Genomic DNA, 141,964 nt, shown 5'->3' on the forward strand with positions numbered 1-141,964 from the left:
CACCACCACAACAACATCCCCCCCCCTCTCGCCCCCCCCCCTCGCCACCACCACCACCACCCACCGTCATCTTCACCACCATCACCACCACCACAACAACATCCCCCCCCCCTCTCGCCCCCCCCCTCGCCACCACCACCACCACCCACCGTCATCTTCACCACCATCACCACCACCACAACAACATCCCCCCCCCCCTCTCGCCCCCCCTCGCCACCACCACCACCACCCACCGTCATCTTCACCACCATCACCACCACCACAACAACATCCCCCCCCCTCTCGCCCCCCCCCCTCGCCACCACCACCACCACCGTCATCGAAGCCTCTTCCGGTCGCCATCTTGGTCAGGGTAGAGCGCCGCGCACGTGCTTTGCGGAAGCCGACGAACTATTCGGGACACTTTTAATTCCCGTCGTAGGCCTCGTGATAATTGACTGCTGTTAGCGAGCAGCAGGCCGGCACGGTGGCACGCCCGGCCGCCTTTGTCTCCCCCCCCCCCCCCCCCAGTGGTGGTGTTTTACGCACCGCACCCAGGTACTCATTTAAGGCTGAGTCGACCTATGGGAGGTCCAGAACCGGTTCAGATAGTAGTGGTCGTGAGCCGGAATCGAACATGGGCCGCGTGAGTTCGTAGCTCGTCGGATTCCCGCAGTACGCGTGAATATTCTGATCGATCTTTGGAGCGCTAGTGCGCTAACCGCTGCACCACCGCTCCCACGGACGACGGTGATCCCCTACGCAAGATGGCGCCGCAATTTTAGGCGTCGGCGTGACGTCACACATGCGTGGAGGGGAACCAATCAGAATCGCGCTTAGGCGGAGACGCCCTTAGGCGGGCGCTCTCAGCCAATCGCAAGCCCCCGCTAAGGGAGTTTATGGGTATTATTTAAGTCACGTTGGTAGTTCCCAAAAAAATAATAAACCACGACGTTTCGATCGCAACACAATCGACCGTCATCAGGCGTCGTAGTTTTTTTTGTTTATTTTATTAGTTTTTGAACCTATCTATATGACTTTGCCTATTTAAAAATGCTCACCAAAAATGTATTTAATACTTGGAATAAACACGTGCAGCAACCCCACTATTAATATCTACCCTCTCTCTGACCTATCCATGTATGTGCTATGAAGAAGGGCCATCACTCGAAACGTCACATCATATTTCTCCTATAGAGGCCACACGCACATAGCGTTATTATTGACTTCGCAACGTGTTTTGACGTTTTCTAGTGTAACAGGGGGCGAGGGAGTTGTGAAACGCCAGCCAATCAGCGCGCGACATTAGGAGGGTGTGTCCAGGGCAGCGGCTGTGATTGGACAGTGGCAATGCGGAGGGGTGAGCCAGCGTCCAATCGCTGAGAGGGCTGACGAGCCACGTGGCTTAGGCAACGCGGTCTTCACGTGGATGTAGCACGTGGAGACCGCGTGGCGGTGCTGAGCGATAGTTCTGGACCAGGGGGGAGAGGGGTCGGCCACTAAACAAGTATAACCCGTAAAAACAAAGTTTTTCACTCTAAATCCTTTATATGCGTGGCGGCTAGAGTCCTCTCGTTCTCTGGCTTGAGATGGCTGCCACCTATGGGTCAGATGATTGTCTGCCACCATTAAGCAATTGGTAATTAAATATTTTTAAAAAATCCCTAAACAGTGTAAAATTTTTGAATTTTTTTTCACGAAAATTAATTGTCACGCACAACGAGTCTGTGTACAAAATGTCAGCTCGATTGGATCACGGGAAGTGGGTTAAAAAACGACCGAAAGATTTACACGGTCGTAAGCAAGCAAGCAAGCACGCAAGCACACAAGCAAGTGAACTTAATATAAAGGATTTAAAAAAGAGCCATTTTCTTCAAATTCGGTAAATAAAAAAATCTATATTTCAAGAGCTGCAATGCATTGTGGTGAATACCAGACGGCCCTTAATAAATAAAGACACTGTGAGGATTGCTCTTATTTTAATAATGGAAAAAGAGCAGTTCGGTTACATTTTCTCTCACCCATGCAATTCCCTCAATGTTATAGGGCCACCACAACAGTGTCGGAACTTGGCCGGCGCCTCCAACCAACCGCACGTTCAACAACTCAACGCAGTGACTCCACACGGTGACATTCTCGGGATTGGCTGGCGTCTTCAACGGTGCCCCGACCAAAACACAACGTAGCCACAGACTTGGATCACTGAGTCACCCACCCTGCAGTGGCAGCAGCTGGTCCTCTCCCGGAGACCCCTTGGTCGCGGCGAGCATCGATTGTCCGTCCTTTCCTGGGCAAACGCCGACCATCCTGGCGAATGCTAAATCCCCATGTTCTGCAGAGTGAGTAAGGAGTTTGTATGTTCTCCCCCTGTTCTGCATGGATGTCCTCCGGTTTCCTCCTGCAGCAGCCCCCATACCCATTTTAACGATTGTATTGGCCAAGACGGACATCCTGTTGGTGCAAACATTATACATGTACATTGCTCAATTCGGATTACTATCGCAATATTGGTAAAACTTGGCAGGACACTCCTGAAAAAGAGACTCAGTGAAGCTATCCTGGGTTAACAAGTGTATTCATAATAACACAAGTTATTTTGAAGGTCCTAATTGGCTCTCAGTAAGAAAAAATGTCCCCACCCCCACTTTACACCCAACTGCATGACCAGCAAGGGGGTGGTCTGTAGGGGGCACTGGAGACCACGACTCCACCTGAGTGAGTGACGCCACTCCCCCCTTGTCAGCTGGTGTATCTTGCCCAACCCCAAATTGACTGCGTGGTGAAGTATGGTCAGCTGGTGTATCTTGTCCAACCCCAAATTGACTGCGTGGTGAAGTATGGTCACTTGTCTCCTGTTGGCAATGCAGCCTGAAACACGACCCTCGGTCACCTGAAACTCTTGATTTCATCAAACGTAAACGGGTAGGTGTCCCGTCCACCACGGAGAAATTGCGATGACATCTGCTTGCTGAGATCAGAGATACATCGGAAATTGTGCCTTTCAAGACAGTAATTGCTTGACACGTTCATCCAGCGGTGGATAGGTTATGACTGATGACCCTTGTTGCTGAAATCTGAGATGTTCATTTTTGTTAAAACCTCAAATTTCAGCAACAAATGTGGCAGATTTTTTTTTAATTAAAGCAGGGCACTTGTGAAACAAACAAACAAAAACCACCGTCATCGCTCACGCTGCCTTACCACACGCCGTAAAGTCTTCTCCATGCAAGGACCACTCCTGCAGTCTTGTCATCACCTCCACCACCTATAGAGTTGCCACGGCAGGGTTACACAAACAAATGTCTGTGGGTGAGTGGTGGCTACGATGCACGTGGCTTCTAAACCAGAGCTGTGGATCACAGCGAGTATTGATGGATGAACCGCACAAATATTGTGAAACTCCCTTCCATTTTGGTGTCGAGGTGTCGTATCCCCGGCTCGCCAAACGGCAATGCGGCAAGTGAACTTATCTCCATCTTTCTTGGTTCTTTCGGTAAAGTCACGTAGAAGGGAAACAATAAAATAATACGAATCTAAAACAATTTTTTTATTGTTTCCCTTCTACGTGACTTTACCGAAAGAACCAAGAATATGAATCACTGCAGTCACGAAAGCTTTAAATAAAAATTTGTCTCCATCTGTTTCCATCCGATTTTCCTCCCACTTGTAGAATAAACACTCATCATTAATTGTATGGGAGGAAACCCCCATCTTAAAATAAAACCAAATGAACCAGCAAGCAGGATCCTCCTGAAAAAAAAGTAACATTGCTCTGTGTAATTTTCCTGGATAAATAAGTAAATTATTATTGTGCTATGGCGAAAATATCTTACAAAAGCAGCAGAGGGTAGAACTGCACGTTGACGCTTTGATCTTGCGTGCTGTATTATTCGACAATTGACAAAATATGAGACTTGTAATGTGGTGGGAAGACTGACGAATTTCCCACGACTGCAGCTGCGTCACCAAAAAGAGGATGATCCTGGGAAAACCTGAGCAGGTGGCAACCCTACCAAAGACATAGACGCCCCGCCGAGCCTTCAACCGACTGTTGGGGCAAGTGCTGTTAGCGAGAAACTTTGAAGGGCGGCACGACACACGAGGGGGTGGGTGTCCAGTACCATGCCCGGCCGCCTTTGTTCTCCCTAGTTTATGTTTACACATCGCTGTTGATAATTTGTGGCTGAGTCAGGACCAGATTCGGATAATCGCCACTGGTGTTGTCCATGAGCGGGAATCGAACTCGGATCACCGGGAACTACCGCTCCACCACCACTTTAGGTCTTCCCCTTGTTAAAGTCAACACATCCTTCAGGTGACCTATCTTACGGTCTTATTACCACCATCGTCTGCGTTTAGATTTCGCCCCTAAGCCATTCGCTGACCTTTGGCTAGACATGTAATAATTGTACCGTGTCATTTTTGTGTTAAATTCCCGCCCTAAAGAACGTTTTGTCTATTATACGACGTCCTCCTCCACGCACGTTCTTATCATGCTCGCCAACAGACTGTGATGTTGTTTAGTTATAGGCGCTATGGTTACTTGTAGACATACACCACTCAGAATGACGTGTTCACTTCGCGAAGAGCAGGTGCACGTTAATAGTTAAAACAAAAATGCGGCAGGTGTGTCAGAGGTCAGAGACGCTGAGCCAGCACCATTGCAAACCTGGGTTCGAATCCGTGTTTCAGCCGCCCGTGGTTAAACCTGGTTCTCAATTGTTGTGAGTTAATGGTCTGAGTCGAGTCACCAATGACTTGCATAGAGACCCATTGGGTTATGTAGCAACCCACTGAGTCAGATAGAGACCCCATAGACTCACATAGATTGAGTTGCGAATAAACTTGGTTATCAAGTGTGGTGATTTAATAATCTTAGCCCGGTCTCCAACGACTGCACATACAAAATAAAACCACGTAAAATTTGATCAAACAGTGCTGTGTACTTAATTTTGGCTAAATTACAGCTCTCAGAATTTAAATATTTATTTGATTAACATGGTGGGTGTGAAAGTCCTGTTACATTGCTTTTATGGCTTTATTTTGGTGATTTCGAAAAGTGTTTTTGGTTTGGCCATGTTTGTTTGTTGTAGTACGGTGTTAGACTAATGGCTTTAATCTAAGTTGTCTTGTGGTTGTTGTTATTTGACTTGCATCCCACTGAGATTTGCACACAGCGTTGGTGTACGGTGCTTTTTCTGGAAGATTTTGCAGTTTTTTCCTGGATTTTTCTGTTTGCGCATAGTCACTTTAAGATGTTTTCTTGTTCATGTTATTTGTTTGTTGCGGTTGCACCCGATTCAAGAGCCGAATGGCTCACAGGGCCATACCAAATAAATGAAACTAAAACTGAATAAGAAGCTCTGTGATGTCCACTTCCTCGGGCTCTTCTCTGACACGAAGGCTTGCACTCCTCTGCAAGAAATCCGATTGGATTATTCGTGTCACGTGACACCCGATAACATTTTGGGAAAACCACAAAAAAAGAAAGAGATGCAAACCTCCACGGTGGTGTCAAAGGACAGAGGGGCGATGTTTGAGAAACCCTGGACAACACAACACCCACTCTTTACTCCCACCACCCACGCTTTGCAATTAACCCACGGTGGAGAATAGGGAGGTTGGTGGTATTTGTATTTTGTGAACTTTACAAACAAAGCTATCCCCCCCCCCTCCCCCCACTTTTCCTTTTTCAGGGCCATGGCCACAAAGAAACGCCAAACATTGGGCAACTCGGATTGACGCACACACACACCCAGGCACACAAAAACACCGTCCTGCGTAGCTGTGCACACTTGGGGCAAGGGCTGTTCGCGAGCGCCTATTAAGGCCGGACCGGCACTCGAGGGAGTTGCGTGGCCAATACCACGCCCAGTCGTCGCCTTTGATGCCCGAATGATGCATTTACTAAAACAAGCGCCAGGTTCTAATGCAAGGCTGAGTCGACCTCGGAGTGACCCAGCACAAGATGTCAGCCATGACCACGAATCGATCTCAGGTCACCAGGTTAATAGCAGAACGTACAAGCCATTCTTCCGTTCATTGCCTCTGACAAAAATCCTCAGTTTAGCCTAAAATAGACTGGAGGGGAAAGTGCTGTTAGCGGGCACCTATGCAGGCCGATATGGCTTACGAGGGGGTGGGTGGCCAGCACCACACCCGGCCGCCTTTGTCTCCCTAGTGGCGGTTTTTACACACCGCACCAGGTTGCCCATTTCAGGCTGAGTTGACCTCGGGGAGGCCCAGGACCGATTCAGGTAATCGTCACCGGTGTTGGTCGTGCGCAAGAATCGAACTCGGATCGGCGAGTTCGTAGCAGAACGTCCGAAGCATTAAGACGCCGTCCATTGCCTCTGACACGCACGCAAAGATATGCACATTTGCAAAAGTCACTCCAAAATATCAGGTGAGCCGTAAATATGAAATGTTTGACACCTGTGTCAGTGGGGTTGAGAGAGCCCCTGGGTTTAGCATTTACAGTCCTGCAGGCCGTACACGCGCCCTTTGAAAGGTCACCTGCTGACATGTGACCTGTCCAAACATACACGGCCGATGCCCTACAAGGTGAGCAGTGGTGTCCGCGGTTAAATATCGTGCGGGCCCTTTGACTCGAGACGAGCATCGCACAGGACATGGTCCAGCGGCGTGGTGGGGGGCGTGGGGGTATACACGATGTCCGTGCTGAAGACTGAGCCTGGGTTGGTGATCTCAGAGGCTTCATTTGCCAAAAATAAATGACTTTGCCATCTCTGATAAGCAGTGAGCCCTACGGACCGTTTGGTAAACCACTGCGGTCTGCGCTCCTTCACAACTGCACGAACTCTCTCTCCCGAAGCACCCTCGTTGTGGCGAGCAGACCTCAATATTGGCATGGAGGTGCCTGTGTAATTGTACATCAGAGAGTCAACACCCAATGTCTGTTTAAAAGCATTTTCTCGGCGTGTTTGATTTGCTGAGTATTTTCCCGCAAGGCGAATTGCGCTTAATGCCACTGCGCGTTGCGCGTGACTGCCAGAAGCACCACTGCTCTGTGCATTACCCCGCGTGACCTCCAGCTGACTGATGCAAAGTCAATTATTTTTAATCCACTGCTGGATGAAGGCCTCCCCACACCGTGTTGCAGGTAGGTGGTTGTTTCACCATACTTCACCACGCTGGTCAGTGTGTATTGGGGAAAGGGTGGCTCAGGACTGGTTTAGATGTGTTGAACTTCTTTCGTACCATACGCAGCCAACCGTGATAATAAGAGGTGAAGGTTAACATGTAACTAGCCGTGGACGGGAATCAAACTCGCGTTGCCGGGTGCGTAAATAATAATGTCAACTCGCTCGCTCTCGAAAAGACAACCACAGACGAGTGGGAAAGGCAGCAGCCGGGCGCTGAGCTCTGCGAGCCTATATATATTACGGTGTTATCGGCCAATTAATGACACCGGAACATCCGGAAAAAAATCCATGCGTTAATGGGGGCAACACTATATCCCATACAGATGGAACAGACTGGTCCACATGTACTGTTCCGCCTCGATACCCACGGGAATGGAAGATGGAACAGATGAACATTCACATTTTGCTCGACTGCATTCTCCTGGCCAGCCAGTGTACGGACCCCTCCTCGACGCCCACGGGAAGGGAGTTCCACGACATCTGTGCGTGATTCACCAACCCTCGCTGCTGCTGCTGCTGCCTCCACACCAGCGCTGGATCACAGGCAGCTACGTGCCGCGTAGCCACCGTCGCTCGGCGTCGCAACGACCCACGAACTCAGCCCAGCAAGTCGATACAACAATGAGCAGGGCGTAAACGCAATGTACAACATTCAAGGGCGCACCCCACGTTTAAAAAAAGGTTGTATTACAGGTCACCGGCATTTCCAGAGTTAGGTTTCTTGTAGAACAACATAGCAGTGGTAATGTCAGCTGTCGGTGAAACCACACACCCGGCTAATTCGTTTATCATCCAGTTACCCCGTGCTGATGAGTTCAAGAGGTATGGAGAACGTCAGCCTTGCACTGGGACTCGTCACAATTTATTTGCACTGGGGGTTTGCACCTGGAGTTTAGCCCACCCAACTGCGTAGTGAGTTTGCCGATCGCAGAACCCTTCCTTTGCCAGCCGTCAATTCCTTTGCCATCTCCAATCGATGAGTGGCGAGCCCCTCTTTGTAGGGCGGCGACGTAACCCAGCTATTGCGGCAACATTCGCCGCTTGTTGCAGAGGTTCTCGGTTCGGATCCAGCGGGCCGCTCTGATGAATACTATAGTGCGTATTAACTAAACACTTTACGAAGTCTACTATTTCGCTCACGGTGGATGTTAAATATCTGGAGACGTCATTTGCAAGAGTGGTCCAAATTTGCCAAAATAAAATAAGAAAAAATCACACCACAAATGACGCCGTTGGCCCGAATATCAAGACACACGTGTTAATTGTTTCTTTTAACAAATCACATAGGGCTATTAATCCATGTTAACATATGTTCAAACTGACTTAAAACAGGACCCTGCGGGGTGGGCTGGTAGGAATAATACTTAGTACCGGTACAGAGATATCGACCGGGTATAGAGGAGTTAAAGAAAAAAATACTGTATTCTAGTGTAACGTTAATTAAAAGTGATTGTTTTGACAAGAAACGCTGTGAGATTTAAAGACTCGTAGTCTTTTATTTCCAACACCACCCTCAACACTACCCCTCTCACGGACGGACGGACGGACACATTAATCTATGGGTGGTCTGGTCCACTTCGTTCCTACCAGTATTAACACTTCTACAAACATGAATTCGTTTGGGAATTAACTTTTTTTTTGAGAGTTCAGATGTAATTTTTTTACATTCATCAATAGTTTCGTCTCAATTCATTCTGGGTTTTTAGTCGAGTCTTGTAAATGATGGATTTGAGGTGACCCCACAGTAAGAAGAAACATAAGATATTCATATAGACAACACATTAAATTAAGAAAATGTGTTAATGCCAGCATTAAGATAAATGAAATCACCCTGTGTCCTGACTTTTGGGCCAACCTGTGCATAGCCATCATTCAAAACACCGAGTGTGGTGAAGAGGAGACGCGTGGCAAACATAGTGACGTACAGTAGCGGTGGGTCGTAAGGAGTTCAAGACGCGTTGGTGTGGAGTTACCTATCCACTGCTGTCAGTTTCCGTCAACTTTCAAACACTCAAGGCTGAGTAAGAAAAATCATGCATATGCATGACGGGTGGTGGTAGTCGCCCACTCGGGGGCTCTTAGGCAGACATTATTTTTGCAGCCCCCCTCCCCCCCCCTTTAAATGTATACTCTTGAGTGAGATCACATAAGAGATGTAGCGAGATGAGATACATGTCAATGACACGTAGAAATAATAGATGAGAGAAGATGCAGAGGAAATGGACGTGTTGAGATGTAGGCAGGATTTGAGCTATGCTTCACTCGTAACTTTTATATGAATCCTGGGTCCATTAAACTACTTAGCATCCTATTCCTGTGCTCATGCCTAGAGCCATCGCTGCGGCACTTTTAAACTTCCTTTGTCTCAAGTTTTGGGACACCCTTCGACCGATTGGGTTGGTTTTACATTGTTCATAAAAGGGTTAAATGTTTGTTTTTGCATTTCCGGTAACGGAATAATTTTTGTTTACTGATTAATACCAGTTTGCCACACATATTAATATCTGGAGAACTCTACACAACACGTTAACATTTTAACTGCCACAGTGGTGAAATGTTTTGCACAATTGACTTGCAATCCAGAAACCATTCAGTGAGTAGACCTATTGAAGGGTACATCAAAAGTCTGTGATATCACCATCTCACTTTTATTGGCTGGAACGGGACAACACATCGAGTCAACAATGAACCTTAATTAAAGCCAACTGCATCTGGGCACACATTTCGAAGTCAAACAAGCGCAAAAAACTCTACCGTTTTGGGACGAGGCAGGCATGGCCATTTCAGAAAGGTGTGTCTCCTTATTTTCACTTGCTCCCGAGCACACAACCCCCCTCCCACCACTGCCGCCCCCCAAAATTTGACCCAAAAAGTTAAAACACAAATCCACAAATGCAACTGTGTAAGGTTGGATGGTTGTGCTGCACGGCTCGCCGGTCAGTTCCCGGGTCGTGCCGCGTGTTGTTTGGCACGCAGGACATTTCGCTCCAAGTGACCACCGATATTCTAATGATCACCCAGAGCCGATGTTATACTCCAAGAAATTCATTCGTTAATATTGACTTGTTTGTGCAATATTGTTAGATTTCTCATGTGAAGACACAGTTGCTTTTGAATCGATTTCCTGCAAACGGGGTTGACATAATCACACTCCCGACGCTGCGCCGCCACGTTGAGTGCAGGCATCACACATCGGCACGGTCCCAGTCCGCTGCCGGCGTTTCGTACGGCAACTACTGCAGCGACAACGGATTAATGTGTGCCGGAATTGATCGTGACTTTTCAGTGGGGTTTCAGTGTCGTTTTTTTTATCCCCCTTTTCTTTTATATTGCGTTCTTTCACATAAACAGCAATATAAATATCTTTACCAGCTGTACATTGGGAGCGATTTGGTCTTCATGAAAATAACAGAGATTTTTTTGTTTAATAAGAAAACGCATTTATATACTGGGGCAACCCCAGCACGCCGCTGAATTAGCCTGGTTCTTTGAGGACATTCTGTGCTTCAGTGGCGACACCGTGGGAATTTGCACGCATACGTGTTCTCTAGCTACTCTTCCCCTCCTTCTCCTTCTGTTCCTTCTCCTTCTTCTCTTTCTCGGCTTTGGCCTCCTCCTCCTCGTGTTTCTTGACGAGGGCCTCCACCTCCTTCTGCTTGAGAACCTTGATTTTGGTTTTGCCGTTCTCCCGAGTCAGGGTGGCGATCTCAACTGCAGAGGGAAACGAAGGCAAGGACAAGTTAAAAACGCAATATGATTACGTAATTATAATGTGCATTTTCTTAACGACTTAGTAACTTCCTGGAAACCTGGTATTCCACATGGGATTACTTGGCAAGGCAGTGACCTGCAGCCACCCAGATTTATTTTCCACGATTAGACGCTTTACCTGCTCCTGTAAATGAGACATCACCCCAATACCCGTCCCCCCACTTGGCTCCTAATGCAATCCTTGATCAATTAAAAAATCGCACTCACCATTTTCAAGATCCTCCACGCACTCTCCTACCTCTTATCTCACACTAGTCCCCTCCACGCACACTCTGGAGCCACCTTACTTCATGCCAGGGCGTCTCATAGTGTTTTACACGCGACTTACATAGAATCTCTACTTAACAAATTTGAAAGGAGCATCCCCCAGAAACATCTGTCCCTCCGTGGACAAGCTGATTTAGCACTATAGCCTGCAATTAAGTATGTCTACCAGTAGGGGGCGATTATTGCTGTCTGGTTGCTATGTGTCATCCCAATTGAGTCATATGGTCTGGAACTAACGTTCCATAGCCTTTGGAGATGTTGACTCCTTGTGGCTGTTCAGGGCCAAGCTGAAGACCTTTCCCTTTATCCTCGGTACGCCCACTTTTTCTGAAACAGCATCTTGCGATGCGGTCGAATGTATACACTACGTCAATCCAAATTGTACGTGTCGTAAAGCGGAAATCTATTTTGTCTTGTGACAACGCTAGGCCAATGGCACAATGAGAATGACACTGGGGGAAAAAATTAACGAAAACGAATGAAGAACGCGTGCCTTTTTCGGCCGTGAGCTTGCTGACGTCCATGGTCTTGTTGAGTACTTTGATAGCCAGAGCCAGAGCAGACTGGAGGGTCATATCTCCTTCCTTGTATTCCTGCTTCAGCATCGACACGGATGCCTGCAACAGGTTGAGTGGTGGGGGAACAGACAGCTCACGTTAGACCAGGGGTGGGGAACCTATGGTCCATGGGCCAGATGCGTCCTGCTGCTTCATTTGATGCACCATGCAACTTCATTGCACAAAGACTGTGACTTGATTTCATACTGCCCGTGAAAGTATGTGACCTTAGCGAAACAAATAACACGGGCTGCAAGTTCGGTAAACAATTGGTGACATTGGTTGGAGGGACACAACTGGAAAAAACGTGATAATACGTGCACAATGGACAGCTATTGAAGGTGACAAAAACATGGCTGATGATAGCTGGAGGGTTCGTAATGGATGTCTTTGACGTATATATCATTTGTTTACTCATGAGTATAATAGTCACCCTATATCTGTTTAATATTTCCGCAGCGTAGTTGTGTACTTTGTTCTGTTCAACCCGGAGATGATCTGCCCAAGTCGATTTGCGCTGCAGGGAATTGCGTTTGCTGTATCTTCAATTCCTCCTCATCATATGATGCAGTTTTTTTGTTCCAATTTTTATTTATTTTGCTTTTGTCATGTTGGTGACACAGACCACTCTTGCAAATTATACTCTATCCTGATCTCTCTGATTCTATTTACCTTGTTAAACTTTAATTATTTGCATGATGTCGACAGCACAACTAATTAACAACTGAAGTCTTAACATGATCGCCCCCTCTTGAGTTGCCAAGCATGCAAGCCGGAGGGTACAGCACTGACAATGATGTCGAATGGAGACAATATCGTGAGTGGGAGGTGGAAGAATTATGTTTTGCGCAGAGTAAGCATTGACACGCTTGACAGGGGTGCCGCACTGACCGCGCTGTTGTTGCCGATGCAGGTGGCCTTCCAGCCTCCATAGTTTCCGCTGGGGTCACTCTGGTAGAGCTGGTAGCCGTAGTGCTTGTCCCAGCCCATGTAGAGGATGGAAACGCCAAACGGCCGCTTGCCTTCGCAGGAAAAACACAATGTTTCGGATCACAATTACCCAGCGATTCACACACCATCGTTGCGCACAACAATCACCAGCAATGTGCCTGATCTGGGAGGAAACGCATGCATTTGGGGTGACAGTCGACATTTTCATCATTTCATATGCATCATGGCGGTGACGCAGCCAATACCGCGTTCGACGCTTGTTTCAGAGGTTCGTGGTTTGAATTCAGCGGCTGCCCTGAATAATACTATGGGTGTAATAACCATATAAAATACTACGCGCCATCTGCTTCACTGACAGTGAACATTTACGATCACAGGACGTCTTTTACAAGAATAGGCCAATGTGTACCAGTGTCATGGTCCAAATTTAAAAAAAATATTAAATTGACATAGCAAGTATCCCCCCTACTAACAGACCAGAGCTTGGGAAATTATTGGATGCAGTCTCTGGCTGCCTTCCTGCTTGTCTGTGGTTTCCTGCCCAAGCGAGCTGAATGGACCAAACGGCCTCCTCTCGATAGTAGCCTCTCTGATGTTTTGATGTATGCAACAGGATTTGAAGTGGATCTGCTCCATCGTCTTTGGCATGCCATACCTCCGAACTGTGTGTAGGCTTGTTTGATATCGCAGAGTGTTGTGACCAGCTGCTCGCAAGGGATCGGCTCTTGGTACTGAAACAGATACCTGTGGGATTCACGAAACAAACACAATTATCATTAACTCGCTTTTCAAATGGAACTTGACAAAAATGTCCTCACCCATACAACTGAAGATATTGTGAAAGACAAATGTTATTCATTTGCATTAATGCTGGCAGGCTACTTTGTGAATAGTTCCAGGAATAACCAGGATTAGGAATAGGCCACTAAAAGGAAGACCTAGAGCCAGATGGCGGTGGCGATTCAATTAAGACTGGTCTCTTGAACAATGTTTTGACAATTTGAAAACATAAATACAGATTTTGGTGGCGACGAGACTGTAGTATAGCTTGTTGATGGTTGGGTGGCGACTTTCAACCAACTATGGGATCTATACGAACAAAGCCATGTTGAGGTATGGTGGCACCAACAGAATTGGCCATGATGACCACTTGACGTTGAGAATACCTAATTTGATAAAAAAAATATGAACATATTAAATATTAAGACATGATGCGCGAAAGAATGTGGGTTATTGGTTTTTACCCTTCTATCTGGCAACAAAACTGACACCTTTTTACAAGGAGTCATGTTTGCATAGACCGCAATACCTGCAGTCATAATACAAACAAAAGAACATAACTCTGATAATGTGCACTGTCCTTGAAGTTGATTGGTCCACACCCGAGACAACTTTCCTTCAAGGACAGTGCACATTATCAGAGTTATGTTCTTTTGTTTGTATTATGACTGCAGGTATTGCGGTCTATGCAAACATGACTCCTTGTAAAAAGGTGTCAGTTTTGTTGCCAGAGAGAAGGGTAAAAAAACCAATTATCATATTTTTACTGGCAAATGAGGTTCCCATAGAATGGGGGTTGCCTAAATATTAGACAAGAGCGGAGGAGTTACCTTTGTGCGATTACCCTGAGTTCGTTTGTGAGGACATTGGCGTCAGACGTGATCCCTGCGACGCTGCACGCCATGTCCCTGATAAACAAAGAAAAATCAACAACATAAGCAAATATATGTTCCACGTGAAACAGCTAACAAAGCATACTTAATGATAACCATTTTACTACTGCCAAGACTTGTTATAGAGTGTTAAGCCCACCGTTAACTTACATCACAGCAACAGAACTATCAGACAGACTATCCCACGGACGGGGAAACGTAATGACACACGATACTTTCCTGATCCTCGTAAGACACCAGTATACACTAGCGTTGTTAAGCAACAACCGGTAACCGATTTTGAAAACGGTTACACTGGTCCTTACAGCTCCTTATACCCCTGCATTTACCCTTCTCCAAATGGCACGTGCCTTTCTGTTTCACAATTGTGAAATGGGGCTCAGGTCTTGTGCCAGGCTATTGTAAGAGTTTAGAGAGGATAAGTAGCATCGTGACCAATAATAAAATGATACGCATAAACTACGTATCATAGGTGGAGTGGTTCAGGAGGAGTTCTCCAACACACAAAAACATTTGCCGCTCGTCCAAATCTCGTGTTGCTGTTGCATTTGCTCACCCCATCAATGTATTTCGCACCTTACGTAGCCAACCATGCTAATCGGGAGGTGCGGAGGAAGGCCAACAAACTAAACACAACAACAAGCGGTTTGCGGGCGACTCACTCGTTGAGCTTGTAGATCTTCTCAGAGAAGAAGACTTCGTCCAGCAGCTTGTGCGTGTTGCGCCGCTCCGCCGCCAGCAGCACACCATCGGTGGCGAGGATGCCCAGGCAGGTGCCCGCATGGCCGATGGCCTCCATGGCATACTCCACCTGGTAGAGCCGGCCTGCACACAGCGAGCACACCGCCCTCCGCCGTCACTTACTTTACTCCAGCACGCAGAGAGAGGGATAGGTTAATGCTCTGGCCACAGTAGGCCTCTGTTCCTTTGATTTTTAAATCATCCAATTGGGTACTTAGTGTATTAAGAGGCAATTTGTATTGGGACACACAAACAGGTCTATGTTTTTTTCTGCTAACGAATATGGTTAAAAGAAGATTCCACCAATTACTGAAGGAAAATTTTTTCCACGTAAATTAAATATGCTCTTTCTTACCTTCCGGCGAAAATATTGTTGTTCTGGAATCATATCTGCGAGACTAGTGACAGAGAACAAAAAATGTTAGTCAAAATGTCAGGCTGACATTGATAAACAAATCAAGCAACCACCACGATCACCACCACCTGTTCCACCATCAACAAAGCAATCATATACTATACGTGTAAATGCGGTTTTATGATAAAACAAAAACATCATGAACGTCCTACCATGTTGGCGGTTCAGTGATCACACGTCTGTAAAGAAAGAGATGTCCAGGTTAATGAAAAAGAATATACACGTTGTTACAATGATCATGTGTGGAGGCGATGACGTGTAAAATACAAGGAAAAATAGTACAGCCAATTTACAGCAATAAGCGTACTCCTAACCCATCATCTATCCACTGCCGGATGAAGGCCACCAAAATATCATGCCTATCTCACGAGCCAAGAATCCATCTAGCTTCTAAACATAAAATGACTAAATTCGCTCCATCTCCCTAGTGGACGTTGGCTTTTGTTCTTGACAGTTCTAATGATGTGAATAACCTGCATATGTTGTCCAATCAACGTGTTCCTCCTCTTTCTGCCTCAAGTGTAATTTTAATCGTGCCCCTCTTCTTGCTTCTATGCTCACTTGTCAGAATTGTATATGTATTTGTCAATGTACTGCAGAGGTTTCCTGATGCAAGTGTCAAAGCAGATAATAATAATCATTATATGGCCTCTTTTAAAATATGTGCTTATTTTAGGTACATTGGTATTTAAAGTTTCGTTATTAGGTTCAGCCTCCCAAAAGTACTAAAAAACCGCTCTCTTGTTTCTTAATTCATCGTGTCAAGGACCTAGGGGAAGCTAGAACCGGTTCAGACAATTGTCTCCGAATCGAACTCGGGCAGCCGGATTCTTAGCGCAGCGTCTCTAGCTGTATCCCTAAGACAACGATGTACAATCGTTTAGCGACACTTGTTTCGCGCGTCTTGTTGTGCCCATAGATATCTTTAACCCCACTTCGAACCCTTCGTTAATGTCACTTAAGGCTTTAATCATGCAGGCCATGTCCATTGAACTTCTCGTGACGATGTTGTTAGCCAACATATCCGATAGCTAATGTTTTCCTCGCGAATATTTATGCCGATCCCGCATTAACTGCCCGTTAATTTCGCACCAATTTACAATCAGTTATCAATAATCGGCCACTAATTCATTCATTATCCGCCGCTGTGGTTGCAATAAAATCTCGAGCCCACACAAGGCCGCACAGTGAAACAGCAGATTTAGCATCGCAGCTGTGTCATTAAATCTCACTCTTTCGCTCGTTAGACGCGAGCCTTAAGCTCTACGAGCTGTAATGCCACGCAGCTGCTACGCGTGAGAGAAACGTAAATGTTGTAATTGTTTATATTTTGTCGGAGACTAAGATACACCGAGACTCTTACCGTCACTTTAGGCCCGTGGGTCGCCTGGCAGGGTGCCGTAAAGCGGATTTCCTCCGAACAAGGCATGGGGTTTTACGACAGAGCGTAGTCTTTACGACCGCAACTGAGATTGGTGTACGGCAGTACATTTCGTAGTTACTATAAGCGAGATTCATCTTCTTGGTTCTTTCGGTAAAGCCGAAACGTCGTGAGAATAATTTTATTATGTTTTATTTTTATTATTTTATTACTTCCATTCTACGTGACTTTACCGAAAGAACCAAGAAGATGAATCCCTGCAGTCACGAAAGCTTTAAATCAAAATTTATAAGCGAGATTTGAAGCTTTCGTGACTGCAATGATTCCTACTCTTAGGTTTTTTCGGTAAAGGCACGTAGGTAATAATAAATAATAAAAATACATAAATAATAATATACTTTTTATTTATTTAATAGAATAATAATATAAATAAATGTATTTATTTTCTCGACAGACCTGTTCTCCACCTGAAGACGGCTGCTTGCGTTGTGGCCGAAACGTCGTGAGAATTATTTTATTATGTTTTATTTTTTTATTATCCTCCTTCTACGTGATGACTTTACCGAAAGAACCAAGAAGATGAATCCCTGCAGTCACGAAAGCCTGGGTAGTAATTCGATGGGCGACAACCTCATGTTTTTGTATTGTTGTAAAGGTCTTACCCGTCCCGACTGGACATCTGTAAAACAAAAAAGAGCTTTATAGCTCATCGGATTCCTCCAGTATTAATCAATATTCTGATTCTGAGGTATATAGCTCCTACGGCCAGCATGGAGTGGGGAGGCCCTCAACCCGTGCCCTTATACATCTCATGGCTGCAGGTGTATAATGACTTATCCTAACTCGACGATTTGCACTAGCTCATATCAACACAAACAAATAAATACTCTTTGACTTATCGTATCTCTCAACCCCTTTGTTACAGACATTATTGGTCATCCGTGCCCTTATACATCTCAAAGTTCATCCTACAAAGTTCCATCACAAGGGAGAAACACAAACGAATAGACAAAACATTGTTTTTGCCCGCATTGAAACGGCTTTACGCCGTATGGACGTGAAAAGTAAAATTTCCCTGTACAAGAATACGTTGTAAATCGTATGGGTTAACATTTATGCAACTACAACGGCCAATTTGAGGCTTGAGATTTTAGTTCCACACAAAACACAACAATTTTGTGCTCTAACCACATACAATTACACACGAAAAATAGCGTTGCTATGGATACGTCATCGCTCGTGCTCCACTAGCGGTGCTGTCACACCGGTTAGTGCCGTATTAGTAACGAGTTGGCACATTCTATTTACGTGACAAACACCTTACTAATTGGCTGTGTCGAGTGGTGGTGGGTTTAACGACACCACATTTATATTTACGCGATCTAACCCCCCCAAAAAACCCTGTATTATGTCTACCATTGTTGCATCGAATCCCTGTGCAAAAATATCGGCCGTGACTTCAACATCCGGGCTGTGGTTGAGGTAAAGTTGCTGTTGCACCGCGGCTGCACGCGTTTCCACACAAAACACAACAATTCTGTGCTCTAGCCACATACAATTATACACAAAAAATAGCGTTGCTATGGATACGTCATCGCTCGTGCTCCATCAGCCAATCAGCTGTCAGAAAAAACATCCCGATACAAAATGGCTGCCACACACCCGTTAGTGCCGTATTAGTAACGAGTTGGCACATTCTATTTACGTGATAAACCCCACAAATTGGCTGTGTCGAGTGGTGGTGGGGTTAACGACACCACATTTATATTTACGCGATCTAACCCCCCCCCCCCCAAAAAACCCTGTATTATGTCTACCATTGTTGCATCGAATCCTTGTGCAAAAATATCGGCCGTGACTTCAACATCCGGGCTGTGGTTGAGGTAAAGTTGCTGTTGCACCGCGGCTGCACGCGTTTCCACACAAAACACAACAATTCTGTGCTCTAGCCACATACAATTATACACAAAAAATAGCGTTGCTATGGATACGTCATCGCTCGTGCTCCATCAGCCAATCAGCTGTCAGAAAAAACATCCCGATACAAAATGGCTGCCACACACCGGTTAGTGCTGTACTCGTAACGAGTTGGCACGTTCTATTTACGTGATAAACCTTACAAATTGGCTTTGTCGGGTGGTGGTGGGGTTAACGACACCACATTTATATTTACGTGATCTAACCCCCCAAAAAAAACCTGTATTATGTCTACCATTGTTGCATCGAATTCTTGTGTAAAAATATCGGCCGTGACTTCAACATCCGGGCTGTGGTTGAGGTAAAGTTGCTGTTGCACCGCGGCTGCACGCATTTCCACACAAAACACAACAATGCAGTGTTCATCTTCTCGGTTCTTTCGGTAAAGTCACGTAGAAGGGAAGTAATAAAATAATAATATGTTTTATTTTTATTATTTTATTACTTCCCTTCTACGTGACTTTACCGAAAGAATCCAAGAAGATGAATCCCTGCAGTCACGAAAGCTTTAAATCGAAACAATTCAGTGCTCTAGCCACATACAATTACACACAAAAATAGCGTTGCTATGGAGACGTCATCGCTCGTGCTCCGCCAGCCAATCAGCTGTCAGAAAAACAATCCCGATACAAAATGGCTGCCACACACCGGTCAGTGCCGTATTAGTAACGAGTTGGCACATATTTACGTGATAAACCTTACAAATTGGCTGTGTCGAGTGATGGTGGGTTTAACGACACCACATTTATATTTACGCGATCTAACCCCCCCAAAAAACAACATGTATTATGTCTGCCATTGTTGCATCAAATTCTTGTGTAAAAATTGCGGCCGTGACTTCAACATCCGGGCTGTGTTTGAGGTAAAGTTGCTGTTGCACCGCGGCTGCACGCATTTCCACACAAAACACAAGAATTCTGTGCTCTAGCCACATACAATAACACACAAAAAATAGCGTTGCTATGGATACGTCATCGCTCGTGCTCCATCAGCCAATCAGCTGTCAGAAAAACAATCCCGATACAAAATGGCTGCCACACACCCGTTAGTGTTGTACTCATAACGAATTTGAACGTTCTATTTACGTGATAAACCTTACTAATTAGCTGTGTCGAGTGGTGGTGGGGTTAACGACACCACATTTATATTTACGCGATCTAACCCCCCCCCCCCCAAAAAAACCTGTATTATGTCTACCATTGTTGCATCGAATCATTGTGTAAAAATATCGGCCGTGACTTCAACATGCGGGCTGTGGTTGAGGTAAAGTTGCTGTTGCACCGCGGCTGCACGCATTTCCACACAAAACACAACAATTCTGTGCTCTAGCCACATACAATTACACACAAAAAATAGCGTTGCTATGGATACGTCATCGCTCGTGCTCCACCGGCCAATCAGCTGTCAGAAAAACAATCCCGATACAAAATGGCTGCCACACCGGTTAGTGCTGTATTAGTAACGAGTTGGCACGTTCTGTTTACGTGATAAACCTTACTAATTGGCTGTGTCGGGTGGTGCTGGCATGTTTAAACGACACCACATTTATATTTACGCGATCTAACCCCCCCCCCCAAAAAAAAACCTGTATTATGGCTGCCATTGTTGCATCGAGCCCCTGTGCAAACATAGCCGCCGTTACTTTAACATCCGGGCTGAGGTAAAGTTGAACATTGTACAATTGCTGTATGTTATTTTAAGAGTTTGTTTTTAAAGTTATGGGGCCAGTTTGTAGGTGGGTGAGCCAATGGTGCAGACGATGGGACGAAGGGATGTACCTTCTTTATGGATTTTTGGTAAGCCATATAATCTGGGTGGTCTAGAAGCAGAACATTTTAAGGAAAACCGTTTCGTCAGTTCGATTAATGAAGACGATGGTACTTTGCAAGCCTACTGGCTATCAACAAAGTTTCGTTCATGAAGCCATCCATATATATAGACACAATTTCAACCAATAAGATGGTCATTAGCTCAGCAATCAATGGAAAGATGTCATCAACCACTTTGGGTCATGACTTGATTTGTGTTTTCTTGTCAAACTCCACCATCAGCAGTGCGGATGTGTGGAGCGAGGTGCAATGATTGCCTGGCGGCCCTTTGATTATTGTAGACCTACTGCTGGTGTCGGGGTTTTTTTCCACATTAACATTAGCTGCCCCGCCCATGCTGTTGACACACTTGGGCTACGCACATCCCTAAACCTTTATAAACAGTTTGCCTTTAGAGGCTAACCCCCCTTTTGCCCGATGAAGACCGCTTGTGTCATGATCGTAACGTCATGGTTTTTAGAGCATGCTACTAAGATATGGGGTCTTGCCATCAGCGCCACAAAAAAACAAAGCACCTGCCTGGGTATTTTGTGCCATCAAACACTCCACCCCCTCAACTCCCTATATATGATGGGGCAGTTGTGGAGAGAGTGGAGAAGTTTCCGTACTTGGGCAGTGTGCTTATGAGCAACTCCAGTTTGGCAGCCGAAGTCTCGCTCTGAATCAGTCGATGCGCATTATCTTTTCATTGGTTGTATATCAATTTGTGGAAACGATCTGGCCTGTTGCTCCACGCAGTTATTCCCTCCCTTTTCTGCGATTGCGAGACATTGAGCTCTCCAAAGGAACATCTGCACCGTTTTGAAACGTTCAGGCGAGACTGCCTATGATCCATCCTGAGTTTAACCAGACTGGATTCATGAGCTCACATTTCCTTCAAAGATTTGGACAAAGTTCCATCAGTGAACTCCTCCGTGTATGTTGTCGCATTTGGTAGTGAACCGTGCGTGTTTCGTCAGGGGAGAGTTATGGTGGTGTCCACCCAGCTGGACACAATGACCCCCATTTTATTCTGAGTAACATCTCCCGCAACCACTGTAGCTCACCCCAGCCACTGGCGAGACCCTCATCCATGTATTTGTAACATCTTGACTCAACTCCTGGGAAACACCCCTGGCAAACACTTCACCTGCACCCATAAACGCAACCACATCTTTTAAATATTGAGCCCTCTGCTTGCCCTAATGCCAGATCAATTTCACGATAGCACTCACCATCTTCAAGAATCTCTATGGACTCAACCCTGCCTACCTCTCCTAGTTGCCCCTTATCATCTCACTTTACTACTCTCCACACACTCTCCTAACTCTCACATCTCAGAATAAACACACTCTGCTATCTCTGACGTCTCTCTACTTCCCTCCACGCACTCTCCTACCTCTCACCTCCTTCACTCCACATACTCTTCTGTCTTCCATCTCATCTCACTCTATGCCCCTCCATACACTCTCTGCTCCAGCAACCAATGCTTTCTGTCAAGCCCCCAGACAATATTCCGCTCAGTAGAAGGAAACACTCTCTTCTGCTTCTGCCGTATTATGGGGCTCAATTCCCCCATCCATCAATGCTTCCGACTCCATTACAGCAGTTACGGTGCACTGGTATCACAAAAGTGTACATGAAAGTCCCTTTTTTTATACACAGTTAGACCCGCCCTGAACACTTGTGCTGTGCCGTCATCAAGAGGTGCTTGGTAAGAGCAGGTATGAATTGTCACATTGCAGGGCCGTGAGATATGGCTACGACATGGGGAGATCTTCATTCAGCTGTGGACAGACTATGGCTACTGGCGATTATAGAGTGTGTATGGGGAGCTGTGAGACAGTGATTATAGTACATCACTATAAACCGGCAAACTGAGTTGGATCCCACCTCATTTAAGAGGGTCCTGCTACATTGGGATAGTTGACCACCTATATTTGAATGGAGGTTTGGATCCATGTGGGAGGAAACGGAGAACCCATCAAAGTATACATGAGTGGTGACACTCAGCACCGGCATTTCCTGGCCATACCTTGCAGCCCCATGCCTACAACACCTGGTAAGTTCTGGTGGTGGTCACTCATCCAAGTAATAACCAAGCACATTACTGCTTAGCTTCTGAGATCCGACAAGATTAGGCACATTCAGAGTGACTTGGCCATACTAAAAATATGGTAGAGATGTTAGCCACTATCTACAGGGTGGGTGAAAAGTCTCTATACTCCTACACCGTACAGATTCACTGGACTCGTAATCGTAAAGGGGTACCGGACGTTCTATTTCACTCTAACCTTACAGAACGCATATCCCATTGTTGCAGATCCACTTTGTGCATTATTTATGCATGATTTAAATGCCATTTTATACAGACATTCACAAATCTTTTCACATATCCGCCTATACCTCAGTCTCCAGTTAGTCGGATAAGCGACATACTGTATATAGATAAGTAATACAATTCATATACTGCAGATGTGGTGATATACATTTTTAGTCATCATTGTCAACAACAAATAAAAGACACACACGAAAATATTATTAATATTTTTATTGATAGATTTTTTTTTATATTTTATATATATATTTTTTTATATTCTAATCTACTTTTATTATGATAATTGAAGAATGTCCTGGAATAATTTTGATAACCCACAACATTGTTATTGTTTCAAAAAGTGTAGGCTTTTGTTGAGATGATAAGCAGGTTAAGTGGAATATTTTTTTTTGAATGTTTAAGTTCATCGTGCAAGATACAAACTGCGTTCGGTTTCACGGTTGTGCTGAGCAGCGTTCCAATGTGTTTTACGGTTGCACCGCAGGGTGTGTTGTTTGGCATGATCTCTTAGTTTCTGAATCCCCCAGCACGTTGACTGAAACGTCGGACATCATTCCGAACAACACGCACATCGAAGAGCTGCGCTCCAAATGATTAACAGTGGATTTCAAAGTGCCAGTGTGGGTTATTTTTAAAATACTGTACTGTATATACCATATTCTCTGTATTATGATATGCTTTTTTCCTTGAAATCTAATGCAAAAGTTAGGGGTAAATTTTAGTATCTGGTAGGAGTGTGACAAGATTTGCAGAACTTTATTGACACTGGAGCACATGTGTTGGATACGTCTTACTTTCTAGAATTTCTGATAGTTTGGAGAATATGGTATATTTTTAGGTGGGTTATCAACTTTTTTCAGGACATCTTTCAATTATATTTTGCTTGCAAGAATACGAGTTTAGCTAAAAGTGTAACAGTAACGCCAACCACCTGAGTTAGTTAAGAAATGAAACGATACATGAGTAGCATACAAATGTAAACTAAATGGCCCAGCCATATGGAAAAAAGCAAAAAATCCAAATAAAAGCCCTAGCATCCCCCCCAAGCATATATGGCTCTCGAAATGTAAAGCATTACATGTAAATTCATGGACATTTTGATAATTGGCAATAAAATATATACTAAAAATTCCCACATAAAAGAAGCAAACATTCATTTCATAACACAACTTTCAAATCTAATAGTGAATGCTTAACAGAAATGGAATAACATACATTGTAACTTATACGGCTTGCATACATTTCTTAAAATATATATTTGAATTTTTACATCAACATACCACTTATATTGCGGGAAAAGGATAAAGGTTTCCACATTCTTTAACATAAACAGTTCATATATATAAAAAAGATAGATTGTTTAAGTCTACCTACACATACACACTTTTAAGTTATTAAACGCCATATTTTTTATTCTTTTTTTAAGTAAAGTGCTACGTTTGTTCAAACTTCACGGATCATGCACTGCGAGCGACTCGTGCCATGTCCATTGCTCCCTAGATTTAGTGCGTTTTTCTCAAGTCCAGGTGTGGGTAGTAGGTTCCCCAGGGTCGCTGCATGGTCTGGTATTTTCCCGTGTGGTGCCGGCAGTACTTCACACAAAGCTGTCAAAAGCAAAGAAACGTATAAATGCAACATCATCAGAAACACACATGTGATGGAAGGCCCCATTGCCACAACCATAGTGTACACGTTTCCCTGCACTGTAGAAGGCCTCCTGGCTTTAACATTCCTCCTCGAAGATGCTGGTGGTGTAACCATCGACCTCGTCAGAACAACAACAGGGCGATGCACGCATCTCTTTCACAGATGGGAAATTAAAGACAAGCCACAGCAGTTCAATTGTGGCCATTCAATCCAAATAATGGACCATTTAGTAAATCCATCGAGTCATATAGATACATAGAAGTCACAGAGATACATAGATACACATATAGAGATGCATAGAGACGCATCAAGATTCATAGCTCTCGAGACTCAGAAATAGATAAACACTCGTAGAGATGCATATAGATAGGTTAAAGACAAGCAACAGTGGATAAAATAGTACAATGATGATGATGAAAATGCATATTTTTCAATTGGTAAGGGGAATATATATTTTGACAGAATTTATTTTTGTACATCACTCACCCTTTTACTACTTGATTTATTGCATTGTTGTAAGTAGAATTGCAACATGCTTTAATATAAATTGGTTGTGCTAATAATGTGTAGTAGTACTACTTTATTCTCCGGATTATGTCACACTGTCCCCTGTATTTTAAAGCAAAAGTTTGAGGTTCGACATATAATCTGGAGACTACATTGTCTTCTGGAAGATGTATTTTAATCTAATTGTTTAATTTAAGTTTAATGCGTAGCCTTGTTCAAAATTGTTTAAATCATCTTCTGGAAGATGGTCACCATAGCAATGCATGACTACTCGTATGGCAGACGATATCACCAGCCATTTAGAATCTAATTCGAGAAGACATATCTCCCCAAATTTCAAAACATCATGTTCATAATCCTCTTATGGAAGATGGCTCTCCATCGAACTGTATTCTTCCAATGATAAAACACGTGTTTTTTCAAAATAGCCCAAATCTGGGGGTGTGTCTTATTCTTTGGGTCTTTCGTTAAAGCCACGTAGATAGAAAAATAATAAAATTATCACGACGTTTCGATCGCAACACAAGCAATCGTCATCAGGTGAAAACAATAGCAGGAGAGCTGCCGAGGCAGGAGAAAATACAGCGGGAGAGCTGCTGAAACACGAAGTTATATTGGCTTGAGATGGGCTCAGCCGAAGGATAAGTGGGCGGGGCTAGAGGTGGAATTTGCATGTCAATCTAAGATCGGTCATGTACCTCCACGACGACGACGCAGCTGTGGAGGTGGTCATTGTATTGTGAGAGATTAGCATGCCAATATAAACGAACCAACGCAACGGTGGCTGTGCTAGTGAGACATCCAGCTCGTTAGAAAAACGAGGGACAAGACCACATCGAGGAAAAGGAGCAACGGTGGCTGTGTTAGTGAGACATTTAGTGTGTATGTAACTCAGAGAGATGGAAATAACTGCTAACTATTATTTCCTGTTTACTTACTAGTCCAATTATCACCCACATTCCATTATAATTTATCTTTAACTTGTATTCCGAAAACTTTTTTCATTTGTTTTTAACCGATGTTGCATGTATATATATGTTGAACAACCGTGCGAATTGGAGGTGCGGTGGAAGGACAACAAACTAAACAATAAAATCAGTTCTAAAGAAGTAAATTTAAATCTAGATTTAGTTTTCATTACAGGAATGTATTTATATACTCTTTACGTGCAGTATTTTTTAGTTGTAAGGCGGTTCAGGGTTTTCTCTCTGATTTCGATGTGCTTCATTGTTATAGTTTGTACATTTTTCCTTTTGTCATATTTGGTAACCCCGGTTACTCTTGCAAATGAGACTTACATCCTGGTCTCGTTGAGTTCTTACCTGATTGAACCAAAATCAACTTAGGTCACCAAAATGACAACAACAAATCAAATAAATTAGAGCAATGAAGCAAATACAAATCGGCATTAAAGCAACTGGTGTCAGGTTAGAAATAAAAAAATATCACGCAAACATAAATCCACATCAAATAATGAATTCCCTGGATCGTGAGTAGGGTCGGGCAGCTTATTTTTATATTACTCAAAGTACAATTAGAATTCAGGTTTCAGAAACATAGGGTGACTTATTGTATCCATGTGTTTGGAGCGTAACGTGTGTCGGGCTGCTCTATTTACCATCAGTAGGCAGAGTAAGAGCATCGCTGCGAACAGGAGGCAGCAGAGTGCGATGATGAATATGATCCAATATGGCAGCGGCTTCATTGCAGAGTAAATCGGCTTTGTCGTGGTAGGGGCTGCTGTGGAAACCAGAATGTTGTCTTCTGCACAAAAGAAAATACAAACACGTGTGAAATTTGAGTAGGCGCATTAGACAGTGGTATAGTTTGCACGGCAATTGCGGCTCATCACAAGTCAACTCTTATCAATTATGACTTTAATTATGGTGTTTGCTTCTGGCCGCTTGGTGTTTTATAGGTCTTTGTGCCAGTGGACAGCAACCGTGATGAAAATGTGACTCATAGGGCCTAAATGGTCATTGAGCTATTGGCCTGAAAATGCCGAATTTATATCAACCAGAGTGGCACATACTAACAACGATTTTCTTAAAGTATTTTATATGCAGGTCACAAATATGTAGAAGAGCAAGGTGTTAATTGTATAACTTTTTGTTAATTCAAGAAGGATACCATTAATAGTTTGATAAGGAATACCGTTTTGGAAATAAAAATTATTGTGATATGAAGCGTCCATGGAATATGAAAATAGGACGTGTGTATATAAATAAGTCAGCCCCTAATGGCATTCTACAGTGGGCCTCTAGGAACTTCTGCTGCCCTGCTGACACTACGTACGGTCGACTTGGAGGCTGTTGGGAGAGAGTTGATAGTCTCCGAGATTTACGACTCCGCCAGTGCCGTCAGCGAATGTGTTCTTGATGTCTGGCACACTCGTGGTGTTGTTAGAGAAGTAGCAGTGGCAGTCAACGATGATAGATCCGATTCTGTGAGAGAGAAAGAGACACACACGCAGAGGTGTTAAACAGAACTACGGTTGTACAACTGCACCCTACACAAATAACAAGCTGGCAGGACAATACATTACAGTTTCCAATGCAAAGTGTATTTGTATATAGAGTCTAAATGTGGCCAAACCGCATCACAAGAAGCCATACAGAAATAATGGACGAGCCTTTTTTTCTAGAGATAACGATGCAGTAGGGTAGACGTATTGATGGGAGTCTATGGGATCGCTTGGAGTCTATTGAACTCTGTGAATCAATACAGTACAATGAGGATTTACATAGCGTCCAAAAGCGACCGACCACATCTCAACATGCTATGCAGAAACAGTGGGCATATTTATTTTATAGTGGGAAAGATGCGGTCATAAGTCTCTGATAGTCTATGGGTCACTTTGTGAGTATATTGGTCTCTGCGTAAGTATATTGGTCTGTGTGAGTATGAGTCTCTGTGAGCCTATGCGTCCCGATGTGAGACTGTCTGTCTGTGCAAGTATATGGGTCTCTGCGAGTCTTTGGTTCTCTGTGTAAATATATGGCTTTCTGTGTAAGTATGTCCCTATGTGAGTCTGTGGTTCTGTGTGTAAGTCTAGATATGTCTTGTGTAATCTGTGTACGTTTATTAAATACATTACACTGGATTATAGCGTCTATGCAACCACATCTCAATTGTGGAGTAAGGTGGTGAGTTTGGTATTGGTGTTGGCGAGCTGTTTGATTAGATGTGTAGCAATTGGGTTAGATATGTTTTTAAAAATAGTTTTCGTGAAGACAGGAAGTGTCCTGAAGCGTACAGACACACACAGATGGACACACAGACAATCGGGACGGATGTAATTATTTCCAGCATGTAGCACCAAGCAGTATAGTGGCTCCATTTCTAGACAGCTATTTTCTTTTGTACCCCTTTTCCACTGGCATATCCGAGTTGAGCCAGTGATGGGCCTTCACGGCACTACGGGTGGATATCAACTACCTATTTTCTGTGCCAAGCCAGAACCTAACCATGCTTTGCTGGTATCACAAGGCATCTGGCGTTCATTGTGTGCGATATCAGTCAGCACAATGTATGCACACAGTGTCGCTGCCGAGTCATCTACGTGCGCCTATAATGGTGTGACGTCGCGGCACGGCTTGGCTTCTGTGGTGGAAAAAAGCCTGCTGAGCAGCGCTGCTATGCATGCGTACCTAGCTGCGTCCCGGCTTGCCCAACGCAAGTTCAAAGCTTCGTTAGTAAGAAAAAAAAGATTTTAATGTTATAGCCAAGCTCGCATTTCGGTACCCCTGGCGAAATTGCTCTTGACTCGATAGCTCACCTGACCTGAGATTTAAAAAAAAGCTTCATACATGCTTCTCACAGGAAGGTCTAGGTGTATAAATACACATTAAGAGTTGCAGTACAAATATTTTATATGTAGGGGGCTACATCATCATTGAATAGAATGCTGTCCTCACCAAACGTAAGTATGAGAGATGGCTGGGTGGCTCAGACGTTCATAGTGCTAAGTTGGCAATGCTGAGATGCTGAGGTTTAGAATCCAGGTATCGGCCAACCATGATTAAACTGGGTTCTCGAGTATAGTGAGTTCATGGTCTCAGCCCAGCCAGAAATGACTGCACAAAAAAAATCCATCATTAAATCTGTTTCTGCAACTAATTTTTGGCTAAATTCCAGCTCAGAGAATTAAAATATTGGTTTGAATGTCATGAGATGAATCGAACTCTGATATGCAGAGCATGTAGGCAACTGCTGCCCTCTCCTGTGTGGACTAGGGGTTACTTGAAGAAGGGATCTCAGTGATAACTCTGTGATATCCACTTCCGTGGGCCGTTCCCTAAAACTAAGAGAGATCCAAACTGATTCTTTGTCTCATGACACGATGCCGATAGCACAATCGGGATAACATTGGGAAAAATACAAAAACATTATTTATAAAACGTATGTATATAATTCTGTACAATGAACTCTCAATTACCTATGGGTGTGTTATTTCGGTTGCAGTTAACCTTGCTTGCAAAAAAGAAAGAAAATATCTTTAGGCACGCTAGTTCAATTATCAGCTACTCATCTCGGGTCAGGGACTCAGGTGCTTCACAAACATGTCGGCAAGTAAACCGATTGCTTGAAGAACAGGTGACGTATCCTACGTCTTTGTCCCATTCTACGTAAAAATCAATAATTGTTATTTTATCGCATAATTTGCAAATGTTTCGCATTATCTGTGTTTTTGTTTTATCTGTGCCACCCCTCTCCTCACCATTACCCTGGATAAAAGAGAGTCTACTGTACTTTAATGTCATTAAATTGTTGCTCTTACCTTAAGCCAGTCACATTGCAGTATTTGAACGTGCTGTTGTACTTCGTCTTGTATAAGTTGGCCAACTGAAATGAAAAGTGTGCATTTTATGAGCATGTTTCAAATTGTCAGGAACCCTTTGAAGTTTGTAATCGAACTCAGTTTGCTGGGTTTATAACACAGTGTGCTAACCATTGCGCCATGACTCCACTCCCGAATAAATACATAAATCATGTTATGACATTATTGTTAGAACTATCATGATTAAAATAGACATTTTGTAACTTGCAATTGTTCTGTATAACGCTCCTCACACACTGTGGTTTGCGTGTGTAGGGCCTAATTTTACCCAATGAATATTTTTCGGGTCACTGGTGGACTGGACCAGTTTAGGCTGGCACCAAACAGGAATTCATAAAAATAAATTACAGCAACAGTGGAAGGAAATAGAGGCAGTGGACGACCGAGAAAAATATGGGATGGGTGGAGTGAAATAGGAGGCACTAAAATGGAGAGGAAGGACATGGAAACATGAGCAGTGGATGGGATATGATGTTGTTACTGATGATGTTGATAATCATCAGCAGCGGAGGATGGCGGCTGTTGCTGTTACTATCAAAAGTTTATGAACCCAGCGGTCTCCATAAAGGTGGTGCAGATGCCCTTCTGCGGCCGTCTGGAATGCTCTTCCTTCTGATATTAGGAAGCCACTGGAGCTTATGCACTTTTAAATCTAAATTGAAAACTCATTGCTTTTGAACTGCTTTTTAATTTTAGTTTGTTGTCCTTTCCCCGCACAACCGATTAGCACGGTTGGCTATGTACAGTGCGAAAAAAGTTCAACATACATATATATAGAGCCACAGTGAGAGGTACAGTGGATATTCTTTCCAACCCAGACAGACCCAGCTAAAATTCATCTCGGGGTGGGTGGTTAAGGGATTAGTTAAAGCAGAAAATTAGTAGGATTCAAATTTTCATGATTCAAACTCACCCGATCGGTAATGTTTTTCACATATTCCTTGTACAGTGATGAGTTTGGGTTGTACAGGTCTGGCGCAAACGTGTGGTTCGATATGGTGAACTGGATGTTGAAGTCTTGCAAGACTTCAGGTTGGGAGGGTCTTTGTGCTGTTGAAACGTGACAAAATAATTAATTAATATATGTCAATGACGAGAAAACCTATCACAACAGAAACATGAGTCTAGGCTGGAAAACAAACATTTTACAATGCAATAACGTGAATTGCATGGCCAAAAACTCCGCCTTATCCAGACCACCAGCTCAAATTAACTGACAAAATAATTTGTATTCAGACGAGCGGAGGAGAACATTTTAAACTGTAATGTAAATATGCACAATGGGGGCTTACGGTACACTCCACACAGGTTACACACAATTTTATTTAAACAAGCTACGTTTTGTTTTAAGGTGGAGGTGTTTTAGTTTGTGCTGCGTAGCTCTCTGATGTGGTTTCAAGTTGCACCGCGTGTGGTTGGGCACCAAAGTTTTGCTCCACATGCTGGGAGCTTCTATTTGGCTATTTTTTTATTCAGCTTAAGTTGTGAACAAGTTCTTCAGTAATCTGAGTTTATCCTTAGTTGCAGCATTTTGATTTTTACACATGAGACGACAACTTTTTTTAACTTTTGCCATTATCAAGGTGCAGCCCTTCAATATCTTGATCATGCCATTGCTGGCGAAAGGGCCTCGACTAGAGGGAGCTCTGGAGAGATCCCCATAGGTCAGCAATACATACATTTTGGTAGTCTTCTCAGGATGTGTGTGTATAGGGCACTTGCTTAAATATCTCAGCAACTCAAAGCAACTTACTTCAGCATCTCAATCTCAACCATTCCAATGCACTCCTCTAGTCTAGCCAAGAAGAGACCCTCAGTGGCAGCTGTCCCTGTTTAGCACAAGATGCATGCAGCACCAGCCTGAAAGTGGGCATTAGTCTGCCAATAATGGGTGATGTTACTCTATGGTTTGTCCCAATTCAGTAATGGTCACGTCTATTGCATTGTCCATGTTCTTTGTTTTATTCGGGCGAACCCCTGATAATTGAGCGTGGACTCCGCTTGCACTTTCAGATCATACCGTTGATGACAATGTCGTTGTACATCAAGTCGTATGCTCCAAGTTTTTCAGTTCCGTTGGTGCCCTTGTAGAATGCGTCCTTAACGACGGTCTCGTTCACATCCGGCGTGTCTGTGAAGTTGCATTTAGCGACCACCACCAAATTCTTTTGTGCACCGTCGTTATTTGCCGGCCTGGAGAACAGAAACCTCCCGATTAATGACAACACTTTCCATTGATTTAATATATATGTCGTTTCAAAGTTTACTTATGCATTTTAACAACAATCTAGACTGCAAATTTTGGAAAAGGGAGGTTGGTGAGAAAAGAAAACAATGTATTGTATTCTTTGGTCGTGATCTGTATTGTGGTTTTGTGTCAAACTGAGACTATGTCTAATTGAGAGGGTCCTTGCCTCGAACATCTGGCAGTTAAGCATTGGTTCAAACAAGCGTGACTGCTGATAAGACACCTAATGCTAAAAACAGTCCATAATCTGTTTACGTTGATCCAGTGCTGCTGACATAATGCCGTGCGACTCATGACGTGTAAAATAATCAATCTTGACTGAAAGCTTTCGTGACTGCAGGAATTCATATTCCTTGGGTCTTTCGGTAAAGTCACGTAGATAGGTTCAAAGAAGATAACAAAAAAAAAAGAATGATGTCAGGACAACAGAGGGCAAGCTAAGTAAGGGACTGGGAGACAGATGAAGGAGAATATTAAAGGACGGGAGAAGAAGAATAACGGAGGGGAGAGCAGTTTATGGTTGGCTTCACATGGTGAAGAAAATGGAATTAATACGGTGGGGGAGCAGGGTGGGGTGCTGTATCTACTTATACACCATCAGTGATCCCTGCGACAGAGCCCTCTTAGGGGTGGAAGCTTCCCGCATGAGGTTTATTCAGTGGTCGAATGTGGAGAGTTTGTGTGATTTACATTGCCTAAACCGGAGCAGTCTTGAGAGCACTGTAGGCGATCTTCAGGTGTTCGTGTGTCCCGAGGGGGTCGAGACTGATGACGGCTCAATGCCCAGCAGGCATGTATGGATTGATAGTGTGATGGAGGTGCTCAAAATATGGATTACGTAATTGTAGCAATAATGGTTGCTCAGCACAAGCCTAAAGGTCCAAAAACTCCGAGTGATCAGCAACAAACAGTACGATTGAAGGTGTAATAGATAAACGTTACCGTATTATTATGAGACGCAATTTTCCCCTGTTTAGTTTAAAGCAAAAGTTGGATGTGGGTCTTATATCCAGGAGATATACACGTGTTAAGCAGTGTGTGTGATTAGGTTTGTATAAATGAATTGACATTGGGTACGAGTTTGGGGTGCATCTCACTCTTAGGAGCATCTTATAATGCAGAGAATGCGGTTCACGTGTTTCTTGGGCTGAGCAAGGTTATATGGACTTTGAGAAAAGAAAACGATGCGAGGGAATTCGAAGGTTGGGGCAGTGTGAGGAAAAAAAGCAGAAAGAGAAGCGTTTTGACCTCAAGTGTAATGGTTGAACAGAAAGTGGATGCCATAAAACAGTCTGTCTGCTAGACCTCGTGCTCAACATGGGTGGGGGAGTCAAGGAGTGGAGTTGGCTCCCTTACCAGTAATCCACGACTGTGCATCCGTGAGACTTGTTTCCAATTTCTTTGTTGAACAACTTATCCAGCTGAAATTGGAAAGAGCATTGAAAGTTAATACGAAATAGTATTTTTCTGTGTTATACATTTGTTGTTATTCCCTCCAATCTTAACCTGCGGTATCGGTGTCATGTCATGTGACAATATGTTCGGGACTCGCAACCCTTCGTGTTAGAGTCTGGTGTTAGAGTCCGGCCCACAGAAAGGATATCACAGAGCTACCGCTGATATCGTTTCAAGTGACCACTGGTCCACACATTGAAGGGAAGCATTGTCCCACCCTCTGTGCATATAAGAATAATGTTCGTGATAGTAAGACCAATTATCAGAACTAGAAATTATCTAAATTTCAGAATCTAATTTAACGTGATGGGGTTTTTTTTGTACTGATTGGTGACTCGGCTAAGACCATTACATCACTAAACAGAATATATGGGTCTCAATATAAGTTAATGCACTTCTGTGTAAGTCACTGTGAACAGACTGAGACCATCAACTATCTACAACTGAGAAACTCAGGTGAACTTCAGGTGGCTGAAACCTGAATTCAGACTCAGGATGTGAGCGGTGTCAGCTCAGTGCTCCGTCTGATCTTCTGAGCCACCTGAGCACCTGCGGCAATTATAATATTTTCTTTCCAGTTAACATACAATAAACAGAATAACTCTGGAGATTGTGCTGACATGCTGTACCTCTGCAGAGATTCCCTTGGTGATGTCTGCGTAAGACTGAGAGGTGACGGTTTCCAGGTCGGTTTTGTACTTGTGGTTGGTGACGGTGAATTTTAGGTAGTACGGCTTCAGCTTCTCTGCAGTTGGTGGCACGAATGGTTCGGCTGTAATAATAATAAATACATAATCAGCATTAATCATCTGTGATCAATCCAGGTACTCCAGTTTCCTCTCCACATCTATCCAGACCACCAGCTCAAATGAACTGCCAAAATAATTTGTATTCAGACAAGGGGTGGAAAACATGTGAAACTGTAATGTAAATATGTACAATGGGGGTTTACGGTACACTCCACACAGGTTACACAAATTTTATTTAAACAAGCTACGTTTTGTTTTAAGGTGGAGGTGTTTTAGTTTGTGCTGCGTAGCTATCCGATGTGGTTTCAAGTTGCACCGCGTGTGGTTGGGCACCAAAGTTTCGCTCCACATGCTGGTAACTTCTTTTTGGTTGTTATTTTTTATTCAGCTTAAGTTGTGAACAAGTACTTAAGTAATCTGAGTTCATCCTTTGTTGCAGCATTTTTATTTATACACATAAGATAACTTTTTAAAACGTTTGCCATTATCAAAGGTACAGCCCTTCAATATCTTGCTCATGCCATTGCTGGTGAAAGGGCCTCGACTAGAGGGAGCTCTGGAGAGATCCCCATAGGTCAGCAATACATACATTTCGGTAGTCTTCTCAGGATGTGTGTGTATAGGGCACTTGCTTAAATATCTCAGCAACTGAAAGCAACTTACTTCAGCATCTCAATCTCAACCATTCCAATGCACTCCTCTAGCCTAGCCAAGAAGAGACCCTCAGTGGCAGCTGTCCCTGTTTAGCACAAGATGCATGCAGCACCAGCCTGCAAGTGGGCATTAGTCTGCCAATAATGGGTGATGTTACTCTATGGTTTGTCCCAATTCAGTAATGGTCACGTCTATTGCATTTTCCATGTTGTTTGTTTTATTCGGGCGACCCCATGATAATTGAGCGTGGACTCTGCTTGCACTTTCAGATCATACCGTTGACTTCCAAGGCGTTGTTTTTCAAGTCGTATGCTCCGAGTTTATAAGTTCCGTTGGTGCCCTTGTAGAATGCGTCCCTAACGACGTTCTCGTTCACTTCCGGCGTGTCTGTGAAGTTGCACTTAGCCACCACCACCAAATCCTTCAGTGCACCGTCGTTATTTGCCGGCCTGGAGAACAGAAACCTCCCGATTAATGACAACACTTTCCATTTATTTCATAGAAATGTCTTTTCAAAGTTTACTTATCCTTTTTAACAACAATCTAGACTGAAAAATTTGGAAAAGGGAGGTTGGTGAGAAAATAAAACAATGTATTTTATTCTTTGGTCATGATCTGTGTTGTGGTTTTGTGTCAAACTGAGACTATGTCTAATTGAGAGGGTCCTTACCTCGAACATCTGGCAGTTAAGCATTTGTTCAAACAAGCATGACTGCTGATGAGACATCTAATGCTAAAAATAGTCAATAATCTGTTTACGTTGATCCAGTGCTGCTGACATAATGCACTCCCAAAAGACGTGTTAAGCAGTGTGTGTGATCAGGTTTGTATAAATGAATTGACATTGGGTATGAGTTTGGGGTGCATCTTACTTTTAGGAGCATCTTATAATGCAGAGAATGCGGTTCACGTGTTTCTTGGGCTGAGCAAGGTTATATGAATTTTGAGAAACGAAAACGATGGGAGGGAATTCGAAGGTGGGGGCAGTGTGAGGACAAAATCAGAAAGAGAAGCGTTTGGATCTCAAGTGTAATGGTTGAACAGAAAGTGGATGCTATAAAACAGTCTGTCTGCTAGACCTCGTGCTCAACATGGGTAGGGGAGTCAAGGAGTGGAGTTGGCTCCCTTACCAGTAATCCACGACTGTGCATCCGTGAGACTTGTTTCCAATTTCTTTGTTGAACAACTTATCCAGCTGAAATTGGAAAGAGCATTGCAAGTTAATACGAAATAGTATTTTTCTGTGTTATACATTTGTTGTTATTCCCCCCAATCGTATCCTGCGCTATCGGTGTCATGTCATGTGACAATATGTTTGGGACTCGCAGAGCAGTGCAACCCTTCGTGTTAGAGTCCGGCCCACAGAAATGGATATCACAGAGCTACCACTGATATCGTTTCAAGTGGCTACTGGTCCACACATTGAAGGGAAACATTTCCCCACTCTCTGTGCATATAAGAATAATTCTCGTGATAGTAAGACCAATTATCAGAACTAGAAATTATCTAAATTTCAGAATCTAATTTAACGTGATGGGGTTTTTTTGAACTGATTGGTGACTCGGCTAAGACCATTACATCACTAAACAGAATATATGGGTCTCAATATAAGTTAATACACTTCTGTGTAAGTCACTGAGACCATCAACTATCTACAACTGAGAAACCCAGGTGAACTTCAGGTGGCCGAAACCTGGATTCAGACTCAGGATGTGAGCGGTGTCAGCTCAGTGCTCCGTCTGATCTTCTGAGCCACCTGGGCACCTGCGGCAATTATAATATTTTCTTTCCAGTTAACATGAAATAAACGTAATAACTCTGGACATTGTGCTGATATGCTGTACCTCTGCAGAGATTCCCTTGGTGATGTTTGCATAAGACTGAGAGGTCACGGTCTCCAGGTCGGTTTTGTACTTGTGGTTGGTGACGGTGAATTTTAGGTAGTACGGCTTCAGCTTCTCTGCAGGTGGCGGCACGATTGGTTTGGCTGTAATAATAATAAATACATAATTAGCATTAATCATCTGTGACAATCCGGGTACTCCAGTTTCCTCTCCACATGTATAAACATGAATGGAGTTGGACAAACATCCCAAAAATGTATCTTACTTCCCTGTGGTCACTCATCTGTATCTCTTGTCTGCAGCTTTTTCATCTCTATCTCTTATTTATCTCGTTTTCATCTCACTAATCTCAATCTCTTGACAACAGCTGATATCTTAAAAGAGGTGGGAGTATCAACACTTTAATTCACTACACCGATCGTCCAATTGTGGCGTATATATTTATATTGCTTGGTCAACAGAGTTGGAGGCATTAATAAACCTGCCCAATTGTCTCAACTGGCATGCCAGGAGATCGAATCGAATTGGCCACCTCTGGATTGTAAGTGTAGTGTGTGCCAACCATTACACCGTGGCAGAATACAATACACTTGAAAGCTAAGCAAAACAATTATGAAAGATGAAAATGGCTTTACGTGAAACTTTGAAGATGCCATCGTTTATGAGGTCGTAGTTGCCCAGCTTGGTGATGTTTTTTGTTCCTTTGAAGAAGGCGTCTTCGATGACTTTTTCGTTGAGATCCGGTGAGTCCAGAAAGTCGCACTTCTCAATGATGATAGAATCTGGAGTCCTGCAGGATGTGAAGTTCAAGGTTCGGTTTATTTTGTGTAACCAGAGACAAGGATAGTCTCACTTGCAAGAGACTACTCTCTTGTCCACTTATTCATACGACATCTGAAAAGAATGCTTTTCATTGCTGAGTTGTGGGCGCACTTATAACATTGCTGAATAAGCTGTTTCACAACTTTGGTGCCTAATCACCAAATTCCAAATCAGTAATTGAACCTTATGGTGGGACCCCGGGGTCCCGAATAAATGGAAGTCAAAATCGTAATTAATTCATTTATTTTTGGCGACTCCATCCCACCGTGCACATAAACGCCGCGACCCACCAGAAATCAATCCTCTCGGTCTTCACCAAGCACCCGTCATTGCCAAAATTGCCGTAGTTATAAACAAAACTTTGAAACTTTGATTAGCGCATCGCGTAGAGTTCGTCGAGAGGAATAGATTGCCGTATCGTTCGCCTTCAACAGACATAAAATGACGTTGCAATGCAGTTTATGTGAGAGCCGGGGGCTTATGGCACCCTGGGGTCCCGCCATAAGGTTCAATTATCAACTGAAATCCAAAGACTAAGACTATGACAAATATTAAAGAAAATGCTGTAGAAATTAACCGTCAGGCAATACTGAACCAAAGTGGTCTCTTACTTGTCCACCCAGCTGCAGTTGCGTGTGATGTTCACAAGCTCCTGATTAAAGAGTTTCTCCAGCTGCAAGACGAATGCACACACATTTCCATCAAACTCGGCGGTGGAGCACGGTTGGCATGGGCCCTGGTTAGGGTTGCCAACGCTTGAGATACAAAATAGTGGGACACATCATGGAAAGAAGAATATCTCACAATAACAGAACAGGACAGGACGTGATGTAAATGCATTGTCTTCAGTGGGACATTATTACCGGGTCTCTTCATGTCTCTGGAAGAAATTACAGATTTGCGAGGACAGCAGCTACCTCGATAAGGAGACTTTTTTGGCAAAACAGAACAGGTGGCAACCCTGGGCTTGGTGTAAATAATTAAACGAGCCCCCCTCCATGTCCACATTATCTAGAATTTTGGGTGAGCTGTACAATGTGATACAAGGTAGATTCATATTAGCATCTAAACGTGACCAAATCTCAAGAAGCTGTATAGAAAGTGAGCATGAAATATTTTACGTCGAGAAAGAAGCAGTCATTGGCAGGGGAGATGAGGAAGCTCTTGGAAATTGGGGCAGGGGGCCAGCAGCACGGATGAAGGCAGGGAGTTCCAGAATTATTGTGGGGACAGCAGAGATCGATGTTGACTGGGGGCTTCCAGGTAAGAGCTCATTGATGCTTTAAGTCTGGGTCAATATGAACACATTGCGCAACACTGGCAATACACTTTCCGTGTAATATATCGTATCGTATTGCAGCAACCTTGGTTAGTCCCATACCTCATCTGTAACATTCTTTTTGAAAGCTTCGTCTGGAGTTTCCTTTTTCAGGATTGGACGGAATTGTATGTAGAATGTTTTCAACTTCTCATGTTCGGGCTTTATTCCTAAAATAAGTCAGAGCGAGTCAGTCTGAAACCCTGGCCATCAATGTGTTACGGCGAGATACCTACTTTCACAAAACAGTAAAATTGTACAACAAGAAACCCCCCGCCCCCTTATTACGTACCATCCAACAGTAAATGAAGGTTTCCCAAAGCCCTTGTTTATCTCTCACGGTCCCATGGGTGCAACAAGACATCCGCCGTTCGAGTCCCACCCATTACAAACCTCATATCTACAACACTTTTCAGCCACACTCTATTCCCACCTCCACATTACTTTCCTTATTGTGCTAGGCACATAAAGACAAAAATAAAGATCCCCCGTATATGGGGCAAGTTCTGTTAGCGAGCACCTGTCAAGGCCGGCACGGCACACGACGGGGTGGGTGGCCAACACCACGCCTGGCCGCCTTTGTCTCCCCAGTGGTGATGTTTACACACCTCACCAGGTATTAGTGTTGGCCGTGAGCGGGAACCGAACCCGGCGGGCCGGGCTCGTAGTGCAGCACGCTAACCACTACACTACCGCTCCCCTCAAAAACACAGACATACACACACACGCGACGTACCATTCACTGTGAGCTTGTTGGGCTGCAGCTTGTAAGCTCCGAGCACGTCGATGCCATCCGTTTTGTTGGAGAATGTTTCTAGGATGTCGGCTACTGTCACTGTGCTGCTATTTGTGAAGTAGCATTTGCAATCCACTTTGATTGAGCCTTCTCTGTAATGCCAAACAAAAAAACAAAGAATGCTATCATCATCAGTAGTAGCAGCCATAGTTAATTCACTTGCTGGATGAAGGCAACCCAAGCCGCCACAATACCGCGATGTAAAAATCCACCCAGCACCTGCACAAGAGCTAATTTCATCGCTCCACTGTCCAAAACGTAACATATTATATATGTTTACATCTTTAGGGGCAGTGGTACTGATAACTCTGTTGAGTTTTTGTTTCTTGTGTTTTTGCACCACTGCCAATACAGTATCACAAACCTTAGTTTAATTTCGATCCACGCAGTAGAAGGTAGCACTTTCCTACACACCTTAGCCACAGAGAGTAATATTCGTTGCATGATGGTCAAACCGATATATTTGTAATTCTCAGAGCTGGAATTTGACCAAATTAAATGCATGACCATATTTAATGTTACGGGTTAATTTGTGTGCAGTTATTGATGACTCGGGTTGAGTCCATCATCTCCTATACTGTCAATCACAAATATTTGAAACCCAGATTGGAACCCAGGATCTCAGTCATACATGCATTCCTTTGAAAGTACGTACAATCTCAAACAACACAGCTTGTAGCTTCGACAAATCGAGTAAAAAAAATGGTGCAAGTCAAATCACGTACGTGAAACCGGTTATCACGCAGTAGTGCAGTGTCTTGTTGTACTTTGTCCTGTAGAGGTTCTCCACCTGAAATGAAACATTGTGAGCATCATTACACGCAGCTGAAAACAGTAAATTTCTGTAAATTTGGGGTTGTTTGACCATACTTGGCCACACTAGTCGGTGCGAGTTGGTGAAGGCAGTGGAACCCAGGACCAGTTCAGATATAACTCACCATTGATGTCAACAACTGGGGTTGCCGGGTTTATAGCAGAGCGCACCTACCCACATTGCCACCGCTCTACCCCCTTACTGGGTTTCAATACTTTTTTTCTTAGGAGGGTCCTGCTACATTTGGGTATTTGGAACAAGTGTCTTGATTCGTGTAGGAGAAAACTTGAGGCAAAATAACCCTTACCAGTTCGGTGATGTTCTTTACATATTCTTTGTAGATTGAAGAATTGTTATCCTTGAGTTCCTTTTTGAAGGTGTGGTTGTGGATCGTGAACTGAATGTCGAAATCCTTCAGGGCTTCGGTGGGACGCACGGGTTGTACGGTGGGACGCATGGGTTGTACGGTGGTACGCACGGGTTGTACGGTGGGACGCACGGGTTGTTCCTCTGTGAAAAACAACGCGACCAATGAAGGCTACGATTTTGTCGTGGTGAATTTTATTCACAGGAACTAATAAGTAAAAATTATAAATATTTACAGCCCTTTTTCATTTGTGGATTATTGCATAATAAGACTGAGAGGTGGTGGTGACTTGGCAAGGCCTTCATCCAGCAGTGGATGATGATCGTTTTGTAAAAATACATATTGTAGCACAATTCAGAAAATGGGCTCTGTGAGAGTGACAGAGAATTCTCGACTCACTTGTTACTGTGACGTCCGCGTCTTTCTCAGTGAGGCTGTAATTTCCGAGTTTCTTCAGCGATTTCGTCCCATTCTTGAAGTTTTCATGTACGCTGTTGTTGTTGACGTCACTGGTGTTGACGAAGAAGCACTTTGCAACCACCGCCAGTGGTTGGTCCCTATGAAAGAGAAAAACATCAGTGCCTTAAACCGCAACTTGTAGCCACACTCAAAGGTGGTCTGGGAAGAGAAGGAAGGCCATATTTTCAAGTTCATTCAGGTGCTAGGGGAAAAGAATACCATGAACTGACTGGACATCAAACATCAACCACTGGACAGGATCGAAGCCGTCTTAGTTAAAGAACACAACGATGTACAGAGAAAAGTGGATAGGCACTGCAAGGAGACAGCGGTGAAATAAATAGTCGTGCCCCAATGACGCCAAGGCACTGGCAGAAGGATGGGTTAAGTAACTGATTCTTATGTTCATGGCATGATGCGAATCACCGAGCCAACGCTCAGATTCCATATATATGACAATCACAATAACACTGCAATGCAAAATATTGAGGAATTGAAATGGCGGATTTAAATTATAAGCATACCAGAAGTCTACAACGGTGCAGTTCTTCAAATTGATTCCCTTGACATTTTTGTACAGTTTCTCCAGCTGAAAGAAACACATAAAGCATCAGATTAACTGGAATATCACATGTGCGCCACATAGTATTTATTTTCATGCTTATACAGCATGTGTGGGGTATCTTTCTTCATTCGTGGTAGACTACACATGAACACACACCTTAGCGTTATCCAGTAATAACACAACATTTATGAGGGCTCATCTGTACGGGTGACTGAGTATGCAAACATTACAAACACTGTTGTGGCCAGGCCGAAAACATTCCCTTATTATACCCGCCCATTTGTGCAGCCAGGATGCTTGCAGTGATGGATACACATCATTGCTGCATAGGCTTTGGTGGTTGTGCCATATTGTTTCCTTATGCGTTTTTCAGGTTTGGACCGTGTGTTGTTCGGCATGATGCCTGGCGTTTGACTGCACGTTGTGGGTTAAGAAGCTCCCAGTATGTCCAGCGAAACGTCGGTCATGATGGCGAAAACACGTCGGAGAGCCTTGAGGGTAAAATTCCTTAACAGGCCATTACTAAGCGGTAGGCCTCATGCGGTCGCGGGCCCGCCTGAAGTGAAGTCATGGGCCATACGTTGCTCGCCCCCTGTTATCGTGTACAAGCGATCGCTCACCTCTTGAGAGATGTTCTTCGAGTGTTCCTGATACAATGGAGAGCTGCTGTTGTCCAGATCAACCGTGTAATTGTAGTTCACCACTGTGAACTTGATGAAGAATGCCACGAGTGTCTCTGGAGCTGCTATTGGTGCCTCTGTTGGAGGTAACGGCTCAGTTCCTGCAAAGTACAGATGAAAACGCGTTCATCACACGGTCGTCGCTGCCGTCATGGTAAAAAAAAAATAACTTAGAAAAATTTAATCGTGTACATATATGTATACAGTATATAACATTGTAAGAGTGATGAGGTGACTGAAGAGCAATGCCCTTAGCCAAGTGAGATGGTATGATCACAACGTTTTTTTTATTTGAATCTTTAGAGTAATTACATAGCAACGTATAAAGAGGAAAGTTTTCAGTCAGTGCACAGTTGGATTTTTTAGGCATGTGTTTCGTTAACACGTGTATGTCGGTGTTGTGAGAGAGTTCACTTACTGTTCACTATGAGGTCTGTCGTGTTGAGCAGGTAGAGTCCCAGCCTGGTCAGTTTTTCGGTTCCGTTTCTGAAGGCCGCGTCAACCACCGACTCGTCCACACTGCTGGTGTTTGTGAACTCACACTTGGCAACCACCACCACCAGTGTGCCAGGCCTGAAGAAGATCCCCGTTAGCGTTAACACCTTTGATCAACTCCGATAATCACGATTACCGTCGTGAGATGCCGTCATTGAAAGCACGCGAGTGAAAATGAGGAGTAATATTAAACTCACCAGTAATTTGTGACGGTGCAGTTGTGCTGTGCATTGCCGACTTGCTTTCGGAAAAGGTCTTCCAGCTGAGGGAACGCACATGCGCATCATTTAGAAAAAGTGCAGAGCAATATCCTGTGATCTGGTCTGTGAGTGGCTAACCAGTATGTTTGCATGTATGCATGTGTGTACGTGTCAATGTATTTGGTTAATGCCAGTGTCGTTTGTATTGCCATATGCTCTTGATTATAGATATTACACTTCTTGCCCCACCTCTGTTTTACAGCCAACGTTTGGGGTGCATCTCGTAATAAATCTGGTCAGTGTTTCCATGTGTGACCAGATTTGTTGTCCTTTTTGACACCGGGGAAGAGTTTGCGGTGCATCATTGTGTGTCTCATAATCCAGAGAATACAGTATCTTAGAATTTCACGATTTCCGTGCAGCGATGCTTACCAGGCCGGAGATGTTTGCAGTGTATTCTTGTCGCAGGGTAGAGTTGCTCTGCGCCAGATCGCTGCTGTAGTTGCGGTTGACGATGGTGAACTTGATGTAGAAATGCTGCAGGGGTTCTGGGATCGGGCTGACTGCCGCTGTTGTCTTCATCGTCGTCGCCGCGGGAACGATTGGTCCTTTAAGACATGAAAAAGTATAGGATAAGGTGCAGCACTGAAATTGCTTGCTCACACCACTGTTGGTGGAAGGGCCTCTGCTTGCTAGATTGAGCACTAGGGAGCGTAGTTTTGGCTTAATTCTTCCACGCCGGCTCACATCTCCGGATTACAAGTCCAGTGTGCTAACCGTTACCACCACGGCAACATCAGAATTGAAAATAAATAACGAGCATGAATACAAATTAGCATTGAAGCCCGTGTGTATATATAGTTTTTATGTATATACAGTAATTCCTCGTTTAACGCAGTATATGCGTTCCTTAAAAGTGTCACGTTAAGTAAAACCGAGTTGACCGAGTAATTATCGTATATACATTACAGGGCATAACGAAATAACAAACCATGTAAATTCGAATGACATTTGCACTATAAATCAGCCTGCAGTCATCCCATGGCAGGACAAAGAACTGAGATGAGGGTACGCCGCCTGCGTGTACTGCATCATTCCCTGCACTCTATCACTGTACTGCGCAGCTCAAGAAAGTAGATCGTCGTCGACTGCTCAGAAACTGCGTGGCAACGGTGCGTTCCGCGTTGTGAAAAGTGTTCTCTCGTAAAAGAACCGCGTTTTAGCGAACACGCATTGCGTGAACCCGCATTTAGCGAGGACTCACTATACATGCAAGCTGTGCTTAAAATTTTGCATGAGATTTCATTGTTTTCTGCTTAGAAAAAAAGGTGGCATAATTCACCACCACTACCAAGGCAAATTCATGCAATCACCATGATTCCGGATGGCGATTCGATTCAGGGATCATTTATTTTGTCAACGCTGCGGAGAATGCAGTGGTCTCTAGTGACTGCAAGGACTGTGTCAGGAGGTGAACCTGTTGTTTTACCTGCGGTGGTTGAAGCTTGTGTCAGAGGTAATGGCTCCGTTCCTGTTCGTACAGAAACATGTGTGGGTCAAGATGTCATGCGCTTGCATCGCGTGTGTACTAGAGGTGGCACAATGCATAGAACTGCTGCTCCCCAAGAGGTTAAAAAACTGCCCCGAACATAAACTAAAACTCAGCGATCTAATTTTTTTTCTCCCACGTATTTGTTACACACCCGAGCAAACGTGTTGGCAACCTATGTAACAGGGCAGGTAGCTCAGCGGTAGAGTGAGCGGCTCGCAATTGGAAGTTTGTGAGTTCAACTCCTGGTTGAGTGCATTGCCTCAGCCCATCATCCCCTTGGGTCGATAAAAGAAACACATTTAATAGAAGTCAACAGTGGTTGTCCTATGAAGCGATCAGCTCTGTCATAGGAATGTGGAATTTCCTTTACTGGCTCAGGGATGTAAACGGGAGATGATCACCAATGCCTCAGTGCTCATTTGAGCCTGAATATCACTTAGACTTTTTTGGGATCCAAAATATGGTTGTTAAAATGAAGTCGAGAAATCAGCATATTGAGTGCATGTGGTCTCATTGACAGCTGTGGGTGTCTTTCAGCAGCTAAAATCATCCCATGTGAACATGGTGTGAATCGTTCATCTTTAAATGAAGGCGTTCGCTCGCTTACTGGTCACATTGAGGTCTGTCGTGTTGAGCAGGTAGAGTCCCAGGCTGGTCAGTTGTTCGGTTCCGTTTCTGAAGGCCGCGCCAACCACCGACTCGTCCACACTGCTGGTGTTTGTGAACTCACACTTGGCAACCACCACCACCAGTGTGCCAGGCCTGAAGAAGATCCCCGTTAGCGTTAACACCTTTGATCAACTCCGATAATCACGATTACCGTCGTGAGATGCCGTCATTGAAAGCACGCGAGTGAAAATGAGGAGTAATATTAAACTCACCAGTAATTTGTGACGGTGCAGTTGTGCTGTGCATTGCCGACTTGCTTTCGGAAAAGGTCTTCCAGCTGAGGGAACGCACATGCGCATCATTTAGAAAAAGTGCAGAGCAATATCCTGTGATCTGTTCTGTGAGTGGCTAACCAGTATGTTTGCATGTATGCATGTGTGTACGTGTCAATGTATTTAGTTAATGCCAGTGTCGTTTGTATTGCCATATACTCTTGATTATAGATATTACACTTCTTGCCCCACCTCTGTTTTACAGCCAACATTTGGGGTGCATCTCGTAATAAATTCTGGTCGGTGTTTGCATGTGTGACCAGATTTGTTGTCCTTTTTGACACCGGGGAAGAGTTTGCGGTGCATCATACTTTAGATTTTGTGTCTCGTAATCCAGAGAATACAGTATCTTAGAATCTCAGGATCTCCGTGCAGCGATGCTTACCAGGCCGGAGATGTTTGCAGTGTATTCTTGTCGCAGGGTAGAGTTGCTCTGTGCCAGATCGCTGCTGTAGTTGCGGTTGACGATGGTGAACTTGATGTAGAAATGCTGCAGGGATTCCAGGGTCGGGCCGACTGCCGCTGTTGTCTTCCCGGCGTTGACCGGTTTGTTTGTCACGGGAGCGATGGATGCTTTGAAAAATAAAAAGTTAAGGTTAAGGTGCAGCCCTGCAATTACTTGCTCAAGCGACTGTTGGCAGAAGGGCCCCCGCTCGCTAGATTGAGCATGAGATAGCCCCTCTTAAACAGTGTATTTTTGACTTAATCTTTCACGCTGGTTAGACGTCTCTGGATTGCAAGTGCATTGCGCTAACTGCTGCACCATGGAGACATCAGAATTGAAATCATAAATTAAAATAAGGGACGAGCACGAATGTGAATTGGCGTCAAAGGCCCTATACAATATATATACAATTTAAAATATATTTTATACATAGGATTTCATTATGTGTTCTGCTTTGAAATAAAGGTGTCATGATTCACCACACCAAGGCAATTCATGCAATTATCATTATTCCGAATGGCGATTACATTTTTTTTGTGAGCATTGTGGTGAATGGAGGAATCTGTAGTGGTTGTAAGGAGTTACGTAAACCCACGATATACAACCTATATGAATTAAAATACGACAAATAATTTTGCACAAGATTCCACGCATGCACCGCTTGCTTAAAAACCTAAATTAATAATTGAACTGCATTGTGACGCTGTCGTGTTGTGCGTTTATGTCTCAGTGAAGTCCAAATACAAGGAGGGGTTAACTGCACTGTGTCTCTGCTAATGGACGCTGCATGTAGAGATATACCAGGGGTCTTACCGGGGCTGGTAGGTGCTTGCGTTGCATTCGGAGGAGTGGGTTCAATCCCTGGTAACACAGACATCAGTTTGTGAGTGCAAAGTAGTGCGACTCTGCGAGTTTGCACATTTTGTACAAATTTATTTTTATAAAAAAAAAATGTTCCCACGTTGATTACATTTCATAAGCAAGTATCCATTCAAGAACTTTAGTTGAGCAGTGCATCATACCCGTATTAGAGAACGGTCAGTGGAATTAGATTATACGGAACTACTTCTGAGATCTCTTCAAGTGACTTCTTTAATCCATGGAAAAATGTTCATCACGTAAATAAAGATTTGTTTAATTCTCAGAGTTGGAATTCACCCAAATTGAGGAGAAGAAAATATATAATGTGATTGTTTTGTTTTGTGCATTCATCGGCGACCACGCTGAGATGATCAACTCACGAGCAGCTGAAACCTCGGTTTGAACCCAGGTACTCAGCGGTACCCGCTCAGCATCTCTTTACCCATGAGCCATCTGGCCACCACTGCGTGAGTTGCCAAAGTCATTGCACTGACACTTGTAAGGAAACTTTTATCTTAAGATGGGTGCCATCTACTTACTGGTCACTGTGAGGTCTGTGTTGTTGAGCAGGTAAGGTCCCAGTTCGCTCAGTTGGGTGGTTCCTGCTCTGAAGGCCGTGTCAACCACCGACTCGTTCACACTGCTGGTGTTTGTGAACTCGCACCTGGCAACCACCACCAGTGGGCCCTCCCTGCGGAAATCAATGATGCAAAGTTAGTTTTCAAAAAAAAATCTACTGTCAGCTTCCACACTTTCAGGGATGCTGCTGTGGTACAATGGTTATCATACTGGACTTGCAATCCAGATTTGATTTTATCGGTTCAATTTTATTTCTCCCCATGGCAGTCCACCCAGCAGTATGAATGGGTAGAAGCAATCGGTGTGTTGTGCATGGTGGGGTAAAGTGTGGGTAACTCCCAACTCTTCCAAGAAGAGAAGACAAATGCCCCAAAGCAAGTGGCTCTCTTTGAGCTCCCTCCGACAGCAGTGGTGCGAGCAGGTACTTGCAGGGCTGTACCTTTACCTTCATCCATTTTAAATGTGTTCAATTATAACATTGAAGCCCACTTATCGTAACAGTCAATGCGATGTCTCGAACTTGTGTTTGTTGTCTGAAGTGTGTCAAAGATTAAATTGGCACGTACCAGTAATTCGCCACGTGGCATGTTTGGAATGCATCTCCTATTTTCTGAGGGAAGAGGTTGTCCAACTGAAAGAGAGAGCAAAAGTCAAGCATTTGCAAACAGCTCGCTTCAAACGTCAGTGTCATGAGACATTTAATTTATTATATCCCAACTGTGCTATTGGTGTCGTAACTGAAAGAGAGAGCAAAAGTCAAGCATTTGCAAACAGCTTGCTTCAAACGTCAGTGTCATGACACATTTTATTTATTATATCCCAACCGTGTTTTTGGTGTCCCGTCTTGAGACAAATAATTTATTAAAAACTCTCACAGAGCAGTACAACCCTTCTTGATATAATGTACGGCTCACAGAAGCACATATCATAGAACTACCTCTGAGATCCCTTCTAGTGACCTCTGGTCCACAGTAATACATATTCCTATACTTTATGAATTTTCAGAGGTGAAATTTAACCAAAGTTGATATTTTTTGGGGCAGTCTTTAATGACCGAGCTGAGATAATCAACTCACCACACTGAAAAACCCAGCGTATTCACGGCCGACTGAAGCCTGGATATGAACCCAGTATCTCAGCTGTGCCGGCTTTGGTCTCTGACCGCTGAGCGACTCGGCCACCTCTGATGTAATTGCGTTTTGTGCAGTTATTGGTGGCTGAGCTGAGGCCATCAACTCTCTACACTTGAGAACCCGGTTTATTCAAAGACGGCTGAAGCCCGGATCCTAACCCAGTATCTCAGCTGTGACTGCTCCTACCTCTGATTCCAACAGGTACTTTTTAAGCAACAGACTCTGAATTGCCAGAGAACTTAGGAATACGAAGCGAAGCTAAGTTTGGAAGTGCAGAATTGGAACGTTATCGACGAAAACTTCCTTGACCATGAAGCGACGCTCACCAGGTTGGAGATGTTTGCGGTGTATTCGGTTCGCAGGGGAGAGTAGCTCTGCGCCAGATCGCTGGTGTAGTTGCGGTTGATGATGGTGAACTTGATGTAGAAGTGCTGCTGGGGTCCCTGGGTCAGGCCGACTGGCGCTGTTGTCGTCTTCCCGGCGTTGATCGGTTTGTTTGTCACGGGAACGATGGGTGCTTTGAAAAATTCAAAAGTAACGATTAAGGTGCAGCTCTGAAAAATCTTGCTCAATTGACTGCTGGCGGAAGTGCCTCCGATCGCTCGAGGGAGCTCTACGGAGCCCCTCCTGAGCGTATTTTTTGTTTTGTTATGGGGTTATAATTCTTTGAAGGGGGAATAAAATCGGCAACTTGTTTTTTAATGAAATACGGAGTGCCAATTGTGAGCATGACTCGCTGAGTCCCTAGACTCTTTTTCAGGAGGGTACTGCTACAGTGAGATGTACTCTGTGGGTAACGCGCGGATTACCTTCTGTGGCGGTCGTCTGTTTGGTCGTTAAAGCCACTGTGGTGGAAACTAAAACACAGAAGTACAAGGAAGAAACATCATGAATATACGTGGCTTCTATGCCGCTTTGCAACGTACATTTGTCCTCGGAAGTATTCATTAAACTTCATTGAGACAGAGTCGATGCAAATTCAACATTAGTTGGAAACAGTTGTATTTGTTGTGGTTGTTATTACGGATGCCCGCGTGGTTGTGGTGTGGACGGATTGTTGTGTGTGGCGTACCTGAGGGTGGCAGCCCTGTGCCTGGTGGTGTTGTTGACGGAGGAGTTGCTGAGGACCAAACACACAGACTCATAAATTACCATCATCGCTTCCTAAAAGGTAAAGGTGGAGCCCTGCATTTACTTGCTCATGCCATTGCTTATGGAAGGGCCTTCATCACGGATTTCTAGAAAGCCCATCTAAAGGGTATTTGGCCCACTCTTCCATGCTGTCTAGATGTTTTGGAAGAGGTGGGAGTGACCACATGTTACCTGGAACCTAGGTAAATTTTGGTAAACATTTCACGGTGAGTGGGCCATTACTCTGGGACTAGTGCACCATATTTGTTTTCAACATGCGCAGTATATTGTTCACCGCCAGATGTCAGACGTCCACGTAATCAACTTCAAATTCGGAAGAGCAGTAAATTTTGTCATGTGGGGCACACTTGATATAACACGGTTATTTGTTGTTGGTTGCTGAATGTGTTGCCTTACCTGTACTGGTAGGTGCTTGTGTTGCAGATGGAGGCATTGGTTCTGTTCCTGTTTGTGCACAAAGACGTCATGTCAGCCTTAAAAATATTGACACAATTACAATGTAAATTAATAAAACGTCTAAATGCGGCCGCATCCTCAGACATTTCACAAGAAGGGTAGGCATTCTTATTTTATAGACTGAAATAGTCAATCATAGGCAGAGGAGTTTATTTGGGCATGGAGTTGACAGCATGGATGGCTGCGGGATGGGAGTTCAAACCAATGGCAGCAGTAGAGGCGAATGAGCGACCTACCACTGGGCAAAGGTAAATTGGGGGTTTTGACAGAAAGCCTGAGTTACTGGAGCAGAGAGGGCATGATGGGGAGGAGAGTGCGATGAGAGTGACAAGGTAAGCAAGGATGAGTCAGTGGAGGATCTTTAAAACTGTGAGTGTGATCTTGAGAGCCAGTGGATGGATCCGCGTATTGAGTACAAGTGGGTTCATTGACAGTTGTCCGTGAGATGTCTCACAGCAGCTGAAATCATTCCACGTAAACGTGCCGCGTTGAAATGAAGGCGTCCACTTACTGGTCACTGTAAGTTCTGTGGTGTTGAGCTGGTAAAGTCCCAGGTTGTACAGTTGGTTGGTTCCTGCTCTGAAGGCCGCGTCAACCACCGACTCGTTCACACTGCTGGTGTTTGTGAACTCGCACCTGGCAACCACCACCAGTGGGCCCTCCCTGCGGACATCAATGACACAAAGTTCATGTACATCATCGTTTAACACAAAGGTAAACTGGTTTCCTGCTCAAATGAGCGTTGAGGTGGTGCTCAGCTCCAGTTACAGCTCAACCAGTGCTGGAAATTCGACATTCCTATGATGGGAAAGTCTCTCCATATGTGGAAGCTTCTTAAATCCACCCCGTGAATTCTGTTCACCCAGCAGTATGAATTGGTAGAACCACAGTCGATTAGCGGGTTGCGCGTGGTGGGGTAAAATGTGTGTACTCCCATCTCTTTTGAGTTGTCTGGTCAGTCTGGAAGAGGAGGCAAATACCTCCAAGCAAGGGGCTCTCTTGAGCTCTTTCTAGTTAAGGCCCTTCTGCGAGCAGTGGCGTGAGCAGGTACTTGCGGGGCTGCACTTTTACCTTTTTTTTCACCTGGCATTTTAAAGTTGATCTCTGATAATGTCTAACCTCGCTTTAACAGTCAATACGATGTCTCTAACTTGCGTTTGTTCTCTGATCCGTGTGTGCACAAGAGAGATTAAAATGACAACTTTTACTATCGATTAAAGTTTTAGCACACGTACCAGTAATTCGTCACTGTGCATGCTTTCACCGCATCGCCGATTTTCTGATAGAACAGGTTCTCCAACTGAAAGAGAGAGGAAAAGCCAAGCATTTGTAAATATCTCGCTTCAAACACCAGTGTCATTAGACATGTTTGTCTTTTCCCCATATTTTATCCCAATTGTGCTATTTGTGTCACGTTATGAGATGAAGAATTTACTCGGATGTCTTACAAAGCAGGACAACCCTAGGTGATATGATATATGTTCCACAGAAGCAGATATTTTGAAACTACTGACAAGTTATACTGGCGTGTAATGTTTGTTGCATTATAAAAGTCAAAGTCACATACTTAACACGTAGACTTTCGCGACCAATATTATTCACCTATATTATTAAAGGCACATACGTTTGTTTTTTTTATTCTAAGTGCTAGAATTTAGCCAAATTAGGTGCAGAACCACATTTTATCATTGTTGGATAGTATTTGGTGCCTGAGCTGAGATCATTAACTCACAACACTTGAAAAACCCATTATAGTGACAGGTGGCTGAAACCTGGATATGAACCCATGATCTCAGCTGTGCCAGCTCTGACCTCTGATTCCAGACAGCACTATTTAAGCAACAAACTCTGAATTGGCAGAGGACATAGGAATGAGAAGCGAAGTTAAGTTTGGACGTGTATAATTGTCACTTTGTAGATGAAAACCTCCGTGACCCTGAAGCGACGCTCACCAGGTTGGAGATGTTTGCGGTGTACTCGGTTCGCAGGGGAGAGTAGCTCTGTGCCAGATCGCTGCTGTAGTTGCGGTTGATGATGGTGAACTTGATGTAGAAGTGCTGCTGGGGTCCCTGGGTCAGGACGACTGGCGCTGTTGTCGTCTTCCCGGCGTTGATCGGGTTGTTTGTCACGGGAACGATGGGTGCTTTGAAAAATGCAAAACTAAAGGTTAAGGTGCAGCTCTGAAAAATCTTGCTCAAGTGACTGCTGGCGGAAGCGCCTCCGATCGCTCGAGGGAGCTCTATGGAGCCCCTCCTAAGCGTATTTTTGTTTGTTTGTTATGGGGTTATAATTCTTTGAAGGGGGAAGAAAATCGGCAACTTGTTTTTTAATGAAATACGGAGTGCCAATTGTGAGCATGACTCGCTGAGTCCCTAGACTTATTTTCAGGAGGGTACTGCTACAGTGAGATGTACTCCGTGGGTAACGAGCGGATTACCTTCTGTGGCGGTCGTCTGTTTGGTCGTTAAAGCCGCTGTGGTGGAAACTAAAACACAGAAGTACAAGGAAGAAAAATCATGAATATACGTGGCTTCTATGCCACTTTGCAACGTACATTTGTCCTCAGAAGTATTCATTAAACTTAATTGAGACAGAGTCGATGCAAATTCAGCATTAGTTGGAAACAGTTGTATTTGTTGTGGTTGTGATTACGGATGCCCGCGTGGTTGTGGTTTGGACGGAATGTTGTGTGTGGCGTACCTGAGGGTGGCAGCCCTGTGCCTGGTGGTGTCGTTGACGGAGGAGTTGCTGAGGACCAAACACACAGACTCATAAATGACCATCATCGCTTCCTAAAAGGTAAAAGTGCAGCCCTGAATTTACTTGCTCACGCCTTTTATGACGGAAGGCCTCCACTACGGATTTCTAGAAAGCCCATCTAAAGGGTATTTGGCCCACTCTTCCATGCTGGCTAGATGTTTTGGAAGAGGTGGAAGTAACCACATGTTACCTGGAACCTTGGTAAATTTTGGTAAACATTTCACGGTGAGTGGGCCATTACTCTGGGACTAGTGCACCATATTTGTTTTCAACATGCACAGTATATTGTTCACCGCCAGATGGCAGACGTCCACGTAATCAATTTCAAATTTGGAAGAGCAGTGAAATTTGTCATGTGGTGCACACTTGATATGACACGGTTATTTGTTGTTGGTTGCTGAATGTGTTGCCTTACCTGTACTGGTAGGTGCTTGTGTTGCAGATGGAGGCATTGGTTCTGTTCCTGTTTGTGCACAAAGACGTCATGTCAGCCTTAAAAATATTGACACAATTACAATGTAAATTTACAAAATGTCTAAATGCGGCCGCATCTTCAGACATTTCCCAAGAAGGGTAGGCATTCTTATTTTATAGACTGAAATAGTCAATCATAGGCAGAGGAGTCTATTTGGGCATGGAGTTGACAGCATGGATGGCTGCAGGAGGGGAGTTCAAGCCAATGGCAGCAGTAGAGGCGAATGAGCGACCGACTACTAGGCAAAGGTAAATTGGGGGCTTTGACAGAAAGCCTGAGTTTCTGGAGCAGAGAGGGCATGGTGGGCAGGAGAGTGCGATGAGAGTGACAAGGTAAACAAGGATGAGTCAGTGGAGGATCTTTAAAACTGTGAGTGTGATCTTGAGAGCAAGTGGAGGGATCCGCGTATTGAGTACAAGTAGGTTCATTGACAGTTGTCCGTGAGATGTCTCACAGCAGCTGAAATCATTCCACGTGAATGTGCCGCGTTGAAATGAGGGCGTCCACTTACTGGTCACTGTGAGGTCTGTCTTGTTGAGCAGGTAAGGTCCCAGGTCGTACAGTTGGTTGGTTCCTGCTTTGAAGGCTGCGTCAACCACCGACTCGTTCACACTGCTGGTGTTTGTGAACTCGCACCTGGCAACCACCACCAGTGGGCCCTCCCTGCGGAATTCAATGATGCAAAGTTAGTTTTCAAAAAAATCTATTGTCAGCTTTCATACTGTCAGGGATGCTGCTGTGGTAGAATGGTTATCACACTGGACTTGCAATCCAGATTTGATTTCGTCGGTTCAATTTTATTTCTCCCCACGGCAGTATAACAATGGTGGAAGCTTCTTAAATCCACCACGCAAACTCTGTCCACCCAGCAGTATGAATGGGTAGAAGCAATCGGTGTGTTGTGCATGGTGGGGTAAAGTGTGGGTAACTCCCAACTCTTTCAAGAAGAGAAGGCAAATGCCCCAAAGCAAGTGGCTCTCTTTGAGCTCCCTCTAGTGAAGGCCTTTCCGCCAGCAGTGGTGCGAGCAGGTACTTGCAGGGCTGTACCTTTACCTTCATGCATTTTAAATTTGTTTAATTATAACGTCGAAGCCCACTTATCGTAACAGTCAATGCGATGTCTCGAACTTGCGTTTGTTGTCTGAAGTGTGTGAAAGATTAAATTGGCACGTACCAGTAATTCGCCACGTGACATGTTTGGAATGCATCTCCTATTTTCTGAGCGAAGAGGTTGTCCAACTGAAAGAGAGAGCAAAAGTCAAGTATTTGCAAACAGCTCGCTTCAAATGTCAGTGTCATGACACATTTTATTTATTATATCCCAGCTGTGCTATTGGTGTCGCGTCATGAGACAAATAATTTATTAAAAACTCTCACAGAGCAGTACAACCCTTCTTGATATAATGTACGGCTCACAGAAGCAGATATCATAGAACTACCTCTGAGACCTCTTCCAGTGTCCTCTGGTCCACAGTGATACATATTCCTATACTTTATGAATTTTCAGAGGTGAAATTTAACCAAAGTTGATATTTTTTGGGGCAGTCTTTAATGACCGAGCTGAGATCATCAACTCACCACACTGAAAAACCCAGTGTATTCAAGGGCGACTGAAGCCTGGATATGAACCCAGTATCTCAGCTGTGCCGGCTTTGGTCTCTGACCGCTGAGCGACTCGGCCACCTCTGATGTAATTGCGTTTTGTGCAGTTATTGGTGGCTGAGCTGAAGCCATCAACTGTCTACACTTGAGAACCCGGTTTAATCACAGACGGCTGAAGCTTGGGTCCTAACCCAGTATCTCAGCTGTGACTGCTCCTACCTCTGATTCCAACAAGTACTTTTTAAGCAACATACTCTGAATTGCCAGAGAACTTAGGAATACGAAGCGAAGCTAAGTTTGGAAGTGCAGAATTGGCACTTCATCGACGAAAACCTCCGTGACCATGAAGCAATGCTCACCAGGTTGGAGATGTTTGTGGTGTACTCGGTTCGCAGGGGAGAGTAGCTCGCCAGATCGCTGGTGTAGTTGCGGTTGATGATGGTGAACTTGATGTAGAAGTGCTGCTGGGGTCCCTGGGTCAGGACGACTGGCGCTGTTGTCGTCTTCCCGGCGTTGATCGGGTTGTTTGTCACGGGAACGATGGGTGCTATGAAAAATGCAAAAGTAAAGGTTAAGGTGCAGCTCTGAAAAATCTTGCTCAAGTGACTGCTGGCTAAAGCGCCTCCGATCGCTCGAGGGAGCTCTATGCAGCCCCTCCTAAGCGTATTTTGTTTGTTTGTTATGGGGTTATAATTCTTTGAAGGGGGAAGAAAATCGGCAACTTGTTTTTTAATGAAATACGGAGTGCCAATGGTGAGCTTGACTCTTTTTCAGGAGGGTACTGCTACAGTGAGATGTAATCTGTGGGTAACGCGCGGATTACCTTCTGTGGCGGCCGTCTGTTTGGTCGTTACAGCCGCTGTGGTGGAAACTAAAACACAGAAGTACAAGGAAGAAAGATCATGAATATACGTGGCTTCTATGCCGCTTTGCAACGTACATTTGTCCTCAGAAGTATTCATTAAACTTAATTGAGACATAGTCGATGCGAATTAAGCATTAGTTAGAAACAGTTATATTTGTTGTGGTTGTGAGTACGGATGCCCGCGTGGTTGTGGTTTGGACGGAATGTTGTGTGTGGCGTACCTGAGGGTGGTAGCCCTGTGCCTGGTGGTGTCGTTGACGGAGGAGTTGCTGAGGACCAAACACACAGACTCATAAATGACCATCATCGCTTCCTAAAAGGTAAAGGTGCAGCCCTCAATTTACTTGCTCACGCCTTTGCTTACGGAAGGGCCTCCACTACGGGTTTCTAGAAAGCCCATCTAAAGGGTATTTGGCCCACTCTTCCATGCTGGCCAGATGTTTTGGAAGAGGTGGGAGTAACCACATGTTACCTGGCACCTACGTCAATTTTGGTAAACATTTCACGGTGAGTGGGCCATTACTCTGGGACTAGTGCACCATATTTGTTTTCAACATGCGCAGTATATTTTTCACCGCCAGATGGCAGACTTCCACGTAATTATCGGCAAATTCGGAAGAGCAGTGAAATTTGTCATGTGGGGCACACTTGATATGACGCGGTTATTTGTTGTTGGTTGCTGAATGTGTTGCCTTACCTATACTGGTAGGTGCTTGTGTTGCAGATGGGGGCATTGGTTCTGTTCCTGTTTGTGCACAAAGACGTCATGTCAGCCTTAAAAATATTGACACAATTACAATGTAAATTGATAAAACGTCTAAATGCGGCCGCATCTTCAGAAATTTCACAAGAAGGGTAGGCATTCTTATTTTATAGACTGAAATAGTCAATCATAGGCAGAGGAGTCTATTTGGGCATGGAGTTGACAGCATGGATGGTTGCGGGAGGGGAGTTCACGCCAATGGCAGCAGTAGAGGCGAATGAGCGACCTACCACTGGGCAAAGGTAAATTGGGGGCTTTGACAGAAAGCCTGAGTTGCTGGAGCAGAGAGGGCATTGTGGGCAGGAGAGTGCGATGAGATTGACAAGGTAAACAAGGATGAGTCAGTGGAGGATCTTTAAAACTGTGAGTGTGATCTTGAGAGCCAGTGGAGGGATCCGCATATTGAGTACAAGTAGGTTCATTGACAGTTGTCCGTGAGATGTCTCACAGCAGCTGAAATAATTCCACGTGAACGTGCCGCGTTGAAATGAAGGCGTCCACTTACTCGTCACTGTGAGGTCTGTGTTGTTGAGCAGGTAAGGTCCCAGTTTGCTCAGTTGGGTGGTTCCTGCTTTGAAGGCTGCGTCAACCACCGACTCGTTCACACTGCTGGTGTTTGTGAACTCGCACCTGGCAACCACCACCAGTGGGCCCTCCCTGCGGATATCAATGTCACAAAGTTTACGTACATCATCGTTTAACACAAAGGTAAACTGGTTTCCTGCTCAAATGAGCATTGAGGTGGTGCTCAGCTCCAGTTTACTTCTCTGCCTGTGCTGGAAATTCCACATTCCTATGATGGGAAAGTTTCTCCATATGTGGAAGCTTCTTAAATCTACCCCGTGAACTTTGTTCATCCAGCAGTATGAATTGGTAGAACCACAGTCGATTAGCGGGTTGCGCGTGGTGGGGTAACATGTGTGTACTCCCACCTCTTTTGAGTTGTCTGGTCAGTCTGGAAGAGGAGGCAAATACCTCCAAGCAAGGGGCTTTCTTGAGCTCTTTCTAGTTAAGGCCCTTCTGCCAGCAGTGGCGTGAGCAGGTACTTGCAGGGCTGCACCTTTACCTTTTTATTTCACCTGGCAATTTAAAGTTGATCTCTGATCATGTGTAACCTCACTTTAACAGTCAATACGATGTCTCTATCTTGCGTTTGTTCTCTGATCCGTGTGTGCACGAGAGAGATTAAAATGACAACTTATACTATCGATTAAAGTTTTAACACGTACCAGTAATTCGTCACTGTGCATGCTTGCACTGCATCCCCGATTTTCTGATAGAACAGGTTCTCCAACTGAAAGAGAGAGAAAAATCCAAGCATTTGCAAACATCTCGCTTCAAACACCAGTGTCATTAGACATGTTTGTCTTTTCCCCATATTTTATCCCAATTGTGCTATTGGTGTCACGTTATGAGATGAAGAATTTACTCGGAACTCTTACAAAGCAAGACAACCCTAAGTGATATGATATATGTTCCACAGAAGCAGATATTATGGAACTACTGCCAAGTTATCCTGGCGAGTAGTGTTTGTTGCATTATAAAAGTCAAAGTCACATACGTTTGTTTTTTAAATTCTAAGTGCTAGAATTTAGCCAAATTAAGTGCAGAACCACATTTTATCATTGTTGGATAGTAATTGGTGACTGAGCTGAGATCATTAACTCACAACACTTGAAACACCCATTATAGTGACAGGCGGCTGAAACCTGGATATGAACCCATGATCTCAGCTGTGCCAGCTCTGACCTCTGATTACAGCCAGTACTATTTTAGCAACAAACTCTGAATTGGCAAAGAACATAGGGATGAGAAGCGAAGTTAAGTTTGGACGTGTAGAATTGTCACTTTGTAGATGAAAACCTCCATGACCCTGAAGCGACGCTCACCAGGTTGGAGATGTTTGTGGTGTACTCGGTTCGCAGGGGAGAGTAGCTCTGCGCCAGATCGCTGCTGTAGTTGCGGTTGACGATGGTGAACTTGATGTAGAAGTGCTGCTGGTCTCCAACGGTCGGGGCGAACGGTGGCGACGTCGTGGGGATCAGTTGGCTCGGCTCAGGCACAGTTGGAGCTTTGATTAGTGGGGTGGGGGGAAGGGATAAAAAGAGTGCGAAAATCCATGTGAATGGCATTGCTTTCAAATGCACTTTTCTTCAGGAGTGTGGAATGAGCGATAATGATATTTGGTTTCCGGTAGCACAGCGAGACGATGTCGCATGGCGCAACAACACGTGATGTCAGATTGTGACGTCGCACGCTGTCACGTCACATGGGCATTAGCCCGCGGCACCGTTTCTTTTAAAGGTGGTTTGTGTCTCTAAGTTTAACCCTCGTTTGTGTCTCCAAGCTTTGAGCAATAATCTTTTGATTATTGTGTCTGGTTTTCTCCAGGGTGAGTTCCGAAGAGCAACACAACCTCATATTTAAGTTTTGTTCACGTTGACTTATGTTCACGAAAATTACAGTGACGCCGCTTTAGGAGGACGGACATAGTTAATTCATTTCCGCTTTCAACCTGAGTTGGAAAGTGCTAAAATAATAATTAATGTGTGAGCTATGATTAGGGCTTCTGAGTTTTCCTTTTAATCAATTATCCCTGATAAAGCATTTATGATACAATTAATGAAATTGGTATTTTCCCAAGATCTTCCAAAAAAATATCAGAAATGGTTCCTCCATTAATGTGGACCTCACCAGAAAGCGAATAATTCATCATCATCATCATGTTCATTAGCCGTGATCAATACAACACAGGAATTTAACACAGAAATTCCACACAGAATGCGATCACAGGCGGGTACTGCAACATAATAGTTATTCAGCGTCAGGTCTATTTAAGTGTTGATTACATTCTGCATGTTCAGTATGTTCTACCTTGGGTGATCGACTGACTTGTGGTGACGTTGAATGCACTTGCAGAAGTAGTTGTTGCAACTTAGAGAAAAGCAAAAAAACATGTAATTGTCATTATTACGTCCAAACGTTGCCACAATATTTATGTGGGTCTTTAACACTCTCAGCGACCTGCCAATGATGATAAAGTCACGTTATGAACGTGAACATTTTAGAATAATGGTTACACAGCCCTTACGTTCCATTGGGTTTCTGTGACAGGCAGTGTGTCCTGCCTGTTACAACATATGGTTCATGAACATGATCATTCACAAAAATAACTGAGACGTTTGCAAAGAAGCATGGGGAGATGCACGCCTGAAATTACACGGAGGGACAGATAAAGGAACACGTGGATGATAGAACATATGCAGGTTAAAGACATCTTTCAAACTGTTAAGAAAATCGAGTGAGCGTGTGCAGGACACGTCCTGGCTAGAAGATGGACGATGGTCAGGAGTAATAACAGAGTGGTAGCTAAAGAATATAACGTGTCCGAGAGCACATCTACTGAGTAGATGGAGCCATGAAATCAACTCGTGTGCAGGTGCCGGATGGATTGTAATAATTCAGAACTGTGAGAGGTGGCGAATGCTGGAGAGGCCTTTATCCAGCAGTGGATTGACCATGGCTGATGATGATAGTCCAGATTGATAACTGTGCTGGTAGACTCACCTGTAGCTGTGACGGCACTGGTAGTTGCTGGCGTTCCTGTTGGAGGCAGTGGCTCCGTTCCTGTTCACACACAAACATCCACGATCCAACATCTCAACCGCTTGCACCGCGCGTCCGTGCGACTAGCACAGTGTTGTGCATAATGTGTACATGTACAGCGCTTCTGTCAATCCACTGCACTAGACCTGGGAGCATACAAGTACAGTACAACGATGGATTTAGCGGTACTTGCTCTCTGCTGCCCACAACGTAGCCCTCGCGGCAGCCTGTAGCACCTGTCATGCATGGTGGTCGCACATCCAATAACTATGTAGGCTCAAACCTGCTTGGCTCATGAGATCTGATGAGATGGGGCGCATTCTGGGTGCTGTGGTCATAGACAAAACTCTTTAGGTTGAAATGAAGGCGTCTACTTACTGGTCACTGTGAGGTCTGTGTTCTTGAGCAGGTAAGGTCCCAGGTTGTACAGTTGGTTGGTTCCTGCTTTGAAGGCCGCGTCAACCACCGACTCGTTCACACTGCTGGTGTTTGTGAACTCACACTTGGCAACCACCACCAGTGGGCCCTCCCTGCAGACGTCAATGACACAAAGTTTACGTACATCATCGTTTGACACATAGTTCAACGTTTGTTCTCTGATCCGTGTGTGCACAAGAGAGATTAAAATTACAACTTATACTACCGATTAAAGTTTTAGCACACGTACCAGTAATTCGTCACTGTGCATGCTTGCACTGCATCCCCGATTTTCTGATAGAACAGGTTCTCCAACTGAAAGAGAGAGAAAAAGCCAAGCATTTGCAAACATCTCGCTTCAAACACCAGTGCCATTAGACATGTTTGTCTTTTCCCCATATTTTATCCCAATTGTGCTATTGGTGTCACGTTATGAGATGAATAATTTACTCGGAACTCTTACAAAGCAGGACAACCCTAAGTGACATGATATATGTTCCACAGAAGCAGATATTATGGAACTACTGCCAAGTTATACTGGCGAGTAGTGTTTGTTGCATTATAAAAGTCAAAGTCACATACGTTTGTTTTTTAATTCTAAGTGCTAGAATTTAGCCAAATTAAGTGCAGAACCACATTTTATCATTGTTGTATAGTATTTGGTGACTGAGCTGAGATCATTAACTCACAACACTTGAAAAACCCAATATAGTGACAGGCAGCTGAAACCTGGATATGAACCCATGATCTCAGCTGTGCCAGCTCTGACCTCTGATTCCAGCCAGTACTATTTAAGCAACAAACTCTGAATTGGCAGAGAACATAGGAATGAGAAGCGAAGTTAAGTTTGGACGTGTAGAATTGTCACTTTGTCGATGAAAACCTCCGTGACCCTGAAGCGACGCTCACCAGGTTGGAGATGTTTGTGGTGTACTCGGTTCGCAGGGGAGAGTAGCTCTGCGCCATATCGCTGCTGTAGTTTCGGTTGACGATGGTGAACTTTATGTAGAAGTGCTGCTGGTCTCCAATGGTCGGGGCGAACGGTGGCGACGTCGTGGGGATCAGTTGGCTCAGCTCCGGCACAGTTGGAGCTTTGATTAGTGGGGTGGGGGGAAGGGATGAAAAGAGTTCGAAAATTCATGTGAATGGCATTGCTTTCAAATGCATTTTTCTTCGGGAGTGTGGAATGAGCGATAATGATATTAGGTTTCCGGTAGCACAGCGAGACGATGTCGCATGGCGCAACAACACGTCATGTCAGATTGTGACGTCGCACGCTGTCACGTCACATGGGCATTAGCCCCCGGCACCGTTTCTTTTAAAGGTGGTTTGTGTCTCTAAGTTTAGCCCTCGTTTGTGTCTCCAAGCTTTGAGCAATGATCCTTTAATTATTGTGTCTGGTTTTCTCCAGGGTGAGTTCCGAAGAGCAACACAACCTCATATTTAAGTTTTGTTCACATTGACTTATCTTCACGAGAATTACAGTGACGCCGCTTTAGGAGGACGGATATAGTTAATGCATTTCCGCTTTCAACCTGAGTTGGAAAGTGCTAAAAGTATAATTAATGTGTGAGCTATGATTAGGGCTTCTGAGTTTTCCTTTTAATCAATTATCCCTGATAAAGCATTTCTGATACAGTTAATGAAATTGGTATTTTCCCAAGATCTTCCAAAAAAACATCAGAAATGGTTCCTCCATTAATGTGGACCTCACCAGAAAGCGAATAATTCATCATCATCATCATGGTCATTAGCCGTGATCAATACAACACAGGAATTTAACACAGAAATTCCACACAGAATGCGATCACAGGCGGGTACTGCAACATAATAGTTATTCAGCGTCAGGTCGATTCAAGTGTTGATTACATTCTGCATGTTAAGTATGTTCTACCTTGGGTGATCGACTGACTTGTGGTGACGTTGAATGCACTTGCAGAAGTAGTTGTTGCAACTTAGAGAAAAGCAAAAGAACATGTAATTGTCATTATTACGTTCAAACGTTGCCACAACATTTATTTGGGTTTTTAACACTTTCAGCGACCTGCCAATGATGATAAAGTCACGTTATAAACGTGAACATTTTAGAATAATGGTTACACAGCCCTTACATTCCATTGGGTTTCTGTGACAGGCAGTGTGTCCTGCCTGTTACAACATATGGTTCATAAACATGATCATTCACAAAAATATGTAACAGAAACTGAGACTTTGCAATGAAGCATGGGGAGATGCACGCCTGAAATTACACGGAGGGACAGATAAATGGAACACGTGGATGATAGAACATATGCAGGTTAAAGACACCTTTCAAACTGTTAAGAAAATCGAGTGAGCTTGTGCAGGACACATCCTGGCTAGAAGATGGACGATGGTCAGGAGTGATAACAGAGTGGTAGCTAAAGAATATAACGTGTCCGAGAGCACATCTACTGAGTAGATGGAGCTATGAAATTAACTCGTGTGCAGGTGCCGGATGGATTGTAATAATTCAGAACTGTGAGAGGTTGAGAATGCTGGAGAGGCCTTTATCCAGCAGTGGATTGACCATGGCTGATATTGATAGTCCAGATTGATAACTGTGCTGGTAGACTCACCTGTAGCTGTGACGGCACTGGTAGTTGCTGGCGTTCCTGTTGGGGGCAGTGGCTCCGTTCCTGTTCACACGCAAACATCCACGATCCAACATCTCAACCGCTTGCACCGCGCGTCCGTGCGATTAGCACAGTGTTGTGCATAACGTTTACATGTACAGCGCTTCTGTCAATCCACTGCGCTAGACCCGGGAGCATACAAGTACAGTACAACGATGGATTTAGCGGTACTTGTTCTCTGCTGCCCACAACGTAGCCCTCGCGGCAGCCTGTAGCACCTGTCATGCATGGTGGTCGCACATCCGATAACTATGTAGGCTCAAACCTGCTTGGCTTATGAGATCTGATGAGATGGGGTGCATTCTGGGTGCTGTGGTCATAGACAAAACTCTTTATGTTGAAATGAAGGCGTCTACTTACTGGTCACTGTGAGGTCTGTGTTCTTGAGCAGGTAAGGTCCCAGGTTGTACAGTTGGTTGGTTCCTGCTTTGAAGGCCGCGTCAACCACCGACTCGTTCACACTGCTGGTGTTTGTGAACTCACACTTGGCAACCACCACCAGTGGGCCCTCCCTGCAGACGTCAATGACACAAAGTGTACGTACATCATCGTTTGACACAAAGTTCAACGTTTGTTCTCTGATCCGTGTGTGCACAAGAGAGATTAAAATGACAACTTATACTACCGATTAAAGTTTTAGCACACGTACCAGTAATTCGTCACTGTGCATGCTTGCACTGCATCCCCGATTTTCTGATAGAACAGGTTCTCCAACTGAAAGAGAGAGAAAAAGCCAAGCATTGCAAACATCTCACTTCAAACACCAGTGTCATTAGACATGTTTGTCTTTTCCCCATATTTTATCCCGATTGTGCTATTGGTGTCACGTTATGAGATGAAGAATTTACTCGGAACTCTTACAAAGCAGGACAACCCTAAGTGATATGATATATGTTCCACAGAAGCAGATATTATGGAACTACTGCCAAGTTATACTGGCGAGTAGTGTTTGTTGCATTATAAAAGTCAAAGTCACATACGTTTGTTTTTAAATTCTAAGTGCTAGAATTTAGCCAAATTAAGTGCAGAACCACATTTTATCATTGTTGGAAAGTATTTGGTGACTGAGCTGAGATCATTAACTCACAACACTTGAAAAACCCATTATAGTGACAGGCAGCTGAAACCTGGATATGAACCCATGATCTCAGCTGTGCCAGCTCTGACCTCTGATTACAGCCAGTAAGCAACAAACTCTGAATTGGCAAAGAACATAGGGATGAGAAGCAAAGTTAAGTTTGGACGTGTAGAATTGTCACTTTGTAGATGAAAACCTCCGTGACCCTGAAGTGACGCTCACCAGGTTGGAGATGTTTGTGGTGTACTCGGTTCGCAGGGGAGAGTAGCTCTGCGCCAGATCGCTGCTGTAGTTGCGATTGACGATGGTGAACTTGATGTAGAAGTGCTGCTGGTCTCCAACGGTCGGGGCGAACGGTGGCGACGTCGTGGGGATCAGTTGGCTCAGCTCAGGCACAGTTGGAGCTTTGATTAGTGGGGTGGGGGGAAGGGATGAAAAGAGTTCGAAAATTCATGTGAATGGCATTGCTTTCAAATGCATTTTTCTTCGGGAGTGTGGAATGAGCGATAATGATATTAGGTTTCCGGTAGCACAGCGAGACGATGTCGCATGGCGCAACAACACGTCATGTCAGATTGTGACGTCGCACGCTGTCACGTCACATGGGCATTAGCCTCCGGCACCGTTTCTTTTAAAGGTGGTTTGTGTCTCTAAGTTTAGCCCTCGTTTGTGTCTCCAAGCTTTGAGCAATGATCCTTTAATTATTGTGTCTGGTTTTCTCCAGGGTGAGTTCCGAAGAGCAACATAACCTCATATTTAAGTTTTGTTCACATTGACTTATCTTCACGAGAATTACAGTGACGCCGTTTTAGGAGGACGGATATAGTTAATGCATTTCCGCTTTCAACCTGAGTTGGAAAGTGCTAAAATTATAATTAATGTGTGAGCTATGATTAGGGCTTCTGAGTTTTCCTTTTAATCAATTATCCCTGATAAAGCATTTCTGATACAGTTAATGACATTGGTATTTTCCCAAGATCTTCCAAAAAAACATCAGAAATGGTTCCTCCATTAATGTGGACCTCACCAGAAAGCGAATAATTCATCATCATCATGGTCATTAGCCGTGATCAATACAACACAGGAATTTAACACAGAAATTCCACACAGAATGCGATCACAGGCGGGTACTGCAACATAATAGTTATTCAGCGTCAGGTCGATTCAAGTGTTGATTACATTCTGCATGTTAAGTATGTTCTACCTTGGGTGATCGACTGACTTGTGGTGACGTTGAATGCACTTGCAGAAGTAGTTGTTGCAACTTAGAGAAAAGCAAAAGAACATGTAATTGTCATTATTACGTTCAAACGTTGCCACAACATTTACTTGGGTTTTTAACACTTTCAGCGACCTGCCAATGATGATAAAGTCACGTTATAAACGTGAACATTTTAGAATAACGGTTACACAGCCCTTACATTCCATTGGGTTTCTGTGACAGGCAGTGTGTCCTGCCTGTTACAACATATGGTTCATAAACATGATCATTCACAAAAATATGTAACAGAAACTGAGACTTTGCAATGAAGCATGGGGAGATGCACGCCTGAAATTACACGGAGGGACAGATAAATGGAACACGTGGATGATAGAACATATGCAGGTTAAAGACACCTTTCAAACTGTTAAGAAAATCGAGTGAGCTTGTGCAGGACACATCCTGGCTAGAAGATGGACGATGGTCAGGAGTAATAACAGAGTGGTAGCTAAAGAATATAACGTGTCCGAGAGCACATCTACTGAGTAGATGGAGCCATGAAATCAACTCGTGTGCAGGTGCCGGATGGATTGTAATAATTCAGAACTGTGAGAGGTGGCGAATGCTGGAGAGGCCTTTATCCAGCAGTGGATTGACCATGGCTGATATTGATAGTCCAGATTGATAACTGTGCTGGTAGACTCACCTGTAGCTGTGACGGCACTGGTAGTTGCTGGCGTTCCTGTTGGAGGCAGTGGCTCCGTCCCTGTTCACACGCAAACATCCACGATCCAACATCTCAACCGCTTGCACCGCGCGTCCGTACGACTAGCAGTGTTGTGCATAACGCGCACATGTACAGCGCTTCTGTCAATCCACTGCGCTAGACCTGGGAGCATACAAGTACAGTACAATGATGGATTTAGTGGTACTTGCTCTTTGCTGCCCACAACGTAGCCCTCGCGGCAGCTTGTAGCACCTGTCATGCATGGTGGTCGCACATCCAATAACTATGTAGGCTCAAACCTGCTTGGCTCATGAGATCTGATGAGATGGGGCGCATTCTGGGTGCTGTGGTCATAGACAAAACTCTTAATGTTGAAATGAAGGCGTCCACTTACTGGTCACTGTGAGGTCTGTGTTCTTGAGCAGGTAAGGTCCCAGGTCGTACAGTTGGTTGGTTCCTGCTTTGAAGGCCGCGTCAACCACCGACTCGTTCACACTGCCGGTGTTTGTGAACTCGCACCTGGCAACCACCACCAGTGGGCCCTCCCTGCGGACGTCAATGACACAAAGTTTACGTACATCATCGTGTAACACAAAGTTAAACCGGTTTCCTGCTCAAATTAACGTTGAGTTGGTGCTCAGCTCCAGTTTACAGCTCAGCCATTGCTGGAAATTCCACATTCGTATGATGGGAAAGTCTCTCCATATGTGCAATCTTCTTAAATCCACCCCGTGAACTCTGTTCACCCAGGAGTATGAATTGGTAGAACCACAGTCGATTAGCGGGTTGCGTGTGGTGGGGTAACATGTGTGTACTCCCACCTCTTTTGAGATGTCTGGTCAGTGTGGAAGAGGAGGAAAATACCTCCAAGCAAGGGGCTCTTTTGAGCTCTCTCTAGTGAAGGCCCTTCTGCCAGCAGTGGCGTGAGCAGGTACTTGCAGGGCTGTACCTTTACATTTGTATTTTAAAGTTGATCTCTGATAATGTCTAACCTCACTTTAACAGTCAATACGATGTCTCTAACTTACGTTTGTTCTCTGATTCGTGTGTGCACGAGAGAGATAAAAATGACAACTTATACTATCGATTAAAGTTTTATCACACGTACCAGTAATTCGTCACTGTGCATGCTTGCACTGCATCCCCGATTTTCTGATAGAACAGGTTCTCCAACTGAAAGAGAGAGAAAAAGCCAAGCATTTGCAAACATTTCGTTTCAAGCACCGGTGTCATTAAACATGTTTGTCTTTTCCCCATATTTTATCCCAATTGTGCTATTGGTGTCACGTTTTGAGATGAAGAATTTACTCGGAACTCTCACATAGCAGGACAACCCTAAGTGATTTGATATACATTCCACAGAAGCAGATATATAACTAAGGACACGTTTCCCACCCGATCTGCCACTTAGAGTAACGTTCGTTGCATTTTAAAAGTCAAAGTTATACATGTTTTTTTTATATAGAGCTAGAATGTAGCCCAATTAAGTGGAGATCCAAATGTTTTTTAAATTTTGGGACAGTAATTGGTGATTAAGCTAAAATCATCAACTCACCACACTCGAAAAACCCAGTATAGTGACAGGCGGCTGAAACCAAATATTAACCCATAATATCAGCTGTGCCAGCTCTGGCCTCTTGATTCCAGCCAGTACAGAGAACTTAGGAATGAGAAACGAAGCTAAGTTTGGACGTGTAGAATTGGCACTCCATAGACGAAAACCTCCGTGACCGTGAAGAGACACTCACCAGGTTGGAGATGTTTGTGGTGTACTCCGTTCGCAGGGGAGAGTAGCTCTGCGCCAGATCGCTGCTGTAGTTGCGGTTGACGATGGTGAACTTGATGTAGAAGTGCTGGAAGGTTGCTGTTGTCGTTGTCACGGGGACAATCGGAGCTTCAATAGAAAAGCAATGAAAGGAGAAGTTTTGCAAGCCATGCTTTAAAAAAAGAAAATGATATGTGACGATGGATTTTGTGTAGTCATTGGCCTCCGGGCTGAGACTAACAGTCCGTGACATGTGAGAACCCAGTTTAATCACACCTCTGTTTATGTGAGTTAATGAGTCTCTGTGTAAGTCTACAGACCTCTATAAAGTCATGAGTGACCATGCTGAGACCATAAACTCACCACATTTGACCAAAGGGTTAATCAAAGTTGGGTGGCTAAAACCTAGATTTAAATCCAGAATCACATGCAATTCCTGCTGGGTGTTTCCCACCCACAAATTCAACGGGCCATCTCATCAGACTCATGAAGGGCAACTCACCAGTTGGGGCCAAGGTGATGGCTGTCGTCGCCGTGGAAGAAGTTGTTGGTGGTGCTGTGGGTGGCACACCGGTGGTTGTGGTCGTTGTTGGTGTGGTTGATGTCGGTGTGGTCGTTGTTGGTGTGGTCGTTGTTGGTGTGGTCGTTGTTGGCGTGGTTGTGGTCATCCACCCAGGTGTGTTGATTGAGATCGGTTTGTTCGATACGACCGAGGGAGGCAAGCTCGTGCTCGACAGCGTCGTCACAGAGGACGTGAACCCAGGGACGATGCTTGTGGTCACATGGACGGGCACTGGAGGATTGGAGAAGTAAAAACGGCACTGTTAGACAACCCCACAAATGAGGAACACGCATGGCCGGTTGCAGGTAGTGGACGCAAAGTGCACCGCCGCACAAACACGTCGGCGGTGAATGACGCTGTTAAGAAGGACGCGTTCGTTGAGGGCACCAATGCAATCCAATCCTGAGGATTAATACCAATTTCAGTGCGCAACATCGTTATTAATGGTACGATCTGAACGCTTAACTATCCGAGGTGATGGTGGAGAGGGGTGCGTGGCTCGAATAAAACTTCACGGGCCATGCAAATCGTGTGTAAATTACGTAATTTGAAAAAAACAGGGCACAACATCGCTAACTAGTGGCAAGCTAGTGCTCACATGCAGATCAGTACTGCATACACCTTATTTAAACTAAAACTACACTTTTTTCCAGAAGCAGCCTGGCCACAATTCATTAATCAATGAAGTGGCTTATGTGGAATGTATCACAGCCAAATACTCTAAACACATGTTTCTCAATGTGGAGGGAAAACCGGAGGACCTGGAGAAAAATCCACGCAACTACGGGGAAAACATGCAAACTCCAAATTTTCAGGCGTCAGGGTCAGGTTTCAACCCATGACCACCTGCATACCAGGCGAGGGAGTTAACATCTCGCCACCATGGCACCCCAAAATTGCTGCAGAGGGATAACTGCCAATGGGGTTCCCCTGGGCTAGTCTGCATCAGTATATTGTAATGAGTTAGATGAGATATAAGGCACTTTGAGTTTCTGTGGTATTTAAGAAAGTGACACTATACACACATCCGATGCTGGAGCTGTTTGTGTTATGAGGGTTGCGTTGTTTTTAAACAACATAAAGGGAACACATTTACCTGTAGTTGTTGACTTTGCTGCGTTAATTGGTGGCTGCGTCACGGGCACAATTAGACCTTCAGTTCAGCAAAAAAAGAAAATACAGTTAGAAGGCAAACTCACAAATAAACATGATTTACGTAACACTTACCAACATGCGTTTGTCCTCAGGAGTATTTGATTTGCCAATCGTCCCTTTTGCTTTGGTTTATGTCTCCACGTTTTGAGCATTAATCCTCGGATCAGTGTTTGGTTTTCTCTAGGCGTCCTAAGAGCAAGATAACTTTATACTATTGATTAATCCCCTTTGGATCATTACGATAGTTTATGCTAACCCCCCCCCCCCCCGTAATAGACTGAGGGACACAGCTTTACGCATTTAACGAAATCTTGACTGCGAGTTTCATCATTTGTGGATCGGCTACATTGTTAATGCTTTGTACATAAAGTTCTGCATTTACGTTGCTCCTGTTTACGTTTTTTTCTCACTTTAACATCGCCAACGATGGAGAGGAAAACAATTCGATTTAAAATACATTGATTAGCTGGAATGTTCTTTTGAAAATTTTGAAATTAAATAACGTAGTGGTTTGGGCAGTGGATGCGACGACGGCCCCAAGCAGGCGCTCAAGCCATCGATTATCCAGGGGGTGGGGGCGCCGGATTTTCAAAAACGCCGGATAATTACTAAATTATTATTTTAAATAGCTTATTTTTGTATATTATTGTTTGACATGTTTTTAGGTGTAGTATGTTTTTTTTGCAGTGTTTTTAATTAGTTTACTACGTGAAATTGCCATAAATAAACGTACCTACCACTCCAATCTCAAAGACTCTGCATGGGGTGATGTATATACGTGCAGCATTTTCATTGTTTAAGTTGTACGTAGTGTATAATGTATTGCATATAATATTTGACACTGAAAATCAATCATAGCGACTTTTTTTGGTCACGCTACACGGTGCCGATCGCCGGACTGGTTACAGCCTTTGGAGCGGGTTTGCCGGTCTCGCCAGATTGACTCGGGACTGCAGGATAATGTTGGAAGCAGCCGGATAATCGATGATCAACTGTACTACTTTGTCTAAATGCAATCTCCGCCATCATCTCTGGTGAGTACTCTGTATTAACTTACATTATATATTTAGACTTGTGATAGACTATGTTTCGGGTACCTTTTGTTATCTTTCTTTTGGCGCTTATTTAATATTATTTCTGAAAATTTTGACCAAAAAATTACCCCCCGGAACGTATCCTAAGATGATATAATTTTCCATTTACGTTGTTTCACCACCTATCGTCGCGTTTTCCAAGGAAGCATCCCCGACGTAAATAGAGAACTTACCGTACTTGTTTTAATGGTGCTTTGCATGAGTGTGACTGTAATGCCATTCAGAGCACTCACCTTCCGTGGCATTTGATGTGACCGCCGTTGTCTGTGACGTCAGTAGTCCTGAAAACGAGAAGGAGCCAGTGATTTATCGTACACAGCACTGCACTGCACCATCAATGTGCGGGGTGGAGCGGTGGTGTGGTTGTCAACGCACTGTATTATGAACCCAGTTACCCAGGTTTGATCCCCGACCACTCCTGGGTTACCCCCGTTCACCAAACCCGCACTGACCAGCATGGTGAAGCATGGTCAAATAATGCCCATGACCGACACGGCAGATAGGGATGACTTTATTGGATCCCGTTCCGCCGTCAATAATTGTCCCCGGCAAATACATATTCGGCAATTGTTTCCAGTGATCTCCCTTCGACAGTGGTAGTGCACCACTGAAACGTCTCTGCTACGTTATGGTGCAGCACTTTATAGCAGAAAATTAGAGTGGCACGCTTTACCAGCTGTTCCTCTTGTTGAAGCAGTTGATGCTGCTGGTGGAACAGTCGTCGTCCCGTTGACACTTGCTGTCGTGGTGGCTGTTGGGGAAGAAATAGACCGCTTTATTGCAAAAAAACTCTTGTGTTGCAGTGGATTTAAATGATTGGCAAAGTAACTCTTTGCAAGGTCATGCTGCAACGTCGCAAACTGTTTCGTGGATCGCGCGTGATTGAACGTCGATCATCGGCAATACAAAGTTTATTTTGTTGATGTGTGTAGAGTGTAGTTTTTTTCAAGCGTGTTGTTCTTTTTGATTTACATGTGCAGGTTAACATTTATCGTTCAGATTTTATTAATGTAACAATTATACAATTTTTCCAGTGTAATTAAATTAGCTTCTAACAGGAAGTGGATTGAAGAAGCTCCCAGCACGGAAAGACAAATGTAGGGCACCACGTTAAAACAACATGCAATGCAACCCAGGCATACAGCAGAGAGCTTCTATTTGATGTATTGATTATTATGCTTGTTTACCCAAGGCAAAGTCACTGAGTCCTAAGGTACTCTATCAGGAGGATCCTGCCAAGTTTTCACAGTAGGGGGTAAGGAGTTTATTGTGCTGTATATTATTGTGTGTGAAGGGCAAGGGTTTTGATACAGCATTCAAATTACCTTTGGCTGCTGTTGTGGATATTCTCACTGTTTGAGAAGTTGAGGTGACTGCTGCTGATGCAATTGGTGTGGATGAGGTTAGTGATGAGGCTGTTGAGCCTGGAGTTGCAGTTGAGACTGTTGAGCCTGGCGCTGCTGTTGAGACTGTTGAGCCTGGCGCTGCTGTTGAGACTGTTGAGCCTGGCGCTGCTGTTGAGACTGTTGAGCCTAGAGCTGCAGTTGAGACTGTTGAGCCTGGAGCTGCTGTTGAGACTGTTGAGCCTAGAGCTGCAGTTGAGACAGTTGAGCCTGGAGCTGCTGTTGAGACTGTTGAGCCTAGAGCTGCAGTTGAGACTGTTGAGCCTAGAGCTGCAGTTGAGACTGTTGAGCCTAGAGCTGCAGTTGAGACTGTTGAGCCTGGAGCTGCTGTTGAGACAGTTGATCCTGGAGCTGCTGTTGAGACTGTTGAGCCTGGAGCTGCTGTTGAGACTGTTGAGCCTGGCGCTGCTGTTGAGACTGTTGAGCCTAGAGCTGCAGTTGAGACTGTTGAGCCTGGAGCTGCTGTTGAGACTGTTGAGCCTAGAGCTGCAGTTGAGACAGTTGAGCCTGGAGCTGCTGTTGAGACTGTTGAGCCTGGAGCTGCTGTTGAGACAGTTGATCCTGGAGCTGCTGTTGAGACTGTTGAGCCTGGAGCTGCTGTTGAGACAGTTGATCCTGGAGCTGCTGTTGAGACCGTTGAGCCTGGAGCTGCTGTTGAGACAGTTGATCCTGGAGCTGCTGTTGAGACAGTTGATCCTGGAGCTGCTGTTGAGACTGTTGAGCCTGGAGCTGCTGTTGAGACTGTTGAGCCTGGAGCTGCTGTTGAGACTGTTGAGCCTGGAGCTGCCGTTGAGACTGTTGAGCCTGGAGCTGCTGTTGAGACAGTTGATCCTGGAGCTGCTGTTGAGACTGTTGAGCCTGGAGCTGCTGTTGAGACTGTTGAGCCTGGAGCTGCTGTTGAGACTGTTGAGCCTGGAGCTGCTGTTGAGACAGTTGATCCTGGAGCTGCTGTTGAGACTGTTGAGCCTGGAGCTGCTGTTGAGACAGTTGATCCTGGAGCTGCTGTTGAGACAGTTGATCCTGGAGCTGCTGTTGAGACTGTTGAGCCTGGAGCTGCAGTTGAGACTGTTGAGCCTGGAGCTGCTGTTGAGACTGTTGAGCCTGGAGCTGCAGTTGAGACTGTTGAGCCTGGCGCTGCTGTTGAGACTGTTGAGCCTGGAGCTGCCGTTGAGACTGTTGAGCCTGGAGCTGCTGTTGAGACTGTTGAGCCTGGCGCTGCTGTTGAGACTGTTGAGCCTGGAGCTGCCGTTGAGACTGTTGAGCCTGGAGCTGCCGTTGAGACTGTTGAGCCTGGCGCTGATGTTGAGACTGTTGAGCCTGGAGCTGCTGTTGAGACTGTTGAGCCTGGAGCTGCTGTTGAGACTGTTGAGCCTGGAGCTGCCGTTGAGACTGTTGAGCCTGGCGCTGCTGTTGAGACTGTTGAGCCTGGAGCTGCCGTTGAGACTGTTGAGCCTGGCGCTGATGTTGAGACTGTTGAGCCTGGAGCTGCAGTTGAGACCGTTAAGCCTGGAGCTGCTGTTGAGACTGTTGAGCCTGGAGCCGCTGTTGAGACTGTTGAGCCTGGTGCTGCTGTTGAGACTGTTGAGCCTGGAGCTGCCGTTGAGACTGTTGAGCCTGGAGCTGCCGTTGAGACTGTTGAGCCTGGCGCTGCTGTTGAGACTGTTGAGCCTGGAGCTGCAGTTGAGACCGTTGAGCCTGGAGCTGCAGTTGAGACCGTTGAGCCTGGAGCTGCTGTTGAGACTGTTGAGCCTGGAGCCGCTGTTGAGACTGTTGAGCCTGGTGCTGCTGTTGAGACTGTTGAGCCTGGAGCTGCCGTTGAGACTGTTGAGCCTGGAGTTGCAGTTGAGACCGTTGAGCCTGGAGCTGCAGTTGAGACTGTTGAGCCTGGAGCTGCAGTTGAGACTGTCGAGGGTGGAGCTACAGTTGAGACTGTTGAGCCTGGAGCTGCAGTTGAGACTGTTGAGCCTTGAGCTGCTGTTGAGACTGCTGAGCCTGGTGCTGCCGTTGAGACTGTTGAGCCTGGTGCTGCTGTTGAGACTGTTGAGCCTGGTGCTGCTGTTGAGACCGTTGAGCCTGGTGCTGCCGTTGAGACTGTTGAGCCTGGTGCTGCTGTTGAGACCGTTGAGCCTGGAGCTGCAGTTGAGACTGTTGAGCCTGGAGCTGCCGTTGAGACTGTTGAGCCTGGAGCTGCAGTTGAGACTGTTGAGCCTGGTGCTGCTGTTGAGACCGTTGAGCCTGGAGCTGCCGTTGAGACTGTTGAGCCTGGTGCTGCCGTTGAGACTGTTGAGCCTGGTGCTGCTGTTGAGACCGTTGAGCCTGGAGCTGCCGTTGAGACTGTTGAGCCTGGTGCTGCCGTTGAGACTGTTGAGCCTGGCGCTGCTGTTGAGACCGTTGAGCCTGGAGCTGCCGTTGAGACTGTTGAGCCTGGTGCTGCCGTTGAGACTGTTGAGCCTGGTGCTGCTGTTGAGACCGTTGAGCCTGGAGCTGCAGTTGAGACTGTTGAGCCTGGAGCTGCCGTTGAGACTGTTGAGCCTGGAGCTGCAGTTGAGACTGTTGAGCCTGGAGCTGCTGTTGAGACTGTTGAGCCTGGCGCTGCTGTTGAGACTGTTGAGCCTGGAGCTGCTGTAGAGACTGTTGAGCCTGGAGCTGCTGTTGAGACTGTTGAGCCTGGAGCTGCCGTTGAGACTGTTGAGCCTGGAGCTGCTGTTGAGACTGTTGAGCCTGGCGCTGCTGTTGAGACTGTTGAGCCTGGAGCTGCCGTTGAGACTGTTGAGCCTGGAGCTGCCGTTGAGACTGTTGAGCCTGGAGCTGCTGTTGAGACTGTTGAGCCTGGAGCTGCCGTTGAGACTGTTGAGCCTGGAGTTGCAGTTGAGACCGTTGAGCCTGGAGCTGCAGTTGAGACTGTTGAGCCTGGAGCTGCAGTTGAGACTGTCGAGCCTGGAGCTACAGTTGAGACTGTTGAGCCTGGAGCTGCAGTTGAGACTGTTGAGCCTTGAGCTGCTGTTGAGACTGTTGAGCCTGGAGCTGCAATTGAGACTGTTGAGCCTGGAGCTGCCGTTGAGACTGTTGAGCCTGGTGCTGCTGTTGAGACCGTTGAGCCTGGAGCTGCAGTTGAGACTGTTGAGCCTGGAGCTGCTGTTGAGACTGTTGAGCCTGGAGCTGCAGTTGAGACTGTTGAGCCTGGAACTGCTGTTGAGACTGTTGAGCCTGGAGCTGCAGTTGAGACTGTTGAGCCTGGAGCTGCTGTTGAGACTGTTGAGCCTGGCGCTGCTGTTGAGACTGTTGAGCCTGGAGCTGCTGTTGAAACAGTTGAGCCTGGAGCTGCTGTTGAGACTGTTGAGCCTGAAGCTGCTGTTGAGACAGTTGATCCTGGAGCTGCTGTTGAGACTGTTGATCCTGGACCTGCAGTTGAAACTGTTGAGCCTGTTGGTGGCGTTGTGGCTACTGTTGCTGTGGAAGACTGGCTTGCTAATATTATTGCTGCTGTTGCTGCTGTTGTTGTAGTTAATGTGCTTATTGTGGTTATTTGTGTTGAGTTTGTGAGGCTAGGAACTGTTGATGTCTTTGAAGTTGTGCCTGAAAGGTTTTTATATTTGCAGTGTTAGTGATATTCATACAAATACATTCGTCATACTCCGCTTAAAACATTGTTTATAGGAACATTTAATCAGTTAATTATTGGTTGATCAATGGGGTTTACAACACACAGAGGCACACCCTGAAAACCTATCGGAGAGCAATGCAGCACAACCGTGAAAACCCAAGTTCTCTTCAAATATCCATTCTCTGTTTTTCAACATTCTTGTTAATGTTAGTGCCTCTCCCGTCAGGCAACAGAGTTCACGTGAACCCATTGCATGTAATCTATATAGCATAGCCTCGTAACATCTGATTTGATGAATGGATTGGGAGATTAGGGATGGTTACTCGTCGATGCATAAGTTTGCGTAAGTTTTTGGTGACTTGGTTAAAACCATCAACGTATTATGCTTGAGAACCCACTTTAATTATGATTGTCTGCGACACATTATTAGCCACCCGACCACTTCAAACATGATCGACCTTGAAGGATGCACGTTTTTACCTGTGCTTGTAGTTGAGGTTGTTGTCTTCCCTGCGTTGATTGGTGCATTTGTCACAGATATGATTGTACCTTTGGTAAAAAGAGAAAAACACAAGTTAAAACTGGTTTTCAGTAGGGTAAGGGTGATAGAAACAGAATATTAATTTTACTGAAGGAAATCCGATGAGCTATGAAGCTTTTTTTCACATATGTTCACTCGGGGGCAGGTCAGAACGGTACAACAACAAACAATACAAACACGATCGGAGTGCAAAGTATAGGAAAGGTAATCAAATCACTTCCCCTGCACCTCCGATTAGCACTGTTGGCTACGTGCAGTGTGACAGAATTCAACTTACATTCTTAAAAATGCAAATTTTTTTTATAGGGAGGGAAGTGGGCATGGAATACAAGCTGCAATGTCCTGCACTGATTCCACAGACGTCAGGATAGTCTTTGTGACATTGCTGACCTCGGGAAATAGGGGAGCTGAGAAATGTTCATGAATTCATCCTTAATCTTTAAAATCTTCGCCTGACTCTGCCCTGAATACCTCTCTGCTCTCATCTCACTCTACTCTCACCCTTGCACTCTCACACCTCTCCCCCGTATCTCATTAGAATCGCCTTTAATCGCACTCTACATATATACTACGTGTGGAATGTTGATTTCAATATGTTTCAATGACAACCAAAGGCTAAATCATTGGGAGAAATGTTGAATGCCAGCCTCTGCCAGTTATCTTGTTCAGCATCAGTGACAAAGCGTTAAGAGGCACGTTCACGTCCAGAAATGTTTTTACCTTCGGAAATAGTCTGAGGACTTGAAGAGGTAAGGATTGTCGTTTTTATCGCTGTTGTGGATCCTGCAAGAAGTAAAATGTAAAACATCAACAAATGCAACATTGGCAGTGGCTAATAATCTTAAAATTCTGAAAATTGTATTATTGTAATGTTGGACATGATGAAGTTTGCGTTCTATGATTGTTTTATTATTGTTGTTTAGGCTTTTGTTGTTTGGTGCAGGATTTGTGTGAATGTGGCTAGTATGTAAAACATTTTGCAAGCGATATTGTAGTGAGATGGTGGGCTGCTGTTGCCTGCAAACATTTTAATACCTGGTGAAGATGAAAGCGTAATTTTCACAGCTGTTGATGGAGCTGTTACTGAGCTTGGCCCAGCTGTAGAGGAGGAAGACACTGCTACCGAATGTGACGTTGGTGTCGATGGTGTGGGAGAGGCAGCTGCAGTGATTGCTGAGGATACTAATGGGGCTGTTGAAGTTTGTGAGCTTGCTGGAAACACGTAACCTGCTGTTGAAGTGGCTGTAGCAACTGTGGCTGTGATTGCTTGTGATGTTGATGAAGGTGCAGTTCCGAGTGGTGTTGAGGCGGTTGAGCCTGGAGCTGCTGTTGAGACTGTAGCTGCTGTTGAGACTGTGGAGCCTGGTGCTGCTGTTGAGACTGTTGAGCCTGGAGCTGCAGTTGAGACTGTTGAGCCTGGAGCTGCTGTTGAGACTGTGGAGCCTGGAGCTGCTGTTGAGACTGTTGAGCCTGGAGCTGCAGTTGAGACTGTTGAGCCTGGAGCTGCTGTTGAGACTGTTGAGCCTGGAGCGGCAGTTGAGACTGTTGAGCCTGGAGCTGCTGTTGAGACTGTTGATCCTGGCGCTGCTGTTGTGATTGTTGAGCCTGACGCTGCTGTTGAGACTGTTGAGCCTGGCACTGCAGTTGAGATAGTTGAGCCTGGTGCTGCAGTTGAGACTGTTGAGCCTGTAGCTGCAGTTGAGACTGTTGAGCCTGGAGCTGCTGTTGAGACTGTTGAGCCTGGCACTGCTGTTGAGACTGTTGAGCCTGGAGCTGCAGTTGAGACTGTTGAGCCTGGAGCTGCTGTTGAGACTGTTGAGCCTGGCGCTGCTGTTGAGACTGTTGAGCCTGGAGCTGCAGTTGAGACTGTTGAGCCTGGAGCTGCTGTTGAGACTGTTGAGCCTGTTGCTGCAGTTGAGACTGTTGAGCCTGGAGCTGCAGTTGAGACTGTTGAGCCTGGAGCTGCTGTTGAGACTGTTGAGCCTGGAGCTGCTGTTGAGACTGTTGAGCCTAGAGCTGCAGTTGAGACTGTTGAGCCTAGAGCTGCAGTTGAGACTGTTGAGCCTAGAGCTGCAGTTGAGACTGTTGAGCCTGGAGCTGCTGTTGAGACAGTTGATCCTGGAGCTGCTGTTGAGACTGTTGAGCCTGGAGCTGCTGTTGAGACTGTTGAGCCTGGCGCTGCTGTTGAGACTGTTGAGCCTAGAGCTGCAGTTGAGACTGTTGAGCCTGGAGCTGCTGTTGAGACTGTTGAGCCTAGAGCTGCAGTTGAGACAGTTGAGCCTGGAGCTGCTGTTGAGACTGTTGAGCCTGGAGCTGCTGTTGAGACAGTTGATCCTGGAGCTGCTGTTGAGACTGTTGAGCCTGGAGCTGCTGTTGAGACAGTTGATCCTGGAGCTGCTGTTGAGACCGTTGAGCCTGGAGCTGCTGTTGAGACAGTTGATCCTGGAGCTGCTGTTGAGACAGTTGATCCTGGAGCTGCTGTTGAGACTGTTGAGCCTGGAGCTGCTGTTGAGACTGTTGAGCCTGGAGCTGCTGTTGAGACTGTTGAGCCTGGAGCTGCCGTTGAGACTGTTGAGCCTGGAGCTGCTGTTGAGACAGTTGATCCTGGAGCTGCTGTTGAGACTGTTGAGCCTGGAGCTGCTGTTGAGACTGTTGAGCCTGGAGCTGCTGTTGAGACTGTTGAGCCTGGAGCTGCTGTTGAGACAGTTGATCCTGGAGCTGCTGTTGAGACTGTTGAGCCTGGAGCTGCTGTTGAGACAGTTGATCCTGGAGCTGCTGTTGAGACAGTTGATCCTGGAGCTGCTGTTGAGACTGTTGAGCCTGGAGCTGCAGTTGAGACTGTTGAGCCTGGAGCTGCTGTTGAGACTGTTGAGCCTGGAGCTGCAGTTGAGACTGTTGAGCCTGGCGCTGCTGTTGAGACTGTTGAGCCTGGAGCTGCCGTTGAGACTGTTGAGCCTGGAGCTGCTGTTGAGACTGTTGAGCCTGGCGCTGCTGTTGAGACTGTTGAGCCTGGAGCTGCCGTTGAGACTGTTGAGCCTGGAGCTGCCGTTGAGACTGTTGAGCCTGGCGCTGATGTTGAGACTGTTGAGCCTGGAGCTGCTGTTGAGACTGTTGAGCCTGGAGCTGCTGTTGAGACTGTTGAGCCTGGAGCTGCCGTTGAGACTGTTGAGCCTGGCGCTGCTGTTGAGACTGTTGAGCCTGGAGCTGCCGTTGAGACTGTTGAGCCTGGCGCTGATGTTGAGACTGTTGAGCCTGGAGCTGCAGTTGAGACCGTTAAGCCTGGAGCTGCTGTTGAGACTGTTGAGCCTGGAGCCGCTGTTGAGACTGTTGAGCCTGGTGCTGCTGTTGAGACTGTTGAGCCTGGAGCTGCCGTTGAGACTGTTGAGCCTGGAGCTGCCGTTGAGACTGTTGAGCCTGGCGCTGCTGTTGAGACTGTTGAGCCTGGAGCTGCAGTTGAGACCGTTGAGCCTGGAGCTGCAGTTGAGACCGTTGAGCCTGGAGCTGCTGTTGAGACTGTTGAGCCTGGAGCCGCTGTTGAGACTGTTGAGCCTGGTGCTGCTGTTGAGACTGTTGAGCCTGGAGCTGCCGTTGAGACTGTTGAGCCTGGAGTTGCAGTTGAGACCGTTGAGCCTGGAGCTGCAGTTGAGACTGTTGAGCCTGGAGCTGCAGTTGAGACTGTCGAGGGTGGAGCTACAGTTGAGACTGTTGAGCCTGGAGCTGCAGTTGAGACTGTTGAGCCTTGAGCTGCTGTTGAGACTGCTGAGCCTGGTGCTGCCGTTGAGACTGTTGAGCCTGGTGCTGCTGTTGAGACTGTTGAGCCTGGTGCTGCTGTTGAGACCGTTGAGCCTGGTGCTGCCGTTGAGACTGTTGAGCCTGGTGCTGCTGTTGAGACCGTTGAGCCTGGAGCTGCAGTTGAGACTGTTGAGCCTGGAGCTGCCGTTGAGACTGTTGAGCCTGGAGCTGCAGTTGAGACTGTTGAGCCTGGTGCTGCTGTTGAGACCGTTGAGCCTGGAGCTGCCGTTGAGACTGTTGAGCCTGGTGCTGCCGTTGAGACTGTTGAGCCTGGTGCTGCTGTTGAGACCGTTGAGCCTGGAGCTGCCGTTGAGACTGTTGAGCCTGGTGCTGCCGTTGAGACTGTTGAGCCTGGCGCTGCTGTTGAGACCGTTGAGCCTGGAGCTGCCGTTGAGACTGTTGAGCCTGGTGCTGCCGTTGAGACTGTTGAGCCTGGTGCTGCTGTTGAGACCGTTGAGCCTGGAGCTGCAGTTGAGACTGTTGAGCCTGGAGCTGCCGTTGAGACTGTTGAGCCTGGAGCTGCAGTTGAGACTGTTGAGCCTGGAGCTGCTGTTGAGACTGTTGAGCCTGGCGCTGCTGTTGAGACTGTTGAGCCTGGAGCTGCTGTTGAGACTGTTGAGCCTGGAGCTGCTGTTGAGACTGTTGAGCCTGGAGCTGCCGTTGAGACTGTTGAGCCTGGAGCTGCTGTTGAGACTGTTGAGCCTGGCGCTGCTGTTGAGACTGTTGAGCCTGGAGCTGCCGTTGAGACTGTTGAGCCTGGAGCTGCCGTTGAGACTGTTGAGCCTGGAGCTGCTGTTGAGACTGTTGAGCCTGGAGCTGCCGTTGAGACTGTTGAGCCTGGAGTTGCAGTTGAGACCGTTGAGCCTGGAGCTGCAGTTGAGACTGTTGAGCCTGGAGCTGCAGTTGAGACTGTCGAGCCTGGAGCTACAGTTGAGACTGTTGAGCCTGGAGCTGCAGTTGAGACTGTTGAGCCTTGAGCTGCTGTTGAGACTGTTGAGCCTGGAGCTGCAATTGAGACTGTTGAGCCTGGAGCTGCCGTTGAGACTGTTGAGCCTGGTGCTGCTGTTGAGACCGTTGAGCCTGGAGCTGCAGTTGAGACTGTTGAGCCTGGAGCTGCTGTTGAGACTGTTGAGCCTGGAGCTGCAGTTGAGACTGTTGAGCCTGGAACTGCTGTTGAGACTGTTGAGCCTGGAGCTGCAGTTGAGACTGTTGAGCCTGGAGCTGCTGTTGAGACTGTTGAGCCTGGCGCTGCTGTTGAGACTGTTGAGCCTGGAGCTGCTGTTGAAACAGTTGAGCCTGGAGCTGCTGTTGAGACTGTTGAGCCTGAAGCTGCTGTTGAGACAGTTGATCCTGGAGCTGCTGTTGAGACTGTTGATCCTGGACCTGCAGTTGAAACTGTTGAGCCTGTTGGTGGCGTTGTGGCTACTGTTGCTGTGGAAGACTGGCTTGCTAATATTATTGCTGCTGTTGCTGCTGTTGTTGTAGTTAATGTGCTTATTGTGGTTATTTGTGTTGAGTTTGTGAGGCTAGGAACTGTTGATGTCTTTGAAGTTGTGCCTGAAAGGTTTTTATATTTGCAGTGTTAGTGATATTCATACAAATACAATGTCATGCATTCGTCATACTCCGCTTAAAACATTGTTTATAGGAACATTTAATCAGTTAATTATTGGTTGATCAATGGGGTTTACAACACACAGAGGCACACCCTGAAAACCTATCGGAGAGCAATGCAGCACAACCGTGAAAACCCAAGTTCTCTTCAAATATCCATTCTCTGTTTTTCAACATTCTTGTTAATGTTAGTGCCTCTCCCGTCAGGCAACAGAGTTCACGTGAACCCATTGCATGTAATATATATAGCATAGCCTCGTAACATCTGATTTGATGAATGGATTGGGAGATTAGGGATGGTTACTCGTCGATGCATAAGTTTGCGTAAGTTTTTGGTGACTTGGTTAAAACCATCAACGTATTATGCTTGAGAACCCACTTTAATTATGATTGTCTGCGACACATTATTAGCCACCCGACCACTTCAAACATGATCGACCTTGAAGGATGCACGTTTTTACCTGTGCTTGTAGTTGAGGTTGTTGTCTTCCCTGCGTTGATTGGTGCATTTGTCACAGATATGATTGTACCTTTGGTAAAAAGAGAAAAACACAAGTTAAAACTGGTTTTCAGTAGGGTAAGGGTGATAGAAACAGAATATTAATTTTACTGAAGGAAATCCGATGAGCTATGAAGCTTTTTTTCACATATGTTCACTCGGGGGCAGGTCAGAACGGTACAACAACAAACAATACAAACACGATCGGAGTGCAAAGTATAGGAAAGGTAATCAAATCACTTCCCCTGCACCTCCGATTAGCACTGTTGGCTACGTGCAGTGTGACAGAATTCAACTTACATTCTTAAAAATGCAAATTTTTTTTATAGGGAGGGAAGTGGGCATGGAATACAAGCTGCAATGTCCTGCACTGATTCCACAGACGTCAGGATAGTCTTTGTGACATTGCTGACCTCGGGAAATAGGGGAGCTGAGAAATGTTCATGAATTCATCCTTAATCTTTAAAATCTTCGCCTGACTCTGCCCTGAATACCTCTCTGCTCTCATCTCACTCTACTCTCACCCTTGCACTCTCACACCTCTCCCCCGTATCTCATTAGAATCGCCTTTAATCGCACTCTACATATATACTACGTGTGGAATGTTGATTTCAATATGTTTCAATGACAACCAAAGGCTAAATCATTGGGAGAAATGTTGAATGCCAGCCTCTGCCAGTTATCTTGTTCAGCATCAGTGACAAAGCGTTAAGAGGCACGTTCACGTCCAGAAATGTTTTTACCTTCGGAAATAGTCTGAGGACTTGAAGAGGTAAGGATTGTCGTTTTTATCGCTGTTGTGGATCCTGCAAGAAGTAAAATGTAAAACATCAACAAATGCAACATTGGCAGTGGCTAATAATCTTAAAATTCTGAAAATTGTATTATTGTAATGTTGGACATGATGAAGTTTGCGTTCTATGATTGTTTTATTATTGTTGTTTAGGCTTTTGTTGTTTGGTGCAGGATTTGTGTGAATGTGGCTAGTATGTAAAACATTTTGCAAGCGATATTGTAGTGAGATGGTGGGCTGCTGTTGCCTGCAAACATTTTAATACCTGGTGAAGATGAAAGCGTAATTTTCACAGCTGTTGATGGAGCTGTTACTGAGCTTGGCCCAGCTGTAGAGGAGGAAGACACTGCTACCGAATGTGACGTTGGTGTCGATGGTGTGGGAGAGGCAGCTGCAGTGATTGCTGAGGATACTAATGGGGCTGTTGAAGTTTGTGAGCTTGCTGGAAACACGTAACCTGCTGTTGAAGTGGCTGTAGCAACTGTGGCTGTGATTGCTTGTGATGTTGATGAAGGTGCAGTTCCGAGTGGTGTTGAGGCGGTTGAGCCTGGAGCTGCTGTTGAGACTGTAGCTGCTGTTGAGACTGTGGAGCCTGGTGCTGCTGTTGAGACTGTTGAGCCTGGAGCTGCAGTTGAGACTGTTGAGCCTGGAGCTGCTGTTGAGACTGTGGAGCCTGGAGCTGCTGTTGAGACTGTTGAGCCTGGAGCTGCAGTTGAGACTGTTGAGCCTGGAGCTGCTGTTGAGACTGTTGAGCCTGGAGCGGCAGTTGAGACTGTTGAGCCTGGAGCTGCTGTTGAGACTGTTGATCCTGGCGCTGCTGTTGTGATTGTTGAGCCTGACGCTGCTGTTGAGACTGTTGAGCCTGGCACTGCAGTTGAGATAGTTGAGCCTGGTGCTGCAGTTGAGACTGTTGAGCCTGTAGCTGCAGTTGAGACTGTTGAGCCTGGAGCTGCTGTTGAGACTGTTGAGCCTGGCACTGCTGTTGAGACTGTTGAGCCTGGAGCTGCAGTTGAGACTGTTGAGCCTGGAGCTGCTGTTGAGACTGTTGAGCCTGGCGCTGCTGTTGAGACTGTTGAGCCTGGAGCTGCAGTTGAGACTGTTGAGCCTGGAGCTGCTGTTGAGACTGTTGAGCCTGTTGCTGCAGTTGAGACTGTTGAGCCTGGAGCTGCAGTTGAGACTGTTGAGCCTGGAGCTGCTGTTGAGACTGTTGAGCCTGGAGCTGCTGTTGAGACTGTTGAGCCTGTTGCTGCTGTTGAGACTGTTGAGCCTGGAGCTGTTGTTGAGACTGTTGAGCCTGTTGCTGCAGTTGAGACTGTTGAGCCTGGAGCTGCAGTTGAGACTGTCGAGCCTGGAGCTGCTGTTGAGACTGTTGAGCCTGGAGCTGTTGTTGAGACTGTTGAGCCTGGAGCTGCTGTTGAGACTGTTGAGCCTGCGGCTGCTGTTGAAACTGTTGAGCCTGGCGCTGCTGTTGAGACAGTTGAGCCTGGCGCTGCTGTTGAGACTGTTGAGCCTGGAGCTGCTGTTGAGACTGTTGAGCCTGGCGCTGCTGTTGAGACTGTTGAGCCTGGTGCTGCTGTTGAGACTGTTGAGCCTGGCGCTGCTGTTGAGACTGTTGAGCCTGGCGCTGCTGTTGAGACTGTTGAGCCTGGCGCTGCTGTTGAGACTGTTGAGCCTGGAGCTGCCGTTGAGACTGTTGAGCCTGGAGCTGCTGTTGATACTGTTGAGCCTGGCGCTGCTGTTGAGACTGTTGAGCCTGGTGCTGCTGTTGAGACTGTTGAGCCTGGCGCTGCTGTTGAAACTGTTGAGCCTGGCGCTGCTGTTGAGACAGTTGAGCCTGGCGCTGCTGTTGAGACTGTTGAGCCTGGCGCTGCTGTTGAGACTGTTGAGCCTGGAGCTGCTGTTGAGACTGTTGAGCCTGGAGCTGCCGTTGAGACTGTTGAGCCTGGAGCTGCTGTTGAGACTGTTGAGCCTGGAGCAGCTGTTGAGATTGTTGAGCCTGTAGCTGCTGTTGAGACTGTTGAGCCTGGAGCTGCTGTTGAGGCTGTTGAGCCTGGAGCTGCTGTTGAGACTGTTGAGCCTGGAGCTGCAGTTGAGACTGTTGAACCTGGAGCTGCAGTTGAGACTGTTGAGCTTGTAGCTGCTGTTGAGACTGTTGAGCCTGGAGCTGCTGTTGAGACTGTTGAGCCTGGACCTGCTGTTGAGACTGTTGAGCCTGGAGCTGCTGTTGAGACTGTTGAGCCTGGAGCTGCTGTTGAGACTGTTGATCCTGGACCTGCAGTTGAAACTGTTGAGCCTGGAGCTGCTGTTGAGACTGTTGAGCCTGGCGCTGCTGTTGAGACTGTTGAGCCTGGAGCTGCTGTTGAGATTGTTGAGCCTGGAGCTGCTGTTGAGACTGTTGAGCCTGGAGCTGCTGTTGAGACTGTTGATCCTGGACCTGCAGTTGAAACTGTTGAGCCTGGAGCTGCTGTTGAGACTGTTGAGCCTGGAGCTGCTGTTGAGCCTGGCGCTGCTGTTGAGACTGTTGAGCCTGGAGCTGCAGTTGAGACTGTTGAGCCTGGAGCTGCTGTTGAGACTGTTGAGCCTGGAGCTGCAGTTGAGACTGTTGAGCCTGGCGCTGCAGTTGAGACTGTTGAGCCTGTTGCTGCTGTTGAGACTGTTGAGCCTGGAGCTGTTGTTGAGACTGTTGAGCCTGTTGCTGCAGTTGAGACTGTTGAGCCTGGAGCTGCAGTTGAGACTGTCGAGCCTGGAGCTGCTGTTGAGACTGTTGAGCCTGGAGCTGTTGTTGAGACTGTTGAGCCTGGAGCTGCTGTTGAGACTGTTGAGCCTGCGGCTGCTGTTGAAACTGTTGAGCCTGGCGCTGCTGTTGAGACAGTTGAGCCTGGCGCTGCTGTTGAGACTGTTGAGCCTGGAGCTGCTGTTGAGACTGTTGAGCCTGGCGCTGCTGTTGAGACTGTTGAGCCTGGTGCTGCTGTTGAGACTGTTGAGCCTGGCGCTGCTGTTGAAACTGTTGAGCCTGGCGCTGCTGTTGAGACTGTTGAGCCTGGCGCTGCTGTTGAGACTGTTGAGCCTGGAGCTGCCGTTGAGACTGTTGAGCCTGGAGCTGCTGTTGATACTGTTGAGCCTGGCGCTGCTGTTGAGACTGTTGAGCCTGGTGCTGCTGTTGAGACTGTTGAGCCTGGCGCTGCTGTTGAAACTGTTGAGCCTGGCGCTGCTGTTGAGACAGTTGAGCCTGGCGCTGCTGTTGAGACTGTTGAGCCTGGCGCTGCTGTTGAGACTGTTGAGCCTGGAGCTGCTGTTGAGACTGTTGAGCCTGGAGCTGCCGTTGAGACTGTTGAGCCTGGAGCTGCTGTTGAGACTGTTGAGCCTGGAGCAGCTGTTGAGATTGTTGAGCCTGTAGCTGCTGTTGAGACTGTTGAGCCTGGAGCTGCTGTTGAGGCTGTTGAGCCTGGAGCTGCTGTTGAGACTGTTGAGCCTGGAGCTGCAGTTGAGACTGTTGAACCTGGAGCTGCAGTTGAGACTGTTGAGCTTGTAGCTGCTGTTGAGACTGTTGAGCCTGGAGCTGCTGTTGAGACTGTTGAGCCTGGACCTGCTGTTGAGACTGTTGAGCCTGGAGCTGCTGTTGAGACTGTTGAGCCTGGAGCTGCTGTTGAGACTGTTGATCCTGGACCTGCAGTTGAAACTGTTGAGCCTGGAGCTGCTGTTGAGACTGTTGAGCCTGGCGCTGCTGTTGAGACTGTTGAGCCTGGAGCTGCTGTTGAGATTGTTGAGCCTGGAGCTGCAGTTGAGACTGTTGAGCCTGGTGCTGTTGTTGAGACTGTTGAGCCTGTAGCTGCCGTTGAGACTGTTGAGCCTGGAGCCGCTGTTAAGACTGTTGAGCCTGGCGCTGCTGTTGAGGCTGATGACGCTGCAGTTGCCGTTATTGTTGTGATTAGTGCGACTGTTGGTGGCGTTGTGGCTGATGATATGGGTCCTACTATTGCCATGGAAGACTGGCTTGTTAATATTTTTGCTGTTGTAGTTGATGTGCCTATTGTGGTTATTGGTGGTGAGTTTGTTGGGCTAGGAGCTGTTGTTGTTTTTGCAGTTGTGCCTGAAAAGTTTTAATTTTTGCATAGCGTTAGGAGTATGAATACAAATGGAATATTAAGCATTTTCCACATTCCACTTAGAACCTTATTTTCGCGGAACATCTAACCACTTAATTATTGGTTGATCAATGGGTAGTACAAAATACAGAAGCACATTTTGAATACATATCGGAGAGCTGTGCAGCACAACTGTGAAAAACCAAGTTCTATTAAATTCTATTCAAGACTCCATTCTCTGTTTTTCAAAATTGTGGTCAATGCTAGTGCTTCTCTAGTGACTACAGCGTTCATGTGAACCCATTTCATGTAATTTATATAGCATAGCCATGTTACATTTGATTTGATGAATGCACTGGGAGATTAAGGATGGTTTCTGGTCGATGCGTAAGTCTGCATAAGTAATTTGTGACTGATAAACGCATTTCGCTTCAGAACCCACTTTGGTTGTGTGGCTGAAACCCAGGTTAGAACCCAGGATCTCGGCGGTGCCGACTCAGCGTCTGCGACACATTATTAGCCACCTACCCACCTCAAACATCATCAACTTTGATGGATGCACGTTTACCTGTGCTTGGAGATGAGGTTGTTGTCTTCACTGCGTTGATTGGTGCATTTGTCACAGGGACCAATGTCGCTTTGGTAAAAAGAGATAGAACAAGTTAAAATTATGTATCACCCTTAAACAGAATATGTATTTATACTGGAAGAAATACAATAAGTTGTGAAGTTATTTTCACAGATGTTCAGTCGGGACTTGTAAATGTTGTGTATTTGCTCTCCAACACACTGGTGTGCTGTACTAGTAATCAATTGGCATGTTCTATTTACGTGACACACCTTTCTAATTGGGTGTGTTGGGTGGTGTTGGGTTTAAAGACACATTTATATTTACGCAATCTTACCCAACAAAAAAACCCCTATATTATGGATGATATTGGCCGCGGCAGCCTACGTGTTAAACTGGTCAAAACGTTACAACAATAAACATTACAAAACATGATAGGAGTGTGAAGTATAGGAAAGGTAAACAAATCACTTCCCCTGCACCTACAATTAGCACGGTTGGCTCCGTACGGTGCAAAAGAAGTTCAACATACATGTAAAAAATTATATGAATAAAACTTAATTAAAATTTATAGGGAGGGAAGTGGGCATGCCATATAAGCTGCAATGTCCTGACCTGAGTTCACAGACCATAGGATACTTTTTGTGACATTGGTGACCCGAGGAAATAGGGCAGCTGAGAAATGGTTATGAATGTATCAATAATCTTTAAGATCCTCGCTTGACTCGAACCTGACTACCTCTCCGCTCTCATCTCACGTTACTCTCATCCTTGCACTCTCACACCTCTCCCCCCTCCTCTCATTATAACCCCCTCTCATCGCACTCTACATATATATTACGTATGGAATATTGTTTTCAATATGTTTCACTGACAACCAAAGGCTAAATCATTGGGAGAAATGTTGAATGCCAGCCTCTGCCAGTTATCTTGTTCAGCATCAGTGACAAAGCATTAAGAGGCACGTTCACGTCCAGAAATGTTTTTACCTTCGGAAATAGTCTGAGGACTTGAAGAGGTAAGGATTGTCGTTGTTATCGCTGTTGTGGATCCTGCAAGAAGTAAATTGTAAAACATCAACAAATGCAACATTGGCAGTTGCTAATAATCTTAAAATTCTGAAAATGTTATTATTGTAATGTTGGACATGATGAAGTTTGCGTTTTATTATTGTTTTGTTATTGTTGTTTAGACTGTTGATGTTTGGTGCAGGATTTGTGTGAACGTGGCTAGTATGTAAAACATTTTGGAAGCGATATTGTAGTGAGATGGTGGGCTGCTGTTGCCTGCAAACATTTTAATACCTGGTGGAGATGAAAGCGTGATTTTCACAGCTGTTGATGGAGCTGTTACTGAGCTTGGCCCAGCTGTAGAGTAGGAAGACACTGCTACTGAATGTGATGTTGGTGTCGATGGTGTGGGAGAGGCAGCCGCAGTGACTGCTGAGGATATTAATGGGGCTGTTGAAGTTTGTGAGCTTGCTTGAGACACATAACCTGCTGTTGAAGTGGCTGTTGCAACTGTGGCTGTGATTGCTTGTGAAATTGGTGATGTTGATGAAGGTGCAGTTCCGAGTGGTGTTGAGACTGTTGAGCCTGGAGCAGCTGTTGAGACTGTTGAGCCTGGAGCTGCTGTTGAGAACGTTGACCCTGGAGCTGCTGTTGAGACTGTTGAGCCTGGAGCTGCTGTTGAGACTGTTGAGCCTGGAGCTGCAGTTGAGACTGTTGAGCCTGGAGCTGCTGTTGATACTGTTGAGCCTGGAGCTGCAGTTGAGACTGTTGAGCCTGGAGCTGCTGTTGAGACTGTTGAGCCTGGAGCTGCAGTTGAGACTGTTGAGCCTGGAGCTGGTGTTGAGACTGTTGAGCCTGGCGCTGCTGTTGAGACGGTTGAGCCTGGTGCTGTTGTTGAGACTGTTGAGCCTGGAGCTGCCGTTGAGACTGTTGAGCCTGGAGCTGTTGTTGAGACCGTTGAGCCTGGAGCTGTTGTTGAGACCGTTGAGCCTGGAGCTGCCGTTGAGACCGTTGAGCCTGGAGCTGTTGTTGAGACCGTTGAGCCTGGCACTGCCGTTGAGACTGTTGAGCCTGGCGCTGCTGTTGAGACTGTTGAGCCTGGAGCTGCCGTTGAGACTGTTGAGCCTGGTGCTGTTGTTGAGACTGTTGAGCCTGGCACTGCTGTTGAGACTGTTGAGCCTGGCGCTGCAGTTGAGACTGTTGAGCCTAGAGCTGCCGTTGAGACTGTTGAGCCTGGTGCTGCTGTTGAGACTGTTGAGCCTGACGCTGCTGTTGAGACTGTTGAGCCTGGCGCTGCCGTTGAAACTGTTGAGCCTGGAGCTGCTGTTGAGACTGTTGAGCCTGCCGCTGCTGTTGAGACTGTTGAGCCTGGTGCTGCTGTTGAGACTGTTGAGCCTGGAGCTGCTGTTGAGACTGTTGAGCCTGGAGCTGCTGTTGAGACTGTTGAGCCTGGCGCTGCTGTTGAGACTGTTGAGCCTGGCACTGCCGTTGAAACTGTTGAGCCTGGAGCTGCTGTTGAGACTGTTGAGCCTAGCGCTGCTGTTGAGACTGTTGAGCCTGGCGCTGCCGTTGAAACTGTTGAGCCTGGCGCTGCCGTTGAAACTGTTGAGCCTGGAGCTGCTGTTGAGACTGTTGAGCCTGGAGCTGCTGTTGAGACTGTTGAGCCTGGCGCTGCCGTTGAAACTGTTGAGCCTGGCGCTGCCGTTGAAACTGTTGAGCCTGGAGCTGCTGTTGAGACTGTTGAGCCTGGTGCTGCTGTTGAGACTGTTGAGCCTGGTGTTGCTGTTGAGACTGTTGAGCCTGGAGCTGCCGTTGAAACTGTTGAGCCTGGCGCTGCCGTTGAAACTGTTGAGCCTGGAGCTGCTGTTGAGACTGTTGAGCCTGGAGCTGCTGTTGAGACTGTTGAGCCTGGTGCTGCTGTTGAGACTGTTGAGCCTGGAGCTGCCGTTGAAACTGTTGAGCCTGGCGCTGCCGTTGAAACTGTTGAGCCTGGAGCTGCTGTTGAGACTGTTGAGCCTGGTGCTGCTGTTGAGACTGTTGAGCCTGGAGCTGCAGTTGAGACTGTTGAGCCTGGAGCTGCAGTTGAAACTGTTGAGCCTGGAGCTGCAGTTGAGACTGTTGAGCCTGGAGCTGCTGTTGAAACTGTTGAGCCTGGAGCTGCTGTTGAGACTGTTGAGCCTGGCGCTGCCGTTGAAACTGTTGAGCTTGGAGGTGCTGTTGAGACTGTTGAGCCTGGTGCTGCTGTTGAGACTGTTGAGCCTGGAGCTGCAGTTGAGACTGGAGCTGCAGTTGAGACTGTTGAGCCTGGAGCTGCAGTTGAAACTGTTGAGCCTGGAGCTGCAGTTGAGACTGTTGAGCCTGGAGCTGCAGTTAAGACTGTTGAGCCTGGAGCTGCTGTTGAGACTGTTGAGCCTGGAGCTGTAGTTGAGACTGTTGAGCCTGGAGCTGCTGTTGAGACTGTTGAGCCTGGCGCTGATGTTGAGACTGTTGAGCCTGGAGCTGCAGTTGAGACTGTTGAGCCTGGAGCTGCTGTTGAGACTGTTGAGCCTGGCGCTGATGTTGAGACTGTTGAGCCTGGAGCTGCTGTTGAGACTGTTGAGCCTGGAGCTGCTGTTGAGCCTGGCGCTGCTGTTGAGACTGTTGAGCCTGGAGCTGCAGTTGAGACTGTTGAGCCTGGAGCTGCTGTTGAGACTGTTGAGCCTGGAGCTGCAGTTGAGACTGTTGAGCCTGGCGCTGCAGTTGAGACTGTTGAGCCTGGAGCTGCAGTTGAGACTGTTGAGCCTGGCGCTGCTGTTGAGACTGTTGAGCCTGGAGCTGCTGTTGAGACTGTTGAGCCTGGAGCAGCTGTTGAAACTGTTGAGCCTGGAGCTGCTGTTGAGACTGTTGAGCCTGGCGCTGCCGTTGAAACTGTTGAGCTTGGAGGTGCTGTTGAGACTGTTGAGCCTGGTGCTGCTGTTGAGACTGTTGAGCCTGGAGCTGCAGTTGAGACTGTTGAGCCTGGAGCTGCAGTTGAAACTGTTGAGCCTGGAGCTGCAGTTGAGACTGTTGAGCCTGGAGCTGCAGTTGAGACTGTTGAGCCTGGAGCTGCTGTTGAGACTGTTGAGCCTGGAGCTGCAGTTGAGACTGTTGAGCCTGGAGCTGCTGTTGAGACTGTTGAGCCTGGCGCTGATGTTGAGACTGTTGAGCCTGGAGCTGCAGTTGAGACTGTTGAGCCTGGAGCTGCTGTTGAGACTGTTGAGCCTGGCGCTGATGTTGAGACTGTTGAGCCTGGAGCTGCTGTTGAGACTGTTGAGCCTGGAGCTGCTGTTGAGACTGTTGAGCCTGGCGCTGCTGTTGAGACTGTTGAGCCTGGAGCTGCAGTTGAGACTGTTGAGCCTGGAGCTGCTGTTGAGACTGTTGAGCCTGGAGCTGCAGTTGAGACTGTTGAGCCTGGCGCTGCAGTTGAGACTGTTGAGCCTGGAGCTGCAGTTGAGACTGTTGAGCCTGGCGCTGCTGTTGAGACTGTTGAGCCTGGAGCTGCTGTTGAGACTGTTGAGCCTGGAGCAGCTGTTGAGACTGTTGAGCCTGGAGCAGCTGTTGAGACCGTTGAGCCTGGAGCTGTTGTTGAGACTGTTGAGCCTGGAGCAGTTGTTGAGACAGTTGAGCCTGGAGCTGCTGTTGAGACCGTTGAGCCTGGAGCTGCTGTTGAGACCGTTGAGCCTAGAGCTGCCGTTGAGACCGTTGACTCAGGCGCTGCTGTTGAGACTGTTGAGCCTGGAGCTGTTGTTGAGACTGTTGAGCCTGGCGCTGCTGTTGAGACTGTTGAGCCTGGCACTGCTGTTGAGACTGTTGAGCCTGGAGCTGCTGTTGAGACTGTTGAGCCTGGAGCTGCAGTTGAGACTGTTGAGCCTGGAGCTGCCGTTGAGACTGTTGAGCCTGGAGCTGCTGTTGAGACTGTTGAGCCTGGAGCTGTGGTTGAGACTGTTGAGCCTGGTGCTGTTGTTGAGACTGTTGAGCCTGGTGCTGTTGTTGAGACTGTTGAGCCTGGCGCTGCTGTTGAGACTGTTGAGCCTGGAGCTGCCGTTGGGACTGTTGAGCCTGGAGCTGCCGTTGAGACTGTTGAGCCTGGAGCTGCCGTTGAGACTGTTGAGCCTGGTGCTGTTGTTGAGACTGTTGAGCCTGGTGCTGTTGTTGAGACTGTTGAGCCTGGCGCTGCTGTTGAGACTGTTGAGCCTGGAGCTGCTGTTGAGACTGTTGAGCCTTGAGCTGCCGTTGAGACTGTTGAGCCTGGAGCTGCCGTTGAGACTGTTGAGCCTGGAGCTGCCGTTGAGATTGTTGAGCCTGGAGCTGCCGTTGAGACTGTTGAGCCTGGAGCTGCAGTTGAGACTGTTGAGCCTGGAGCTGCAGTTGAAACTGTTGAGCCTGGAGCTGCAGTTGAGACTGTTGAGCCTGGAGCTGCAGTTGAGACTGTTGAGCCTGGAGCTGCTGTTGAGACTGTTGAGCCTGGAGCTGCTGTTGAGACTGTTGAGCCTGGAGCTGCTGTTGAGACTGTTGAGCCTGGCGCTGCTGTTGAGACTGTTGAGCCTGGAGCTGCAGTTGAGACTGTTGAGCCTGGAGCTGCTGTTGAGACTGTTGAGCCTGGAGCTGCAGTTGAGACTGTTGAGCCTGGCGCTGCAGTTGAGACTGTTGAGCCTGGAGCTGCAGTTGAGACTGTTGAGCCTGGCGCTGCTGTTGAGACTGTTGAGCCTGGAGCTGCTGTTGAGACTGTTGAGCCTGGAGCTGCTGTTGAGACTGTTGAGCCTGGCGCTGATGTTGAGACTGTTGAGCCTGGAGCTGCAGTTGAGACTGTTGAGCCTGGAGCTGCTGTTGAGACTGTTGAGCCTGGCGCTGATGTTGAGACTGTTGAGCCTGGAGCTGCTGTTGAGACTGTTGAGCCTGGAGCTGCTGTTGAGCCTGGCGCTGCTGTTGAGACTGTTGAGCCTGGAGCTGCAGTTGAGACTGTTGAGCCTGGAGCTGCTGTTGAGACTGTTGAGCCTGGAGCTGCAGTTGAGACTGTTGAGCCTGGCGCTGCAGTTGAGACTGTTGAGCCTGGAGCTGCAGTTGAGACTGTTGAGCCTGGCGCTGCTGTTGAGACTGTTGAGCCTGGAGCTGCTGTTGAGACTGTTGAGCCTGGAGCAGCTGTTGAAACTGTTGAGCCTGGAGCTGCTGTTGAGACTGTTGAGCCTGGCGCTGCCGTTGAAACTGTTGAGCTTGGAGGTGCTGTTGAGACTGTTGAGCCTGGTGCTGCTGTTGAGACTGTTGAGCCTGGAGCTGCAGTTGAGACTGTTGAGCCTGGAGCTGCAGTTGAAACTGTTGAGCCTGGAGCTGCAGTTGAGACTGTTGAGCCTGGAGCTGCAGTTGAGACTGTTGAGCCTGGAGCTGCTGTTGAGACTGTTGAGCCTGGAGCTGCAGTTGAGACTGTTGAGCCTGGAGCTGCTGTTGAGACTGTTGAGCCTGGCGCTGATGTTGAGACTGTTGAGCCTGGAGCTGCAGTTGAGACTGTTGAGCCTGGAGCTGCTGTTGAGACTGTTGAGCCTGGCGCTGATGTTGAGACTGTTGAGCCTGGAGCTGCTGTTGAGACTGTTGAGCCTGGAGCTGCTATTGAGACTGTTGAGCCTGGCGCTGCTGTTGAGACTGTTGAGCCTGGAGCTGCAGTTGAGACTGTTGAGCCTGGAGCTGCTGTTGAGACTGTTGAGCCTGGAGCTGCAGTTGAGACTGTTGAGCCTGGCGCTGCAGTTGAGACTGTTGAGCCTGGAGCTGCAGTTGAGACTGTTGAGCCTGGCGCTGCTGTTGAGACTGTTGAGCCTGGAGCTGCTGTTGAGACTGTTGAGCCTGGAGCAGCTGTTGAGACTGTTGAGCCTGGAGCAGCTGTTGAGACCGTTGAGCCTGGAGCTGTTGTTGAGACTGTTGAGCCTGGAGCAGTTGTTGAGACAGTTGAGCCTGGAGCTGCTGTTGAGACCGTTGAGCCTGGAGCTGCTGTTGAGACCGTTGAGCCTAGAGCTGCCGTTGAGACCGTTGACTCAGGCGCTGCTGTTGAGACTGTTGAGCCTGGAGCTGTTGTTGAGACTGTTGAGCCTGGCGCTGCTGTTGAGACTGTTGAGCCTGGCACTGCTGTTGAGACTGTTGAGCCTGGAGCTGCTGTTGAGACTGTTGAGCCTGGAGCTGCAGTTGAGACTGTTGAGCCTGGAGCTGCCGTTGAGACTGTTGAGCCTGGAGCTGCTGTTGAGACTGTTGAGCCTGGAGCTGTGGTTGAGACTGTTGAGCCTGGTGCTGTTGTTGAGACTGTTGAGCCTGGTGCTGTTGTTGAGACTGTTGAGCCTGGCGCTGCTGTTGAGACTGTTGAGCCTGGAGCTGCCGTTGGGACTGTTGAGCCTGGAGCTGCCGTTGAGACTGTTGAGCCTGGAGCTGCCGTTGAGACTGTTGAGCCTGGTGCTGTTGTTGAGACTGTTGAGCCTGGTGCTGTTGTTGAGACTGTTGAGCCTGGTGCTGCTGTTGAGACTGTTGAGCCTGGAGCTGCTGTTGAGACTGTTGAGCCTTGAGCTGCCGTTGAGACTGTTGAGCCTGGAGCTGCCGTTGAGACTGTTGAGCCTGGAGCTGCCGTTGAGATTGTTGAGCCTGGAGCTGCCGTTGAGACTGTTGAGCCTGGAGCTGCAGTTGAGACTGTTGAGCCTGGAGCTGCAGTTGAAACTGTTGAGCCTGGAGCTGCAGTTGAGACTGTTGAGCCTGGAGCTGCAGTTGAGACTGTTGAGCCTGGAGCTGCTGTTGAGACTGTTGAGCCTGGAGCTGCAGTTGAGACTGTTGAGCCTGGAGCTGCTGTTGAGACTGTTGAGCCTGGCGCTGATGTTGAGACTGTTGAGCCTGGAGCTGCAGTTGAGACTGTTGAGCCTGGAGCTGCTGTTGAGACTGTTGAGCCTGGCGCTGATGTTGAGACTGTTGAGCCTGGAGCTGCTGTTGAGACTGTTGAGCCTGGAGCTGCTGTTGAGACTGTTGAGCCTGGCGCTGCTGTTGAGACTGTTGAGCCTGGAGCTGCAGTTGAGACTGTTGAGCCTGGAGCTGCTGTTGAGACTGTTGAGCCTGGAGCTGCAGTTGAGACTGTTGAGCCTGGCGCTGCAGTTGAGACTGTTGAGCCTGGCGCTGCAGTTGAGACTGTTGAGCCTGGAGCTGCTGTTGAGACTGTTGAGCCTGGAGCTGCAGTTGAGACTGTTGAGCCTGGCGCTGCTGTTGAGACTGTTGAGCCTGGAGCTGTTGTTGAGACTGTTGAGCCTGGCGCTGCTGTTGAGACTGTTGAGCCTGGCACTGCTGTTGAGACTGTTGAGCCTGGAGCTGCTGTTGAGACTGTTGAGCCTGGAGCTGCAGTTGAGACTGTTGAGCCTGGAGCTGCCGTTGAGACTGTTGAGCCTGGAGCTGCTGTTGAGACTGTTGAGCCTGGAGCTGCCGTTGAGACTGTTGAGCCTGGTGCTGTTGTTGAGACTGTTGAGCCTGGTGCTGTTGTTGAGACTGTTGAGCCTGGCGCTGCTGTTGAGACTGTTGAGCCTGGAGCTGCCGTTGGGACTGTTGAGCCTGGAGCTGCCGTTGAGACTGTTGAGCCTGGAGCTGCCGTTGAGACTGTTGAGCCTGGTGCTGTTGTTGAGACTGTTGAGCCTGGTGCTGTTGTTGAGACTGTTGAGCCTGGCGCTGCTGTTGAGACTGTTGAGCCTGGAGCTGCTGTTGAGACTGTTGAGCCTGGAGCTGCCGTTGAGACTGTTGAGCCTGGAGCTGCCGTTGAGACTGTTGAGCCTGGAGCTGCCGTTGAGATTGTTGAGCCTGGAGCTGCCGTTGAGACTGTTGAGCCTGGAGCTGCCGTTGAGACTGTTGAGCCTGGAGCTGCTGTTGAGACTGTTGAGCCTGGAGCTGCTGTTGAGACTGTTGAGCCTGGAGCTGCCGTTGAGACTGTTGAGCCTGGTGCTGCCGTTGAGACTGTTGAGCCTGGCGCTGCCGTTGAAACTGTTGAGCCTGGAGCTGTTGTTGAGACTGTTGAGCCTGGAGCTGCAGTTGAGACTGTTGAGCCTGGCACTGCTGTTGAGATTGTTGAGCCTGGCGCTGCTGTTGAGACTGTTGAGCCTGGCGCTGCAGTTGTGACTGTTGAGCCTGGCGCTGCAGTTGTGACTGTTGAGCCTGGCACTGCTGTTGAGACTGTTGAGCCTGGAGCTGCTGTTGAGACTGTTGAGCCTGGAGCTGCAGTTGAGACTGTTGAGCCTGGAGCTGCCGTTGAGACTGTTGAGCCTGGAGCTGCTGTTGAGACTGTTGAGCCTGGAGCTGCCGTTGAGACTGTTGAGCCTGGTGCTGTTGTTGAGACTGTTGAGCCTGGTGCTGTTGTTGAGACTGTTGAGCCTGGCGCTGCTGTTGAGACTGTTGAGCCTGGAGCTGCCGTTGGGACTGTTGAGCCTGGAGCTGCCGTTGAGACTGTTGAGCCTGGAGCTGCCGTTGAGACTGTTGAGCCTGGTGCTGTTGTTGAGACTGTTGAGCCTGGTGCTGTTGTTGAGACTGTTGAGCCTGGCGCTGCTGTTGAGACTGTTGAGCCTGGAGCTGCTGTTGAGACTGTTGAGCCTGGAGCTGCCGTTGAGACTGTTGAGCCTGGAGCTGCCGTTGAGACTGTTGAGCCTGGAGCTGCCGTTGAGATTGTTGAGCCTGGAGCTGCCGTTGAGACTGTTGAGCCTGGAGCTGCCGTTGAGACTGTTGAGCCTGGAGCTGCTGTTGAGACTGTTGAGCCTGGAGCTGCTGTTGAGACTGTTGAGCCTGGAGCTGCCGTTGAGACTGTTGAGCCTGGTGCTGCCGTTGAGACTGTTGAGCCTGGCACTGCTGTTGAGATTGTTGAGCCTGGCGCTGCTGTTGAGACTGTTGAGCCTGGCGCTGCAGTTGTGACTGTTGAGCCTGGCGCTGCAGTTGTGACTGTTGAGCCTGGCACTGCTGTTGAGATTGTTGAGCCTGGCGCTGCTGTTGAGACTGTTGAGCCTGGAGCTGCCGTTGAGACTGTTGAGACTGGAGCTGTTGTTGAGATTGTTGAGCCTGACACTGTTGTTGAGACTGTTGAGCCTGGAGCTGCCGTTGAGATTGTTGAGCCTGACACTGTTGTTGCGACTGTTGAGCCTGGAGCTGCCGTTGAGACTGTTGAGCCTGGAGCTGCCGTTGAGACTGTTGAGCCTGGAGCTGTTGTTGAGATTGTTGAGCCTGACACTGTTGTTGAGACTGTTGAGCCTGGAGCTGCTGTTGAAATTGTTGAGCCTGGAGCTGCCGTTGAGAGTGTTGAGCCTGGAGCTGTTGTTGAGACTGTTGAGCCTGACACTGTTGTTGAGACTGTTGAGCCTGGAGCTGTTGTTGAGATTGTTGAGCCTGACACTGTTGTTGAGACTGTTGAGCCTGGAGCTGCAGTTGAGACTGTTGAGCCTGGAGCTGCAGTTGAGACTGTTGAGCCTGGAGCTGCTGTTGAGACTGTTGAGCCTGGCACTGCTGTTGAGACTGTTGAGCTTGGAGCTGTTGTTGAGACTGTTGAGCCTGGCGCTGTTGTTGAGATTGTTGAGCCTGACACTGTTGTTGAGACTGTTGAGCCTGGAGCTGCTGTTGAAACTGTTGAGCCTGGAGCTGCCGTTGAGAGTGTTGAGCCTGGAGCTGTTGTTGAGACTGTTGAGCCTGACACTGTTGTTGAGACTGTTGAGCCTGGAGCTGTTGTTGAGATTGTTGAGCCTGACACTGTTGTTGAGACTGTTGAGCCTGGAGCTGCAGTTGAGACTGTTGAGCCTGGAGCTGCAGTTGAGACTGTTGAGCCTGGAGCTGCTGTTGAGACTGTTGAGCCTGGCACTGCTGTTGAGACTGTTGAGCTTGGAGCTGTTGTTGAGACTGTTGAGCCTGGCGCTCCTGTTGAGACTGTTGAGCCTGGAGCTGCAGTTGAGACTGTTGAGCCTGGAGCTGTTGTTGAGACTGTTGAGCCTGGAGCTGCTGTTGAGACTGTTGAGCCTGGAGCTGCTGTTGAGACTGTTGAGCCTGGTGCTGTTGTTGAGACTGTTGAGCCTGGAGCTGCTGTTGAGACTGTTGAGCCTGGAGCTGCAGTTGAGACTGTTGAGCCTGGAGCTGTTGTTATGACTGTTGAGCCTGGAGCTGCAGTTGAGACTGTTGAGCCTGGCGCTGCAGTTGAGACTGTTGAGCCTGGAGCTGCAGTTGAGACTGTTGATCCTGGAGCTCTTGTTGAGACTGTTGAGCCTGGAGCTGTTGTTGAGACTGTTGAGCCTGGCACTGCTGTTGAGACTGTTGAGCCTGGAGCTGCCGTTGAGACTGTTGAGCCTGTTGGTGGCGTTGTGGCTACTGTTGCCGTGGAAGACTGGCTTGTTAATATTATTGCTGCTGTTGCTGCTGTTGTTGTAGTTAATGTGCTTATTGGGGTTATTGGCGTTGAGTTTGTGAGGTTAGGAACTGTTGATGTCTTTGAAGTTGTGCCTGAAAAGTTTTCATATTTGCCGTGTTAGTAATATTCATACAAATACAATGTCATGCATTCGTCATACTCCGCTTAAAACATTCTTTCATATGAACAGTTAATCAGTTAATTATTGGTTGATCAATGGGTTTTACAACACACAGAGGCACACCCTGAAAACATATCGGAGAGCTATGCAGCACAACCGCGAAAACCCAAGTTCTATTCAAATATCCATTCTCTGTTTTTCAACATTGATGTTAATGGTAGTGCCTCTCCCAATAGGCAACGGAGTTCACGTGAACCCATTGCATGTATTCTATATAGCATAGCCTCGTAACATGTGATTTGATGAATGGACTGGGAGATTAGGGATGGTTACTTGTCGATGCATAAGTTTGCGTAAGTTTTTGGTGACTTGGTTAAAACCATCAACTCATTATGCTTGAGAACCCACTTTAATTATGATTGTCTGCGACACATTATTAGCCACCCAGCCACTTCAAACATGATCGACCTTGAAGGATGCACGTTTTTACCTGTGCTTGTAGTTGAGGTTGTTGTCTTCCCTGCGTTGATTGGTGCATTTGTCACAGATATGATTGTACCTTTGGTAAAAAGAGAAAAACACAAGTTAAAACTGGGTTTCAGTAGGGTAAGGGTGATAGAAACAGAATATTAATTTTACTGAAGGAAATCCGATGAGCTATGAAGCTTTTTTTCACATATGTTCACTCGGGAGCAGGTCAGAACGGTACAACAACAAACAATACAAAACACGATCGGAGTGCAAAGTATAGGAAAGGTAATCAAATCACTTCCCCTGCACCTCCGATTAGCACTGTTGGCTACGTGCAGTGCGACAGAATTCAACTTACATTTTTAAAAATGCAAATTTTTTTATAGGGAGGGAAGTGGGCATGGAATACAAGCTGCAATGTCCTGCACTGATTCCACAGACGTCAGGATAGTCTTTGTGACATTGCTGACCTCGGGAAATAGGGGAGCTGAGAAATGTTCATGAATTTATCCTTAATCTTTAAAATCTTCGCCTGACTCTGCCCTGAATACCTCTCCGCTCTCATCTCACTCTACTCTCACCCTTGCACTCTCACACCTCTCCTCCGTATCTCATTAGAATCGCCTTTAATCGCACTCTACATATATACTACGTGTGGAATGTTGATTTCAATATGTTTCAATGACAACCAAAGGCTAAATCATTGGGAGAAATGTTGAATGCCAGCCTCTGCCAGTTATCTTGTTCAGCATCAGTGACAAAGCGTTAAGAGGCACGTTCACGTCCAGAAATGTTTTTACCTTCGGAAATAGTCTGAGGACTTGAAGAGGTAAGGATTGTCGTTTTTATCGCTGTTGTGGATCCTGCAAGAAGTAAAATGTAAAACATCAACAAATGCAACATTGGCAGTGGCTAATAATCTTAAAATTCTGAAAATTGTATTATTGTAATGTTGGACATGATGAAGTTTGCGTTCTATGATTGTTTTATTATTGTTGTTTAGGCTTTTGTTGTTTGGTGCAGGATTTGTGTGAATGTGGCTAGTATGTAAAACATTTTGGAAGTGATATTGTAGTGAGATGGTGGGCTGCTGTTGCCTGCAAACATTTTAATACCTGGTGCAGATGAAAGCGTCGTAATTTTCACAGCTGTTGATGGAGCTGTTACTGAGCTTGGCCCAGCTGTAGAGTAGGAAGACACTGCTACCGAATGTGATGTTGGTGTCGATGGTGTGGGAGAGGCAGCTGCAGTGATTGCTGAGGATACCATTTGGGCTGTTGAAGGTTGTGTGCTTGCTGGAGACACAGAGCCTGCTGTTGAAGTGGCTGTAGCAACTGTGGTAGTGATTGCTTGAGAGATTGGTGTTGTCGATGACACTGTTGTTCCTGCTATAGTTGAGGCAGAAGAGACTGGGGCTATTGATGAATGTGCAGTTCCGGGTGGTGTTGAGGCTGTTGAGCCTGGAGCTGCTGTTGAGACTGTTGAGCCTGGCGCTGCTGTTGAGACTGTTGAGCCTGGAGCTGCTGTTGAGACGGTTGAGCCTGGAGCTGCTGTTGAGACTGTTGAGCCTGGAGCTGCAGTTGAGACTGTTGAGCCTGCAGCTGCTGTTGAGACTGTTGAGCCTGGCGCTGCTGTTGAGACGGTTGAGCCTGGAGCTGCTGTTGAGACTGTTGAGCCTGGTGCTGCTGTTGAGACTGTTGAGCCTAGAGCTGCTGTTGAGACTGTTGAGCCTGGTGCTGCTGTTGAGACTGTTGAGCGTGGAGCTGCTGTTGAAACTGTTGAGCCTGGAGCTGCTGTTGAGACTGTTGAGCCTGGCGCTGCCGTTGAGACTGTTGAGCCTGGCGCTGCTGTTGAGACTGTTGAGCCTGGAGCTGCTGTTGAAACTGTTGAGCCTGGAGCGGCTGTTGAGACTGTGGAGCCTGGCGCTGCTGTTGAGACTGTTGAGCCTGGCGCTGCAGTTGAGGCTGTTGAGCCTGGAGCTGCAGTTGAGACTGTTGAGACTGTAGTTGCTGTTGAGACTGTTGAGCCTGGAGCTGCAGTTGAGACTGTTGAGCCTGAAGCTGCTGTTGAGACTGTTGAGCCTGGTGCTGCTGTTGAGACTGTTGAGCCTGGAGCTGCAGTTGAGACTGTTGAGCCTGGAGCTGCTGTTGAGACTGTTGAGCCTGGTGCTGCTGTTGAGACTGTTGAGCCTGGCGCTGCTGTTGAGACTGTTGAGCCTGGCGCTGTTGTTGAGACTGTTGAGCCTGGAGCTGCTGTTGAGACTGTTGAGCCTGGAGCTGCCGTTGAGACTGTTGAGCCTTGCGCTGTTGTTGAGACCGTTGAGCCTGGAGCTGCCGTTGAGACTGTTGAGCCTGGCGCTGCTGTTGAGACCGTTGAGCCTGGAGCTGCCGTTGAGACTGTTGAGCCTGGAGCTGCTGTTGAGATTGTTGAGCCTGGCGCTGTTGTTGAGACTGTTGAACCTGGAGCTGCTGTTGAGACTGTTGAGCCTGGAGCTGCTGTTGAGGCTGTTGAGCCTGGAGCTGCGGTTGAGACCGTTGAGCCTGGAGCTGCTGTTGAGACTGTTGAGCCTGGAGCTGCTGTTGAGACTGTTGAGCCTGGCGCTGTTGTTGAGACCGTTGAGCCTGGAGATGCCGTTGAGACTGTTGAGCCTGGCTCTGTTGTTGAGACCGTTGAGCCTGGAGCTGCCGTTGAGACTGTTGAGCCTGGCGCTGCTGTTGAGACTGTTGAGCCTGGAGCTGCCGTTGAGACTGTTGAGCCTGGAGCTGCAGTTGAGACTGTTGAGCCTAGAGCTGCAGTTGAGACTGTTGAGCCTGGAGCTGCTGTTGAGACTGTTGAGCCTGGAGCTGCAGTTGAGACTGTTGAGCCTGGAGCTGCTGTTGAGACTGTTGAGCCTGGAGCTGCTGTTGAGACTGTTGAGCCTGTAGCTGCTGTTGAGACTGTTGAGCCTGGAGCTGCTGTTGAGACTGTTGAGCCTGGAGCTGCAGTTGAGACTGTTGAGCCTGGAGCTGCCGTTGAGACTGTTGAGCCTGGTGCTGCAGTTGAGACTGTTGAGCCTGGAGCTGCAGTTGAGACTGTTGAGCCTGGAGCTGCTGTTGAGACTGTTGAGCCTGTAGCTGCTGTTGAGACTGTTGAGCCTGGAGCTGCTGTTGAGACTGTTGAGCCTGGAGCTGCCGTTGAGACTGTTGAGCCTGGTGCTGCAGTTGAGACTGTTGAGCCTGGAGCTGCAGTTGAGACTGTTGAGCCTGGAGCTGCTGTTGAGACTGTTGAGCCTGGAGCTGCAGTTGAGACTGTTGAGCCTGAAGCTGCTGTTGAGACTGTTGAGCCTGGTGCTGCTGTTGAGACTGTTGAGCCTGGAGCTGCAGTTGAGACTGTTGAGCCTGGAGCTGCTGTTGAGACTGTTGAGCCTGGAGCTGCAGTTGAGACTGTTGAGCCTGGAGCTGCTGTTGAGACTGTTGAGCCTGGTGCTGCTGTTGAGACTGTTGAGCCTGGCGCTGCTGTTGAGACTGTTGAGCCTGGCGCTGTTGTTGAGACTGTTGAGCCTGGAGCTGCTGTTGAGACTGTTGAGCCTGGAGCTGCCGTTGAGACTGTTGAGCCTGGCGCTGTTGTTGAGACCGTTGAGCCTGGAGCTGCCGTTGAGACTGTTGAGCCTGGCGCTGCTGTTGAGACCGTTGAGCCTGGAGCTGCCGTTGAGACTGTTGAGCCTGGCGCTGCTGTTGAGACCGTTGAGCCTGGAGCTGCCGTTGAGACTGTTGAGCCTGGAGCTGCTGTTGAGACTGTTGAGCCTGGCGCTGTTGTTGAGACTGTTGAACCTGGAGCTGCTGTTGAGACTGTTGAGCCTGGAGCTGCTGTTGAGACTGTTGAGCCTGGAGCTGCTGTTGAGACCGTTGAGCCTGGAGCTGCTGTTGAGACTGTTGAGCCTGGAGCTGCTGTTGAGACTGTTGAGCCTGGTGCTGTTGTTGAGACCGTTGAGCCTGGAGCTGCCGTTGAGACTGTTGAGCCTGGCTCTGTTGTTGAGACCGTTGAGCCTGGAGCTGCCGTTGAGACTGTTGAGCCTGGAGCTGCTGTTGAGACTGTTGAGCCTGGCGCTGTTGTTGAGACTGTTGAACCTGGAGCTGCTGTTGAGACTGTTGAGCCTGGAGCTGCTGTTGAGACTGTTGAGCCTGCAGCTGCTGTTGAGACCGTTGAGCCTGGAGCTGCTGTTGAGACTGTTGAGCCTGGAGCTGCTGTTGAGACTGTTGAGCCTGGCGCTGTTGTTGAGACCGTTGAGCCTGGAGCTGCCGTTGAGACTGTTGCGCCTGGCTCTGTTGTTGAGACCGTTGAGCCTGGAGCTGCCGTTGAGACTGTTGAGCCTGGCGCTGCTGTTGAGACTGTTGAGCCTGGAGCTGCCGTTGAGACTGTTGAGCCTGGAGCTGCAGTTGAGACTGTTGAGCCTAGAGCTGCAGTTGAGACTGTTGAGCCTGTAGCTGCTGTTGAGACTGTTGATCCTGGAGCTGCTGTTGAGACTGTTGAGCCTGGAGCTGCAGTTGAGACTGTTGAGCCTGGAGCTGCCGTTGAGACTGTTGAGCCTGGTGCTGCAGTTGAGACTGTTGAGCCTGGAGCTGCAGTTGAGACTGTTGAGCCTGGAGCTGCTGTTGAGACTGTTGAGCCTGTAGCTGCTGTTGAGACTGTTGAGCCTGGAGCTGCTGTTGAGACTGTTGAGCCTGGAGCTGCCGTTGAGACTGTTGAGCCTGGTGCTGCAGTTGAGACTGTTGAGCCTGGAGCTGCAGTTGAGACTGTTGAACCTGGAGCTGCTGTTGAGACTGTTGAGCCTGGAGCTGCTGTTGAGACTGTTGAGCCTGGAGCTGTTGTTGAGACTGTTGAGCCTGGTGCTGCTGTTGAGACTGTTGAGCCTGGTGCTGCTGTTGAGACTGTTGAGCCTGGCACTGCTGTTGAGACTGTTGAGCCTGGTGCTGCTGTTGAGACTGTTGAGCCTGGAGCTGCTGTTGAGACTGTTGAGCCTGGCGCTGTTGTTGAGACTGTTGAGCCTGGCGCTGCTGTTGAGACTGTTGAACCTGGAGCTGCTGTTGAGACTGTTGAGCCTGGAGCTGCTGTTGAGACCGTTGAGCCTGGAGCTGCTGTTGAGACTGTTGAGCCTGGAGCTGCTGTTGAGACTGTTGAGCCTGGCGCTGTTGTTGAGACCGTTGAGCCTGGAGCTGCCGTTGAGACTGTTGAGCCTGGTGCTGTTGTTGAGACCGTTGAGCCTGGAGCTGCCGTTGAGACTGTTGAGCCTGGCGCTGCTGTTGAGACTGTTGAGCCTGGAGCTGCCGTTGAGACTGTTGAGCCTGGAGCTGCAGTTGAGACTGTTGAGCCTGGAGCTGCAGTTGAGACTGTTGAGCCTGGAGCTGCAGTTGAGACTGTTGAGCCTGGAGCTGCAGTTGCGACTGTTGAGCCTGGAGCTGCTGTTGAGACTGTTGAGCCTGGAGCTGCTGTTGAGACTGTTGAGCCTGTAGCTGATGTTGAGACTGTTGAGCCTGGAGCTGCTGTTGAGACTGTTGAGCCTGGAGCTGCAGTTGAGACTGTTGAGCCTGGAGCTGTTGTTGAGACTGTTGAGCCTGGAGCTGCTGTTGAGACTGTTGAGCCTGTAGCTGCTGTTGAGACTGTTGAGCCTGGAGCTGCTGTTGAGACTGTTGAGCCTGGAGCTGCCGTTGAGACTGTTGAGCCTGGCGCTGATGTTGAGACTGTTGAGCCTGGAGCTGCTGTTGAGACTGTTGAGCCTGGAGCTGCCATTGAGACTGTTGAGCCTGGTGCTGCCGTTGAGACTGTTGAGCCTGGCGCTGATGTTGAGACTGTTGAGCCTGGAGCTGATGTTGAGACTGTTGAGCCTGGAGCTGCTGTTGAGACTGTTGAGCCTGGAGCTGCCGTTGAGACTGTTGAGCCTGGCGCTGATGTTGAGACTGTTGAGCCTGGAGCTGCTGTTGAGACTGTTGAGCCTGGCGCTGATGTTGAGACTGTTGAACCTGGCGCTGCTGTTGAGACTGTTGAGCCTGGCGCTGCAGTTGAGACTGTTGAGCCTGGAGCTGCTGTTGAGACTGTTGAGCCTGGAGCTGCAGTTGAGACTGTTGAGCCTGGAGCTGCTGTTGAGACTGTTGAGCCTGGAGCTGCTGTTGAGACTGTTGAGCCTGGAGCTGTTGTTGAGACTGTTGAGCCTGGAGCTGCTGTTGAGACTGTTGAGCCTGGAGCTGCTGTTGAGACTGTTGAGCCTGGAGCTGCTGTTGAGACCGTTGAGCCTGGAGCTGCTGTTGAGACTGTTGAGCCTGGAGCTGCTGTTAAGACTGTTGAGCCTGGCGCTGTTGTTGAGACCGTTGAGCCTGGAGCTGCCGTTGAGACTGTTGAGCCTGGCGCTGTTGTTGAGACCGTTGAGCCTGGAGCTGCCGTTGAGACTGTTGGGCCTGGCGCTGCTGTTGAGACTGTTGAGCCTGGAGCTGCCGTTGAGACTGTTGAGCCTGGAGCTGCAGTTGAGACTGTTGAGCCTGGAGCTGCAGTTGAGACTGTTGAGCCTGGAACTGCAGTTGAGACTGTTGAGCCTGAAGCTGCAGTTGCGACTGTTGAGCCTGGAGCTGCTGTTGAGACTGTTGAGCCTGGAGCTGCTGTTGAGACTGTTGAGCCTGTAGCTGCTGTTGAGACTGTTGAGCCTGGAGCTGCTGTTGAGACTGTTGAGCCTGGAACTGCAGTTGAGACTGTTGAGCCTGGAGCTGTTGTTGAGACTGTTGAGCCTGGAGCTGCTGTTGAGACTGTTGAGCCTGTAGCTGCTGTTGAGACTGTTGAGCCTGGAGCTGCTGTTGAGACTGTTGAGCCTGGAGCTGCCGTTGAGACTGTTGAGCCTGGCGCTGATGTTGAGACTGTTGAGCCTGGAGCTGCTGTTGAGACTGTTGAGCCTGGAGCTGCTGTTGAGACTGTTGAGCCTGGAGCTGCCGTTGAGACTGTTGAGCCTGGCGCTGATGTTGAGACTGTTGAGCCTGGAGCTGATGTTGAGACTGTTGAGCCTGGAGCTGCTGTTGAGACTGTTGAGCCTGGAGCTGTCGTTGAGACTGTTGAGCCTGGCGCTGATGTTGAGACTGTTGAGCCTGGAGCTGCTGTTGAGACTGTTGAGCCTGGCGCTGCAGTTGAGACTGTTGAGCCTGGAGCTGCTGTTGAGACTGTTGAGCCTGGAGCTGTTGTTGAGACTGTTGAGCCTGGTGCTGTTGTTGAGACTGTTGAGCCTGGCGCTGCTGTTGAGACTGTTGAGCCTGGAGCTGTTGTTGAGACTGTTGAGCCTGGTGCTGTTGTTGAGACTGTTGAGCCTGGAGCTGCAGTTGAGACTGTTGAGCCTGGAGCTGTTGTTGAGACTGTTGAGCCTGGTGCTGTTGTTGAGACTGTTGAGCCTGGCGCTGCTGTTGAGACTGTTGAGCCTGGAGCTGCTGTTGAGACTGTTGAGCCTGGTGCTGCTGTTGAGACTGTTGAGCCTGGCACTGCTGTTGAGACTGTTGAGCCTGGTGCTGCTGTTGAGACTGTTGAGCCTGGAGCTGTTGTTGAGACTGTTGAGCCTGGTGCTGTTGTTGAGACTGTTGAGCCTGGTGCTGTTGTTGAGACTGTTGAGCCTGGTGCTGTTGTTGAGACTGTTGAGCCTGGTGCTGTTGTTGAGACTGTTGAGCCTGGAGCTGTTGTTGAGACTGTTGAGCCTGGTGCTGTTGTTGAGACTGTTGAGCCTGGTGCTGTTGTTGAGACTGTTGAGCCTGGTGCTGTTGTTGAGACTGTTGAGCCTGGTGCTGTTGTTGAGACTGTTGAGCCTGGTGCTGTTGTTGAGACTGTTGAGCCTGGCGCTGTTGTTGAGACTGTTGAGCCTGGAGCTGCTGTTGAGACTGTTGAGCCTGGTGCTGTTGTTGAGACTGTTGAGCCTGGTGCTGTTGTTGAGACTGTTGAGCCTGGTGCTGTTGTTGAGACTGTTGAGCCTGGAGCTGCAGTTGAGACTGTTGAGCCTGGCACTGCAGTTGAGACTGTTGAGCCTGGTGCTGTTGTTGAGACTGTTGAGCCTGGAGCTGCCGTTGAGACTGTTGAGCCTGGAGCTGCTGTTGAGACTGTTGAGCCTGGAGCTGCAGTTGAGACTGTTGAGCCTGGCACTGCTGTTGAGACTGTTGAGCCTGGAGCTGTTGTTGAGACTGTTGAGCCTGGAGCTGTTGTTGAGATTATGGAGCCTGGAGCTGCAGTTGAGACCGTTGAGCCTGGAGCTGCAGTTGAGACTGTTGAGCCTGGAGCTGCTGTTGAGACTGTTGAGCCTGGAGCTGCAGTTGAGACTGTTGAGCCTGGAGCTGCTGTTGAGACTGTTGAGCCTGGCGCTGCAGTTGAGACTGTTGAGCCTGGCGCTGCAGTTGAGAGTGTTGAGCCTGGTGCTGTTGTTGAGACTGTTGCGCCTGGCGCTGCAGTTGAACCTGGAGCTGTTGATGTGGCTCTTGAGCCTGGAGCTGCTGTTGAGGCTGATGACGCTGCAGTTGCCGTTATTGTTGTGATTAGTGCGACTGTTGGTGTCGTTGTGGCTGATGATATGGGTCCTACTATTGCCATGGAAGACTGGCTTGTTAATATTTTTGCTGTTGTAGTTGATGTGCCTATTGTGGTTATTGGTGGTGAGTTTGTTGGGCTAGGAGCTGTTGTTGTTTTTGCAGTTGTGCCTGAAAAGTTTTAATTTTTGCATAGCGTTAGGAGTATGAATACAAATGGGATATTAAGCATTTGCCACATTCCACTTACAACAATATTTTCGCGGAACATCTAACCAGTTAATTATTGGTTGATCAATGGGTAGTTCAAAACACAGAAGCACACTTTGAATACATATCGGAGAGCTGTGCAGTACAACTGCGAAAAACAAAGTTACATTAAATTCTATTAAATAATCCATTGTCTGTTTTTCAACATTGTGGTCAATGGTAGCGCTTCTCTAGTGACTACAGCGTTCATATTAACCCATGTCATGTAATCCATATAGCATAGCCATGTTACATTTGATTTGATGAATGCACTGGGAGATTAAGGATGGTTTCTGGTCGATGCGTAAGTCTGCATAAGTAATTTGTGACTGATAAACGCATTTCGCTTCAGAACCCACTTTGGTTGTGTGGCTGAAACCCAGGTTAGAACCCAGGATCTCGGCGGTGCCGACTCAGCGTCTGCGACACATTATTAGCCACCTGCCCACCTCAAACATCATCAACTTTGATGGATGCACGTTTACCTGTGCTTGGAGATGAGGTTGTTGTCTTCACTGCGTTGATTGGTGCATTTGTCACAGGGACCAATGTCGCTTTGGTAAAAAGAGATAGAACAAGTTAAAATTATGTATCACCCTTAAACAGAATATGTATTTATACTGGAAGAAATACGATAAGTTGTGAAGTTATTTTCACAGATGTTCAGTCGGGACTTGTAAATGTTGTGTATTTGCTCTCCAACACACTGGTGTGCTGTACTAGTAATCAATTGGCATGTTCTATTTACGTGACAAACCTTTCTAATTGGGTGTGTTGGGTGGTGTCGGGGTTTAAAGATGCGTTTATATTTACGCGATCTTACCCAACAAAAAAACCCCTATATTATGGATGATATTGGCCGCGGCAGCCTACGTGTTAAAATGGTCAAAACGTTACAACAAACATTACAAAACATGATAGGAGTGTGAAGTTTAGGAAAGGTAAACAAATCACTTCCCCTGCACCTCGAATTAGCACGGTTGGCTACGTACGGTGCGAAAGAATTTCAACATACATGCAAAAGAATAAAACTCAATTAACATTTTATAGGGAGGGAAGTGGGCATGCCATACAAGCTGCAATGTCCTGACCTGAGTTCACAGACCATAGGATACTTTTTGTGACATTGGTGACCCGAGGAAATAGGGCAGCTGAGAAATGGTTATGAATGTATCCATAATCTTTAAGATCATCGCTGGACTCGAACCTGACTACCTCTCCGCTCTCATCTCACGTTACTCTCATCCTTGCACTCTCACACCTCTCCCCCCTCATCTCATTGTAATCCCCTCTCATCGCACTCTACATATATACTACGTAAGGGAATATTGTTTTCAAAATGTTTTAATAACAACCAAAGGCTAAACTATTGGGAGAAATGTTCAATGCCGGCCTCTCCCAGTTGTCTTGTTCAGCATCGGTGACAAAGCGTTCAGAGGCACGTTCGCGTCCAGAAATGTTTTTACCTTCGGAAATAGTCTGAGGACTTGAAGAGGTAAGGATCGTCGTTTTTATCGCTGTTGTGGATCCTGCAAGAAGTACAATGTAAAACATCAATAAATGCAACAACGGCAGTTGCTAATTCGTTTTCAATGATTCCGTAAATGTTAAAATTTTAATGTTGGACATGATGACGTTTGCATTCCATGATTGTTTTCTTAATGTTGTTTCGGGTGTTCTTGTCTGTGGTAGGATTTCTATGAATGTGGCTTGTATGTAAACATATTTTGTATTAATATTGTAATGAGATGGTCCGCTGCTGTTGCATGCAAACATTTTTATACCTGGTGCAGATGAAACCGTAGTAATTTTCACAGCTGTTGATGGAGTTGTTACTGAGCTTGGCCCAGCTGTAGAGTAGGAGGATACTGCTACCGAATATGATGTTGGTGCCAATGGTGGGGGAGAGGCAGCCGCAGTGACTGCTGAGGATACCATTGGGACTGTTGAAGGTTGTGAGCTTGCTGAAGACACAGAGCCTGCTGTTGAAATGGCTGTAGCAACTGCTGCTGTTGGGGTTGTTGATGACGCTGGAGTTATTGATGCAGTTGAGGCAGAAGAGACTGGGGCTGTTGATGAAGGTGTAGTTCCTGGTGCAGTTGAGGCAGAAGAGACTGGGGCTGTTGATGAAGGTGCAGTTCCTGGTGCAGTTGAAGCAGAAGAGACTGGGGCTGTTGATGAAGGTGCAGTTCCTGGTGCAGTTGAAGCAGAAGAGACTGGGGCTGTTGATGAAGGGGCAGTTACTGGTGCAGTTGAAGCAGAAGAGACTGGGGCTGTTGATGAAGGGGCAGTTCCTGGTGCAGTTGAAGCAGAAGAGACTGGGGCTGTTGATGAAGGGGCAGTTCCTGGTGCAGTTGAAGCAGAAGAGACTGGGGCTGTTGATGAAGGTGCAGTTTCTGGTGCAGTTGAAGCAGAAGAGACTGGGGCTGTTGATGAAGGTGCAGTTGCTGGTGCAGTTGAAGCAGAAGAGACTGGGGCTGTTGATGAAGGGGCAGTTACTGGTGCAGTTGAGGCAGAATAGACTGGGGCTGTTGATGAAGGGGTAGTTCCTGGTGCAGTTGAGGCAGAAGAGACTGGGGCTGTTGATGAAGGTGCAGTTGCTGGTGCAGTTGAGGCAGAAGAGACTGAGGCTGTTGATGAAGGTGCAGTTCCTGGTGCAGTTGAAGCAGAAGAGACTGGGGCTGTTGATGAAGGTGTAGTTCCTGGTGCAGTTGAGGCAGAAGAGACTGGGGCTGTTGATGAAGGTGCAGTTGCTGGTGCAGTTGAGGCAGAAGAGACTGAGGCTGTTGATGAAGGTGCAGTTCCTGGTGCAGTTGAGGCAGAAGAGACTGGGGCTGTTGATGAAGGTGCAGTTCCTGGTGCAGTTGAAGCAGAAGAGACTGGGGCTGTTGATGAAGGTGCAGTTACTGGTGCAGTTGAAGCGGAAGAGACTGCGACTGTTGATGAAGGGGCAGTTCCTGGTGCAGTTGAGGCTGAAGAGACTGGGGCTGTTGATGAAGGTGTAGTTCCTGGTGCAGTTGAGGCAGAAGAGACTGGAGCTGTTGATGAAGGTGTAGTTCCTGGTGCAGTTGAGGCAGAAGAGACTGGAGCTGTTGATGAAGGTGTAGTTCCTGGTGCAGTTGAGACAGAAGAGACTGGGGCTGTTGATGAAGGTGTAGTTCCTGGTGCAGTTGAGACAGAAGAGACTGGGGCTGTTGATGAAGGTGTAGTTCCTGGTGCAGTTGAGGCAGAAGAGACTGGAGCTGTTGATGAAGGTGCAGTTACTGGTGCAGTTGATGCAGAAGAGACTGGGGTTGTTGATGAAGGGGCAGTTACTGGTGCAGTTGAAGCAGAAGAGACTGGGGCTGTTGATGAAGGTGTAGTTCCTGGTGCAGTTGAAGCAGAAGAGACTGGGGCTGTTGATGAAGGTGCAGTTCCTGGTGCAGTTGAAGCAGAAGAGACTGGGGCTGTTGATGAAGGTGCAGTTCCTGGTGCAGTTGAAGTAGAAGAGACTGGGGCTGTTGATGAAGGTGTAGTTCCTGGTGCAGTTGAGGCAGAAGAGACTGGGGCTGTTGATGAAGGTGCAGTTCCTGGTGCAGTTGAGGCAGAAGAGACTGGGGCTGTTGATGAAGGTGCAGTTCCTGGTGCAGTTGAGGCAGAAGAGACTGGGACTGTTGATGAAGGTGCAGTTCCTGGTGCAGTTGAGGCAGAAGAGACTGGGACTGTTGATGAAGGTGCAGTTACTGGTGCAGTTGATGCAGAAGAGACTGGGGCTGTTGATGAAGGTGCAGTTCCTGGTGCAGTTGATGCAGAAGAGACTGGGGCTGTTGATGAAGGTGCAGTTACTGGTGCAGTTGTTGCAGAAGAGACTGGGACTGTTGATGAAGGTGTAGTTACTGGTGCAGTTGATGCAGAAGAGACTGGGACTGTTGATGAAGGTGCAGTTCCTGGTTCAGTTGTTGCAGAAGAGACTGAGGCTGTTGATGATGGTGCAGTTCCTGGTGCAGTTGAGGCAGAAGAGACTGGGACTGTTGATGAAGGTGTAGTTCCTGGTGCAGTTGAGGCAGAAGAGACTGGAGCTGTTGATGAAGGTGTAGTTCCTGGTGCAGTTGAGGCAGAAGAGACTGGAGCTGTTGATGAAGGTGCAGTTACTGGTGCAGTTGATGCAGAAGAGACTGGGGTTGTTGATGAAGGGGCAGTTCCTGGTGCAGTTGAAGCAGAAGAGACTGGGGCTGTTGATGAAGGTGCAGTTCCTGGTGCAGTTGAAGCAGAAGAGACTGGGGCTGTTGATGAAGGTGCAGTTCCTGGTGCAGTTGAAGTAGAAGAGACTGGGGCTGTTGATGAAGGTGTAGTTCCTGGTGCAGTTGAGGCAGAAGAGACTGGGGCTGTTGATGAAGGTGCAGTTACTGGTGCAGTTGAGGCAGAAGAGACTGGGACTGTTGATGAAGGTGCAGTTACTGGTGCAGTTGATGCAGAAGAGACTGGGACTGTTGATGAAGGTGCAGTTACTGGTGCAGTTGAGGCAGAAGAGACTGGGGCTGTTGATGAAGGTGTAGTTCCTGGTGCAGTTGAGGCAGAAGAGACTGGGACTGTTGATGAAGGTGCAGTTACTGGTGCAGTTGATGCAGAAGAGACTGGGACTGTTGATGAAGGTGCAGTTACTGGTGCAGTTGATGCAGAAGAGACTGGGGCTGTTGATGAAGGTGCAGTTCCTGGTGCAGTTGATGCAGAAGAGACTGGGGCTGTTGATGAAGGTGCAGTTACTGGTGCAGTTGTTGCAGAAGAGACTGGGACTGTTGATGAAGGTGTAGTTACTGGTGCAGTTGATGCAGAAGAGACTGGGACTGTTGATGAAGGTGCAGTTCCTGGTGCAGTTGTTGCAGAAGAGACTGAGGCTGTTGATGAAGGTGCAGTTCCTGGTGCAGTTGAGGCAGAAGAGACTGAGGCTGTTGATGAAGGTGTAGTTCCTGGTGCAGTTGAAGCAGAAGAGACTGAGGCTGTTGATGAAGGTGCAGTTCTTGGTGCAGTTGAAGCAGAAGAGACTGGGGCTGTTGATGAAGGTGCAGTTCCTGGTGCAGTTGATGCAGAAGAGACTGGGGCTGTTGATGAATGGGCAGTCACTGGTGCAGTTGAAGCAGAAGAGACTGAGGCTGTTGATGAAGGTGCAGTTCCTGGTGCAGTTGAGGCAGAAGAGACTGGGACTGTTGATGAAGGTGCAGTTCCTGGTGCAGTTGAAGCAGAAGAGACTGAGGCTGTTGATGAAGTTGTAGTTGCTGGTGCAGTTGAAGTAGAAGAGACTGGGGCTGTTGATGAAGGTGTAGTTCCTGGTGCAGTTGAGGCAGAAGAGACTGGGGCTGTTGATGAAGGTGTAGTTCCTGGTGCAGTTGAGGCAGAAGAGACTGGGGCTGTTGATGAAGGTGCAGTTACTGGTGCAGTTGCGGCAGAAGAGACTGGGGCTGTTGATGAAGGTGTAGTTCCTGGTGCAGTTGAGGCAGAAGAGACTGGGGCTGTTGATGAAGGTGTAGTTCCTGGTGCAGTTGAGGCAGAAGAGACTGGGGCTGTTGATGAAGGGGCAGTTCCTGGTGCAGTTGAAGTAGATGAGACTGGGGCTGTTGATGAAGGTGCAGTTACTGCTGCAGTTGAAGCAGAAGAGACTGGGGCTGTTGATGAAGGTGCAGTTGCTGGTGCAGTTGATGCAGAAGAGACTGGGGCTGTTGATGAAGGTGCAGTTGCTGGTGCAGTTGAGACAGAAGAGACTGGGGCTGTTGATGAAGGTGCAGTTGCTGGTGCAGTTGATGCAGAAGAGACTGGGGCTGTTGATGAAGGTGCAGTTCCTGGTGCAGTTGAAGCAGAAGAGACTGGGGCTGTTGATGAAGGTGCAGTTCCTGGTGCAGTTGAAGCAGAAGAGACTGGGGCGGCTGCGGTTGTGCTAATGGCGGAGGTAATCGTCTCTGCTGTTATTGCTGTGGACGATTGCGTTATTATTGCTGTTGTTGGTGCTGTGGTGGTTGGAATAGTTGTGGTGCTTGTTGATGCTGCTGATGTGGTTGTGGTAATGGCTGAGGTAATCGTTCCTGCTGTTGTTATTGGTAGTGTTGATTGAGATGTGCCCACAGTTGCTGTGGACGATTTCATTGTTATTGCTGTTGGTGCTGTGGTTAGAATAGTTGTGGCACTTGATGTTTCAGTTGTTGTTGGGTTCTTTGTGGTGTCAGGAATGGTTGTTGTTAATTGGGTTGTGCCTGAAAATATACACACGTTGAAATGAGCTTAGTGCAGGAATTTTAATTACCTCATAAAATCAATGTAATCATTTAATGAATTTCAAATATGAATCACATAATCTCTTTTTTACATAATGTCCCATTATAGTTAACAATATATTTCATGTAAGCACATTTTGAAAATAATTTTAAAAAGAGCAAGTTCACGTGACATGAAATAATACGTTTGACTGAGTACATCGTGAAAGTTTCTCCCCTGGACGAATTGGTTGACGTCCTAAGCCCAAGTAAAACGCCACTGCATAATTCCATATTTAATGTGTCTGAAGTGTACGTCCGAAATCTTGGGATTGTCTTGTTACTTGACTCGAGCGCTCATGGCCAAAGGTTTTAAAGTATTTTTTCTTTCATTAACAAACATTGAAACTTGTGTGGGACAGCATATGTGTAAAGCTACTAAAGTAGAGCTCTTTTATTTTTGGGCTAAGACCTGTCCTATGCTGATTCGTTTAATCTAAAACTGACAGGCACATCTTTTTAAATGATCTACTAATTGTGACAATGTCATTGGAGATTTAAAGTTTTATTTGTTGTGTGCAGTGTGATTTTTAGTGCGCTTGTACCAGAATAACAAATGTTCCTGCGAACAGTGAAACGCAACAAATTTTGTGCAGCATTTGTCTTCCACATCTCTCAGTTCATGCCTCGTTGTTAGTGGTCTACTTTGGACAGTGGCGGATCATGACTCCATATTGAGGAGGCTACAAAGCCCACCTCAGTTTTTCCAGTCTCAAATGATTGCATTGAGACTGCATTGCATTCAATCATAGCCTGTGCTTGCAAACCCTTACGAAGCCTGACATGGTGAGGTGGACAGTGCAAAGTGGCTGCTGGCAAAGCACATGATAGACTTACACAATCAGTGAACTGGTGAAATTTAATTCATTCAGACACATCAATGTCCAAAAACAATAGAGTACGCTGTTGACACAATGATTGCACCTGTGTGTCCTTGGGTGAGTTAGTGTGCAATGTTCTTTCTTGTTTTTGGACTTTAATAATACAAATAATATAATTTTTATATGACCTAAATACTATATATTATTTATAGACACATACAAATAAGGTTATGTTGTCTTGAACAATAATTTCGTTTATTGCATGGACTAAAATCTCTTTGACCCCTCCCGCCCACCATTAATCTATTTCTCTCGCCATGCTCTGTACCATTCTGTACCAGCAAACTTACTGCCAAGTCGACGCAGTTACATTCTCCATGCACACCGACAACACAACCATAGAAATTTAAGAAAACGTGTTCACCTGTGCTGGTGGAGAAGACGGTGGTTGACTTTTGTGCGTTGTTTAGTGGTTGTGTCACAGGAACAATTGGTGCTTTGGTAAAGAGAAAGAGAACACAAATCGATTGTCGGAATGGGTGAGCATTGTGTAACATAAATTAGTCTATCAAATAGTTTTCATTTGCCCTATGGTAAAATACCACTAGCAGATACCTTTATGTCACGCACCCAGGTACCCAAGTTAAACTCCTAACCACGGCTCCCGCAAGTATGAAGTGATATCTGAACCAATCCAAGGCCTCCCAACCTGCACTGATCAGCAGTGGAATGACCAAAGGGCTATGCACTTATATATTATGCCCTGCAGTGAAATAATGGCAATTATCTCCCTACAGTGAAATAGCAGTAGTAGACCACTTGAAGGCTACTAAAATACAGCACTGTGTCGACGCCAGTAATATACAGTAAAACACCTCGCAAAGCCAGACTCGAGTAAGCCAGAAATTTGAGATAACCCAGAAAGGTTTCCAAAATAAATCAATAATTAACATTAACAAAATATATTTAAAAGAATGCTTACCTTCTGTGCTTGGCTGAGTAGTTGTAACAATAATTGCAGCTGTTGGCGCTGGTGATGATCCTGTAACTAAGAGATCAAAGACGTTAATGTCACATGTTCATGTATTTCTCTAAACATTTTTCCCACATCACCATCAGTTCCCGTGATGTGTCCTGCCTAAGTCTCCTTACGTGTTATCGAATGTCCCTTAATGTCCACCACTCTCCTTGCTTAAAATTAGACATTAAGCCATTGTTGGAAAGTAGCTAGTAACTTTTAGAAGGAAGCACCTCTCCCTCTCTGTGCCAGTTATTGCCTCGAGAGAGTTGTGGCCAACAGCCCAAAACCATCATAGGTTACAGCTGAAAAAGGTGGTAGCTGCTGCAGGCATCATTCCAAAGTCTATAAATGATATCACGTGATGAAATAGCTCTACATTGGGCTCAATGTTGGATGTACACAGCATTTTAATATAAAAAAAATATATTTGCTGGTTTATTCCAGGATGTTTCTATTACGCGTCGTCGCTTTAAGATGTTCTGTGTTCATATTTTGTTTATTGCGGTTGCACCCGACTTAAGAGCGGTATGGCTCACAGGGCTATACCTAATAAATGAACTTGAACTTGTAGTCTAGTGACACCATTGATAATCGGTATTACAAAACCCTACGTATTGCTATATATATACAATTTTTGAGGAATTTGTGCGTGAGTGGATTTCAATACTGCATACACGATATGCAGTACAATTCATGCGCATTTGAAATATTGTGCAAGGGATCATATTAGGTTTTCTTCAGAAGACAAAATGTGTTCAGTATTTGAAGAAAATAAAGTATATTGAGTGTTTTGAAAAATCTTAAGTAAATTCACTATTTGAAGACGTGGCAGTGATTTTTTTTATCCGAAGACACCAAAGTATTTGAAGACAGCAAATCATTTTCAGGATTTAAAGACATCCATATAAAAATAAAAACGTGTTAAATAATTCTTCAGATGCACTGTGGTGGTTGTAACAGCTGAAACGGCAGACTTGTAGGTGGTTGCAATGCCGTAATTGCTGTAATACCTGCTGTAGTTATTGTTGAGGATAGCGCTGTTGCAGGTGAGGTTTGTGCTGTAGCGATTGCTGTTGTCGCTGCTGATTTCACAGTCGTTGCAGGAACTATGCTTGGGGTTGTTCCTGCTGTTGTGGCTGATGTAACTGTTGGTGCTGGTGATGTGGTTGTTTGGAGTTGTGGTGCTACTGAAGATGATGCTGTTGATGGAAGAGGTATTGATGTTGTTGAGGTGACAACTGTTACACCTGCTGCTGTTGATAATGTTGCAGGGGAAGATATTGATATTGTTGTTGGTGCTATGGGTGAGGATGCTGTTGCTGAGGTTACTATTACTAATGGAGATGAGAGAGATGTTGCTGCTGTAGTAGTTAATGAAATGCCTGCTGTTGTCGGGGGTGATGTGGTTGTTGAGACTGCTGTTGTTGATGAGACAGCTGTCACAGAGGCAGTTGCTGATATTGCAGCTGAAAATAATGTTGCAGTTGATGTGGATATGGGTGGTGATGCTACTGTTGTTGTTGAGGTTACGAGTGTTGTTGTTGATGCAGGAGATCCTACTGTTGAGGTGAGAAGTGCTGCTGTTGTAGAGGAAACTGCCACACTTGCCGTTGTTGCTGATGTTCCAGCTGAAGAGGCTGTTGGTGAAGTTATGGGAGAGGATGCTGCTGTTGCTGAGGTTACTGGTGTTGCTGTTGTTGACACAGCTGCTACTGGTGTTGTTGAGGAGGCTAGGGCAATTGTAGTTGTTGGTACGGTTACCGCTGAAGATTGTGTTGCTGTTGGTGAAGTTATGGGAGAGGATGCTGCTGTTGCTGAGATTACTGGTGTTGCTGTTGTTGAGACAGCTGCTACTGGTGTTGTCACGGCAGTTGTCGCACCTGGAGTTGTTGCTGTTGCTACTGCTGAAGAGGAAGTTACTGTTGGTGAAGTTATGGGAGAGGATGCTGCTGTTCCTGAGGTTACTGGTGTTGCTGTTGTTGAGACAGCTGCTACTGGTGTTGTCACGGCAGTTGTCGCACCTGGAGTTGTTGCTGTTGTTACAGCTGAAGAGGAAGTTGCTGTTGGTGAAGTTATGGGAGAGGATGTTGCTGTTCCTGAGGTTAATGGTGTTGCTGTTGTTGACACAGCTGCAACTGGTGTTGTTGAGGAGGCTAGGGCAATTGTTGCTGTTGTTACAGCTGAAGAGGAAGTTGCTGTTGGTGAGGTTATGGGAGAGGATGTTGCTATTCCTGATGTTACTGGTGTTGCTGTTGTTGAGACAGCTGCTACTGGTGTTGTCGAGGAGGCTAGGGCACTTGCAGTTGTTGCTACGGTTACCACTGAAGATTGTGTTGTTGGTGGTGAAGTTATGGGAGATGATTTTGCTATTCCTGAGGTTACTGGTGTTGCTGTTGTTGAGATAGCTGCTACTGGTGTGGTTGAGGAGGCTAGGGCAATTGTAGTTGTTGCTACGGTTACCGCTGAAGATTGTGTTGCGGTTGGTGAAGTTATGGGAGAGGATGCTGCTGTTCCTGAGGTTACTGGTGTTGCTGTTGTTGAGACAGCTGCTACTGGTGTTGTCACGGCAGTTGTCGCACCTGAAGTTGTTGCTGTTGCCACAGCTGAAGAGGAAATTGCTGTTGGTGAAGTTATGGGAGAGGATGCTGCTGTTCCTGAGGTTACTGGTGTTGCTGTTGTTGAGACAGCTGCTACTGGTGTTGTCGAGGAGGCTACGGCAATTGTTGCTGTTGTTGCAGCTGAAGATTGTGTTGCTGTTGGTGAAGTTATGGGAGAGGATGCTGCTGTTACTGAGGTTAATGGTGTTGCTGTTGTTGAGACAGCTGCTACTAGTGTTGTTGAGGAGGCTAGGGCAATTGTAGTTGTTGCTACGGTTACCGCTGAAGATTGTGTTGCTGTTGGTGAAGTTATGGGAGAGGATGCTGCTGTTCCTGATGTTACTGGTGCTGCTGTTGTTGAGACAGCTGCTACTGGTGTTGTCACGGCAGTTGTCGCACCTGAAGTTGTTGCTGTTGTTACAGCTGAAGAGGACGTTGCTGTGGGTGAAGTTATGGGAGAGGATGCCGCTGTTTCTGAGGTTACTGGTGTTGCTGTTGTTGAGACAGCTGGTACTGGTGTTGTCACGGCACTTGTCGCACCTGGAGTTGTTGCTGTTGCTACAGCTGAAGAGGACGTTGCTGTTGGTGAAGTTATGGGAGAGGATGCTGCTGTTCCTGAGGTTACTGGTGTTGCTGTTGTTGAGACAGCTGATACTGGTGTTGTCACGGCAGTTGTTGGACCTGGAGTTGTTGTTACAGCTGAAGAGGAAGTTGCTGTTGGTGACGTTATGGGAGAGGATGTTGCTATTCCTGAGGTTACTGGTGTTGCTGTTGTTGAGACAGCTGCTACTGGTGTTGTCACGGCAGTTGTCGCACCTGAAGTTGTTGCTGTTGCTACAGCTGAAGAGGAAGTTGCTGTTGGTGAAGTTATGGGAGAGGATGCTGCTGTTCCTGAGGTTACTGGTGTTGCTGTTGTTGAGACAGCTGCTACTGGTGTTGTTGAGGAGGCTAGGGCAATTGTTGCTGTTGTTACAGCTGAAGAGGAAGTTGCTGTTGGTGAGGTTATGGGAGAGGATGTTGCTATTCCTGAGGTTACTGGTGTTGCTGTTGTTGAGACAGATGCTACTGGTGTTGTTGAGGAGGCTAGGGCAATTGTAGTTGTTGCTATGGTTACCGCTGAAGATTGTGTTGCTGTTGGTGAAGTTATGGGAGAGGATGCTGCTATTCCTGAGGTTACTGGTGTTGCTGTTGTTGAGACAGCTGCTACTGGTGTTGTTGAGGAGGCTAGGGCAATTGTAGTTGTTGCTACGGTTACCGCTGAAGATTGTGTTGCTGTTGGTGAAGTTATGGGAGAGGATGCTGCTGTTCCTGAGGTTACTGGTGTTGCTGTTGTTGAGACAGCTGCTACTGGTGTTGTCACAGAAGTTGTCGCACCTGAAGTTGTTGCTGTTGCTACAGCTGAAGAGGAAGTTGCTGTTGGTGAAGTTATGGGAGAGGATGCTGCTGTTCCTGAGGTTACTGGTGTTGCTGTTGTTGAGACAGCTGCTACTGGTGTTGTCACGGCAGTTGTCGCACCTGAAGTTGTTGCTGTTGCTACAGCTGAAGAGGAAGTTGCTGTTGGTGAAGTTATGGGAGAGGATCCTGCTGTTCCTGAGGTTACTGGTGTTGCTGTTGTTGAGACAGCTGCTACTGGTGTTGTCACGGCAGTTGTCACACCTGGAGTTGTTGCTGTTGTTACAGCTGAAGAGGAAGTTACTGTTGGTGAAGTTATGGGAGAGGATGCTGTTGTTCCTGAGGTTACTGGTGTTGCTGTTGTTGACACAGCTGCTACTGGTGTTGTCACGGCAGTTGTCGCACCTGAAGTTGTTGCTGTTGCTACAGCTGAAGAGGAAATTGCTGTTGGTGAAGTTATGGGAGAGGATACTGTTGTTCCTGAGGTTACTGGTGTTGCTGTTGTTGATACAGCTGCTACTGGTGTTGTTGAGGAGGCTAGAGCAATTGGTGCTGTTGTTACAGCTGAAGATTGTGTTACCGTTGGTGAAGTTATGGGAGAGGATGCCGCTGTTCCTGAGGTTACTGGTGTTGCTGTTGTTGAGACAGCTGCTACTGGTGTTGTCACAGCAGTTGTCGCACCTGAAGTTGTTGCTGTTGCTACTGCTGAAGAGGAAGTTACTGTTGGTGAAGTTATGGGAGAGGATGCTGCTGTTCCTGAGGTTACTGGTGTTGCTGTTGTTGAGACAGCTGCTACTGGTGTTGTCACGGCAGTTGTCGCACCTGGAGTTGTTGCTGTTGTTACAGCTGAAGAGGAAGTTGCTGTTGGTGAAGTTATGGGAGAGGATGTTGCTGTGCCTGAGGTTACTGGTGTTGCTGTTGTTGACACAGCTGCTACTGGTGTTGTTGAGGAGGCTAGGGCAATTGTTGCTGTTGTTACAGCTGAAGAGGAAGTTGCTGTTGGTGACGTTATGGGAGAGGATGTTGCTATTCCTGAGGTCACTGGTGTTGCTGTTGTTGAGACAGCTGCTACTGGTGTTGTTGAGGAGGCTAGGGCAATTGTAGTTGTTGCTACGGTTACCACTGAAGATTGTGTTGCTGTTGGTGAAGTTATGGGAGAGGATGCTGCTGTTCCTGAGGTTACTGGTGTTGCTGTTGTTGATACAGCTGCTACTGGTGTTGTTGAGGAGGCTAGAGCAATTGGTGCTGTTGTTAAAGCTGAAGACGCTGTTGCTGTTGGTGAAGTTATGGGAGAGGATGCCGCTGTTCCTGAGGTTACTGGTGTTGCTGTTGTTGAGACAGCTGCTACTGGTGTTGTCACGGCAGTTGTTGCACCTGGAGTTGTTGTTACAGCTGAAGATGAAGTTGCTGTTGGTGAATTTATGGGAGAGGATGTTGCTGTTCCTGAGGTTACTGGTGTTGTTGTTGTTGATACAGCTGCTACTGGTGTTATCATAGCAGTTGTTGCACCTGAAGTTGTTGCTGTTGCTACAGCTGAAGAGGAAGTTACTGTTGGTAAAGTTATGGGAGAGGATGCTGCTGTTCCTGAGGTTACTGGTGTTGCTGTTGTTGAGACAGCTGTTACTGGTGTTGTCACGGCAGTTGTCACACCTGGAGTTGTTGCTGTTGTTACAGCTGAAGAGGAAGTTACTGTTGGTGAAGTTATGGGAGAGGATGCTGTTGTTCCTGAGGTTACTGGTGTTGCTGTTGTTGACACAGCTGCTACTGGTGTTGTCACGGCAGTTGTCGCACCTGAAGTTGTTGCTGTTGCTACAACTGAAGAGGAAATTGCTGTTGGTGAAGTTATGGGAGAGGATGCTGTTGTTCCTGAGGTTACTGGTGTTGCTGTTGTTAATACAGCTGCTACTGGTGTTGTTGAGGAGGCTAGAGCAATTGGTGCTGTTGTTACAGCTGAAGACGCTGTTACTGTTGGTGAAGTTATGGGAGAGGATGCCGCTGTTCCTGAGGGTGTTGCTGTTGTTGAGACAGCTGCTACTGGTGTTGTCACAGCAGTTGTCGCACCTGAAGTTGTTGCTGTTGCTACAGCTGAAGAGGAAGTTACTGTTGGTGAAGTTATGGGAGAGGATGCTGCTGTTCCTGAGGTTACTGGTGTTGCTGTTGTTGAGACAGCTGTTACTGGTGTTGTCACGGCAGTTGTCACACCTGGAGTTGTTGCTGTTGTTACAGCTGAAGAGGAAGTTACTGTTGGTGAAGTTATGGGAGAGGATGCTGTTGTTCCTGAGGTTACTGGTGTTGTTGTTGTTGAGACAGCTGCTACTGGTATTGTTGACGCTAGGGCAATTGTTGCTGTTGTTACAGCTGAAGAGGAAGTTGCTGTTGGTGAAGTTATGGGGGAGGATGTTGCTATTCCTGAGGTTACTGGTGTTGCTGTTGTTGAGACAGCTGCTACTGGTGTTGTTGAGGAGGCTAGGGCAACTGTAGTTGTTGCTACGGTTACCGCTGAAGATTGTGTTGCGGTTGGTGAAGTTATGGGAGAGGATGCTGCTGTTCCTGAGGTTACTGGTGTTGCTGTTGTTGAGACAGCTGCTACTGGTGTTGTGACGGCGGTTGTCGCACCTGAAGTTGTTGCTGTTGCTACAGCTGAAGAGGAAGTTGCTGTTGGTGAAGTTATGGGAGAGGATCCTGCTGTTCCTGAGGTTACTGGTGTTGCTGTTGTTGAGACAGCTGCTACTGGTGTTGTCACGGCAGTTGTCACACCTGGAGTTGTTGCTGTTGTTACAGCTGAAGAGGAAGTTACTGTTGGTGAAGTTATGGGAGAGGATGCTGTTGTTCCTGAGGTTACTGGTGTTGCTGTTGTTGACACAGCTGCTACTGGTGTTGTCACGGCAGTTGTCGCACCTGAAGTTGTTGCTGTTGCTACAGCTGAAGAGGAAATTGCTGTTGGTGAAGTTATGGGAGAGGATACTGTTGTTCCTGAGGTTACTGGTGTTGCTGTTGTTGATACAGCTGCTACTGGTGTTGTTGAGGAGGCTAGAGCAATTGGTGCTGTTGTTACAGCTGAAGATTGTGTTACCGTTGGTGAAGTTATGGGAGAGGATGCCGCTGTTCCTGAGGTTACTGGTGTTGCTGTTGTTGAGACAGCTGCTACTGGCGTTGTTGAGGAGGCTAGAGCAATTGGTGCTGTTGTTACAGCTGAAGATTGTGTTACCGTTGGTGAAGTTATGGGAGAGGATGCCGCTGTTCCTGAGGTTACTGGTGTTGCTGTTGTTGAGACAGCTGCTACTGGTGTTGTCACAGCAGTTGTCGCACCTGAAGTTGTTGCTGTTGCTACTGCTGAAGAGGAAGTTACTGTTGGTGAAGTTATGGGAGAGGATGCTGCTGTTCCTGAGGTTACTGGTGTTGCTGTTGTTGAGACAGCTGCTACTGGTGTTGTCACGGCAGTTGTCGCACCTGGAGTTGTTGCTGTTGTTACAGCTGAAGAGGAAGTTGCTGTTGGTGAAGTTATGGGAGAGGATGTTGCTGTTCCTGAGGTTACTGGTGTTGCTGTTGTTGACACAGCTGCTACTGGTGTTGTTGAGGAGGCTAGGGCAATTGTTGCTGTTGTTACAGCTGAAGAGGAAGTTGCTGTTGGTGACGTTATGGGAGAGGATGTTGCTATTCCTGAGGTCACTGGTGTTGCTGTTGTTGAGACAGCTGCTACTGGTGTTGTTGAGGAGGCTAGGGCAATTGTAGTTGTTTCTACGGTTACCACTGAAGATTGTGTTGCTGTTGGTGAAGTTATGGGAGAGGATGCTGCTGTTCCTGAGGTTACTGGTGTTGCTGTTGTTGATACAGCTGCTACTGGTGTTGTTGAGGAGGCTAGAGCAATTGGTGCTGTTGTTAAAGCTGAAGACGCTGTTGCTGTTGGTGAAGTTATGGGAGAGGATGCCGCTGTTCCTGAGGTTACTGGTGTTGCTGTTGTTGAGACAGCTGCTACTGGTGTTGTCACGGCAGTTGTTGCACCTGGAGTTGTTGTTACAGCTGAAGATGAAGTTGCTGTTGGTGAATTTATGGGAGAGGATGTTGCTGTTCCTGAGGTTACTGGTGTTGTTGTTGTTGATACAGCTGCTACTGGTGTTATCACAGCAGTTGTTGCACCTGAAGTTGTTGCTGTTGCTACAGCTGAAGAGGAAGTTACTGTTGGTAAAGTTATGGGAGAGGATGCTGCTGTTCCTGAGGTTACTGGTGTTGCTGTTGTTGAGACAGCTGTTACTGGTGTTGTCACGGCAGTTGTCACACCTGGAGTTGTTGCTGTTGTTACAGCTGAAGAGGAAGTTACTGTTGGTGAAGTTATGGGAGAGGATGCTGTTGTTCCTGAGGTTACTGGTGTTGCTGTTGTTGACACAGCTGCTACTGGTGTTGTCACGGCAGTTGTCACACCTGAAGTTGTTGCTGTTGCTACAACTGAAGAGGAAATTGCTGTTGGTGAAGTTATGGGAGAGGATGCTGTTGTTCCTGAGGTTACTGGTGTTGCTGTTGTTAATACAGCTGCTACTGGTGTTGTTGAGGAGGCTAGAGCAATTGGTGCTGTTGTTACAGCTGAAGATTGTGTTACCGTTGGTGAAGTTATGGGAGAGGATGCCGCTGTTCCTGAGGTTACTGGTGTTGCTGTTGTTGAGACAGCTGCTACTGGTGTTGTCACAGCAGTTGTCGCACCTGAAGTTGTTGCTGTTGCTACTGCTGAAGAGGAAGTTACTGTTGGTGAAGTTATGGGAGAGGATGCTGCTGTTCCTGAGGTTACTGGTGTTGCTGTTGTTGAGACAGCTGCTACTGGTGTTGTCACGGCAGTTGTCGCACCTGGAGTTGTTGCTGTTGTTACAGCTGAAGAGGAAGTTGCTGTTGGTGAAGTTATGGGAGAGGATGTTGCTGTTCCTGAGGTTACTGGTGTTGCTGTTGTTGACACAGCTGCTACTGGTGTTGTTGAGGAGGCTAGGGCAATTGTTGCTGTTGTTACAGCTGAAGAGGAAGTTGCTGTTGGTGACGTTATGGGAGAGGATGTTGCTATTCCTGAGGTCACTGGTGTTGCTGTTGTTGAGACAGCTGCTACTGGTGTTGTTGAGGAGGCTAGGGCAATTGTAGTTGTTTCTACGGTTACCACTGAAGATTGTGTTGCTGTTGGTGAAGTTATGGGAGAGGATGCTGCTGTTCCTGAGGTTACTGGTGTTGCTGTTGTTGATACAGCTGCTACTGGTGTTGTTGAGGAGGCTAGAGCAATTGGTGCTGTTGTTAAAGCTGAAGACGCTGTTGCTGTTGGTGAAGTTATGGGAGAGGATGCCGCTGTTCCTGAGGTTACTGGTGTTGCTGTTGTTGAGACAGCTGCTACTGGTGTTGTCACGGCAGTTGTTGCACCTGGAGTTGTTGTTACAGCTGAAGATGAAGTTGCTGTTGGTGAATTTATGGGAGAGGATGTTGCTGTTCCTGAGGTTACTGGTGTTGTTGTTGTTGATACAGCTGCTACTGGTGTTATCACAGCAGTTGTTGCACCTGAAGTTGTTGCTGTTGCTACAGCTGAAGAGGAAGTTACTGTTGGTAAAGTTATGGGAGAGGATGCTGCTGTTCCTGAGGTTACTGGTGTTGCTGTTGTTGAGACAGCTGTTACTGGTGTTGTCACGGCAGTTGTCACACCTGGAGTTGTTGCTGTTGTTACAGCTGAAGAGGAAGTTACTGTTGGTGAAGTTATGGGAGAGGATGCTGTTGTTCCTGAGGTTACTGGTGTTGCTGTTGTTGACACAGCTGCTACTGGTGTTGTCACGGCAGTTGTCGCACTTGAAGTTGTTGCTGTTGCTACAACTGAAGAGGAAATTGCTGTTGGTGAAGTTATGGGAGAGGATGCTGTTGTTCCTGAGGTTACTGGTGTTGCTGTTGTTAATACAGCTGCTACTGGTGTTGTTGAGGAGGCTAGAGCAATTGGTGCTGTTGTTACAGCTGAAGACGCTGTTACTGTTGGTGAAGTTATGGGAGAGGATGCCGCTGTTCCTGAGGGTGTTGCTGTTGTTGAGACAGCTGCTACTGGTGTTGTCACAGCAGTTGTCGCACCTGAAGTTGTTGCTGTTGCTACAGCTGAAGAGGAAGTTACTGTTGGTGAAGTTATGGGAGAGGATGCTGCTGTTCCTGAGGTTACTGGTGTTGCTGTTGTTGAGACAGCTGTTACTGGTGTTGTCACGGCAGTTGTCACACCTGGAGTTGTTGCTGTTGTTACAGCTGAAGATGAAGTTACTGTTGGCGAAGTTATGGGAGAGGATGCTGTTGTTCCTGAGGTTACTGGTGTTGTTGTTGTTGAGACAGCTGCTACTGGTATTGTTGAGGCTAGGGCAATTGTTGCTGTTGTTACAGCTGAAGAGGAAGTTGCTGTTGGTGAGGTTATGGGGGAGGTTGTTGCTATTCCTGAGGTTACTGGTGTTGCTGTTGTTGAGACAGCTGCTACTGGTGTTGTTGAGGAGGCTAGGGCAACTGTAGTTGTTGCTACGGTTACCGCTGAAGATTGTGTTGCGGTTGGTGAAGTTATGGGAGAGGATGCTGCTGTTCCTGAGGTTACTGGTGTTGCTGTTGTTGAGACAGCTGCTACTGGTGTTGTCACGGCAGTTGTCGCACCTGGAGTTGTTGCTGTTGTTACAGCTGAAGAGGAAGTTGCTGTTGGTGAAGTTATGGGAGAGGATGCCGCTGTTCCTGAGGTTACTGGTGTTGCTGTTGTTGAGACAGCTGCTACTGGTGTTGTCACGGCAGTTGTCGCACCTGGAGTTGTTGCTGTTGTTACAGCTGAAGAGGAAGTTGCTGTTGGTGAAGTTATGAGAGAGGATGTTGCTGTTCCTGAGGTTAATGGTGTTGCTGTTGTTGACACAGCTGCAACTGGTGTTGTTGAGGAGGCCAGGGCAATTGTTGCTGTTGTTACAGCTGAAGAGGAAGTTGCTGTTGGTGAGGTTATGGGAGAGGATGTTGCTATTCCTGATGTTACTGGTGTTGCTGTTGTTGAGACAGCTGCTACTGGTGTTGTCGAGGAGGCTAGGGCAATTGTTGCTGTTGTTGCAGCTGAAGATTGTGTTGCTGTTGGTGAAGTTATGGGAGAGGATGCTGCTGTTACTGAGGTTAATGGTGTTGCTGTTGTTGAGACAGCTGCTACTGGTGTTGTTGAGGAGGCTAGGGCAATTGTAGTTGTTGCTACGGTTACCGCTGAAGATTGTGTTGCTGTTGGTGAAGTTATGGGAGAGGATGCTGCTGTTCCTGAGGTTACTGGTGCTGCTGTTGTTGAGACAGCTGCTACTGGTGTTGTCACGGCCGTTGTCGCACCTGAAGTTGTTGCTGTTGTTACAGCTGAAGAGGACGTTGCTGTTGGTGAAGTTATGGGAGAGGATGCTGCTGTTCCTGAGGTTACTGGTGTTGCTGTTGTTGAGACAGCTGCTACTGGTGTTGTTAAGGCAGTTGTCGCACCTGAAGTTGTTGCTGTTGCTACAGCTGAAGAGGACGTTACTGTTGGTGAAGTTATGGGAGAGGATGCTGCTGTTCCTGAGGTTACTGGTGTTGCTGTTGTTGAGACAGCTGCTACTGGTGTTGTTAAGGCAGCTGTCGAACCTGCTGTTGTTGCCGTCGTTACAGCTGAAGAGGCTGGCACTGTTGGTGAAGTTATAGTTGAGGGTGTTGCGACTGTTGATGCTGCTGTTGTTGAGACAGGAGATGATGCTGGTGATGTTAGAAGTGCTGCTGTTGTGGAGTCAGCTGTCACACTTGCTGTTGTGATTAGGGCTGCAGACGTTGCTGCCGTTGAGGGAGCAGGTGAAGGTGATGATGAGAAGGTTGATACAATTGAGGATGTTCCTACTGTTGATGTTAAAATGTTTGTCGTCAATTTTGCGGTTGTTGGAATTGATGTGGTTGTTGTAATTGATGTAGTAGGTTCAAGTGTAGTTGTTACTAAGCTTAGTGTTGTTGATGGTGTAACTGTGGTTGTCAGTGGTGATGTTCCTGAAAACATCCAAATGTTACAATTAGATGGAAACATATCTACATGCACAGGTACAGCCCTTTTGTTGATCCACTCCACACGCCGTGTGCGTCGCGTGTGGTGGGCGTTTATATTTGACCATACTGCGTCACGCCGGTCAATGCCAATCAGAGATGGCAGGCAGCATTGACATGGGAGCATCGAGGTACAGTACAACAATTGATTATGTTGCATGGGCCTCCATTGTCCACCTCCTAACCTTCCAACTCTCCCCCCCCCCCCCCCCCCCCCCACCTGTGCTCCTTTGACAACCTGTTTGTATCCTGTAGCAACCCATCATCCCTGCATTTTTCAGTCTTAACCCCGATTTATAATTGGTTTATTTTTGGTTAGGTTGTCTTGTAGGTATAATGCCAATGTTTAATAAAAATCCTCCACCACCCGACAAAGCCAATAAAATCGAGTTTCCACGTGGGCATTTATTTGGTCGTAAAAGCTTACATGTAAAATTAACCAGGATCAAAATCTTCTTAGGTTCTAAAAACTGATGAGACCAGGCACATTCCGGGTTATTTGGTGAAAGGCACTGATACATTATTGTTCTGTTATTATCATGATAGAGATAAAATGTTAATGTTTCTGCATGGCTTGCAATATTTTGATACCCCTATGCCCTCATTAAGATTTGTAGTACCACATTTAGTAAAACGTATTTGTATATTATTATGATGCAGTGCACTTGTTGATCACGTGTTTCTCTTGTGGTTATATATATTTGCTTATTATTAATGTATTTTTGTGTGCTGTGAAATTGTCTGGCTGTGCACTTGGTAAACCATGACTTTGCTATTGGTGTAGACACAGGTAGCTGATGCCTCTGCATAGGTTTTCGTGGTAAGTTTTTTGCGGTTCTACGATGGTGTTTTCGTGGTCGTACCATGCGTGGTTCGGCACGACGGCTGAAGTTTGAAATGTTAAACGTTGCCGGGAGCCTCATTGTTCAAAATGCAGTTCCTGAAGGAGCTCCAAGCCACATGGAGCGAAACGTTGGACGTCGTGCCAGACAGCACGTAGTGGTACAACCACGAAATCACATTGAAGAGCCATACAAACAAGTAATTCATGTTCGTTATTATAAAAGTGTTTCGCATTCAGCAATGACGTGAGGATGTTATCTTTTTCCTCAGATTGCGCTGGAACCAGCTTGCGTTATGTTTGGTAAGTGTGGTGAAGTGATGCATGGTTTTCTCACCCGCTGTGGTGATGAAAGCAGTGGCAGAGGTCCCTTGCACAGTTGTTGCTGCTGAAAATGATAAAACGTGGCATAGTCGTTGCAATGCTGCACTACTGCACTGTCAACCTAAAATGTGCCCGTGAAATTTCACAGTTTGGATCCCATTCCCACCCCCACCATCAGATATTCAACTTGTCCTTCACATCTCACCGGGAGATTAAAAACTATCCGTAAGGAAGATGTAACACGTGCTGTGACCCCAGTTTAACGTGACCAATATTCATAATAACTGACGGACAGTTGAACTAAAAACTAAATTTAACTATTTTATTTTACCAAGTAAAGCCAACTGAACTCTTAGATCTTTTTCAGAGGCGATCTGGCCACTAATTATGGCTCACCCCACTGGCTTATATCATTATACATTATGGTAGAATACCCACCGTTGGACCTGCGAAAATGAACGCAAATCACAATGTACCATTTAAAAGATAGAGAGCAAACGCTGGGTTGTTTTTTATATGTAGAGGTAAAGGTACTGCTTGCCCATGCCACTAATGGCAGAAGGGCCTCCACGAGAGAGGGAGCTTTAGAAATGTATTTTGGCCTCCTCTTCCATGTTGGATGGACGTCTCGGAAGATGTGGGAGGACCCACGCTTTACCCTTCCACACGAAATATGCCAATCGACCGTGGTAGTGAACCCATTTATACCACCGGGTGGACAGAGCCGCAGAGAGAATGGGAGGGCATTGAAGTAACTGGCACCGTTATTTTAACGACCGTGCCGGGAGATGGAAGCGAATCGACTACCCTAGAATCGCAAGACCAGTGCTGCCCATTACAGCAGCCATTACGAATCATTTTTGATAATTTATTGAGCCATCTGATGGGACGCGTCTTGATCTGTAGTTGCATTTTGATCATCTGTACAATATGGATTGTTTGTGTTTTTGTTCATGTTGTTTGTCGTAGTTGTGTATAATTGTGTTGCACAGGTTGATTGTATCTATTACTGGCAGCTTGGTGTAAACTTGGTGGCAGAACTGCTATACCCAAAAGCCTATGTGTTAAACTAACTTGGTTATTATTCATATTGTACTTTGTTGTTTTATTGAGATGCATTTGCAAAATACAATTTGTGTGCGTCAGTACAGTGTGCATGATTGTGCGTCGCTGCTTGCGTGTTTACCTGTCGTGGTCGGTGCGTTATATATTGGTGCGTGTGTCGCAGGAACGACGGTTTCTTGAGTAAAAAAAACACGGAGAAGTTTAATGGGAAGTCACCACACTGTACAAAATGTTAGTCGTGCATTGCATTTGTTTAGCACAGTAACAGTAATTCATGAAAAGTATTTTGGTGCGCATTTTGATATTTGTGTGTGTTACCTTCCGTGACAGTCTGTGGCATTGTTGTGCCAGTAGTTTGTTGTGCTGTAGATCCTATAGGTGACACAGTGATATTTGTCCGTTGAGTATAATCTAGTCACATTAAACACACATCTACAAAATCAGTGGCTAAGCTATAATTGTGCAGAGAACTCTTCATAGACCGCTCCACCAATTTCAAATTACGGGGAGTCATTTTGAAACTTATAATATATACTTCATGCGAATCAGGTCAACATTCAACAAATGAATTTGACCTGTTACATCTTATCCGTTTTACCATTTAAAACATTCAAATGTGATATGACCTCCATTTCAAAATCATACAACGGATTGGCATTTTTATTATGATTACAGTAAGCCAATAAACACTACAGATGTTAGTGCACTGTAACTTTAATCACTCACATTTCAAAATGGAATCAATTATGACGCTGAATAAACTTCCTCAGTAATTGATTACATGAATCCAATGATGGCCACCCCTTTGTTTTCCATTTTGTAAACAGCGAAAGGTCGAGCCATGAAATCCCTTTCTCACGCCAATGCTAGCAGAATGGTCTCCCAGAAAACCGGCTCTAAGATGGCACTATGGCCCACCGTTCCACACTGTCCCAGCCAAGGGGGTGTGACCACATTTGACCTCGCCACAAGCTACCTACCATTCAGCAAACTGTGCTGTCCCCTTCTAGGTGGTTGGGGGGAGTTAAGAATATTGGCCAGTGTTTTCATTTGCACATTAATGGGCTAAACATTGGCAAGAGTGTTTTGAGTTGTTATTAGTGCACAAAGTACCTGCTGTGGTAGTTGTGATCGCTTGTTGCGTTGCGGAAGTTGGTATTATTGTTGCAGTAGTTGAAGCTATTATTGCGGTTGTAGTTGTTGCTGCAAGTGTGGCAGTTTGTGCAACTGTTGACGGCGCACTTGATTGTGTTAGAGTTGTGGAGGGCAGGACAGTTGTTGTTGTTGTTGCTGCTGTGGTTGTTAGTGCGGTTGTGGTTGATGCTGACGTATTGGGTGGCGTTGTGACCGGGAATGAAATTGTTGTTGCAATTAACACTGTTGTTGTTGACAGCCCACTGCTTGTGAGTGGTAAAGTTGTTGAAGGTAGTCTTGTTCTTGTTGATTTAGCTACAGTTGTTGTTGCGCTTGTGAGTGCAGTTGCTGTCGTAACTTGAGCGCTGCTTGAGGTAACCGCTGTGGTTGTTTTTTGTGCCACAGATATTGAGGCAGCAGCTGTTGTTGCCTCTGAAGTAGTGGGTTGTATTGTTGCTGCAGCTGAAGTTTCTGCTATTGATGTCCCAACTGTTGTGGTTTGTCCTCTAGTTGTAGGTGATGGGGATGTTGCTAGTGATATGGTTATGGCTGCTGATTTTGAGGCTGCTTTTGGTGGCCCTGTAGTTGTTGCACCTATTGTGGGGGGTGGTGACGTTGCTCCTGATGTTGGTGCTACTGATGTTGAGGCACCTATTGTGATTTGTGCTAACGTTATGGGCGATGTTGTTGTTCCTGATGATGCTAGCACTACTGATGTTGAGGCACCTGATATGGCTTTTGCTGACGTTATGGGTGATGGTGATGTTGTTCCTGATGATGTTGATGCTACTGATGTTGAGGCACCTGATGTGGTTTGTTCTGACGTTATGGGTGATGGTGATGTTGTTCCTGATGATGTTGATGCTACTGATGTCGAGGCACCTGAGATGGTTTGTCCTGACGTTATGGGTGATGGTGATGTGGCTTCTGATGTGGTTTGTGCTGACGTTATGGGTGATGGGGATGTTGCTCCTGATGACGTTGGTACTACTGATGTTGAGGCAGCAGATGTGGTTTGTCCTGACGTTATGGGTGATGAAGATGTGGCTCCTGATGATATTGATGTTGAGGCACCTGCGGTGGTTTGTGCTGACGTTATGGGTGATGTTGTTGTTGCTCCTGATGATGTTGGTACTACTGATGTTGAGGCAGCGGATGTGGTTTGTCCTGACATTATGGGTGATGGTAATGTTGTTCCTGATGATGTTGATGCTACTGATGTTGAGGGACCTAAAGTGGTTTGTCCTGACGTTATGGGTGATGGGGATGTTGCTCCTGATGATGTTGATGCTACTGATGTTGACGCAGTGGATGTGGTTTGTGCTGACGTTATGGGTGACGGAGATGTGGCTCCTGATGTGGTTTGTGCTGACGTTATGGGTGATGGAGATGTGGATCCTGATGATGTTGATGCTATTGATGTCGTGGCACCTGGTGTGGTTTGGGCTGACGTTATGGGTGATGGGGATGTTGCTCCTGATGATGTTGATGCTACTGATGTCGAGGCACCTGATGTGGTTTGTGCTGACGTTAAGGGTGATGGTGATGTTGCTCCTGATGATGCTGGTGCTACTGATGTTGAGGCAGCGGATGTGGTTTGTCCTGACGTTATGGGTGATGGTGATGTTGTTCCTGATGATGTTGATGCTACTGATGTTGAGGAACCTAAAGTGGTTTGTCCTGACGTTATGGGTGATGGGGATGTTGCTCCTGATGATGTTGATGCTACTGATGTTGAGGAACCTAAAGTGGTTTGTCCTGACGTTATGGGTGATGGGGATGTTGCTCCTGATGATGTTGATGCTACTGATGTTGACGCAGCGGATGTGGTTTGTCCTGACGTTATGGGTGATGGAGATGTTGCTCCTGATGATGTTGATGCTATTGATGTCGAGGCACCTGATGTGGTTTGTGCTGACGTTAAGAGTGATGGTGATGTTGCTCCTGATGATGCTAGCACTACTGATGTTGAGGCACCTGATATGGTTTGTGCTGACGTTATGGGTGATGGAGATGTGGCTCCTGATGATGCTGGTGCAACTGATGTTGAAGCACCTGAGGTGGTTTGTCCTGACGTTATGGGTGATGGTGATGTGGCTCCTGATGATGTTGATGCTACTGATGTTGAGGCACCTGATGTGGTTTGTTCTGACGTTATGGGTGATGGTGATGTTGTTCCTGATGATGTTGATGCTACTGATGTCGAGGCACCTGAGGTGGTTTGTCCTGACGTTATGGGTGATGGTGATGTGGCTCCTGATGTGGTTTGTGCTGACGTTATGGGTGATGGTGATGTTGTTCCTGATGATGTTGATGCTACTGATGTTGAGGCACCTTCGGTGGTTTGTGCTGACGTTATGGGTGATGGTGATGTTGTTCCTGATGATGTTGATGCTACTGATGTTGAGGCAGTGGATGGGGTTTGTCCTGACGTTATGGGTGATGGTGATGTTGCTCCTGATGTGGTTTGTGCTGACGTTATGGGTGATGGTGATGTGGCTCCTGATATGGTTTGTGCTGACGTTATGGGTGATGGTGATGTTGCTCCTGATGTGGTTTGTGCTGACGTTATGGGTGATGGTGATGTTGCTCCTGATATGGTTTGTGCTGACGTTATGGGTGATGGAGATGTGGCTCCTGATGATGCTGGTGCAACTGATGTTGAAGCACCTGAGGTGGTTTGTCCTGACGTTATGGGTGATGGTGATGTGGCTCCTGATGATGTTGATGCTACTGATGTTGAGGCACCTGCGGTGGTTTGTGCTGACGTTATGGGTGATGTTGTTGTTGCTCCTGATGATGTTGGTACTACTGATGTTGAGGCAGTGGATGGGGTTTGTCCTGACGTTATGGGTGATGGTGATGTTGCTCCTGATGTGGTTTGTGCTGACGTTATGGGTGATGGTGATGTTGTTCCTGATGATGTTGCTGCTACTGATGTCGAGGCACCTGAGGTGGTTTGTCCTGACGTTTTGGGTGATGGTGATGTGGCTCCTGATGTGGTTTGTGCTGACGTTATGGGTGATGGTGATGTTGTTCCTGATGATGTTGATGCTACTGATGTTGAGGCAGCGGATGTGGTTTTTCCTGACGTTATGGGTGATGGAGATGTTGCTCCTGATGATGTTGATGCTACTGATGTTGAGGCACCTGCGGTGGTTTGTGCTGACGTTATGGGTGATGGTGATGTGGCTCCTGATGTGGTTTGTGCTGACGTTATGGGTGATGTTGTTCCTGATGATGTTGATGCTACTGATGTTGAGGCACCTGATGTGGTTTGTTCTGACGTTATGGGTGATGGTGATGTTGTTCCTGATGATGTTGATGCTACTGATGTCGAGGCACCTGAGGTGGTTTGTCCTGACGTTATGGGTGATGGTGATGTGGCTCCTGATGTGGTTTGTGCTGACGTTATGGGTGATGGTGATGTTGTTCCTGATGATGTTGATGCTACTGATGTTGAGGCAGCGGATGTGGTTTTTCCTGACGTTATGGGTGATGGAGATGTTGCTCCTGATGATGTTGATGCTATTGATGTCGAGGCACCTGATGTGGTTTGTGCTGACGTTAAGAGTGATGGTGATGTTGCTCCTGATGATGCTAGCACTACTGATGTTGAGGCACCTGATATGGTTTGTGCTGACGTTATGGGTGATGGAGATGTGGCTCCTGATGATGCTGGTGCAACTGATGTTGAGGCACCTGAGGTGGTTTGTCCTGACGTTATGGGTGATGGTGATGTGGCTCCTGATGTGGTTTGTGCTGACGTTATGGGTGATGGTGATGTTGTTCCTGATGATGTTGATGCTACTGATGTTGAGGCACCTTCGGTGGTTTGTGCTGACGTTATGGGTGATGGTGATGTTGTTCCTGATGATGTTGATGCTACTGATGTTGAGGCAGTGGATGGGGTTTGTCCTGACGTTATGGGTGATGGTGATGTTGCTCCTGATGTGGTTTGTGCTGACGTTATGGGTGATGGTGATGTGGCTCCTGATATGGTTTGTGCTGACGTTATGGGTGATGGTGATGTTGCTCCTGATGTGGTTTGTGCTGACGTTATGGGTGATGGTGATGTTGCTCCTGATATGGTTTGTGCTGACGTTATGGGTGATGGAGATGTGGCTCCTGATGATGCTGGTGCAACTGATGTTGAAGCACCTGAGGTGGTTTGTCCTGACGTTATGGGTGATGGTGATGTGGCTCCTGATGATGTTGATGCTACTGATGTTGAGGCACCTGCGGTGGTTTGTGCTGACGTTATGGGTGATGTTGTTGTTGCTCCTGATGATGTTGGTACTACTGATGTTGAGGCAGTGGATGGGGTTTGTCCTGACGTTATGGGTGATGGTGATGTTGCTCCTGATGTGGTTTGTGCTGACGTTATGGGTGATGGTGATGTTGTTCCTGATGATGTTGCTGCTACTGATGTCGAGGCACCTGAGGTGGTTTGTCCTGACGTTTTGGGTGATGGTGATGTGGTTCCTGATGTGGTTTGTGCTGACGTTATGGGTGATGGTGATGTTGTTCCTGATGATGTTGATGCTACTGATGTTGAGGCAGCGGATGTGGTTTTTCCTGACGTTATGGGTGATGGAGATGTTGCTCCTGATGATGTTGATGCTACTGATGTTGAGGCACCTGCGGTGGTTTGTGCTGACGTTATGGGTGATGGTGATGTGGCTCCTGATGTGGTTTGTGCTGACGTTATGGGTGATGTTGTTCCTGATGATGTTGATGCTCCTGATGTTGAGGCACCTGATGTGGTTTGTTCTGACGTTATGGGTGATGGTGATGTTGTTCCTGATGATGTTGATGCTACTGATGTCGAGGCACCTGAGGTGGTTTGTCCTGACGTTATGGGTGATGGTGATGTGGCTCCTGATGTGGTTTGTGCTGACGTTATGGGTGATGGTGATGTTGTTCCTGATGATGTTGATGCTACTGATGTTGAGGCAGCGGATGTGGTTTTTCCTGACGTTATGGGTGATGGAGATGTTGCTCCTGATGATGTTGATGCTATTGATGTCGAGGCACCTGATGTGGTTTGTGCTGACGTTAAGAGTGATGGTGATGTTGCTCCTGATGATGCTAGCACTACTGATGTTGAGGCACCTGATATGGTTTGTGCTGACGTTATGGGTGATGGAGATGTGGCTCCTGATGATGCTGGTGCAACTGATGTTGAGGCACCTGAGGTGGTTTGTCCTGACGTCATGGGTGATGGTGATGTGGCTCCTGATGATGTTGATGCTACTGATGTTGAGACACCTGCGGTGATTTGTGCTGACGTTATGGGTGATGGAGATGTGGCTCCTGATGATGTTGATGCTACTGATGTTGAGGCACCTGCGGTGGTTTGTGCTGACGTAATGGGTGATGGTGATGTGGCTCCTGATGTGGTTTGTGCTGACGTTATGGGTGATGGTGATGTTGTTCCTGATGATGTTGATGCTACTGATGTTGAGGCAGCGGATGTGGTTTTTCTTGACGTTATGGGTGATGGAGATGTTGCTCCTGATGATGTTGATGCTATTGATGTCGAGCCACCTGATGTGGTTTGTGCTGACGTTAAGAGTAATGGTGATGTTGCTCCTGATGATGCTAGCACTACTGATGTTGAGGCACCTGATATGGTTCGTGCTGACGTTATGGGTGATGGAGATGTGGCTCCTGATGATGTTGATGCTACTGATGTTGAGGCACCTGCGGTGGTTTGTGCTGACGTTATGGGTGATATTGTTGTTGCTCCTGATGATGTTGCTGCTACTGATGTTGAGGCACCTGAGGTGGTTTGTGGTGACGTTATGGGTGATGGTGATGTGGCTCCTGATGTGGTTTGTGCTGACGTTATGGGTGATGTTGTTCCTGATGATGTTGATGCTACTGATGTTGAGGCACCTGAGGTGGTTTGTCCTGACGTTATGGGTGATGGTGATGTGGCTCCTGATGTGGTTTGTGTTGACGTTATGGGTGATGGGGATGTTGCTCCTGATGACGTTGGTACTACTAATGTTGAGGCAGCGGATGTGGTTTGTCCTGACGTTATGGGTGATGGGGATGTTGTTCCTGATGATGTTGATGCTACTGATGTTGAGGCACCTAAAGTGGTTTGTCCTGACGTTATGGGTGATGGGGATGTTGCTCCTGATGATGTTGATGCTACTGATGTTGAGGCAGCGGATGTGGTTTGTCCTGACGTTATGGGTGATGGAGATGTTGCTCCTGATGATGTTGATGCTATTGATGTCGAGGCACCTGTTGTGGTTTGTGCTGACGTTAAGAGTGATGGTGATGTTGCTCCTGATGATGCTAGCACTACTGATGTTGAGGCACCTGATATGGTTTGTCCTGACGTTATGGGTGATGGTGATGTTGCTCCTGATGTGGTTTGTGCTGACGTTATGGGTGATGGTGATGTTGTTCCTGATGATGTTGATGCTACTGATGTTGAGGCACCTTCGGTGGTTTGTGCTGACGTTATGGGTGATGGTGATGTTGTTCCTGATGATGTTGATGCTACTGATGTTGAGGCAGTGGATGGGGTTTGTCCTGACGTTATGGGTGATGGTGATGTTGCTCCTGATGTGGTTTGTGCTGACGTTATGGGTGATGGTGATGTGGCTCCTGATATGGTTTGTGCTGACGTTATGGGTGATGGTGATGTTGCTCCTGATGTGGTTTGTGCTGACGTTATGGGTGATGGTGATGTTGCTCCTGATATGGTTTGTGCTGACGTTATGGGTGATGGAGATGTGGCTCCTGATGATGCTGGTGCAACTGATGTTGAAGCACCTGAGGTGGTTTGTCCTGACGTTATGGGTGATGGTGATGTGGCTCCTGATGATGTTGATGCTACTGATGTTGAGGCACCTGCGGTGGTTTGTGCTGACGTTATGGGTGATGTTGTTGTTGCTCCTGATGATGTTGGTACTACTGATGTTGAGGCAGTGGATGGGGTTTGTCCTGACGTTATGGGTGATGGTGATGTTGCTCCTGATGTGGTTTGTGCTGACGTTATGGGTGATGGTGATGTTGTTCCTGATGATGTTGCTGCTACTGATGTCGAGGCACCTGAGGTGGTTTGTCCTGACGTTTTGGGTGATGGTGATGTGGTTCCTGATGTGGTTTGTGCTGACGTTATGGGTGATGGTGATGTTGTTCCTGATGATGTTGATGCTACTGATGTTGAGGCAGCGGATGTGGTTTTTCCTGACGTTATGGGTGATGGAGATGTTGCTCCTGATGATGTTGATGCTACTGATGTTGAGGCACCTGCGGTGGTTTGTGCTGACGTTATGGGTGATGGTGATGTGGCTCCTGATGTGGTTTGTGCTGACGTTATGGGTGATGTTGTTCCTGATGATGTTGATGCTCCTGATGTTGAGGCACCTGATGTGGTTTGTTCTGACGTTATGGGTGATGGTGATGTTGTTCCTGATGATGTTGATGCTACTGATGTCGAGGCACCTGAGGTGGTTTGTCCTGACGTTATGGGTGATGGTGATGTGGCTCCTGATGTGGTTTGTGCTGACGTTATGGGTGATGGTGATGTTGTTCCTGATGATGTTGATGCTACTGATGTTGAGGCAGCGGATGTGGTTTTTCCTGACGTTATGGGTGATGGAGATGTTGCTCCTGATGATGTTGATGCTATTGATGTCGAGGCACCTGATGTGGTTTGTGCTGACGTTAAGAGTGATGGTGATGTTGCTCCTGATGATGCTAGCACTACTGATGTTGAGGCACCTGATATGGTTTGTGCTGACGTTATGGGTGATGGAGATGTGGCTCCTGATGATGCTGGTGCAACTGATGTTGAGGCACCTGAGGTGGTTTGTCCTGACGTCATGGGTGATGGTGATGTGGCTCCTGATGATGTTGATGCTACTGATGTTGAGACACCTGCGGTGATTTGTGCTGACGTTATGGGTGATGGAGATGTGGCTCCTGATGATGTTGATGCTACTGATGTTGAGGCACCTGCGGTGGTTTGTGCTGACGTAATGGGTGATGGTGATGTGGCTCCTGATGTGGTTTGTGCTGACGTTATGGGTGATGGTGATGTTGTTCCTGATGATGTTGATGCTACTGATGTTGAGGCAGCGGATGTGGTTTTTCTTGACGTTATGGGTGATGGAGATGTTGCTCCTGATGATGTTGATGCTATTGATGTCGAGCCACCTGATGTGGTTTGTGCTGACGTTAAGAGTAATGGTGATGTTGCTCCTGATGATGCTAGCACTACTGATGTTGAGGCACCTGATATGGTTCGTGCTGACGTTATGGGTGATGGAGATGTGGCTCCTGATGATGTTGATGCTACTGATGTTGAGGCACCTGCGGTGGTTTGTGCTGACGTTATGGGTGATATTGTTGTTGCTCCTGATGATGTTGCTGCTACTGATGTTGAGGCACCTGAGGTGGTTTGTGGTGACGTTATGGGTGATGGTGATGTGGCTCCTGATGTGGTTTGTGCTGACGTTATGGGTGATGTTGTTCCTGATGATGTTGATGCTACTGATGTTGAGGCACCTGAGGTGGTTTGTCCTGACGTTATGGGTGATGGTGATGTGGCTCCTGATGTGGTTTGTGTTGACGTTATGGGTGATGGGGATGTTGCTCCTGATGACGTTGGTACTACTAATGTTGAGGCAGCGGATGTGGTTTGTCCTGACGTTATGGGTGATGGGGATGTTGTTCCTGATGATGTTGATGCTACTGATGTTGAGGCACCTAAAGTGGTTTGTCCTGACGTTATGGGTGATGGGGATGTTGCTCCTGATGATGTTGATGCTACTGATGTTGAGGCAGCGGATGTGGTTTGTCCTGACGTTATGGGTGATGGAGATGTTGCTCCTGATGATGTTGATGCTATTGATGTCGAGGCACCTGTTGTGGTTTGTGCTGACGTTAAGAGTGATGGTGATGTTGCTCCTGATGATGCTAGCACTACTGATGTTGAGGCACCTGATATGGTTTGTCCTGACGTTATGGGTGATGGTGATGTTGCTCCTGATGTGGTTTGTGCTGACGTTATGGGTGATGGTGATGTTGTTCCTGATGATGTTGATGCTACTGATGTTGAGGCACCTGATGTGGTTTGTTCTGACGTTATGGGTGATGGTGATGTTGTTCCTGATGATGTTGATGTTACTGATGTCGAGGCACCTGAGGTGGTTTGTCCTGACGTTATGGGTGATGGTGATGTGGCTCCTGATGTGGTTTGTGCTGACGTTATGGGTGATGGTGATGTTGTTCCTGATGATGTTGATGCTACTGATGTTGAGGCAGCGGATGTGGTTTTTCCTGACGTTATGGGTGATGGAGATGTTGCTCCTGATGATGTTGATGCTATTGATGTCGAGGCACCTGATGTGGTTTGTGCTGACGTTAAGAGTGATGGTGATGTTGCTCCTGATGATGCTAGCACTACTGATGTTGAGGCACCTGATA

At 46.9% G+C, this 141,964-nt stretch overlaps 3 protein-coding genes across 6 annotated transcripts; all 3 read right to left on the reverse strand.

Annotated features, from left to right (window-relative positions):
- Positions 1–9,774: 9,774 nt before the first annotated feature.
- On the reverse strand, positions 9,775–18,757 carry PSMA4 (proteasome 20S subunit alpha 4). 3 transcript variants are annotated; one of them, XM_061573008.1, is made up of 9 exons: positions 18,719–18,757; positions 15,673–15,699; positions 15,461–15,503; positions 15,027–15,189; positions 14,302–14,379; positions 13,347–13,435; positions 12,632–12,762; positions 11,677–11,800; positions 9,775–10,856 (listed from the first exon to the last, which is right to left on the reverse strand). In XM_061573008.1, exons 2-9 carry the CDS (start codon positions 15,673–15,675, stop codon positions 10,693–10,695), a joined length of 795 nt encoding a protein of 264 aa, XP_061428992.1. In that variant the 5' UTR covers positions 15,676–15,699; positions 18,719–18,757; the 3' UTR covers positions 9,775–10,692. The 3 variants fall into 3 exon arrangements, with proteins under 3 accessions (XP_061428992.1, XP_061428915.1, XP_061428840.1); XM_061572931.1 differs by lacking the exon at positions 18,719–18,757 and adding an exon at positions 18,318–18,435; XM_061572856.1 differs by lacking the exon at positions 18,719–18,757 and adding an exon at positions 16,884–16,989.
- Positions 18,758–23,288: 4,531 nt separating this feature from the next.
- On the reverse strand, positions 23,289–101,505 carry LOC133342239 (mucin-2-like). 2 transcript variants are annotated; one of them, XM_061551308.1, is made up of 77 exons: positions 101,337–101,505; positions 101,022–101,084; positions 100,241–100,309; positions 89,216–89,278; positions 88,227–88,295; positions 83,524–83,586; positions 82,743–82,811; positions 77,596–77,658; positions 76,815–76,883; positions 72,001–72,078; positions 71,561–71,608; positions 70,175–70,231; positions 69,019–69,309; positions 68,500–68,645; positions 67,860–67,924; positions 67,146–67,297; positions 66,731–66,790; positions 66,028–66,087; positions 65,046–65,227; positions 64,395–64,459; positions 64,106–64,257; positions 63,689–63,748; positions 62,986–63,045; positions 62,001–62,182; positions 61,342–61,406; positions 61,053–61,204; positions 60,636–60,695; positions 59,943–60,002; positions 58,958–59,139; positions 58,298–58,362; positions 57,574–57,725; positions 57,003–57,050; positions 56,527–56,574; positions 56,264–56,311; positions 55,800–55,987; positions 55,013–55,077; positions 54,350–54,501; positions 53,779–53,826; positions 53,304–53,351; positions 53,041–53,088; positions 52,556–52,746; positions 51,839–51,903; positions 51,115–51,266; positions 50,544–50,591; positions 50,068–50,115; positions 49,805–49,852; positions 49,322–49,512; positions 48,429–48,493; positions 47,823–47,974; positions 47,236–47,283; positions 46,363–46,550; positions 45,918–45,982; positions 45,644–45,798; positions 44,974–45,015; positions 43,917–44,092; positions 43,482–43,546; positions 43,208–43,362; positions 42,730–42,890; positions 42,069–42,133; positions 41,485–41,642; positions 41,026–41,228; positions 40,630–40,694; positions 39,845–39,996; positions 39,172–39,278; positions 38,402–38,463; positions 37,604–37,758; positions 36,969–37,111; positions 36,255–36,319; positions 35,401–35,573; positions 34,351–34,493; positions 33,623–33,687; positions 32,039–32,211; positions 30,932–31,068; positions 29,959–30,023; positions 27,474–27,622; positions 26,797–26,942; positions 23,289–24,628 (listed from the first exon to the last, which is right to left on the reverse strand). In XM_061551308.1, exons 1-77 carry the CDS (start codon positions 101,488–101,490, stop codon positions 24,527–24,529), a joined length of 8,112 nt encoding a protein of 2,703 aa, XP_061407292.1. In that variant the 5' UTR covers positions 101,491–101,505; the 3' UTR covers positions 23,289–24,526. The 2 variants fall into 2 exon arrangements, with proteins under 2 accessions (XP_061407292.1, XP_061407377.1); XM_061551393.1 differs by lacking the exons at positions 76,815–76,883; positions 77,596–77,658; positions 82,743–82,811; ... (4 more) ...; positions 101,022–101,084; positions 101,337–101,505 and adding an exon at positions 72,653–73,242.
- A 6,065-nt stretch (positions 101,506–107,570) lies between these two features.
- Positions 107,571–108,164, reverse strand: LOC133360761 (putative uncharacterized protein DDB_G0271606; the record flags this gene model as incomplete). Its single annotated transcript, XM_061579654.1, has 1 exon — positions 107,571–108,164. A coding segment is annotated over one exon (594 nt), but the record flags the coding sequence as incomplete, so codon positions are not given.
- Positions 108,165–141,964: the final 33,800 nt, after the last annotated feature.

Source organism: Lethenteron reissneri, chromosome 1, assembly GCF_015708825.2.
Source record: "Lethenteron reissneri isolate LAM-NWPU_2019-01 chromosome 1, ASM1570882v1, whole genome shotgun sequence".
Taxonomy (NCBI): Eukaryota; Metazoa; Chordata; class Hyperoartia; order Petromyzontiformes; family Petromyzontidae; genus Lethenteron; species Lethenteron reissneri.

What these genes read in the sequence shown, in the direction of transcription:
- PSMA4 (XM_061573008.1), bottom strand. An exon ending in AACAATATTTTCGCCGGAAG is followed by an intron (nt 15,190 to 15,460) that starts GTAAGAAAGAGC and finishes CGCTGTGTGCAG; the next exon opens with GCCGGCTCTACCAGGTGGAG. An exon ending in GCATCGGCAACAACAGCGCG is followed by an intron (nt 11,801 to 12,631) that starts GTCAGTGCGGCA and finishes AACCTGTTGCAG; the next exon opens with GCATCCGTGTCGATGCTGAA.
- LOC133342239 (XM_061551308.1), bottom strand. Translation starts at nt 101,490, where the DNA reads ATGGTATCCTCAGCAATCACTGCAGCTGCCTCTCCCACACCATCGACA. An exon ending in CAGTGCCGTCACAGCTACAG is followed by an intron (nt 60,003 to 60,635) that starts GTGAGTCTACCA and finishes CTTTTCTCTAAG; the next exon opens with TTGCAACAACTACTTCTGCA. An exon ending in CACAGGGCTGCCACCCTCAG is followed by an intron (nt 49,853 to 50,067) that starts GTACGCCACACA and finishes TCTGTGTTTTAG; the next exon opens with TTTCCACCACAGTGGCTTTA.